Source organism: Dipteris shenzhenensis, chromosome 33, assembly GCF_047967505.1.
Source record: "Dipteris shenzhenensis isolate YYH24624 ecotype China chromosome 33, Dip_SZ_1.0, whole genome shotgun sequence".
In the NCBI taxonomy this organism is placed as follows: domain Eukaryota; kingdom Viridiplantae; phylum Streptophyta; class Polypodiopsida; order Gleicheniales; family Dipteridaceae; genus Dipteris; species Dipteris shenzhenensis.
Window position 1 is genome coordinate 4,283,409 of NC_141628.1, and position 144,179 is coordinate 4,427,587.

Consider the following 144,179-nt stretch of genomic DNA (forward strand, 5'->3'; position numbering starts at 1 on the left):
CCCTATCATAAAATTCTGCTGCAGCTATAAATAGATGTTTCGAGTGTATGTTCCTTGCGTCTATGAGGACGAGTTAAATATCTCTTTAATTGCCTGAAATCAAAGTTCTTAGAACCTTCAAAGTCTCTATTTTATATCAATCTGAGTCCATGTCCCTAGTTCAGTATATTGTTGATATAATATTTTCAAATACACCAAAAATGTACCTCGAGAAATTAACCTCTTTGTCTGAATTTTGTAATTGCAGAGGCTTCAGGTTACACTCAGGGTATCCAAAAAGCACAATGCCATTTGTCAGGTCTCTTCAGAAGCGCACAACAATTCTGTACCTTCTAATGTTGAGAGCTCTCCCTCAGAGGCATTCAAAGTGCTTCCAGTGGTTCTTGCTCCACTTCAAACTTTCCCATGGGATAAGGTTCAGGCTCGATTGATGCAGCATCTTGCAGATCTTTTGTGGAAAATGGGGAAATGGCTTGGGGTTCCCCTACTGGTGATCATGGCTTTCAGTGACACTGTTTCCACAATTTTGGCGGGGAAGGAGCTCTTTATACCCATTGGATTGCTTGCAGGCATTGTGCTTGCTGGGATTTGGAAAGAAACAGCTGTAGCTCTTGGCAAGGATTTTCAGGTCTTGTATCACAAATTTTTTGAGCATATTGCTGTTCCTGTTTTGTGCAGGCATAGTTGATGTTTACTTTCTCTTGACTTTGCTTTGTTTGGCTGAAATAGCAGGAGGATATAATTCCATGGCATCTTGTGGGAACTATAGTGCTCTTTGCTGTTATCAAGATTATTAGCCCCAAGAATCCAATATGGGTTCGTGCCTTCCTGCTTCACTTTGCCAATGGTGGATTGTGGCAGACAATTCGGTTCATTATAGATTGGAGAAGATGCAAAACAGGGATCTCAACTGCAGAGGAACATACTTAAGAGCTCGACCATATATGATCCTTCAAATTCAAAGGTTTGGTGATTGAGGATACAATGTGTCTTTGAAAGAGTATTCAGAAGAGTGTTCCAAATTTAGTATTGGTGGATTTATGCAATTACTGCTAAGACGTCAGGATCTAATGGTCAGTGAATTTCTGGAAGAAATGCATCCTTCTGTGGGACTCTTTAAGAGAAAAAGGGCATTTTCAGGCTATAGTCAAGCATGGACAAGTTGGATACAGTTCACTCAAACATGACATTGTTACATTACAAAGACAAGCCTACATGGTTTGTAGTATGTATGTGCTAAAAGAAGTTGGAACAATTTAAAAATCTTTAAAGGCCTTACTTATGCACATCTTCACTTTTCAATCATGAAAGCTGGGCGTCTCATTTGGAAATGATAGAATTATTTCTGACTGTCCTAAGCTGTTATGGTGATCTTTTCCCCAGTGGTGAAGATGACTACCCTTCGTATAGTGCTTGCATTGGTTGCCAGAGAGGACATAGAGCTTGTCCAAATGGATGTAAAAATAGCTTTTCTACATGGAGATCTTCATGAGAACATCTATATGCAGCAGCCAGAGGGGTTTGTTGCACAGGGCAAAGAACGGATGGTATGCAAGCTTCAAAAAAGTCTTTATGGGCTGAGAAGCAGGCTCCTAGGGAGTGGTACCATAAGTTTGATGCATTTACGCGATCCTAAGGATACACACGGAGTGAGACAGATCATTGCCTCTGGTAAGCAGGTGGGGGTCTCGTGGGGCTACGGAAGCAAGAAGCAATTAGATAGAAGTATTCATATGAATACAAGGTGAAAGAAGATGGTTCTTTTTATACTCCTTTTATTCATATGAATAGAATGTCTTATTCGTACAAATAATTTTATTTTTATGAATAGCCATGTGTTTGTACGAATAACGTGATAGCAAGACAAGACGGGCAGGTGGGGAGAGCTTTGAGCTAGATGAGATGGGGAGAGAGCTTAGAGCTAGACGGGATGGGGAGAGAGGTGTAGAGGTGAGACTAGAGGTGTAGACAGGGAGGGGAGAGAGAGAGAGAGAGAGAGAGAGAGAGAGAGTTTATTAAATCCTTTGGATGACTGATGGGTCTATGAGATTGTGAAAATACTGGTACAAACGAGCTGTGAGGATGGAGCTACTAAACGAGCATCCACACCAATGCAGAATGCAAAAAATGCAAAATGGTAGTACCAAGTACAACATAGTCATGTCAGTGGGTCAACTACATGTCAATCTCATTGTCATCATCATCAACATCAACATCAGGGTGGATGAGGCAATGGAGGCATGAACGCGGCGATAGAGTGATGTTAGCCGCTCACGGGTGTGTCCTGGGACATCTCTCAGTCATAACTCTGTGCTTAACAAGGGTTACAGTAACCCCTGTCGGATGGGTTGTGACTCTGAAGAGGGAGGGGATATCTCCAAGTGTAATATGTGCATCAACCCTCTATCTGAGCTATCGAGTCGCTAGCTCTGCGTCATGATCATGTCGAGGTCTCATCTTCTCGTGGGGCCTATGTGATCAGGCAGGAAGAACTCCATGATGGAGCTTTGAGAGAGGGATCTACCAAGGAAGAAGTTTGCTCCTATCTCTGTGATCAAAGAAGCCCCTCACGGTGTCAGACTGCCTTATGAATGAAAGCGGCCAAGCATCTCTGGTCTGAATAGGAGAGAAATTGGGACAAAACCCGAGAGCTATCTTTGAAGAGGCAATAGAAGCATCCTTGGATCTCATAGTAAATAGGACACCTGAAGATAAAATACTCCTCTATCTCAACCTCCTGTATGTCACACAATGTGCATATGCGCCTCTCCTTGGATAGGCCCTTTGCTTTGCCGCTCTCGATACGAAGTCTATGTGAAGAGACTCGAAACTACCTAATAGAGATCCTCAGTGAGTGGGGTAAGTGGCTCTGCATGTATCCTAGTGGGTCGATGAACCCCTCCTCTATGATATGCAAGTAGTGATCGCTAAAGAAGCTGAGCTTCACTAGAAGCTCGCTCAGTCCCAGCCAAGTCTGGAATGTGTATAGTTGCAAGAGATCCTCATGGATGATCTGGTTGACCTCATGTGAGAGGAGGGGAGAAAACAGAGCATCCATACTATATTGGAAGGGAGGGAGTCTGTCTATGTGGAGCTCTAGTTGCTCAAACCGTCTCTCTGTGCATGCATACTAGCATCTCTGGTCCCCTCCTGCTGAGAGAGCCATAGAGGAGGACAATGCTAACCATGGTAGCCTGTTACCCCTAGAAGTGTAATCCCCATAATCCCTAATCCGATACAAATATGTGATGACCTGAAATGCAATATCTAGCTGTAAATGGGGATGACCCAAACTCAGCCTGAATGATCTAGTGAGGAACAAATGTCTTACCATGGATTATCCATGATAGAATGAGAACCTGTCACCGCTCCACACGAGCCCACTCTATATCTAACAAGTATGCCCCCCAGCAAGGGCTGCCATACATCCCTGCTGGCAGGACCAAGGAGTCAAAAAGCAGCCCCTTGGTCCATGGATCCTGAAGTGCGGGTAGAAGAACTAACTCTCTAGTCTAGCCAATGAAGCGTATCCTCTACCCAAACGGGCATGGGTCTCATACTGAAGATGGGTCCGGAGAAGACAACCCCAAGGTACGTGTATGATGAAACTATCTCAATAGGTGACCCATCAAAAGTGGATTGCTCCTGACGCATGACATCTCGAGATGTGCTGAAGATCATAACCTTGGTTTTATCCAGGTTGACCTTCAAATCATGAGACTTACAAAAATACATCCTCCCCTATGTTTGCATCATTGTCTCGAGCTTGTCTATGTAGAGGCCAAACAAGGTAGGTGATGAAGGACACCCTTGTTTGACCCCAATAGTGCTCATGATCTTGTCTGTTCACCTAGACTCTGCTTGATACTCTCTCGTAAAGTGCCATGATAGCCAAAATGATCTCCTGGTCATAACCTAAATCCTATAGGCACTGGATGAGGTGGGCTCTCAGAACCGTATCAAATGCTTTGTAAAAATCCAGAAAGCAACAATAAACCCTCAGCTTCTGTGCCCTCACCTCCTTGATGATACATCTGAGCGTGAGAATTTGATCCATGGTTGCTGATGCTCTAAGTCCTCGACACTCCGCAAATCGATTGACCTCGAAATCAAGCACTGATGCATAAATCTTGGACATGACATGTCCAATCATAATGGTCCCATAATTCTTCAGGCTCATGGGATCCCCTGCCTTGTGGATGCGTGAAATAGTGTTAATGGTCCAGGTGAGTGGAAACCCCAAACAAACAAGCTTTGCTAAGTTTGGGGTTAGGAGCTTAATCCCATATGCAATGAACTCAATGCATAGTCCCTCATGATCCTTTGCTTGGCCATTATGAAGTTTCATTACAGTGTCCTTCAACCCCCCCTTAGTGAAGTGGGGCATGGCAACTGTGAGAGCTAGTTGATTTGGGATATCATATAGTGTGCATGTGTAATTATACCAGACTTGAGTGTTAGTGAGTGGTGAGGGGGACTGGCTGATTTGGGATGTCATATAGTGTGCATGCGTAATTATACCAGACTTGAGTGTCATTGAGTGGTGAGGGGGACCATCCCTCAAGAAATCTCTGCCAAAAGTCCTTAGAGTTGTTACTAAACAAAATGTTTACTAGTTCCTCCTCATTCCGGCGACGAATGAAATTTAGTTTCTTTCTATGTACCAATTGGTGATACTCACATAGCATCTTTGGTTCGCTCGAAAGACTGTTTTGATTTCGAGAATTTGAGCTGATGGCATAAAGCCTTACACTCATCATTGTACCAACTATTACAAGGTCCGATCCCAAGTGGTGGTGGGGGCGAGTGGAGTGATTACTGTGAGTGAAGGCATGAAGGGTAGCTTCGTGTGGTGAGAGGGTGATCAGGGCATCACGGTCCTCTAAAAGGGGTATGAAGTCAATATGAGAGAGAGAGAGAGAGAGAGAGAGAGAGAGAGAGAGAGAGAGAGAGAGAGAGAGAGAGAGTTTATTAACATCCTCGGGGGGCCAAAAATGACCCATGGGACCCGTCTCAATACAATGTAAAATAGAGTCTCCTCAAGGAGAGGGGTCAGGAGTCTATGAGTTCCTGACGCCAGGTAAAAAGACGAGTGACAAAAGATCCCAATGCTATCGGAGAGGCAGTAGAGAGAACCGATGTCAGTTGAGCGGAGTCCTCTAGTATTTGCTGGTAGTCCTCCCTGATATGTGCATATCGGGGGCATTGTAGAGCCACATGTGCCTCTGTCTCAACTATCTACATGTCGCAAAGGGTACAATCTCTAGCATGTTTGGGCTGATGCATCCAAGCTCCCTTCTCAGTTGCAAATGTATGAGATCTGGTACGAAACTTGGCTATGTTTTTGCGATATAGAAGGGGGATAGGTGTGCTAATATAAGGCTGAGCATGAGTCTCTATGGACATGTATGTAAACCATGTGGGATTTATGTTGTCTTGGTAATATTCCAGCTTTACCCTCTTTTCACTTGTCAGCCAGTGAGTTTGCAAAGTGCTCAGTAAAGACAGTTGAAACTCTTGCATGGTGACCATCATGCGAGAGAGAGAGAGAGAGAGAGAGAGAGAGAGAGAGAGAGAGAGAGAGAGAGAGAGAGAGAGAGAGAGAGAGAGATGCAAAGTCATCATCAGTCTCCAACTTTCTCTTCAACTTACCATCATCATTGTTGTTTTCACCTTAGCATGTCATCATTATACCATATTATATAATCTCTCCCTAATCTAGTACATCACCCAACATGTGACAAAATGTTGAATATTGACATGTCATAAGGGGGTTGTTGAGGTAGAGATAGTGGGGGACACATAAACCTTATCTTATCCAGCATGTTTCGTGTGATGAAAAGCTTGCTACATAACATGTTCATGATGGTCCACATGTCATGAGAGGAGTTTCTTTTTTCATATTAACTAATCTCTCCCTTATTCACCATATCACTCAACGTGTAGCAAATTACAATAGATTGCAACATTGGTAGTGACCATAAAATGCTCTATTAACCAGGTTTAATTAAACCTAGGTCTTGGTTTCTATTTAGTTTCCAAAATCTTTTCTAAAGCAAGTATATGGTTCTTAATTGATGGGATTTTTAAATCTAAAGACACATTGGTTTGCAAACTAGCCTTTGGTTGGGCTAGTACCATACAATTGTTTTCAAAAGTTAACTTAAAAAAAAAAAAACTTGCTAATGACATAAATTATTGTGTAGTATCATTGATTTTGAGGTTAGAGAAAAGCATGTGTTGCAATTGATATTCACTGTGGGAGCGCTTTGCATTTCTTATTGGAGTAAGGGACTAATTTGGTGCTTTCACCTTTTGTAATCCATGAAAAATGACCATGTGTTGCCTATTGATTTTCTTCATGAGATAACCAAGGTAGATTCTTGTTATGCCATAGGAACTTTAAAATCATTTAATTAGCTCCCTTCTAGAGGCATGAAAGCTTGTCATAGCATTACATCTCATGGAATTGTTCTAAAGTGAGTTGTGTTTTCCTAAATTTTGATAAGATAAAAAATTTGCAAAGGAATTTAGGGTATTTGCGGCTTGATTTGTTTAGAAAGACACACATTTGTGTAGAAAGACATGTGTATGCTATTTTTGTCTTGATTTGTTTAGAAAGAAATATTTGTGTAGAAAGACATGTGTATGCTATTTGTGCTTTGGGGTATCACTACAAGGGTTTTCTCAGATGGCATAAAAAGTTGCATTGAATGTGCATGTGGAATTTTGACCAGGATCTGTGCATGTAGCTAATCAAGGATAAATAAGTTATTGTGATACCATTAAATCATTACCGAAGATTACCACTATAATTTAAGTGAGTGCTAAACTACAATGGGATTTAGAGTGTACATGTGATGATATGTTCAAAATGAATTATGAAACATTTATGCTTCTTGTGTTTTGGAGTATTCCTACAAGGATTTGCTCAAATGGTAGAAGCAGCTTGTGTGGAAGGAATTGGAAGGAGCATTTGTGTGTGCTAATGCATTTATCAAATGATATTCCAAACTACTCCTGTGAGGGTTTGCTTAGATGGCACACAAGAATTGTGGGAATGTGATTGGTAAAAGATTTGCACATGCCCATCCCACCATGAATACAATTCCATTAGAACTTTGGCTTAACCAAATGAATTGAGGTCAAATGTATGTTTCCTTTGATTTGAAGTGTTGAAGGATTTGAAAGGAGCATGTGCGAGTGCTGGTGCATTTATTAAGTGCATGTTCAATGTGCTTTAGGTTACCAAGTGGGTTTGCTCAGATGGCACATGGAAAGTGTGGGCAATGTGTTTGGTTAAAGATTTGCATGCAGCTACTTGCAGAGAAATTCAAAGTGTATCCCACTGTAAACCCACCATAAATTCCATTACAACCTTGGCTTGATCAAATGAGGTGAGGTTAGATGTATGTTTCGTATTCATTTGGAAACTTTGAAGAGGCTTTTCTTAGATGACACACGGCATGCAGGGAATGTGTTTGGTTAAAGATTTGTATGCATGTTTTTTTGAAGCAACCCAAAGCCTATCCTACCATGAACATTGTAAATTCCATTGCAACCTTGTGAGCTTAATTGATTTGTGTTCAAGAATATTTTGATGTGGATTAATTAAATTATAGTATACATAGAATTTGTTTATGGGATATTATTTTGCATGGGAAATTTGTCTGAATTTGTATGTGCTTTGTAGTATTCCTTTGAGGGATTTCTTAAATGGCACATGGAAACTATGGGGGATGTGTTTGACTAAAGATGTATGTGCACAAGGAATTCAAGGCTTATGCCATGGTGAATACACCGTGAATTTCATTGCAGCTTTGGACTAACCAAATGAAGTGAGATTAAATTGATCTTACTATTATGTATAGAAGTATTTTGATGCAAATTAATTAAATTACACATAGAATTTGTCTATGGGATATTAATTTGTATGCAGGGTTTGTGCATGAGAAATTTGTTTAGGTGTGAGTTTGCAATGGCCTTATATTGGTTATATATGTGTAGCAAGGTGCTAGTTTACAGGCCTACATGCATTGATTAGTGTAGTTAAGGGAGCAATTTCTCAAGAAATAATCGCATTGCTTGTACTTCAAGAGGAAAGGTGTGGAGGTGATTGGATAAGTTGTTTGCCTGGCGTTGCATGTTGTATGTATTAATGTATGCTTTTTTTTGTCAATGATAAGAGATGGAATTGGTTTGGATTAAGAGGTCTTTTTCTAAGATCAACCATAATACAGCTTTTGTTCTAACACTCTATTTGTTGGAGGACCTTTCTTACATCATGCTACTTGCCTTTGAAGGAGTTTCTTGCATCCCAAGGAAATGACATCAAATGGGGCTTTGAAGCAAAACTGTATCTCAATGTGATGGCCATCATTTGTGCGTTGGGACATGTTAAGTGAATAGATATGAATGATTAAGACATGAGATGGGATGGTCCGTACTTGGTGCATTTTAAGAAAAAAATTCTTCATTACCTGCCTAAAGAAAAGCTTAGTTTCTCCAAAGTTGTCGGCCATTTATCAATCTTGGGCTTTCAAATTCAAATTGCTTACTTATATTTTCTAGGAATACTTTTGTTTACAAAAACTAATGCAGGGAAGCTATTTGTGCTTAGTATGCTTTTGTAATATGTAAAGTGCAATGTTTATACATTCAGAGCATGATTTTGCAATTGGAATCAAGTAGACTGCTTTATTGTGTGATTTTCTTTGTCTATAGATCTTACTCTTAGTGAATTTGGTTGAAAATACATAGGCATGGAGGCAAATGAGGCTTTTTCTCTTTAGCTCAAGAGCGTTCCATGGATGTAGGGGATGTTGATGATTCTTTGTAGCACCACTTCCTACTTTGCCCCAGTAACGTGAGAATATTTGAAGGCTACTATATGTGATTTATCTCAGTTCTTGTCTAGCCCTAATGGTATTTATAGTGGGAGGTGATACATATTGTAGTAGAGTGCAATTGTAGGCTACTCTCAATTGTATTATGACCACAAGACTAAGAGACCTTTTTGTGAGTGTGGTGCACTTTCATAGTATACTTTTCTTCCAAGAGATATATATTGATAATAGTGGGTATGCCACCTTGGGGTTGTTAGGTAAACATTAGTGATAACTAGGTAGGGTGCACCTACTTTTGTAAATGCTTGAAATGAACTTGTTCTGTATGTGCCAAAGAAAAAGCTTAGTATTTTCTGTGGCAATAGATATGTGTCGATGATAGGGTTCCAACATTAGATTATGGAATCTTTGCATTTCATTGGAAATAAGCCTTTAAGAAGGGCAATTTTGTAACTATGAGAAATCCTTATGAGCATTTGCAATACTTAATCTTGTTTCTTTCAACAAGGGTATATACGCTCATGTGTTGGGTCATTAATTGCTTAAAGTGTGCAAGTGTTTTTTCGTTAAACTTCTTGTGAATATTGTTTTGGAAATCATGCATTAAATTAGTTGAGTGGATTCTATAGCTACGTGCTATTGTTTTGATGGTGTCCACATGTTTGTTCTTTCTTTGTGCTACTTGTAGGATTATTTGTGCTATATTATGTTATTAATGCTCTCTTTTTCCTTTTGGGGGAAAGGGGGGATATAAACAATGAAGGTGATGTTTCTAAGCATGGTCTTGGTTTGTTTGCATTAGTATTGGGCATTGTTAAGGCTCTTTTAAGTCTTTAGTATACATTCTGTAACAAGTGTGTAGGTATGGATGTAAAAATTGACATGAGTGAATGGAAGAAGATATTTACTCATATGGAAATGGAAGTGATCTCAGTGGTTTCTTGCATGGAAAATAGAATGATTCAAAAGCTTGAGCTAGATGATAATTTGTTGGATGCTTTTAATTAAGGCATTATGTAGAGAATAACCAAAAGAAAAGATGTGTTGATTTTGCTCTCTCAATTGAGGGCCATAACAAGTAAGGATTGGTCATTTGCATTACGCAAATGAATCACAATGATCATAGGTGCTGCATGTAAACTATGCTAGTGACATTGTGCTTCCAAGCAAGAAACAACTACTTGGGATGACAAGTCATTGAAGCAGAAAGCACGCACATTAGCTGAGTTGTGTAAGAAGAAGCTTGTTACAAATGAGAAGAATCTTGACATGGTAGAGGTTGAGCACTAGGCAAGCATGGCTATAGGTAGGTTAAGTGCTCTAGGTCCACTACTAGTGACAACATTGCCAAGGCAGGGTTCTTAACAAGCAGCTATGTTGCTTGGTTGCAATAGGATAAATACAAAGTACTGCTTGTGATAAGAAGATGGCACTGTAGAGGCAAAGCTAACAAGTTTTATACAGGAGGCATCTATGCAAGTGAAGCACAATGTGTTAGTACAAGTCCTTACCATGTTAATAAGCCCTCCACATTGGGCATTCACATTGTATTTCAATGGAGAGATATTGCATAGAATGTTTTGTAAAACACAAGAAGCTTCTATGAATTATAATTTTGCTTTGGATGCAAAGACAGAGTATTTCAACAACATAAGCAAAGCTATGGATTTTGTAACAGAACTTTTTTTTCTCTTTGTTTGGGCTTGCAAGCTCTGAATGAGCAAGGGTGGAATTCGCACAATGACTTGGATATAAAAAACGTTTTGCTAGACTATGCACTTGACAAGCAAATGCAAATCAATATTTGCAATTGGGGGCATGCAAGTGGTGTGGCAAATTCTAAGGGGAATTTGCTACCAAGGTACTTGGGTGAAATAGATATAGAGTAAAGCAAAAGAAGAGAGGCAAATAGAGAGAAGATTTCTAAGAAGTATTGTCTAGCATCTGAAGTATTTGATGGGATAACAAAAAGACCTTGGTTTGTTGTAGTGGAGATATTCTCTCTAGGTTGGATACTATTAAGGTTTTGTAAATCTAGTTACCACATAGAGAGAAATGTGCCTTTCTTCAAAGTTCCTCAATGTTAAGCTAGTCAAACATATTTAATTGGGTATGCTTAGGGTAGATCCTAAGAAACAAATGAACCTAAATACTGCATGTTGCTTATTCTTGTTGTGGAACATTGATCCTAGTAATTTCATGTGACCACTTGAGGAGATTGATTGCAACATAGCATTTTCACAATGTTGACACTTAGAATTTTGTGCTTGAGCTCTATATATCTTAACTTGTATTACATTATTATTCTTAGAGAGGATGTTTTGAGAATTTGTTATTCCTTGGTTGCTTTTCTTGTGCTGTCTTGAATATACTATGATCTACTGTATGTTGATATTTTCTCAGTGCATCTATTGTTGTGCTTGAATTAAACATCATGCATTATGGTCTTGCAATGATATTATTAGTGAATTATGAGAGCCACAATGTCTTAACATTGCTACTATATTCTTGTTCCTATTAAGGAAACATTCCTTCTTTGTAATTGCGGGTGCTATGGCTAGATTAGTAGAATTAGCCTACAATAGCTCTTAGAAGGAGAGAATAATTAAATGTTACTTTGAAACATGGGAATGCAAAGAGACTTCCCTTTCATTCATATGATAAATGCTTTGAGCACTTTGGGAAAGATCATGTTATCCATAGTCAAGGCATCCCAAAAAGTTTTCTTGGAGGATTTCTTAGCACCAAAAGAGTTTATGAAGAGCTCAAAAATGCCAAGGCTTTATGCTCAGAAAAAGAATAGCAAACTTGTTAATTGGTATGTTTATTGTTTAGCCCGTGTACTACTTAGTGAGTATAACAACAGAGGGTTTACATGACCTTCAAGAAAAATTAAGAAGCTATATTTAAGGGTGACAAGATCATGGTATCTCTCATAGGTCCTTGAATATCAAAGGAGAATGGTCAAATGAAGGTAGCTTTCCTCAAATCATAACTAAAGAAGACATACTGGCTTTTGTACCTTCTTTCAACTTGCCAACTACCAAACCTAGTCAATACATAGTGATTTTGCAAAATTTGGCACATTTGGGGTTTTTGTATAGGCTTGATTTGTTGTATTATGCTTTTGTGCTATCAAGATTTAAATATATTCCTAGATAAAAGCATTGGATCATTCACAGCAAACAAGCAATGTTTTACCTCCTAGAACCAAGTGTAGTTGCACTTTCATGTGATGGACTACAAGCATGGAAGCACATAGCACTATATCTTGGTGGGAAGATCCGATATCATGCTCTTCACTATATGGTTGCTGTTGCATGTTAGCTGGTGGGGCTTTCAATTGGTTGTGTGGTCTACAAGAAGAAATTGTGTTTAATAAACTAGAATGGAATCTGCAACGTTTGTAAATGGCATCCAAAATTATTAATTGGATCATTCAGGTGCTAGCTTTCATGGGATCCAAAAAATGGCTTCAATACAATTACATGGTCCTAAGTATGAATCAACAAAGGTTGCATGGATATTGGTTAGGGGAATTATGAGGCAATAACGATGCACATTTATCACTCCACTAGTTGACATGTTATTGACAATAAGGAGAGTGCAATTAGAAAAAAATGTTGATGACTACATGTTTGGCAACACTGCTATTTGTAAAGAAAATGACAATGAACAAGGCATAGAGCTATGGAAAAGGCTTGGTTTGAGCAATTTATAAAGCTAATAAAATTTGACTATGCTAAGCATAAGCACTTGCTAATTATGGTTTTATATGAGCGTATGCTTCTTCAAAAAGCCTTGCTATCACCTTTATTAGCTTTTTATTGTGTCTATTTCTTCAATGTTTTGACTTTGAATTTAGCATTACTTTTGTTTTTTGCAGTCTCCTCTCCCTCAAAAATTTTAATCGTGCTCTTTCTTTCATAGACAACATGCATGAGCAATGCTAAGTGTTTTAATGTTATAGAGGTAGAGCAATGTCTATTGCAGGGGGGGAGAGAGAGAGAGAGAGAGAGAGAGAGAGAGAGAGAGAGAGAGAGAGAGAGAGAGAGAGAGAGAGAGAGAGAGAGAGAGAGAGAGAGAGAGAGAGAGAGAGAGAGACATTGAACATCTTAGAGAAGAGGCCAATAGATTAGTATTGAAGAAGAAGAGCGTTCTCAAATATGTGCCATTGGAGAAGCAATTGCAAGAGTAGGGAGCAAATATCAAGTCACAAAAGAGAGAAAGCTCTAAGTTGCAAGTTATTATGATAAAAGACATAATTACAAACACACAGAGAGTTATATTTGATGGATTAATTTTAAACCATTATGGTACGTATGATAGAAATAAGAATTCATAGTATACCAATATAATGGTAGATTTAATAGACAAGGATGGCCTTACAACAAAATCAGACCTGGTAACTATGTACGAGTTGAAATTTTTTGGATTGCCACTAAGAAGCCTGAATGGGAGAAAAGAGACTCATTGTTAACATTAAGAGTAATGAGGATCACACTTATCACATTGCTGTCAACATGCAAGATTGAGTTAACAATCTATGAGGATAAGAAAATTGCAAAATTTTGCAAAGTACTGACACATATTCAGTTCCACAATCATTGTTGTGCTCTTTGAGGATGTTGGGATGCATGAAAATGAGCAATTCAGAAGCTATTACTTGAAGGTTGCTGATGGAGCATGCATCGATGATTTCTCAATCATGATTGACTTTCTTACAATGTTAATTTTTAGCAAATCAATATAGAGAGGAGAACCAATACAATTTCCTTTTTCTTTTCCCTTGCCCCTTCTCCCTTCTTTCTTTGTGTAGCTACTAACAATTTATGATGATCACGAGAACATGAAAAATGAATGCATTAAACAATGGCCATCTTGTTAGATATGCTAAATGCCCCACCCTCCTGGTAACTAGCAGTGGTCCAAGGTGCTCAAGTTGTAAGGCCCCCATATGAGGAGAAGCCATGTGTGAGCCTGGGACACTTGATCCTGACTTGCATGTTAGATGAGGTCTATCAATGAGGTTGTTGATGGTAAAAAGGTGATTGTGTGGGAGCCCCTTACTCTTGTTGGGGCCTGGGGGCCAATTAGGGGTCCCAGGGGGGCCAACGGCCCTCTTGGTGGGGGTTCGGGGGCAAGAGCCCCCGAGGCAATGGTATAAGGAATATTCCTTGAATATTCCATGGATGACTAGTCGGTCCCACCGACTAGGTTGACTAGTCAGTTTCACCGACTATGTTGATCTGATTACCACCCTCATAGCTATAAAGAGGCAAACTCCTCAGTCCACTGTATCAGATCAGATCAGTTCAGATCAGATCAGATCTTCCAGCTAGTAGCTCTTTACCTAGTATCTGTCTAGATCGCCATCTAAACTCCATTGTGGGAGTGCACGGGTGGATGGAGCCATCATCTGTACTACATCAGTATCGAAGGAAAATTTTATTCCTCTCCAGTTTGCTGTGTACTCTCTATACTTTGTTCAATTCTTGTTCCGTTGTGCCGTGTAATTTAACACATCTTTCTATCTATGTGATAAGAAATGTACCAGCTAGAAAATGTACTAGTAAGAGACAATTACAATTTGCAAGCTTTTCAATAGCAACTTTGGTGATTGACTCATCCACTGTATATAGGCTTACTAAAGTTTACCAGTACTACTAGGGTCAAGGAAACTGTAATAAATTTGTAAGTGAAAATACAATGCAGTATTCTTATAATTTTCTTGGCAAGATTGGATCAATTTGTAGCTCTACAAGGATCTAACACATGGACATTTCCTACTGTGCGATGGTGTTGAGATATGGTGCCATGAGCACATAGTTTAAAGGCTAAGATATGTGCTAAGGAAAGAATCAAAGTAGCCACCCTAGGATGTGAACTACATGATGTGAAGATGATATCCATAAGGAGAGATGTGGATGAGAGAATCTCATATGATTGACTATTCAAAGGGCACTCCTTATATAAGAGGCCTATCATGTATTGTTGAGAACACACATTGCAAGAGATATAGATTTGCTATCTCCCTCTCATGTCTTACTTAGTGTGCTTTGATCCTCCTTAGATCTTCTACTGATCTTGAGTGCAATAGGCTAAGTATGATCCGCACTTTGTCATGGTATCAGAGCATAGGTTTACCTCTCTTAGTTTAGCTTATTAGTAGTTCACTAGGATTGCTCCCATTCCTAGATTAGTTTCAAAATGTAAGATTAGTTTTAGATCTCGAGAGTTCTTCACTTAGAGAGATTCATTTTGAGTGAGAGATATGTTTAGAGGTTCTTAGAGAATTCCGAGAGAAAGAGAGAAAGGATCTCAGATCTTATGGAGATCTAAGCAAACTTCATGGCCTTTAGCACACGGGCTGGCAACCTAGCTACAAGGTAAGGCAGCTTCTACTACCATCAACAAGGCAGCCTTCTTCAAAGGCCCTCCTTCAGAATTGAAGCTCCTGCAGCCTCTGAAAGCTCCTACATCGACATACTCATAGCAGGCCAGTTGCCTCCCGCCATCAGTGTATCCAAAGCCTCTCGGCTCCCAATTGTCAATCTCCAAAGCCTCTAGCCCATCAATTCCATTTGCATCTACTATGAATGGATCTCCTCCCATGGATCTCCTCCCATGGGCCACTGAAGCAGTAGGGAATTGTTGTGCAAATAAGAGAATACCCTAGACACTCCATCATACAATTGAAGTTCCTTACGCTTAATCACTGCTCTAGGTCGAGACTCCCATGGTGCGGTGACATCGATAGTTCCATTGCCATTCTCATTTGAATCACCATTATCATCAATGAAGCTCTCGACATTGAGTTTCCTAATACTATAGGAAGGAGATTCACCATAATCAGTATCTTACGAATCAACATTCCTCTCCTCGCTTTCATCATGCTCATTGCACGTCTTTCCAAGATGTCTATTGCTACTTAGCCGTGATGAATCGATCTTTTTGGTGCTAAGCTAATGAACGATTTGCAGATGCAATTTGATTGAGGAGTCCTGCACTCAGTGCAATTGTATGGCTGCTGCTGTCCTCAAGTCCATCTAAGCTCAAACTCTCATGATGCTGCTCTCGTCGTGCTACTGCAGACTCCCGGTTGGAATAGCACTGCCAAAGCTTCAGCCAAAGTAGTGCTCCTCAACGCCACAGAACAAAAGAAGTGCCACCAATAGCCAACCATGTAGGTAGTCAAGAGAATGGCGACGCACGAGCTCCCACGGCTCCGACCTTGGTTTTTGGCATCGTAGATTTAAGCAGCGAGGTCTCATCTCTAGGCATTGTGATGGCTAACAGGACCCGCACCAGCAAACCCGCCTCCACAGTGAAAACTCCATAATGGGCAACCCTGCTACTCGACGACCAAACTCCATGCAAGTTGAACGACCAGCTTCTACTCCATACTCTGCCATAGCCAACACGACCGTCAGGATTCAGAATAGCTCCTTAATCAACAGTAGCAACTCCAAGTAGGAAAAACAAAGGCAGATTGCATGAAGGAAACAACAACAGGATAGGCAAAGTATCAAACATGAAGCGGCACACTTTATCAACAACGATGATGGAAGAAAACGATTCTGCATCCTACAACCTTCACAAGGTGTCTCGACCTTAGAAAATGACACGTGGCATCACTTTAAAAGATAGGGTTACTTAAGTTACTTGGGGCTTAGTCAGGTTAAATTACTTTGATATTGGTTTAGTAAATCTAACCTTGGTTAGCCAAGGTTTGTGGTCAGTGGTAAGATTTAACCATAGTTAAGCATGCCAAAAGCACAAGTGCATGAGATGACCATAGCACAAAGCATGGCATCCACACACAAAGCATCAAGGCACATGGAAGAACAAAGTGTCATGCATCAAGCTACATCGAGTAAAGATGCGAACACCATCGACTTCAAGCATTGAGAAGCAACAACCTTGACACCTTCAGCCCACACGTTTGTAATCAAGCCTGACCACCTGAGAGTAGCTATGAAAGCACCCAGGGGAGGTATTGACATGTAAACCACACTTGACCACCTTAAGTAGCAATGCATGCGCTAAGGGGAGGTGATGATTTGTAACTCACATCTGACCACCTTGCAGTAGCCAAAAGATCATGGCACCAAGGGGAGGTGTTGAGATATGGTGCCATGAGCACATAGATTAAAGGCTAAGGTATGTGCTAAGGAAAGAATCAAAGTAGCCACCCTAGGATGTGGACTACATGATGTGGAGATGTGATTGAGGATATCCACAAGGAGAGATGTGGATGAGAGGATCCCATGTGGTTGACTATTCAAAGGGCACTCCTTATATAAGAGGCCTATCATGTATTGTTGAGAACACACATTGCAAGAGATATAGATTTGCTATCTCCCTCTCATGTCTTACTTAGTGTGCTTTGATCCTCCTTATATTTTCTACTGATCTTGTGTGCACTAGGCTAAGTACGATCCACACTTTGTCAGATGGTTATGTTGCAGATTTGCAGTGAGCTAACATTCATACAAGCTACTCGTCCATTTCCATTGCATGTTCAAGTTGCCAAACACAAACCAGCTTACAAAGAATAGGCAAAAATACCTACGACTGCATGTGCTACAATTGCCATGTTGAGCTAGAGAATATGAATTACATGACTGTAACAATTAAGTTGGGAAATAGTGTCTAGGTTCGAACAAGCTTCAAAGACCCTTGAATATCTCCTTTGCTTGGAATAGGCAATCCTACTGATGCATACTTCAAAAAGAATGAAAAGAAATTTTGATGAAGGATTAGCTTCATGAAAGTTGATGGAAAATTGATTTGACATCTGGAAGCTTGTTAATTTCCTACACACTATTAGCAAACTTTGAAGATGATGACACACCACAAGGCATTGGCACTCAAGAAGAATCTAGCTTGAAAGCTACCATTTGAATGGCAAGAATAGCTATTAGGTGACTCTATGTGCTAATGAAAAGGCTACTATTTTGATAGCCAAAAAAGCTATTTGTAAAACTATTAAATACAAAAAGAAAACTATTTCCAAATTTGTATATTGCAAGAAAATCTATTGCTTAACTGATTCAAGAAATTATTTCCCAAATCTATGAAAAGCTAAAAGGCTATTACTTAGATAGACAAGAAATCTATTTTGAAAAACTATATACTACAACAAAAAAACTATTTTGCAAATCCATATACTATAAGAAAAGCTATTGCTTAACTTATTCAAGGAATAAATTCCAAAATGGATTCCCAAGCAAGGCTACAAGCATTTGAAAAGCAACTTCATTGCCATATCTTTTAAGCTAGACTAAATCTCCATGATGTGACTCTTGAGAAAGATACGCTTAGTTCCCACTAGATAATTTTATGCATGACATAGTGGTGTGCTTAACATACAACCAAGTTGTTGTTGTATGTGGAGGCTGATCTTTTTTCAGATTTTGATTTTTGGCCATGTTTTGGATCCAGTCATGTCTATATCCATCCCATGAAGGGGGGTAACACCCCCCCTAGTACTATCACCAAGGCTTCCAAAAATAGATGAAAATTGGTGCATAAGTTGCTCATGAATTGTGTGATCAAAATTGTAAGATAAGGGTGTGGATCAATAGCAGTAGAGCAGTGAATATACAACTTGTATCTTGTATCTTCTCGGTTGCTGGATTAAAAAAAACAAGATTAGCTGTTTCTTTGTGTGGACATAGCCCACACTAGGTGAACCACGTATATTGGTGTCTCTCTAGCTCTTCCATTTTGTGCACTTTTTGTATTGTGTATTTTACACATTCCACTTCTTGCTTTGTTGCTCCATTATTGTGTTGCTCCTAACAACTACTTGAAACAGCAAAAAAAAGTTAAGAAGTTCGAGACTATAATTTATTACAATGAATGTAGACAAATCAATTGATGTTGTGTTGCAAAAGTAGGAGCTATGGTGTATATGTAATTACAAATACATAGTGGGTGATTGCTTATTTGACACAATATGATATTTAAGTATGACATATGAGGAGCTTCAAGATGCATCAATTCAAAATTTTATGACATGTTTGTGCAATAATGATGGACAAGCAATGAATTGTCTAGAAACATGTTTGGTTTTAGAATGGATGGCTATTTTAGCAACATCTGGTCATCTTTGGGGTGACCAATTTGCATACCATATATGTATGGTCTTTAGGCAATAAGAAGATTGGTATTCAAATTGTGATCACTTTGAACCAATTGTTAAAATAACTGAAGTACCTAAAACTATAAGCTTGTGTGCTATGAATAGTGCTACAATGAGCTCAAAAAGTGCAAGGATGGAACAAGGCTAGTTGCTCCACTAGTAGATGACACTTTATTTGTCAAGTTTTCATTTCAAGATAAAACCATGTAAAAACATCAGATCAAGTAGATATTGAACAAAATTACTTTATTGATGTACTAGTATATATGTAACAATTGATGTTGTACTATATAAGCAACAATTGCACACTAAAACAAGTTACAAAGATACTCCAGATGATTGCTTGTTTGATACAATACACTGTTTGATAGACATAAACTTAACATCAGGAGAAATTTAAGCTGTAGCAATTCAACAAATTTTCACTTTCTTGTGTAAAAAGGATAAGCATGCAACGGATAAAAACATGCCTATGGGAATATTTTTTGCATAGCTTGCATGGTGTCCAAAGCTATGATAAATATCTAGCATGTATTAGTATGCATCATGTGGTGGCTTATGGGGAGATCACTTTACTATTCTATGGACATCATCATACTCACAAAGGCCAATCAATGTGTAAGTGTTATTAAACAAAAGAATTTGTATAAGGTATTGTGTAAATTCTAGTACAGATCCCTTGCAAATTCTATATGATGATTGTCCTATGTATGTGTATCACTTTGAGCCCATTGTTCGGATTAATGCAATAGGTGAAGAAAAAAGTTTCACATAAGTGGTTGATTTATCTAATGCTACATCTTTGAGAAAGGTAAAATAAATTGCATGGGAATTATTCTTTGATAGATAATTCAAAGTAATTGATCCCTTGTTGCAATAGAAACATTTTAAATCGTGTTAAGAGTTATAGCTACACTCCTAGTGATTGGCTATTTGATACTTTAAAATCCTTACAAGGTTCAGAGTCATCAACCAAAGGACTACGAGTTGCAATAGTAAATTAATGCAAAAATTCATTACATAAGAATTGCAAAAAAAGCATTAGATTGCTTGAATTTTTTTCTAGCACTAGAATTCTTGCAAACATTGCATTGAGTACAAAACTATGAGGAGTACCTACTGTTATATATGAGTGTTACAACATCAGAGAATGGCCTTTGGGTGACCATTTTGCTATTTTGTGGGCCTTTGAGTATCTCAAAAATACAATCTACATATGGTTGCTATCGCAAAGAAAATTTTATAGCAAATATGGTACAAATTTTGATTCAACCCCTTTTCTAAAATTTTTATCACAACAATCCAATGCATGTTTCACACTTTGCGTGATTGATGAGGCAATCTTTATTAAGAGACCATGCAAATACTCTGAGCATCAAGAAGATTCATGTGCTCAAGCCATGCATTTTCATGACCAAGCCTTTGATAGACCTACCTTTGAGAATACCATATCTAGTAAAAACACTAACTATAGGCGATACTTTGGGTCTAAAGAATAGGATGCATCACTGCAATTGATCCTGAGTAGTATGCGTCATGGAATAGCTGTAGCAATTGCTGAGTTGCTGAGAGAAGTACAAGGAAATCCATGATGTAAGGAATTCCTTTGTAAAATATGATAGACCATGTAAGGTATCTTAAGAAAAAAAAACAAGTTGAAAGGGGCTCCAACAAAGCCTTCATTGCAAGAAACACAAAGACAAGAATTAGATAAAAGATTCGTGCCTATACTAGGTGATAAAGAAATGTTATTTCTTGCATGTGATATGTCTTTATTGCCAAGGGTTGAAATAGCAAAAACTATCTTGGAATAATTAAATGTACAAGAACGAACAATTGCTCAAGTGACTTGATGCCTATAATACTTAAAAATAAATTGAATTTGCAACAAGAAAACCAATACATAAAAAATGCTTAGATGAAAAATAATACTTGTAAGAGAAAGAACAATCCCATATAAATGTTATTGTCATTGGTTATTGATATGCATATGTATCTTTGTTACTATTGTGAGAGATTGTTGTTTAAATGCCAAACAAAAACAATGTCAAATGAAATCACTACATTATTGATGGAAACCTTGGGCATGGATGAGGCTCACATCAAGGCATGTAGCAACACTATATGCTTAAATGCCAAATTGAACAAGGCTAGGTCCTTACTTTTGTTGAGATATCGAGCTCCACTCGTGATATGCCAGGGTGACCGTTGTGCATTTATGTCACCAACTTGTTAGCTACAGATGCGGTTGATACACCGCCCATGAATAATAGCTAGATGATAGCTATCCTTATGTACTCTAGTTCGTGGCTCAGTTAGTATGCCACCTTAGTTAGCTGAGTTGGGTTTGAGACCCACATATAGGGTTCTTCTATTTCTTTGTACTAGAGTTATTTTGGCTTTCACAACTAAGAAGAGGAAAACTGTTTTCAGCCTCCACCTTTGTGTGTATTCCCCCATTGTGTATGTGAGAAAGCCGCAAGTGAGACTCCTTCCTTCTCTCCCACTATCTTCACATGGTATCAGAGCTTGGTTCGTGGTAAGGAGCTCAAGAAAGCAAACCAAGTTCGTGGTGTCCTAGTAAGAGGACCAGTGTTGCTTTCCTTTTTTGAGTTTGGGAGCAAATCTCTACAGGTAGCACAACCGGAAAGTGCAAGAGTACATTGTCTTAGATTGAGACGCCCTTTGCAGTGTGGCAAGAGGGCAGTATATGCTACATTTCGGGGCCCGTTTTGGAGGTAGAAGTTCTCCACAAGCAATGAGAAAAAGGCCCTGTTTTTGCTGTGCGACCACTGCTCTGCAGGTCGGTGAAAAGTTGCCACAAAAATTGCAGAGATATTGGGAGTTACATAATCATCCTTATTGCCTGTTCATGCAAAATCATCACTAGGAAGTGACTGTGTGGTCAAATACCACTTTCGTCAGTTTTGTAAATTTGCCCTTGTGAGGCAGAAGCTGTGTTTTTTGCAGTGAGAATATTTTGCAGTGTTCTGTAATGGCATCTGATTCTCTTTCACAGATTGTCACTGAAAAGCTTGACAAGAACAACTTCCAAGCATAGAAGTTTAGAATGACAAATGTCCTTATAGGAAAAGGCTATTAGGAGTTCATTATAGGAAATGAAGAAGAACCAGCTCTTCCTAATGTTCCCAATCAACAAGAAATGCAGGCATTTAAAGGATGGCATGAGAGAGCGAGAAAAGTTATGTACTGGCTGTCTATCAGTATTTCAGATTCTATGATTGTGCATATTCGGGATGCAAGTACACCAAAGTAGGCATGGGATACTTTGGCAAAAATGTACAGCACAAATACGCAAGCCAAGAAAATGCAGCTCAAGCAAGAGTTACACAATGTGTAGAGAGAAAATATGAGCATCAATGACTACCACATGAAGGTGAAGAAAATTGCAGATGCACTTGCTTCCACTGGGTCGCCAGTGGAAGATGATGATTTAGTTTCTGTGACCTTGAATGGTCTAGGAAAGGATTATGCACAGTTCCAGACATCCATTGCCGTTCGTGAAAAATTTCTTGATTTTGAGGAGTTGTTTGATCTTCTAATTTTTGAAGAGCAGAGAAATGGTGGTGCATCTTCTTCATGAGGAACTTCAAAAGAAACTGTCTTCTACACATATGCTAGAAGAGGTAGAGGCAGAGGTAGAGAAAGCCGAGTTGGAGGCCATGGTAAAAATCAGAATATGCAGCAAACTCAAGAAAATAGTCCTATGGAGGAGGACGTGGTAACTCTAGAGGCAAGGGGAGCCAAAGAGGTCATGGTGGATGGTAGAGAGGCCAAAATGCAAATAGTAGTGTTGAATGCTACTACTATGGTAAAATGGGTCATATGGCTAAATACTGCTATAAAAAGCAGAATGACATCATGAATGGAAAATTGCAGCAAAGGAATTATGCATCTTCTAGTAGACAAGGTGATGACAGAAATGAGCATCTGTTTATGGTGCAGCACATGACCAATTCTGTGACAAGTGCAGAGGAAAGCAATGATGTGTGGTATGTTGACTCAGGTGCATCAAACCACATGACAGGTCATGCAGAATGGATGCAAGATGCAAGGAAAATGAAAAGACCAGGATTTGTGGAGACTGGTGATGATACTGCACATCCTATTGTGCAGATTGGTAAAATTCCTTTGTCTATGTAGGATGGGAAAAAGAAATACCTGTCTGATGTATTTCATGTCCCAAATGTCACCAAGAACCTGGTTTCTGTTGGTCAAATGGTTGAGCAGGGCTTGTAAGTCAGATTTAATCCTCATGGATGCTTTGTTGAGGATATGAAAAATAACAGTCGCTTGATAGCAAAAGGAAAGAAGAAGGGTAGGATGTTTACGTTAGATGCGGACATGCCTAAATTGAGTGTAGCAATGTTTGCACATGGGACGAATGTAGTTGCAAATATTGATATCTGGCATAAACGCATTGGTCATGTTAATGTACAACAACTTAAATCAATGCAGGCCCAAAATATTATTGCAGGATTGCCTAAATTCAAGGTTGCAAAAATGCATAAGGTATGTGAAGCCTGTCAATTTGGAAAATAGGCAAGGAAACCATTTCCTAGACATGTTCAAGAGAGTAAGAAGCCATTGGAATTAATCCACTCTGATATCTGGACTACTAAAGCTACATCTATTGGAGGCTATCATTATTTTGTCACTTTTATTGATGACTACAATAGAAAAGTTTGGGTGTATTTTATGAAAAAGAAAAGTGAAGTGTTTGGGGATTTCAAAAGCTTTTAAAGCTATGGTTAAAAAAGGTCTGCAAATAAAATACCTAAGGTCAGATGTAGGGGGAGAGTACCTCTCAAATGAGTTTCCAAGGTTCCTACAGGAGCATGGCATAAAGCAGCAATATTCATGCAGTCATACCCCACAACAAAATGGACTTGCAGAAAGGAAAAACACGCATATTGGAGAGGTATCTCGGGCCATGCTAAATGAAAAAGACCTACCAGATTATTATTGGGCTGAAGCAATCGCCACAACAATTTACATAATGAACAAGACTCCCACTGTAGCAATACATGGCATGACACCAGAGGAGATGTATACTGGTAGGAAACCAGATATTTCTCATTTGAAAATTTTTTGTTACATTGCCTATGTTCATGTGCCAGATGAGTTGAGGTCCAAGTTGGATCCAAAAGCTGAGGTGTATCTTTATTGGTATTCTCTGCATAGATGCTATAACCCTTCTACTCGTAAGTTTACAGTGAGTAGAGATGTTGTTTTTGATGAGATGAGCAGCTGGTATAAACCAGTAAATGTGATTGATGATGTAGATGCACAAAATGGTAATGCTGCATAGAATTCATAGCAGCAATCACAAAATATTAGTGGACCTACAGTGTCCTCTAGCAGTGGTTCACATACTTCGCCATGGATAGGCAGATTGAGATCAGGAGAATCTCCTCAAAGCAATGCAGATAGTGGTATGCAGGTATCACGAAAAGGAAAAGAGAAGGTAGATCAGCCCATGTTTGATGTGAATGCAGGTCACTCTTATGTGGATGGTGAATCCAGTGGCTCAGAACAGAGCATTGATGATGAGTTGGGTATTCCTTCTATTGTTACACCTGGAGTAAGGAAGACCAGGGATGTTTTGAGAGCACCTAGAAGTGAGCCTCATTTGCGCAGGTCTACCAGAGCTAGGTATCTTGTGGATAGGCTGAAATATGATGGATTTACAGCCATTCACTATGCCTATATGGTCAAAGTGATACAGGAACCATAACCCACTTCTTTTGAGCAAGCCATGGGAAAAGAAAAATGGGAGAAAGCCATGGATGAAGAAATGGATGCCTTGGAAGCAAATGCTACATGGGAATTGGTGCCTTTGCCTAAAGACAAGAATGCAATTGGCTATAAGTGGGTTTATAAGGTGAAGCACAATGCAGATGGTTCTGTGAACAGATAAAAGACAAGATTAGTTGTCAAGGGGTATGCACAGACATATGGCATTGATTATGAAGAAACATTCAGTCCGGTTGCAAGGATGGCAATCGTAAGAGCAGTCATTGCTATGGCTGCATCAAAGGGATGGTCTTTACATCATCAGATGTAAAGAATGCCTTCTTGCATGGTGATTTGCAAGAAGAGGTCTTTATGGAGCAACTACCAGGTTATGTTCATGCTGTTCATCCTAAGTTTGTTTGTAGGTTGAAGAAAGCCTTGTATGGCTTGAAGCAAGCACCTAGAGCATGGTCTGACAAGATAGGATAGTATCTTGTCACTATTGGCTTTCAGATTTCCAAGGCAGATTTCTCACTTTAAGAAAAACAGAGAACGGTATTATGCTGCTTGCCATTTATGTTGATGATTTGATCATCACAGGTGATAGTGATGAAGATATCCTTCATGTGAAAGTGCTATTGAAGCAGAAGTTTGAGATGAAGGATTTGGGAGAGCTGCATTATTTCTTAGGCATTGAGGTGATTAGATTACCAAGGGATATGGCTCTTGCAGAGGCAGTATGGATTGGACATGCTATCCAAATATGGGATGACAGGCTGTAAGCCTATTTTAGTTCCTTTGGAGCAGAATGTGAAGCTGAGCACAGATGCAGGTGAGCTTCTGGAAGACCCTACTATGTATAGACGCATAGTAGGAAGTTTGATTTATATGACTATTACCAAGCCAGATTTGAGCTATGCTGTTGGATTGGTAAGTTAATTTATGCAGGCTCCAAGGAAACCACATTTGGATGTGGCTAGATGCATACTCAGGTATGTGAAGTCCACATTGCAGTATGGACTATTTTATGAGACTGGGGTTCAGATACAGTTGCATGGATACACTGATGCTGATTGGGCTGATAGTATTTCTGATAGACGATCTACCAATGGATATGTGTTCTCTTTTTGGGAGTGTTACAGCCACTTGGAGCAGCAAGAAATAGCCTACAGTTGCCTTATCGAGCACAGAGGTTGAGTACAGGGGTGCAACAATGGCTGCATGTGAGGTGATATGCATCAGTCTACAGATGGGCCAGTTGTCATTTATTGTGACAACATGAGCAGTATACACTTGGCAAATAACCTAGTCTATCATGCTAGAACAAAGCACATTGAGGTGCATTATCACTATGTGCAGGAGAAGCTTTTACTAGGTCTTATTAATCTAGTTTATGTCAGCACAAAGGATCAGGTAGTTGACATATTCACGAAGGCATTGGGCGCAAAGAAGCTGCACAAGTTCAAAGACCTGCTTGGTGTGCAAGAATTGGGATTGAGCTCGAGGGGGAGTGTTGAGATATTGAACTCCACTCGTGATATGCCAGGGTGACTGTTGTGCATTTATGTCACCAACTTGTTAGCTGCAGATGTGGTTGGTACACTACCCATGAATAATAGCTGGATGATAGCTATCCTTATGTACTCTAGTTCGTGGCTCAATTAGTATGCCACCTTAGTTAACTGAGTTTGGTTTGAGTCCCACATATAGGGTTCTTCTATTTCTTTGTACTAGAGTTCTTTTGGCTTTCACAACTAAGAAGAGGAAAACTATTTTCAGCCTCCACCTTTGTGTGTATTCCCCCATTGTGTATGTGAGAAAGCCGCAAGTGAAACTCCTTCCTTCTCTCCCACTATCTTCACAGCTTTAGCATCATCAAAGCATGTGAAATTGAATGATCCGATCCAACAAGTGCAACAGTTACTTCAGAGCTTGAGACACTATTTGCACCATGGGTCGAACCACTTGTACTTTGGTCATATTCGCTAAAGGGGAATACTAAAAACATTGTAACTAATGTAGACAACATCTAAACTATCCTACCATGAGAATTAGATGATAGAATGACTATTAAAATTGCAATTAAGATAAATTTAGAGTTTAAAATCCATACACAAGTGGTAATGTTTGACTAAAATTAGTGATGAAAGCTCTGCAACAGTGACTCATTGAAATGCCATTATACAAGCAAGAGCATGTCTCAATCTCAAATCTATGGCTTCCACATTTCTAGCTTTGAATGAAATCTTAGCAAGATTAAAAGGGGCACATGTTCAACCAATTGAAAAAGACACAATTTTAGAAGAAGAAGAAAAAAACAACCACCAAATTACAAACACATTGGTGCATGTCTACATTGATGAAAATGAAAAATTTGATGCAACTTTCACTATTGTTGTAATTTCTTTGAGTGAAGAATTTGATGCAACTTCAACTATTGTGCCAAAGATGTTAAGAATAAACCTAAGCTGGACTTACCCTTATTAAAATCAAATACTGGTTAAAGAGAGCTTGCAAGTATCAAACTTTCTTCACATTACTTGCAACATCAACAAAGTTATCTGCTGCAAGGGTTCGCCAATTGGGACCTCCGACATTTTTTGTGACATTTACATGTAGAGAGTAATTGGACAACCTTGCTAGATGCATTGAGAAAATGCACGGACCTCAACAAAGTGCAAGTGTGGATGTTGATGCTCTTGTTTGCTCACTCTCGATGGGTTAACTCACAACAGGAAAGCTTCCTCTTGCAGACCAACTAAGAGAGAGTGTTATATGTGATAATATAGAACCGAAGGGTGTACACCACAAGCCAATCCATGGTGGCGATGGCCACTTGTTTGAACTCAATTCATCCCAAATAAGACTTTTAAGGAATGCTCCACAACTCTGTAGAATGAATGCTATGCAAATATTTTAGTTGGCTCTGTAGACCTAGGGTACAAAGATTGTTATATCAAGAAGTGTGTTGCTAAGGCCTACATAGATTGACTACAAAATGCATATTTTCCATGAAGGTATGAATGACCGATTTGAAGGGATGCAATCTTTAAATTCAGGCTACCAACAGCCATGAACATGCCCTCTCTTTGATGGAGCATACATTTTTCCTCCATCTACACAGTTGCCTTTTTGGATTCTTCCATTGCTATCAATAGCATTGCCTTATTGCTAGCAAATACCAACTCTGCATTCTTTATATTTTCAGGTGCTAATTCATCGGCCCTAGAATATGGTCAAAAACTTTGCCCCACTATCGTGCTAAATGCTAGTTGTTGCCTGTGCATGCAAATTTGTCCCTTCAGACTCCCTGCTGGTCAAGACCCCATCTCCAACCTTGTAGTGTCCATTTGCAATACACCACCTCTGTAATTTGTCATCCAAATCCTTTTTCTTCTTTGGTTTTCTGATTGAAACTGTGCCCATGCCATAGGGAGCACCATTTCACTACTATGGGCATCTCGCTTGCCATACTCATAGGCAAGGCCCCTTGCTAATGCGAGGCATACTTCGTTGTTGATGGGCCTCTTTTGATACACTTTGTAGTGAAGCGAGAGCATGCCTTTGTACTTGTCTTCATGTACCATTCTACATTTAATTGGCCCTTTCCCCTTTTAGACCTCCTTGAAAATAGAGAGCCACAACTAATTTGATACATCTGAGGATTATAAGTGGCGAGGGTTCAGAACACTCAAGCTAAGGCCATACTTAGCATTAAAGTACTTCTTTGTTTTGCAAAATTTCTTCTATTGCAGATTTTCAAAATGTGTTGCATGGAAGGCTATCATACGAGCTCAAAACTTCAACCTAAAGTGAGCTGAATAACAACTAAGGAAATCGAGGAAATAAATATAAAGGCAACAAGCCAAAAATCTTGTGCTAGAAACACCAAAACCTTCAATGTAAGCTGCGAGAAGTGGTTGCCAACTTGACCCAAGAAGGCAAATGAGTGCTCGAGTATTGAGCAGGGAGAAAGTGTCACTATATATTCAATGTTGGAGAGTTGTTGAAGAAAGCAAACACGGATGTGGGAGAAAGAGAAAGCTCAGCATCCATGAAGAGGAAGCACTCATGTGAGTGGGCATCATGTCATGTCCTGCATGCACACCCATGCAGTTCAATTCATAATTGCATGGGATTGACTTTCCTTTATGATTTTTAAAAGCATTCCCAAGTTTTGAACTTCAGATACTAGTGCCAACCATTAGTCAAACACCCACTATTTAGCTAAAAAAGTGGTCTAGCTTAACATGCATACACCCTAATCCTAATTATTGTCCTTAAGTGTAGCCAAAATCCATCTTAGGAGTGTAGCCCCTTTGTTGTAACTACTTGCTCAATACCGTTGCCATTGGAGGCATATCAAGCTGATTGTTGGCATCACTCAAAGGTTGAGCACTATGTGCAAATGAGGGATTCGTACTCTCCAATGGTTGATTAAATTTTATACTTGTTTTAAAGGGGTAGCAATGTGTTAAAGACATGAAGGGAGTCAACATTAGGCTTCTTTTGACAGTCCTGCAAAGGTAAACCTAAGTTCTTAGCAAAGATTTAATTTACCCAGTACTTGCCTAGTTTTCCTACTGAGTGAATCGATGATTGAGATGCATCCAATCTTCAAGGCTAATCACCTTCACTGTCGATGTGACTATCTAATCCTAGTTAATGCTATGTAGGATATAGAGTTGTACATGGCCATTCAATAGTCTCAGTGTATGTTGTACCACATTTCTCCACCAATGGATAACCATTCCATTGACAGTGGGAAAAAATTATTCATTTCTAGAAGGAGAGGACCAAATCCTTTGGAGATTAGAATGTTCATCATGTAGGGGCCAATCTAGACATGATAGCACAATGCTTGGCAATTCCCAAAAGTGCCCATCAAAATGAGCATATCTTTGATATGGAGAGTAGTTACAAGTTTAAGAACTAGAGCATAATCACTAATAGTGTAATTGTTACATCTATTGAGTCACAACCCTTTGAAGGCTAAAACATGTAGTTGTTGCTTCATGCAAGCATGATAGACCCTATCAATGACATAGCCAACAAGCAAGTTAAAAACCTCCCAATAGTGAAGCTATGTCCTTGTTGGTTTTGGTTACTCCCTCCTCTATATGTGTGTGTGTGCACACATGCATGTATGGTAGAAATTATGATTATATTAATCCAATCTACCATCTAGTTTTGAGTCCTCAATTTGAGTAACTTCTCAATGAAGCTTCTTTTTCCCATCTTAATAGATGCGTAATGTTGCCCATCAAAAGAAAATTAGTGGGATGTTTTTTATGAGTCTTGTGGAATGTTTGCAAATGTACTCAGTGTATGGTGGTGCTGGATTGCACATAGGGACATTACCTAAAAGATCTTACAAATACTTGAACATTGTCTTTGATTATGTCATATGTTATTGTACTATTGTTGTTGTCAAACGATCTCTATATTGCATTGTATTTCTACACTTCCAACACAAGGACATAGTCAAGTCCTTCAGGGCTATCATCTACTAGCATGCACCTCTAAGCTATGAATGAATAATGTCTCTATCATTAGATCATTTCATATTATCATCCACAAAGAGAAGTTATACCCATGAATGAGTGCACCATCCAATCTAGCTCTCTCTCATGTAAATATTATACTATATCTTTATATATATTCACTAGCTTATTTATATTTTGTCCACCATCAATCATGCTCACTTTAGAATTTTACATATGCAGGCCAATAGTGTGTGTTCATCACCAAAGATGTTAATAAATAGGTTAAGTATTGCTATTTTTGGCTCCTTTATTTCTTGTAGGATTATTTTTTTCAAAGTTGCCCAAAAAGATGGCATCTTTTTTTAAAGGGCTCACAGAAGGGATTTTTTAAAACTAATTTTGGAAAAAAAAACCAATAAGTTTATAAAGAAAACTTAGGGGTAATTTAATTCATGGAAAAATTATAGGTAAGGGGTTTTTTTTAATAGTTCTTGAATGCATGTTATACATAGGATTTCTTAGTAGTGCCCCCCCCCTTGCGCACATTAGTCCTAAAATAGGATTAAATTATCTTTGCAATTAGGAAGCTTAGGGTAGTTTGAGTTTAATTTTGTCATTCATTTTACTTCAATCTTCCTAGATTACGAGTCCTTAAAAGGTAGATTAAGTAATTATTAGAAATTATATTAGTGAGTGATTAGGACTATTAAAATGTAAAATTACCAAAAAAGTTAGAAATTTCTTTAAATTTAAAAAAAACCAAGAATCCTCCATTTTTTCTAACTACCTCTTACATACCACTCCACCAAAAGATGGGATGAACTCAAGAGGTTTTTAGTTATCTGCTTGGTGGAGAATTCATTCCAAATTCCCATGTTGCCATCAAGTGGGTCACCTACTCATCATGCCCATCAATTTTATGGTGTGGATAAAATAATGGCTACTGGGATTCTTCAAGTTTGTATCAATGAATGTATCCACCACTTCTTTAGTAGGGTAATAAATCATATAGCCACCAAATATTTCCAACACACATCTACTAAGTACTTTTCGTGCTTCCTATGTGCATAGCCTCATACGAGACCACGAAGCTTGGCAACCACTCTCGAGCATGGTAACATTCTAACTCATCATACTGTACTACCCTTCTCTTGCCTCAACCCCTCCAACCACCACAACTCAACCCTTTGTTCCAGCCCATAGTTACAACCTTGAGAAACTAGTAGGACTGAAGTATGTAGTTTAGTCCTTTGTCTAATCTGCTCAATGTCCATCTGGGAGATGCTAGAGGAAAATTGAATTGATAATTGACTCTTTAACCTAGAGATATTGACTAATGAAAAACCATTTTTGGGTGCTCAACATGAACTAGGCCCCAAGTGCCCTTGGGGGTGTCCAAAGACCAAATGCCAATGTGCAAGATTATGCTTCCACTATGCAAGGGCATCTACTTGAGCAACAAGAGGGATGGGTTCTTGTAAAGGTTGAGACAAGAGAAGCATATTTCTAATCCTTATAGCCTTGAGAATCTTGCAAATATGGTGGTAGTTAGAAACAGCTTCGAGAAACTCTCAGATTTTCTCTACATATACACTCAAGTCCTACCAATATACATGTTCAAAACTAGTTTGGAGTAGGATGCCTTGCCTAATCAAGCTGCCACAGATTGCAATCTAAAGTCTTAAGGTCCTAAGAGGTGGTTTCCCACACAAAGAATGAAAGGGGTTGAAGTCCAATCTTGAAGGTGTGTGTAGTCTCCGGCTGTGACTCACGTGTCGTGGGGATCTTGTAGTAATGCCGATGGATACTTCTCCAAGCTATTCTAGGTTGAAAGCAATGCATGCAAATGCCATCCAATAGTGTCACTCTAGCAACTCCCATCTTGTTACAATTGTGAATCCATAAGGAGAAGAAGAGGGAGAGGAGAGGGGAGTGGAGAAGGGACGAAGGAGGACAAGAAGAAGAAGGGAAGAGGAGAAGAGAACATGGCAATCACGAAAGGCACCATGAAGAAACAAGAGATAGCTCTAAAGAGGAGCAGGAGAGCTTGTATTCCAATGTGTGCAACCAACAAGTGAAGACCAAAGTCAACCATTTGTCCTTTTATACATGCCACCTTTTGAAGGGAGGGCCAATCCTAATCTCTTTATACCTCTCTTTCCTCATTCTTTACAATCCTCTTGTCGAAATTCCAAGGCTTTTTGAGGGGAGTCTGAACGAATTATGTTTGCACGATGTGAATTTGTCCCATATCGTTGACTCTCCCAAAACACTTGGGAATCCAAGAACAAGTATGACTGAACCTAAGTCTCTATCCCATATTCCTACATCTAAAAGAAAAATTGGGTCCAAGTATGTTCTTGTAATATTGGAGTATCCCAAGCTAGAAAAAATTATTTACTCATGCACAAAACTCCAATATGATGTTCATATCAATGGGGCATCATACAAGCTAGGGAATATCTAGCTAAAGTGAAAAGGAGTAACTCCCTTTAGTGATCCTTTCAAGGCTAGCATCCTAAGATCCATAGAAGGGATAAAGCCTTCTAGAGTGAACCTACATAAATAAGAGCTACTTGGAATATAGTGGGTCAAAGGATGACACATTTATGTCAAGTCTTCCAACTTGATCTATGATGTCACAATGCTCATCAAAACTTGTAGGCTCCCAAAGATGGCATTTTCTAATGCATATCGGTATGCCTACACATGAACTTATGTCTAAAGTATGACAAGGGAAATATCTATACCCCAAGGTGAAAAAGAATTTCAAGAAGTGGGACAAGGGGAAGTCATCTTGCCTTGAGAATCCAAGGTGGTAAACCAAACCACCCATCTCATTGAGCTAAAACTAGAAGTAATCATTTTGACCATGCCAAGATGGGAGAGTTTGATGATATCTCATCGACACCTTGGAACTTAAATCACCAAGAGATACGAGTGGGGTAGATTTGAGAGATGACCCTAAAGAGTTTCTTGACATCCTTGTAAGAAAAATACATTCTTGACAAGGTTGATTCTATTTCCTCTATGCCACTATGAGAATAAACTACAAAAGGTGGGACAATGTATAGAGAAGGGGATTCAACTTGCTTTCAACCCTTGAGGACCCAGAGTTCCCAACCATACCACTCCATCTCTATGGCTAGAAGTAACCATTTTTTCCATGCTGATATGGGAGAGTTTGATGATGTCTCGAGTCTCATCAAGACCTTTTGAACCCAAAGCATCAAGAGATTCTAGTGGGTAGATTTAAGATGAGATCTTGAAGAGATTTATTACATCCTAGTGAGACAAACATGTTCTTCACAGTGGATGATTATATTCCCTTCTTGCTGCCATACAATACACATGTTGAACATATTTTCAAACGTGGCATGGAACTAGAGATGTCATGGAGCTATATATGGCATGCTCATAGTGTATTGAGGACATTATAATGAGTGATGTTGATGCAAAAAAGGTTGCTTGTGTTGCAAGTGACTTGAATATGCGCAATAGTATGGAAGACTTGACTTGTGTTGCAAGTGACTAGAATATGCTCATTGGTATAGAAGATTTGTCTTGTGTTGCAATTGAACTCAATGGTATAGAAGACTTGTGTTGAGAATGACAAGATGGGACCATAAAGGAAAATAAATGAAGTGACCTATGGGATAAGTGATGCAATAACAATAATTGATGACATTATTGATAATGGTCATGATGTTCTTATTGTAGTGGAGGGCAAAGATGGTAGAGCATCTAAGACTTATGATGTTGGTCCTAATGGTCTTACTAGTGTGGAGCATATAAATGGCAAAACATCTAATTATGAAGTACAAACAATTCAATATCACAATTCAAGAGATTGGCAATAGATTGACTTCAATAAGCTTGTCTACCAGATTACATTTACAAGATATTAAAAGCATCAAATAATTACCAAGGCCACTTAAGATTTGAGTTTAGAGATGAAGATTCAAAATAAATGGGTAATGGTCTCACAACTAGGAAATGCTAGACACTATTCACAAAAAGAAAGTATCTAAGTGTCAAGAGGTGACAAATCATGGCATCAATTCCAAAACCGATTCCAAAACCATAGAGACAAGTAATTTTAATTGATAAGAATATGGAAAGGACTTTTATGTAAGTTTGTTACAAGAAACTTTGCATTAACAAGGTTGTAAAAGATGATTATGAGGACATACACCTCGGTATTTGAAGTAAGACAGGGCCTAATAGACATAACCATCTTCTTCAAGAGTTTTCTTACTTTCTTCATCAAGGTGATCAAATTTGAGGACGACACTATCAACCTAGATTGAAACCCATGGTTAATGGGAGAGCCATTTGCAATCAAGGATATCAATGCTTAAGTTCCAGACTATAAACTTAAGATTTGAGTTTAGAGATGAAGATTCAAAATAAATGGGTAATGGTCTCACAACTAGGAAATGCTAGACACTATTCACAAAAAGAAAGTATCTAAGTGTCAAGAGGTGACAAATCATGGCATCGATTCCAAAACCGATTCCAAAACCATAGAGACAAGTAATTTTAATTGATAAGAATATGGAAAGGACTTTTATGTAAGTTTGTTACAAGAAACTTTGCATTAACAAGGTTGTAAAAGATGATTATGAGGACATACACCTCGGTATTTGAAGTAAGACAGGGCCTAATAGACATAACCATCTTCTTCAAGAGTTTTCTTACTTTCTTCATCAAGGTGATCAAATTTGAGGACGACACTGTCAACCTAGATTGAAACCCATGGTTAATGGGAGAGCCATTTGCAATCAAGGATATCAATGCTTAAGTTCTATACTATAAACTTCATGGAAATGCCTACAAGACTAAATGCCATTGAAGCACTAGAAATGCAACTATAACATAAAAGAGAATCCTTGAATACCATGCATTGCCACAGCCTCATCTTCACTTAACAATGCCAAATGGAAGAGTGCAATGCCAACAACATCTTCCTTTGAGAATGAGAAAGAAGGTGGTGATAGAAACTATCAATAAATTTTACAAGACAGAGAAGAGAGCATGATTTAAAGGTCAACGTATAAAATTTGGTGTGGACAGTTTTGCCATGTCAAGACACCATCAAAGCAAAGGATACCAAAATTTGAGACATGTGATAAATTGAAAATTTCCATTGAACATAGTAAATGCCAGCAAGAGTGAGGAAGATATATAAAATGGCAAACAATCCATTTACGCCATGTGAAGGTTGCTAGAATGTTGTATGCTTCTTGGAAGGAGGAGGCCATTTCCCATGACGATAAGTCCACGTGCATCACCATGGATGGCACCGATTAGAATACAACAACTTTTCTAAGATTTAGATGCACTCCACCAACATTGGACAGTAAACGTGGGCTAAAAACACATGTGTGGAGTATTAGTACATGGATATTAACTCTTTTGTGATGTATGGATTGATAGTTTGCATGGACATGATAGGAACCAAGTGGCAACGTCCATCATGAATGCAAATGAAAGGTTAGAGATGCACGTGGATGTTTACCTCACACCTTGCATATACAAGCTGATAATTGTTGGAGAGAAAACAAGAATAGATATATATTTGGTTTATGCTCTATGCTAGTTGGTTTGAAAATATTTGAATAAGTGAAGTTGGATTTCTTCTTATTGGCCATACACATTAAGACATAGATCAAATAAGTAGTCAAGGGAGAGTTGAAGTCAAGGAATATTCTGACAATGGATGATATGATATTTTGAATTGGAAAAAATTTGGAGGTTCTTGAAAGGAAGAACCAAAGTGGCTATCTTAGAGTGGATGGGAGATTGGAGAGAATTAATAGAGATGCATTTAAACAAGGAGATGAAACACTAATGGGGCACACAAATCCACACTACTTTCGGTTCAATATGCATAACAATACCGCAGTGATGTAATGGAAGCACTATTCAATGGATGGAGATCATTTCTAGAGTTATCCGTATGCTTTTATTATAACAAATACTCCATTCATTAGGGGATGTTTGGACTCAAAAAGGGCCTCTTGCACTAGGGCCTTAAGAATTGTCTTAAACATGGATTAGACTCTAGGCCAATGAGGAGATTTGAGCTTTTAAAACATCAAGAATTTTTGCTTGGATCTCATTGGTGGATAGAACGAGTCCCATGCCAAGTAACATGAAGTCAATGGTAAAAGGGGTGCTTAATCTATTCTTTCTGATATGATCCATTGGACAATATATGATCTAATAGCCCTTGTAAGCTGTGGGTCCACTTGCCACATGTGGCCTCTTACAATGGTGGCCTACACTTAATGAACCTATGATGGTGGCCTCCTACCATTAGATCTTACCAAGATCTAATGGATCACGAATGGCATGCAACGTATACCCTTAGATCTCAGTGCCTACATCTGATGGGGGAGGCGAGGCATTGGTCACACGCTATTAGATGTAGTTGATGGGGCTTTGGACCATTAGATCTCTTTAGATCTAATGGTGGAGATTGGTTGTCATGTTGGTAGAGCCTATAGCAAAGCCACATGGCATGCACAAACAAGAGCGATGATGTGGAGCATGCAACTTAAATGCACCACCGCCACTTGCTCTATAAGGCCTTTGGACCATTATATCAAAAAAGGTCTAATGGCCAACATTCTCTGCACCCTGCGCTTTGGACTTGCTGGCATACCTATCATTAATAGCTGTAGGATCTATGCATCATCTAAGGGCTCTCATGATCCGCCCTTTTTCAACCATAGAGGTCCATTGGAGATCCAATGGCTAAGAATGCACGTCGACTAAGTTTGGGAACCATCTGGACTACTCATTGGTAATCCAGCACAACATTAGCTTGTCTTCTATACTTGCACCTCCGTTGCACCAAGTCCACCACCTCTCAACTGCCTCTTTGTGCTTGCCATAGCGAGGCCTCATTTTCCATGCAAGCTTCCTCACCCTGCAAGCAATAGAGAAGGTGTGCTATAGCTCCATTTTACTGCATTGCAAACACCACGACTTCCACGAGTATCGCTTGATCTTGCTTACTCACTACTCGTTGCTAGGAGAACACATATGCATGTAAAAAAGTCTCTTCTGTCCCAATAACAATGACACTACAGAGGGCTTGGTACTAAATGGAGATGCAGCAAGAAACAATATGTACTATAGCCAAAACAAACAAACATCTATTTGCAGCTCCTGTAAACGAAAAAGGGGCATCCAAACACCAAAGGCAAACTACCTTGTGAAAGTGAATGACACACCAAAGTTTCCTTGCTCCGGTTGTGGATGCCTCTAACGTTCAAATCCAAATTGAAAAAAACAACCATCCATAAACCACATTTAGCAAGAGATCCCGAACCACATCAAGAACTAGCTGAGCAAAAAGTGCTTGCATGCTCACTGTGCCACCACCAGCTCCGCTCAGGAAAAATTCCCAAATTCTCCAAGGAAATTATGCGAATGGCCGACCCCAAAATAAACACATCGACCTTGAATAAAATTGAGGAGTGGATAATCTCGATAAGAATACCATTTGCGCAAACAAGGCAAATGACATATGAGGGCCAACTCGGCCTACATGGTAGTGTCATAAATGTTTTTTCAGACATCGATCGAGCACAACAAGTCCTGCTGCGTTTCATAAACAACTCTACTACGAGGACTGTAGCTATGAAGTGCTCCTTGCATTATGACCACAACTACATCAATGGCTTGGTTCGCCCTCGTTCGCCCCACTGTGACAATGCGAGCGTTGCAAGAATTGTTTATGACCCCTCTTTACACTACCAACAATGTTAAAATCAACCAGCAGTGGAACGAGCACATCCAGCAACTGCAAAGCGAAGACGAGGGCTAGTAGCAAACACAAGTAGCACAAGAAAGGGACATTGCTCTGCCCGATGATGTGACCGACACATTTGTTCATGGCATTTACACCAGCCAACAAGTTATTGATTTCAAGAATAGGCCAATTACGATCGCCCCCTCCGAAGGATTTTCTCCTCTGAGCCTTTCAAAGGATGAGCATTGCGAGGAACTAGCATTTCCAACTTTATTCTATGGCCACACTCGTGCTTATTGCATACCAAGTAGAACAAGCTACCAAGACATAGTGAAGTGGGAGCTTTGCAATGAGGATAGGAGGTTTGCAAGATCCATTGATAGCTTGTTCTTCAAAACAATGAAGGTGTTGGTGAGACAAGTCTTGTCATCCGTTTGGGTCCACATGCGCAAGGGGAAAATGCAAGGACAAAGAATCAAGGCAAAAATAGTAGTACTCGACACAAATGTGGAGCAATTGCTACAATCAAAAATTGGTTTCCTGGACTTTGCTTGTTTGAGAATGTCGGCTGATTACCAGCACCAACTTAAGCGCAATGTTTTTGCCATGATTAGAGAACTAGGCCCACCTATTCTTCATCACACTATCTACTGCGGAGAAGCAGTGGGTGCCACTGGTGCGATGCTTGCAAGAACTACAAAAAAATGGTAGTGCAGAGTAGTCAGTCCAGGCTCCTGACAATTTATAGGAACTGGTCCGAGCAGACCCAGTGACAATAGCACAATATTATGTGCACAAGTTCAGGGCCCTCAAAACGTTGTTGTGGCAAGATAACATTATTTTGGGAACAATATGTTGGTACTCGCCTCTGTCCTCCAACAAACTTTGCTTTCATGGGCTGCGAAAACTTTTTGAACTTCTTAGGGGATTCCGTCTTGTTGCCCTTTGACCTTGATGTCTCATGTGAGCTTCCTTTGAACCCATAAACTTTCCCTTGCATTAGTGCATAAGCTGTAGTGGCATTCTCAACCAACTGAGACATATTGGAAACCCTTGTCTTCGTGCAGTAGTCCCAAATCTCCTTTGGCAACCCACAGCAATATCTTTCAATTTGCTCGGACAGTAGCACAAGTTTGCAAGAACTCATTGGTAGTAGGGCTTCCCAAAACTTCTTATTGTAGTCCTCCAAATTTCTACAATTTGTAGCATCCAACTTGTACCAAGCGGTCAAAATAGAGGTAGCTAGCACGATCATGGGTTGCTCTGGGTGGATGAAGGACCCAGCATAGCAATGCCAACAACACCACCATAGAGCGATTTGTTGACAAATATATAAGCACAGATAGTGCACTCCTTGAAGACGCACTCAATGACATACAAACACACAAGCATAGGCAAATATGCAAGAAAAAGCATTTGCATTGTGAGGAAGACAACAAGAACATGTGCAGGAGGGAATTTGTAAAACTCAAAGAAGCACTACAGGGCAAAACATGCACAAGACTCAATTTTGATTCATTCCTAGAGAAACTTAATCTTTCCGAGCAAGAATATGAGAACATACTAGGGAGCAGCATCTTACAACTATACAGATTCATGAAAAGAAATCCAAAGGACATATGTACAAACAATTTTAACTCGTAATTTTAACCCACATTGAGCAAACTATGGGGTGCTAACACTGACATAGAATTTGTTCTAAACCCCCATGGTGTAGCATCATACTGCACTTCATATATAATGAAAGTCGACATGGAGACAAACAATGTGGTCAAAAAAGCGATCATCCAGAGCCTCCAGCATAATTCGACAGTCAATGAGCGTGTCCGCAAGGTTGGGAATGCAATACTAAATACTCAAAACATCAGTGCACAACAAGAAATGTACTTGTGTCTCTCGCTACCGCTAACAAGCACTATAAGAGAATTCATTTACATAAACACAAGCTACTAACAGGGCACTTCTACTGAAAAGGCGAGTGCAACTAGAGAAGCTGCATCCGAAGAGCATTGACATCTTCTTCAATGACATTGTCACTAAGTATTCGAAGCAATAGGAAACTTGCATCACCTATCCTTGGCAACATTCGCAAGTTCCTACATTATAAAGCAAGGACACACTAAAGAAAGGAAAAAAAGAAGAATAATACGTTTCAATAACTATAACAAGGTAAAAGACCCTGAGAATCACTACAGGGAATTGTGCCTGTTGTACTTGCCATTCCAATCCACCCTCGATGAAACAATCCAAACATGGAAGGACATGTACACAAAAAACAAAGAGATTTTCCACACAGATACTATAGATGGTAATGCAACTAGCTACCTATCAAAATCAAGCGGAGAACGCCCTTTGGCTTCCACAAAAAAGTGTGATCTTCTGAATGACATGGATTACCATCCAAAACCCACACCAAGCAGCCATTGCAACAAGCAAAACCAAACTACATGTCCAACGAGGCATATTATGGGAACTTGAGAAAAATGAACTTTGTGCAACGTCTAATTTTTTATGACATTAAGTTGAAGAAAAGAATAAAAAAGGAAGAGCAAATGGACTTGTTCATTACAGGTAATGCAGGCTTTGCCGGCATGACCTTTGTTGCAACCATGATAGCGGAGGCACTGCGTCGGCACCACTCACACAGAAACACATCCGACACTGACCTACCTAAAAGTTTTGCTACTAGCATACATGGGGAGTCAGCAAGAGGGATTAATGGTAGCACACTACATGCAACGCTCCACCTGCCCCTGCTCACAACTCCTACGCAAGCCTCTCGATAGAGAAGCTCCAAGCTTTGGCTACATAATACCAAGAAGTGGAGGCTATTCCCATAGACAAAATATCTTTAGTAGGCATAAACACGTTCCTCACAGTGGACATGCAAATGCAAGAAATCAAGCACAACCATGACAAACCATTTGACGGTGTCGACTTGCTTCTATGCGGTGACCTATGCCAGGCTAGTCCAACGAAGGACGCCTAGATCTTCTCAGAGCATTCATCAACAACAACAATGGTTGGATCAGTTTGGAGATCATATGTTAAGTACTATCAATTGAAACAGCCCATGTGCCAAGATGACAAGGTGTTCTTACAAATATTTAATAGAATTAGAATAGGGACACAAACCCCATAAGACATAAACTCTTTAAACAATGCACACCATAGGAACCCCCTAGATAAAAATCATTACATACCACACTTATTTTACACGAATGACGCAAAGAACCAACACAACAAAAGCATATTTGACAACCTACCATATCAAGCATACATCCTACCATCAATAGATATTAGGCACATGACATGCAGCAAAACAATCCTAATCCCAGGGGACCCCAGGAAAACATGTGGCCTGCAACAACAAGAATTGCATCTGAAGCTCGAAATGATTGTAGAAATATGCTCCAACAACCAAGACATCGATGATGGCATTGTCAATGGTGCAAATGAGATTTTCAAAGGCTCCGAAACCCAGCAAAAACCTAGCCATGTGTGGGTAGAATTCAATGACTCGAGAGCAGGGACAAAGGCACACTATGAAAACCAAAACCTATATGGCACAGAAGCAAACACCAAATGGACACCTATCCTATGGATCACACGGGAATTTCAAGTATGCAACAACCACTTAAACACAATCACATGAAAATGGTTCCTAGTACAGGCTACTGCAGGACAGACGGTTCACCGGTCCACAAGGGCTTACCATGGATGCCCTCGTATTTGATCCCAAAGGAATAAAAACACATGGCTTGGTCTACACAGCACTGCCAAGAGTGCAAAGCCCTGCAAACCTCTACTTTAGCTCGGGGCTTGAAGTGAAACACATAAAAACAGATAGGATAGTACTATACAAAATATCACAACTACAGGCAGAAAGCAGCTGGCCGTTCGATTAGGTGGACTACAGTAAGGAGGGGACAAGGCAGGAAACACTACAAAGCCTAAACACACACTCATTTCAATTTCATAGAGAAGACATTATGAAAATAGAAAGCCTACTCCACACAACAATCCTATGCTTTCAAGAAATGCACACAATAGAGCGTGAGCCACTTGACACAAAAATGTTCCATATTGTCACCATGTCAATAGGGCTAGGACTAGCCACACATTTCAAAAAGGACCTACAACTCCTGCAACACTTAAGCCTGCACGAGCAAGGTTGTGAGTGCCTACTCACAATATTTCAAACAAAAACACCAAAAAAATTGGCAGTCATCAACACATACAAAGCCTCGAGGACAAAGACACAAATACTCGAACACACAATCAAAAGAATGATAGCGCACATACCAGACCAAATGACAACATACATTGTAGGAGACTTCAACATCGACTACAACATTGAAACAAGGGCTACAGTGAGAATCAAGTCAATGTTTCAAAAACATGGGATGGAACAATTGATAAAGTCACCAACATGAATCTACGGAACATCAATTGACCAAATATGGATGAATGCAAAGAGCAAAGTAAATAAAAGTGGGACAAACTACATATACTGGTCAGTCCACTCATTGCTTTACATAACAATACAAATGTAGAGGTACACCCACACTAAAATAAAAATAAAAAATTGAAGGGAGGGAACCCCGTCACCACAATACAAAACACACCATACCAATGTTCTAGGGTAGGCCCCCTGAAGTAACTTCAACTTGTTTCCTGAGTTCACATGCAAGTTGGACTCTGCATATTCTTGAATTTTGCAATCAAAAAATTCTGGCATGCACGCATGAGAACCCCCCATCATCATTTACTACTCTTGGTTTTTGGATGAGCCCCTTCTTGCTAAGAAATGCAAACCATGCCAATGGATTTAAGGACTTTTTCTACCTTATAAGAATAAACACTCCTATAATGTATAAAGTGGATAACATTGCACACAAACAAGAACAAAATGGAATGTTTCTTTTTTAACTAAAAAAATTAAGACTTTTTATAGTAGCTTCTGAAACACTATTGCGTAGTATTACTATGGAAAAAAAAATATGTGAGAAAAGGGACTAAATTTAAGAGACATTTTTATAGCAATTTTAAAAACTCACAAAATATTGATAATTCCTAGAAGCACAATGGACCATCTATGTGGTTTCCCTACCATTTGTCCTTTAAATACAAGGTTTGCACTTTTTTTAAAAAGGGCAGGCATTTGCTTAACCCTTTGTTCACCTTTCATTTGCAATGGATGTCATGCTCCACATTCATGGTTATGTGAAGCTTTAACCTGTTGGCATGTGCAAAGGGCTACAAAAACAAAGTTAAGAAAGGTCGTTTGCATTTCATGAGAATGCTTCTTACATATGAATTCTAGGACAGATAGCTAGCAATTCGTAAGAAGACACCTAATGGTCAAAAGTATACTATCTCCATTTATTTGGCCTAGTAATTGAAATTGCTCATCATAAGATTTTGAAAGGTACATATTCGGTGTATGCAATGCACAAAGGGCTACAAAAACAATGTCAAGAAAGGCCTTTTGCATTTCATGAGAATTTGTTTCTTACATATGAATTCTAGGACACATAGCTTGCAATCTGTTAGAAGACACCTAATGGTCAAAAGTATACTATCTCTATTTATTTGGCCCAATAATTGAAATTGCTCATCAGAAGATTTTGGAAGGTACATATTGGGTGCCTATTGGGTGTATGCAATGTAAGGTGGTACTTGATTTTTCCACTTTAACAATGCAAGCTTTAGTGGAGAGATTCACACTCAAGTTACTGTGTACCCTTGAGGACCCACACAACACAAGGTTGCAAAAACATCCTGCAGCAGAACTACAAGCTATCTATCCTCATTAAAATGATGCCAAATTTCAAATCTCTAAAGAACTTCTCAAATTTCAAACAAACGTCATCCTGCCCATCATCATCTTTATAGAGCATCCTTTTTCTTCTAGCCATACATGAAGAACTAAATAGCTACAATGTTGAAGAGCAGCTCAAAAGGTATGAATAGGGTGGTTGCAAGCTAAGGGTGTTTTACTTCGATTTTTAAAGGGAAAACATGCCATTTTGGAAATACATGGATAATCTTACTTAGCTTCCTAAGAAATATCATTTCATAGTCTTCTAATGAAACATTATTTGTACACACGAAAATACAATCTAAGTGAAGACTAGACATAAATAAGTCTTCATTTGCTTGTGTACAGTCGGGGTGTATAAGGCCCATCCCAGATTTAAACAAGTAGACACTATGATATTAAATCAAATATATTTTCCTAATTATTTATCACATGGCCATCTTAATTTATAGGAAGACAACTCACATAGTATAGAGATTAACCCAATTTGTTGGTATTTTTAAAAGAAAATTTTTAATTAAAAATAAAGTAAAAGTGTTTAAAATATTATTAAAAAATACATTTTTTTGTTGCCAAACCAAAACTACTCAATTTATAATTTCTACACATTTGAATATACAAAATGGCGCAAACTCTCACTAACATGGTTCAGTGAGCCTAGAAAGAGCAAAGACTATAGAGTGAAGTACAAAAACATTCAAACGCCAATCTTCTACCAAGAGGCTCCCCAATAATCAATTTGGGTTGCATTTGCAAAGGGTTTTGGGCAAGGTGCAATGAGTTACATTCAATTTCACGCAATCTACCAGCTCCAGGGTCTTCATCTTTCCAGTTTTTACATAGCCATGGCACACCATCCGTGAACTACATAATGTTTATCTAGTCATCTGTCATAATATGTTGCATGCTATGAAGGTGAGACTTGAGAAGGCTAGTCTAGAGGTGGACAAAACCATGAGTGCAATGGACAAGTCCAAAAAGGACAAGCTATGCTAGGAGAACATTGCAATAGTTGTCCAAAGATTAAGGAAAAGTTGCAAGTGACATAAACATAATTTTTGGTTTCGGACTCGACAATTGATTTGGAGCATTATAGAAAGCTACAATAAGACATTGCCTCATTCACCACTATATTAGATCCTTGGATTCAATGCAGAAGCTCCAAATTTCAAGGATAGCATACCTGAATTGGAGGTAAGACTATTCAAAAAAATTTATACACCGTGTGTCATGTCCTTCAAGATTATATAAGTGAACTTTTTGTGTTTTTGACTTATAGGCCGAGATGGAGCTCTGTTAAAAGTTTACTATGTTATAGAAGAGGCATGAGCAATATGCTTTTGCTAGTAAGATGATGGAATTTTTTTAGACCCACCAACATTCTTGACTCGAGAAGATGAAGAACCCCCATGTCTCATTGTGGCATAGGGTTTTGTTGCTTGCGGCCTTTGTATTGGCACAAAAGAATCATCGTTGTATGTGTCAAATGGAGCATCGAGTGTGGGGGTTCCCAATCCCTTGCCTCCTAGCCATGCCACCTCCAGGGACTCCAAAAGTATCTTGGGAGTGGTTATCTTTGGATAGCCTTCAGTGCTTTATATATTCAAGGCCATTTAGGCCTCACATTTGCATATAGGATTAATAATCCCTCAATCGCACGTGTTACAAGTGTGGCCAGCAGCCACATTAGAACAACTCCACACCCAAATGAGGGGTGAAGGCCACCACTTCCAATAGGTTGTCAATGAGTTTGACTATGCGATGGATGCTGAGTCTCCCAAGCAACAATTAAAGCAAAAGAAGGTGCTCTTTTGATAGTTAATTTTGTGCTTTATGATTGCTTTGACCTAACATTTGATTGCTTTATCTCACTGCTTTCTATTTGTTATGCCACTTGTCATTGTTGCATTGAAACAAATTTGTATGTACTATGGCACAATTTCGTCACTTCATTTGACTACTCTATCACAATTCATTGCTTGGGGGATGAGTGCCCCAAGTACTACATCCAACACACTATTCTAAATTTCTTGACTTTCTCACTTTGTTTGGACTTTTTTCCTGAACTAGTCACCCCAAGGTGGAAGCATGATTTGGCTGGACTAAAATGGAGTGGCCATGGACATTGCTTTTTTAGTGCTTTTAGAAGCACCTTGCAAATGTAGATTTCCAAAGAAAAAATAAAGGACATGTGCAACATGCCAATTCCCAGGTGCACATGTGATCTTTTATGTTTCTTTTCTGCAGGTGGGCCTAGTGTATTTGGCTTCAATAACAAAGGATGTCAATGTAGGGATGCTCATGGACCCCACCTTTTGAGAACAAGAGGTAAACATTGTCAGATTGTATGAGGCTATGAAGAAAAGAAAGAAATCAATAGAAAGCAAGGCGGAAGCAAGCTACAAGATCAGGCTAATAGTATAGTCAACATGGATTAGAGGCAAAAGATAACAAATGAGGTTGTGTCATTATTTTAGAAATAGGCAAGCAAAATGGACTCAATAGCCAGAAAGGATATCTTTGAATAAATCAATTTTCATCCCAGTGTTAAGAATTTGCACAATGGCAATGACAAAGTTCAGTTGCAAAAGGAGCAATTGTATCCAACATCTGCAACACCTTAACCCATGTCAAGAAGCCACGAACCTATGATGAAGTTTTCTTCAAAAGGTCTACCATGATGATGGTGATGAATTTTAATGAACCCAGGAAACTAGGAATTCAACATTATAAAAGATTCAAAGCTTTTGGGTGTCCATATAAGGAATTTTTACTCTGCAAAATCTCGTTTGTTCGTCGAACATCAGGGAATGTTGTTGATGTCCTCATGCTGAAGACAACAACAAAAACGATGTAGCAGCATTACACAGAAGGTTCAGGATATCTTCTTTGCATTTTGGACTCAAGAAACATGATTGTCTCCTAATAAGAAAGATGTCTATTGAAAGATGATAGGTAGAAATAGCTATGTGAAGCACCCTGTCAATCTTCTCGAGGAACCTCAGGTCTAGTGCACTCAGTGCTTTGACTTTCATGGGGCTTGTATTGTGTACTTCCAATAGGCACAACACTGCTTTAGACATTCATTGTCCCCCCAGGAATCCTATGGGTTTTCTGATTGCTTTGGATTGAGGAACCTTTTGACTACTTTGAAAAATTTTGTGGCTACTAGGGGCCATAATGAAGAGCACATGCAATAAAGCTACTAGGTGCTTTTTGGTTGCTTTTTAATTGATTTTTTACTCCCCCAAGCAATAAAAACACCAAGTAAACTTGCTTTTGGGACTTTTTTAGAGTGATTTGAGAATGCTTTGTGGCTAGATCCATGATTAACTGCTTTGAGACTATTTGACATTGCTTTGAGAATGTTTTGTTTGAGACTATTTAAGACTGCTTGGAGACTAATGATGCATGCTTTCAGAGTGCTTTCTGATAGTTTGGGACTACTTTGAGCATGCTTTGAGATGCTTTTTGATTGGTTGGAGCCATGATGAACTACTTTGATAATTGTTTCACACTACTTCGTGACTGGTTGGAGCCATCATGAACTTCTTTGAGATTGTTTTTTGATTGGTTAAAGCAATGCATAACTACTTCGAGACTGCTCTATGAGTGCTTCCTTATTGGTTGGAGCCATCATGAACTGATTTGAGACTGCTTTGAAATTTCTTTTTAACTCATTGGGGTAATTAGTAAATGCTTTGAGACTACTTTTTGACTAGTTGGCAATGAGTAACAACTTTTTCACACCACTTTGTGACCAGTTGGAACCATGATGAGCTAACTGCTTTGAGTTGTTTTAGACTACTTCTTGACTGGTTGGGACCAAGGTTATAAGACCTAAGGAGCCATGATGAAATTCTTTAAGAGTTGCCAAGGTTACAAGAACCAAGGTTGCATCTACACCCACCATTGATTGTCTCGCCAAGTCTAACTTTCTTGCCAGCCAACTAGATATTGGATCGACGACCCACAATGCACAAAGTGATATTACAGTTCTTCCCACAAAGAAACCTATGGGCCGGTATGAATGATTGACTTGCCATCAACAATGAATTGTGGCTAAATGCAACCTTGATTCTTGTAAAGTGGGCGAGTCTATTATGAGAGTAGTGTTGTTATTATGTAATGAGAGCACAATGTAGGTGACCTTTTTTGAAAGCAGAGAACTGTCAGATTGTGTTATTACTTCTGAGAGCTCCCTTTCTCTGTATGCTGCCATAGGTTGAGCTCTCCCAACTATTTAAGGACACCTTTCCACATATCAAAATTTAGAAACACTTGGTCAAGTGCTTGAAGCCCCATTTCATGAGAAAGATGAAGGATAGGTACACACGGATGGTGTGCCACAGCCAGTTGAAAACTTTTCAAATGATGGAAATAGCCCGATCCTAGGGGCACTCCAAATATCTTCAACCACTATTATGGCTTCGAAGGGTCAGTAGGAAGACTCCGCTTTTTATGAAATAAATCAATGTTGTGCTATTGTTTGCCCTATTGTTCAGCTATGCACATCACACTTTCTACAAATCCAACCCAATTCACATTCTAAGCACCCTTACTTGTTGCATTTCTTGCAGCCCTCCAATGCTTAAGGGTAAAACCCCTCGCAAATACAACCCCAAATTCATTATTGGGCGGAGCCTCTTGGTAGACCTGATAATGCAACTCTATAGCTTCTTGTAGAAGGTCAGGGCCACGAATGCTTTTGGGCTTAATTCTATAGTCCTTTGGCTTTCTAGGCTCACTAAACAGAGTGAGCCAATCCCACTTGAGCAAGTCCTTATCTATCAATTTTTATGGGTTCTTGCCAGTTATAATGAGGCCATAAGCCTCATGAAAATCTTTAGAAGTATGACAAAACCTCCTAGATACAACTTCAATGGTCGAGTGTGAAATTTCCATTATTGAAGAGGTGACTAGTATAGAGACAAATTAAGTACAAGCTGAAAGCAACCAATAATTTATCTAGGAAGCAAGTCTCCTGTAATGATGCAGATGTGTAGACAGCAAATAAGCTTTCACACTCTTGAATTGGGTTATTGTGAATGAATTTTTGGTTCCATTCGGCATTGAAGGAGGTCAAGTCTATTTGAGAATCCATTGAGGAGGGTAGTTGGAGACTTGTGGGAGTTGCAATCAGAAAGGCGTGTACGTGTGCCCCAACAGGGAACGTGAACAACGAACAGAGAATGACATGTGGAAATGAACATGGATTCAATAGAAGCTACATAATTGGAGGGGCAGGTGCACCACATCAACTCGATAACATAACAAGCACTGCTTGCTCGAGGATGTGCTGTATGCACAGTTTGTACAGGTGAACAAATCCCGAGTCGAATCACAAACAAATGAACAATGGGGGCTCATGTAGATTGTGCTCGCAGCCTCATTCCAACTGCGGAGATTGCAACAAATGACACATGCATTCTTGCAGCTTTGGAAGTAGGACATTTAGTGAAAGCTTAGAAGGTGGGAAAATGGTTTATGCATCCGGAGGCATCTTGTGTGGCAACTTAAAGGGGCGTGCGTGCAAAGAAGACAAATAATAAAGGAAGACTGGATGCAAGGCCTATACAATTTTTTTTTTGTGGAGTGCAATATTCAGAGGCACAAACAACTTGCTGCTGCAGCTAACGTTCTATGTACATCTGATTTTGCGAAGTGAAGTTTTAATGTAAATGTTGCATGTATCCAATGAAATGGCATTAGCATCATGCATTGCAATAAACAAAGTGGTGAAGTTATTTATGAGGGGCTAATACTATTCGCAACATCAAAGAGAATGTGGGTAAGCAGTAAATCAAAGATTTACATGGGAAATGCTTGGAAAAAGCAACGTCGATGTTCATGCAATCTCTACATGTCAAGAATTGCTTGGTGGCAAGAAATGACGATTTCGTTCATTCGAAGGCATTGCGAACTACTGTGTGTGCTATGATTGCTCACTGAAAAGCTATGTGGCCCGAAGAAAACAAAATGAAAAATGCGCTAAGACATGCTTGGAGTTTCCCTTCATCCCTTTGTTGTGGGCCCACAAGAAGCAACATATTAAACAAAGAATACACGAAGACAGGATGCAAGTTTTGTACAATTTTTTTTCATAGAGTGGAATATTCACAAGCATAAACTACTTGGTGATGTAGTGAGGGGGTAGTGGCAGGCAATCCAAGTTTGGGGGGGAGAGGGCTGGTGTGGCATGCACAATGGGTTGTACATCATGACTACTATCGGAAGTGGAAGAGAAGGGTGGGAGAGTGTGGTAGAGGGGAGAGAGAAAGATGAGAAAAACACAATGCGTTGTACATCAAAAGCATTTGGGGGCTAGGTGGTCTGCGCGAAGGACATCAAGAAGCCAGAATTGTTGATGGTGAATTCTCCGATTGTCCTCTTCTCCAGAAGCATGCAATGTGTCGCGACAATGCTTCAGTTATGAAACTCAGAGAATGGGCATTGAAAGTCTAGCACCTCGTCCACATGTTGCCCGTGTACTTGCACGGCAACCTGGGTGGCGTCACCCATGACCACATGGCCCTTCAAGGAAGGAAACTGTGAAACAACCTGCACACCATCACAGCTGTAGCAGTAAGGACGCATGGGGTCTTGGCTCACGCGGCAGCCGCCACATGCCTCACAATTGTACTCAAACCAAAGGGTTTTTGAGCCCCACAAAATGAAGTGCGCCATGTACTTATAAGAAACGTAGACACTGAAGTTAGAGGATCAATGATTCCTATTGCATGGACATGCGAAGAAGCAGCTGAGATGTACCTTTTTCCCATAACCTAGTTGAGAGACCTGCCGAGGCATCATGCAAGGTGACTCGAGGATTCCCTTCAGGTACCGCCCCAAGATAGTGAAATCAAATACACCCAGCATGTGCCTCGTATGCATGAAGGAAATATTCTTTGCGATGTACATCACGATGCCTTCATCAATAAACTTGTCCACCAATCGTACCACGGTTTGTCTTCTCTCGGACACAAAGGACAACTTTTGCGCGCACAACCAATCAATAAATGATGAAGCATGTGGATATCAGATTGAACTAAATGCTCACTAAATGTTTAATTTTAGGGGGTTTTGTTTGTTACCGTAGCGTGGTCATCGGGGTTGGGGCCATTAGCGAGATAATGATATGGTCGGTGGGAGGGCTGTCGAGGTCGACTTTCGCAATCACAAAAGCAAGTGTGTCTATGACTGATGTGAAGGGTGCCCACAAATTCTCCATCTGGTTCGTGGCCCAAGGCATGTAGCGGCATATGACCGTATCAGGAACAAAGGATATCGCACTGTCAAATGGCTCGCCCTTCAAAACTATGGTGGTTGCATCAACACGCAAGGAGAACATGGAAGTTCCTCCCTCGCCGCCGACACTCTTGCCAATTGTAGGTCCCTCGATTCTATAGAAATCATCAACTTGGAACACATCCTTGAAATCCAAGACGAAGTGTGTGGCACATGTAGCATAATAGTCTCTTCGCATACGGAATCAGTGAGATCCATGCGCACGTAGATAGAGTATGGGACGTCTTTCGCTTTGAAAGTGTCATGCTTTGCCAGAACCTTCCCTTCGAAAGCGAAGCGATGCGACGCAAACTCAGATAGTGCACTTGTCGCACCATGGTTGGCGAGGCACTTGGATTAGGAGGGTCGGGGTGGTTAGGAACATTTGTCCTACTAGGCCTTCATCGTTTGAAAGAAGTAGGTTTTCCATTGGATTAGGTGCCGCCATATTTTTGTTGGAAAGGGTGATTCCATGGTGCGCCCCTATGAGCTTCCTAAAAATTTCTTCTACTATTTCAGTAACAATTAGATGCACATTACAAATTGGTAGCTACATAGTTTGCTCTTGGGAAATATATATATATATATATCACAAGCAGACCTTGTTTTGATTAAAGGTTCCCTCTACAATTGGAGTGCAATACATTAACAAGGAATGCAATTACTTGGAGACCGTTCCTTGTTACATTTCCAAGGAGATGTGCCTATGTTTCACAAGGAAGCGCAATCGTGGTGGAAGGCAAGGCAAGGTGTCTTTATTTTGCAAAAGAAATAAGAAAGCATTTATGTATGTGACTTCGTCAGGCGAAGTTTTAATGTAAATGCGGTATCTGCCCAACGAAATGGCGCTAGCTTCATAACAACGAAATGGCGCTAGCTTCATAACATTGCAATAAACAAAGCACCAAAGTTTTTTATAAGAGACTAATACTCGTTGCAACATTAAAGAAAAAGTGAGCAAGCAACAAAGTAAACATTTATGACATGGGAAATGTTGGGAAGGAAACATGAAGACCACAGAAAGACTATGTAAGGAGTTGAAGAAAGAGTGTGAGTAAAGTGTTGAAGTTGCTCGAGTCTCAAGATAATCTAGTTGCAAAATAACCGTAATCTCAAAGTTTTGCTTAATCATTTGTTCAGCACAATACGTTCATGATGTTGCAAAAAAAATCATGCTATAACGACAGGCACCAAAAAGATGCATGTATTTTGAAAAGCAAATCTATCAGTTACTTTGTCGGAAACTAATTGTGGGTGACATCGGAGTCGCCTTGGTCCTCCAAAAATGGAGATCTAACATAAATCTTAATTTCACAATTGAGCCTAAGCTCACAGCCTCTCTCACAGTATTTGCCCTTCCGTTGGATTGAATTTCTCAAGTACAACAGCGCTCCCAGCTCCTCTTTTTCGGATACCCGTGTCTGAGGATGTCTACAATAGAGGGGGGGCGTTTTTTATTGAAGCACTTGCAAAACACTGGAGCTTTACGAAACCAAGTACTTTATGAGAGAAACACAAAGAAACAATCAGACGTTAATCTACCGACGGCGGCGTGCAGAGATTATGACCGTTCCTGTGCTGCAGATGCACTCTTTGCTTGGAGTTGTTGGTCGACTACAGAAGTCTTGGGCGACCGACCTTGCTCATGGGGTAATTCAGATACACGACTTTGTACCTCGCACTGCTCCACAATTTCTGCAGTGGAGATAAAGAGAGAACTATGAGTCCTGGGCTTGCACTGCCGAATGCTAGTATAGCCGTCGCTGTTGTATGGCCCCTCATATTCATCTGATAATGCACCAAGCCCTGGGGGAAGACGAACACCTCGGTGACAATCAAGTTAGGAGAGGCGATGCGGACAGATCAGAGAGAGGGCGACAAAGATAGAGGAAAGATTGCAATGGTCGGCCTGGAAGACGGGTCTTTGTAGGTGTGGGCACACCTTGTGAAAATTGGGTGGCGATGAATTATTGGAACGGGCTTATTTGGAAGACAGCAAACAGGCTTAAACGTTTGACGACGGAGAGAATAAAGGTTATACCTGGATGATCCGACACTGGTTTCCCTTTGCCAACGTTCTCACATTCTGCCATGTTCATCATTCCTGCAAAGATCGACCATAAACGTAAGCTCTTGCAAAAGAAGTTTGAATTTGGAATGGAAAAAAACATCGCACCTCATTCGAATTCACCACTGCTGGTGTCCATGGAGTCTCCAGATCTTTCAAGATCTTCTTCGTAAACTTTGTTCTCTGCTTGCGACATAATTAACAAACACGAAGAAAGAGAGGTAACGAGAACGCACGAGAAAATGGAGGCAACAACAGCTATCGGATGACACTTATATACAGGAAAGAAGTGCTTCTCGTTTGGGGTGTGATCGTCCGTTACCAAACTGGTCGATACCTTTCTTTTCTCGATGTTCTCTGGAAGCAGCGCACGTGAAGCAATGTATAGCGTACGCGTGAAGCAATGTATAGGTACGCTAACTTTTCGTGAATTACCAAGGTACGTGGTCACCTTCTGGTACTTACATATGATTTGCAGCGAAATGCCTTAAAAACCACGAGTCAATACATGACGAGAAAAACTTGCTTTGAAGGCTTGTAGCAAGTTGCGCTGGTACAGTCAATGTATCCACTCTCTTGAGCTTTTAAGGGCTCAATGGCATCAATGTCCTTGGCCTAAAAACGCTAAAAGAAATGCCTCAATCTCGTAGCATAATAAAAACTGCATTGGAGACTTGTTCCATAAACCGAGAAAAATTAACTTCTTACGATTGCCCAACTTACTATTGACTTCAACTCCAGGTCTAGTTCTCCAAGGTGTACTAATCCTCATGGAAATGGAGCAAGGCATATCAGCCCCCGAACGACACTGATGATTCCTAACATCATCCCTAACAAGTACGGGTACAAAGAAGAGTCGCAAGAATTGCCAAATGTCCTTTAGGTTTGTTTGTCATTGAACAGCTTGAACATCCTATTCAGGACTGCTTCGGATGCAGTAGTCAAATTGGAGATCCAGGTGATCGTTTATGCATGCAGGGTCGGGCTGCTTTGCAAGAACACTTTTGGAAGTCGAGGTTTGCTTGTGATACGGACGAGTATTTGCCACTGGTGTTTGTGCCTCGTCGTAACAGTATACAATGCCCAACACCCAGAGTCGCTAATGATTTGAATGCCAGAATACCAGGTGGGAGAGTAGAATCTTGCAGATCACCAGCAACTGATGGTTATCTGCATGACCAGCACGAAAGAGGCTCAGCTTTCCGCTCGTTCAGCGTCATCGAACATCTACTCTCCAGCGAAAAGGAAAGTTGCATAAGAGTGAAAGTGCCGAGCATTAGTGCTTCTAGTGAGCTAATAACCAAAAAGAGGAATTGCAATGCATGCATGCAAGATATTGAACAGCAATGATGCAAGCAAAGATCATCAATCTCGTTCTATGGTGTGTGTGTGTGTGTCTGCTGTTGATTGACGGTAAACTGATCATGGAAGAAGCTCAGCTTACCGCTTTCGACCAATTCGTCCCTTACTCATCCTTCATAAGGCATGCACCATAATTTTGAGGTACGGCAGGAATTAGTCAACATACAAACACAAACGCAAATTGCTTTTCCTGCTCCTAGCTATGACGCTGATACCTGTTTCCCGCCATCTCACGCAAAAACTTACAAAGCTTGCCACAATCGGGATGCGAGGAGGGCTAACTTCGAATGCGAGCTGACCCGTTCGATTTGCATCGAAGAGGTGGACAGCACACGAGCTTCCGGCGTTTCATTTGCTCAATACTCCAACTGGAGGGGTAGGGTAGTGTAGATCAAGTGGAGCGGATAAACAACAGGGACTAGTGGTCACAAAGTAGAACTGCTACGCAAAGGAGGCAAAGGATCAGTGAACGGATGAGCAGGGACGAAAGGTTGGACGATCTACAAAGGCAACAGCTTAGCAGAAGGATCGACGGAATGCTGGGCGAGAGGTCTTGACCCCTGAGTGCATGCAATGCATGTTGGAACTCGACGTCTGAATCCACATGGCACGTCCTACGAACACACCAACAACGATCACGAACAAGCCAAATAGAATACGACACGTGGCGAAAATGGAGGGGCATGTGTTGCAGATCTGGACCATCGAACCCATTCCACGCGGCGTCAATCTCACACGAAACTGAGCTTTCACCAGCTGCATCGGGTTTACTTAGGCCTCCACGTGTGGCAGGCCAAAAACTGCAACTAGATGTTTTGCCCTTGACACCGATTTGAAAGACGAAGTGAAACGGGGAAACACGAAGTGTTGGAGGGATCCACTAACGATATGGGCGAGCGAGATGTTTCTTAAGGTGGAATTGGGTAATAGAACATTCTCGCACGTGAAGTGTTCTGATCTACTCATCGTCTTCATCTTCATCTCCATCTCCATCTCCATCTCCATCTCCATCACCCACGTGAATTGCTCTCCACTCGTCGTCTTCATCCTTACCACCTCCTTCGTCTTCTCTCCATCCCCATCTCCTCCTCTACCTCCACTTTCTGTAACCTCCATGGCTCTCCGTCGGCTGCTCGGCACCATGCCACCCTGCCTCCACCGTTGTAGCCGAGCCTTCGGCCTTGAACTCCCCGAAGAATTGCGCAACCCCATCAAACTCTTCGAGAATGCTTACTTCTGGGTGCGTTTGGTCCATCCACGCTCCTTGGACCCATAGATTCGAGGGCGTACTCCCTTGCTGAGATTTTTTCCGATAATGATGCATCTTGTTTCTTTCTTCGCTTGCTGGACATGCCAGTATCGATGATCCATTCTGACGCACTCAGCGTTTTAAACTCGTAGGGCGTTACCTGTTCTCTTCCGCTGAAGTAAAGCATAATAGTTTTTCACACTCTAGGGATTACTGATTATGTTTTAGAGCGTCTCACGAGAAAGCCTCATCTTGAGCCGTATCCGGTGTGTGGTTGCCACGCAGAGGTTGAACAGGGAGCTCGAGGAAAGATTGAAAATCGAGAGGGAAAGGATCGAACAACTCAGGTTACTGGTTGCGGTACGACTGAAAAGATTCAGGTGCTTCAGTGCAGCGCTATCGAAATCCACCGATTGAATTTGGCTATGTGGTGCTTTTGCAGCAATTGAAGATGGAGGAAGCGAAATTATTGGCCTCAACTTCAAACAAAAACTCTTCATTAGGGAATTTTGCTACTGCAGCCGGAGCAGCTACTTAAGTTTCATGGACAAAACGACCCAGATAACCGTGGAGGAGTGACCTTAAGGCGGAGCCGTCAAGTTATATATATGGACTTCTGGTGCGGATATGGTGGTTGCTGTTCTGTTGCAAGTTAGCTTTGGCTACGATATTGTGACGAGGCAACGTCACTGTCGACTTTTGCAACGATGACGACGTTGCACTATTGCCTGTGTTCTTACCGTTAGCGTGTTTACGTCCTTGATTTTGGTGCGGGTGAGTTTTGTTCGAGAGGTTTTTCTTCGTAAAACGTGTACATTTTCAATGGAATGCGCTGCAGACTGTATTTTGTTGAATCATAAAGCTATATAGTTCGAAGTTTGCTTACATGGCATCTAAGGTGCTCCGAATTAAAAGAAAGAGAGAGAGAGAGAGACTAACACACTAGTTTTTTAAAGTCTCGCCACAAGATAGGGCCCTGAGTGGGTTCATCAAGAATGGAAGAGAGAGAGAGCGCGCTACATGTTTCAAAGGTGTGCTTGCAAATGTGGAACAAAGTTCCTCTTTTAAGTTTGAATTAGGTACACAAAATCAATTGCATGAGAGTTACATGTTTCAAAGGTGAGCTTTGCAAATGTGGAACAAGCTTCTTAAATTAAGTTTGGATTACTACAAAAATATATTGCATGATTCAAAAATGTGCTTGTTCGCTTTCTAGCTTAAAGTTTGATTTCTTCAACCTCAAATAGTTGCACCACACTTTCTCTTGTTAAAGAAAATTGGAGTATTCATTTATGTTTGAAAACGTATCTACTAGACTCGTGTAATTGTCGAGAATTTGGTAAATTAGCCATTAAGATGCAACCATGTGGCTTCACAAGCTTAATTTTATCTAGGCAATCGTTTCCTTGTTGCTCCCTCTTGCCATGAAGCAAAGTGTGTTAATTACAAGCCTTAAATGCACAAACAATGCAACAATTCATCGGGTTGTCGCCCCTTCTCTTGATGAAGCCGTGTGCATAAATTTTATAATGATCCCTCTTTCTTTTTTGGGGCATGCGGGTTTTTCACTTTTATGATGTTTGCCTACGGTGCTCGCTATGTGAAACCCCCTTACATCACAAGCGTTTTAATAAACCCCTATGTATGTATATTTTTGTCATTCCACAAGAAAATAGGACCCCGTATGTGATGTCTTACATATTGCCTTGTTGATGCGCTTTTATTGCTTGGTCTTGGAGAAGTGGCTAATCCTTTCCTTGTTTTGAGCATCTCTAGCTTGTATGAATTATTTGTGTATTTAGTTATAGCTCCTCTTGTTGGTAGCTTGAAAGAGGTTTCACCCATAGTGCATGTGGTTAAAACTTTTCCATTTAGTGCATGTAGTCAAACTTTGTGTGCATGGTGGGAAACTTTGTTGCACAAGAACCATCTTAGAATGCACCAAGAACCTCCAAGAGCCTTCAAAGACAAATTGCTTCACATGCACATTATGTAAGAGAAATATACTCAGCATCTACTACAGATAAGGCCACGGTTGCTTGCTTCTTACTAGATCAAGACACATAACACATAATGAAAATTTAGCATCAATGTGTGATAAAAAAATAGACTTATATTATCTCAATCTACATCAAAAAACCCCTCAAGGTGTGGTTTTGTACATGGGCTCTCTTTTAGATATAGCTACCCTATGGTTTCCCAACTAAGGTATCTAAAAATCTACTTCACTCCATTCCAATGTTAGACAGATGGATTTGCCATGAATTGCCTAATAAGCCCTACTATATTAAAAATATTAAGCCATGTCGATGTCATCAAGTAGAGGATCTTACCAACAACTTGTCAATAAAATTTAGGACCTAAAAATGGTGCATTTTTCAACTTGTATGTGTGCCCAATCTTAATTTAGGTGTACTCAAATGTATGGCATCCCTCTGTACATATTTCTCCAACGTAGAGTTAATGTATCTTGTTTGGCTCCAAAGTATGCCTTCTCTAATTTTTCTATCTCAACACCCAAATTGTGCATTTCAAATTGCTTGTTAAGATTGATCTTAACCTCCATGATCAGCTTGTTATTGCTACTCACTATGATGATGTCATCCACATAGAGTGCAATGATTTAAGAAGCTTATGCATTTCTCTTTACATGCATTCCTTGATTAATTTCACTTCTTATGAGCCCTTGCTACTTGAAAGACATGCCAATATTGTTGCATCAAGACCGTGTGGCTTGCTTTATATCATAAGGTGCCTCCTTCAATTTGCACAATAAATGGTTAGATCCTTTTTCCATAATTCCTTCTAGCTATTTCATATACACATTTTCTTATAACTCTCCACTAAGGAATGAAGACTTATCCATTTGATGAAAATGTAGCCCCATATTGCATCCAAGAGAAAGAATAAGACAAATTGCCTTCAATCTTGTGATTGGTGTAGAAGTCTCCTCATAGTCAATGCCCTCTTTTTGAGCATACCTTTTACCACCAATCTTGCCTTATGCTTGTCTACACTCCCATCACCTTTGTGCTTGACCTTGTAGACCCATTTGCTACCATTGATATTCTCTCTCTTGGGTGGTTTTGCAAACTCGTAAGCTTCATCTTTCAAAATGCCATTATATTCTTCTTGCATGGCATGAACTCATTCCTTAGAATTTATTGCCTTTTGAAACTTGATAGGCTCTTTGGCTTATGCCACATAGCTCCCAAAAGTTGTTTATATTCTTGTAGGCTTCATGTCATTGACAATACTCTCTACTATCATGATTGATCCACTTCCATGACCAGGTCTACATTGGGCTCTATCTACTTGAGATGCGCTGATGCAGGGAGACCCTGTTGCGAGAGATCAGAGAGTAGTAGGAGGCGACTAAGCCATAAGATACAGAGGTTGACCAGACACAACGTTGTGTCACAAATTTTTATATATTTGAGTCAGCTCCAAGACACAATGGGGTGGAGGAGGAGGAGCTAGCTAATATGCGAACAGTCTAGATTACTAAGAGAGGCTTTTAGAGGCCACCCATGACACAGATAGAGAGCAGAGAACACTCCATTGAGGTTCGACCTATCATAGATTTCCTCAGAGGAGACCGCCCAAGACAAGGGGTCACTTTGAACATAGCTCAGTGGGCTCACAGATCAAGGAGCCCTCCACCACCACAGCATGAAAGAGCAGCAAAAGGTACAAGTCATTTACAGAGATTCACCCCTTCACGCAAATAGAATTTTCCATTCTTCTGTAAGAATATAAGTATTTGGGAATCAATTTTGCTAGTCTTAATTAACATTTGACGAGATTCGTACCTTGATACTGGAAGGGGTTTTCCATTATTTTGTAAGAATCTCTTTAACAATAGAGTTTAAAATATTATTGCAAAAATATGCTTGTGGAACCCAATAATTGGCAATGGTGCTTGTTAAGACAATGGTCTCCACTAGAGGAGAACAGACTAGATTAGATAATGGGTGGCACCACAACATTATGAACTTTATACAACATATTTTCATGAGAAACTAAAGTGCTAGACCAACCCCTTTACTACCAAGGAGCTAGAAAATCCCTTGTTCCCATGGTTATATCATGGATGATGCTTAGGAAATTTTATAGGGTTGGTCCTCCTTCTTTAATCATCCCTAGATTGCTAGCACCATATTTCACTAAGGCATAATGCATGCTCCTCCACCTCTACTACAAGTAGCTATTTGGAAAATTTAGAATCTTTTAGCCCATGAGCTGGCCACTCCTTCCTACCCATCACTTTAAATCCCTATTCCTCTACAATTAGACGGGAAAATGTGTGGTGTCACTCATCTTTTTGGTGCTTCCATCCCCTTATGTAATTCCCTTATGACTCATGGACGATTGTTGTTGTTGATATATGGATGAATTCAATTACACAAGAAACTTTGTGGTATCAAATTTTGACCCTTGTGCTAACCAAACTTCTTCTAGGCTACCCTTATGTTATACTCTCTATCTTTGGACAACACCTTCATGAAATGTTCCAAAGAACATCCTTTGACTATGCATATTTTTTGCCTGTGCCATGGGTCCACCAAGTGGAAAATAAGATGCAATTGGATATCTAAAATACATGCTAGAGAAGCCTTTTCAATTAAGCATACTACTTTAGTGGCTAGAACTTTCATTGTTTTGACAATGTCATTTTAATGATATCCACCTAGCCCAAAAAAAGGTTCATATATATCTTTTTAAAAGGCCAACTTGTGACATGGATGAAGAGAGTCAAATAAAGTTAAAGATACATAGATGCATACCTCACAAAAGAGCATATTTTGTTAATAGTATTTCTTACCTTCTTAATATCTCATCCATGAATGCAATCAGGAGTACATACTCTAGTATCAAGATAGGCACAATGAACTCCAGTGAGATTTTTCACATCATGTATATGATATGAGTGAAAAATTGCAACATTTTGTGCCAATTATGTGACTTTAGAAAACTTTGTTTTCTAGTTACTGTAAAAGCATGCTTCAAGGAATGCATGTCCCTTGGGTATTCCTTCCCATTTTAGCATACATATCCTGTATCTTAGTAAAACACGAGCATCTTAATTTTAGTTATTAATGATGCTTATAAGTCTACTCACAAATCATTGGAGTGCTTTGAGCAAGCGTAACTCACCCAATTGTAGGAAGCACTCACTAGGTCCAATCTACCAAATCTCACAAACTGTGCCAAAATCACTCCTTCATATATGCTAGTAGGTAGAAATTGGCAAAGTCAAGTGGGGTTAAGCTACAAGACTCCACAAAGGGCATGGAGTTTGACATTGTGCAAATGTGTAGGAGTAAATCATAATCAACTCTTGGTGTAAGGAAAAGGCGCTTGGAGATGTTGTATGCTCTTGCAAATGTCATTTTGAGTTAAATTAGTAGGTGATTTCATATTGGCGAGCTATGTGCCAATCAAGTTTTTCAACATGTACATTGGATCCAAAAGCTAAATGACTTTCATATATTTGCAATAAGGAAGACAAAGTATATAGAAGGCATGCTCATGCCCTTTAGTCTTAGGGGTGTGTTAGGATGAAGCCAGTTTTGCAACCAATCCTATTATCACGAGTATGGAGGCATTTCCAATGTTTTAAGCCTACCAAACTATGCATGCACTCCATGTGACTAATCCATAGGAAAAATTACTCTTCTAGCATTACAATCAAACCCTGTCTTCTAGCATTAATCCTATGGGCATTCTAGACAATATCAATTGCGGAGACCATGGCCTTTTTTGAAGGTCTGGATGGAACCAAAGTTTGTAGGATGCAAGTCATGCCCCATGAACCCACTAAGTTTGATCCCATCTAGTCCCTCTTTGTGCAAACCCTATGTGTAAACTGTCCAAAGACTATGATTTTAAATGGCTAGAAAGATGTATCGAGATGTTGGGTTTCAGATTCAACCAAACTTTTAGGATGCAAGCTCCCAACATTCCCTATGGATTCACAAAGTTTGATCCCATCTCCCCCATTTCAACAAAGCCTAAGGATAACTTGCCTAAAGAGCATGCAATTTTTGCATGGCCTAGATGACATCGTATGTTATGGTCTTTTGGGTTTCAAAGGGAACCAAAAGTTGTAAGATTCAAGGTCCCATTATTAACTCACCAAGTTTGATCCCATCAATTGCCCTTTAGGCAAACTCTATTCAAAATTTGTCTAGCTCGCATACAACTTCATAGGCGTTAGGAAGGGGGGAAACTATGGTCCAAACACTACAACAATATGTGTAGTGCACATCCTTCATAAATCTTTAAATTTTTGGCCCACCTAGGTGAGATTCGCCTCATGTTTCTATAGGAATGCCTCAAATTTAAGGTTAGGTAGGACATTGCTCCATGACCTATGGGGCTCCAAATGGGACCAAATCTTGTAGCATGCAAGGTTCCATCATGATCCATGGAACCACCAACCATGAATCATTAACTAACTATTTTTTCATTGCTAACTTGGAAGTTAGCAGCTTGATTAGGTTGTTGTAGAGCTCTCTCATAAGTGATCAAATCCACCTTTGTGCTTCTCTTACATAACAACTTCCTTTTTAGAAAATAAGTAGAGCAAACTTTCTTCGTATTTTCACATCAATGGTACCTTCAAATTCACTCTCCACATGACAAGTAGTATCTTTAATTCCCAAAACTAGAGTCCTAGATGGAGGAGCTAGAAGTGTGGATGGTACACCATGGATTGACTTCATAAATAGATCAAATTGTACATTTCTTTTATCATAACTTTGTTATTTTTTGATATTCTTGCTAAGATAGTCATAGTTTAGAGACGACCCTCTATACACATCCTTAAAGAAGATACCTCTGTGCTAGGTTAGGAGATCAAGATACTTATTATCAAGTTGAATTCCTCCATAAGTAGGTGTTGTATAGAAGTGTCCTTAATATTGCATGTTTGGTCCAATGACGTTACCAAATGAGTTGCAAAGTTCTATTTTTAGCGTTGAATTAAAGATTATTTTTTCCACATACAGCCTTATTCTCTTCATCACTTGACTATTGTGCCCTATAGATGGTAGATGATCTTACTTCGTGGAACATGCCACCATAACAAAGAGAACTTTTTTACCAACCACTACTCAAACCTATTCAAGACACTAGCAATATGTTACGAAGGAGATATTGGAAATGCTAAACATTGCAACAAAGGCATGCATCAATAAATTTGATCATTTTCCAAGATGCAGCACTTCAAAGACACCCTATACAATGAGCTACTATAGTGTATCCCCATTACATATCAAGTTCAAGATATCTTTCAGCACCTATGGTTCTGTTATTAAAAACCCAACACCTTTGTCATGCTCTATTTATGGTATCTCAAAGCCGAACAACAAAGAGAAAAGTGTCAAAGACATTAAATAGTCTTCTCACCAACAAATAAAAGATGATCTTACATCACATTAGAGCTCTACTGCTTAACAACTCAACAACCCATGTTTTAAGAAGGATGATCGCACTGATTTTCTCTACACATCAAATGAATCCAAATATATGATTGGATCTTTTGAATTGCTTATCATGAAAAAATTGTAAGCTGTACACCATGAAACAAAAGAGCTATAGATCTTTACTTTTTTTTTAAAGATCATTCATCGTATAGACCATGATTGTGATCCTCGATACAATCGTATGTTCTGACACATCTCAAACCTCATATAAATATCTTACAAATTTTTAAAAAAATCCCTTCATTGAAGTTGTGCATAAACTGAACATAAGATCAAGAGATCAACAGCTCCTCTAAATATCTCATTTCCCCTACCAGACTACCAACATTGAGACATGTTTCTTTAGACAATAAGGCACCACAACTTAAAATGGATATTGTCAAATAATTCATTGTCAAATTCTGGTTTTAGAAAAAATCAGGGTCTTAAACATTCAAACTACACAACGTAAATGGGGATACTCTCAGTATTTTGTACACTCCTGCACTCTATAAGCAATTTCTTTCAAAATCATCAAAGCATGGCATCCAACTCTAGGGGTCGAAACACGTGATAGAGCTGGTAACCCAAAAAAAAACTTCCATCATGACAGGCATGCAGCCTTATTAAAGTTGATATTATTCTTAACCTAAAATACTATTAATTTCCCCAATGATGTTTGCACGCCTGCACTAATACAAAGTTGATATTATTCTAGCCTAAAATACTATTAATTTCACCAATGATGTTCACACGCCTGCACTCGTACAAAGTTGAGATTGTCTTTTCGCAAAGTTCTTTTACCTCTCTTGTTCTAAGCAATGCAGCCTCCTACAGAAAAACCAATGTTCGAGAAAAGAATTGTTAGTGGCTATCTTCCCTGATCTTCCAAAAGGATTAACAGATATTGTGATGAAGAAATTGTAACAACAGATGTAAGCAAAACAAAGAGCAAACAAGATTTGAATGGAAGCCAGTAAACAAATTCCAGTTAAGAGTGTAATCCATGTCCCTAGGATTAATCATGTCTATATGTGGATCATGCAATTGTGTTGGAGCCAGGATCTAAGCCAATCAATAAAGCTCCATATAGACTTTCTAGAGCTGAAAGGGAAGAGGTGGCAAGGCAAATAAAGGAACTCCTTGACAAGTAATTTATTACACACAGTCAGTCACGCTTTGCCTCTCCTGTGTTATTAGTCAAGAAGAAGGATGGCTCATTTAGAATGTGTATTGATTACAGGGATTTGAACAAAATGACAGTTAAGAATAGGTTTCCTATCCCTAGAATTGATGATCTACTGGATGAGCTTAGAGGGGCAAAGTACTTCACAAAGATTGACTTAAGGTCAGGCTATCATCAAATAAGGATGAAGGAGGGAGATGAACATAAAATTGCCTTCAAGACAGAACGTGGGCTTTATCAATTCAAAGTGATGGCATTTGGTCTAACCAATGCACCTGCAACTTTCCAGGCCCTAATGAACAAGGTGTTGCAGCCTTTCCTCTATAAATTTGTGTTGGTATTCTTTGATGATATATTGATCTATAGCAAAACGAAAGAAGAGCATTTATTGCATGTCCAGCAAGTATTGGAAGTATTAAGGACACACCACTTGTATGCCAAATCAAGTAAATGCACTTTCATGGCTGAAGTAGTGGAATATTTGGGCCATATTGTCAACAGTACTGGCATTAAGGTGGATCCCAGCAAGGTCAACCTTTTATAATTGAGGCTGATGCTAGTGGAAGGGGCATTAGAGCTGTCCTAAAGCAGAGTCATGGAGTTCTTGCCTTTGAAAGTCGGAAATTGGATGACAACGAGTCAAGTTTCCACATTTATGACCAAGAGATGTTGGCAATACTTCATGCAATCAAAAAGTGGCACCACTACATTTATGGCAGCCATTTCAAGGTCAAGACTGATCATAAGACTCTCTGATATTTTCTATCTCAGTCTTCTCTATCACCCAAGCAAAGGAGATGGCTATCCATTGTGCAAAACTATGACTTTGACATAGCTTACAAGATGTCCGAAGAAAATATTGTGGCAGATTCTCTTTCCAGGATATGGGCTTGTACTTTATCATCTATTACTGAGGTTTATAAAGATTGGATCCATGGCATTCAAGAAGAGTATCTCAATGATCCTCAAGCAACTGCTATGCAATATCCCGATTTCAAGTTGCACGATGGGCTCTTGTGGTATAATGATAGAATATTTCTTACTGAAAATTCCTCCTATAAGCTGCTAATCTTACAGGAATTTCACTCATCTCCTATGGCTGGGCATATAGGCCTCAACAAGACGTATGATAAGGTAAAATAGAGTTTTTACTGGAAGGGACTTTGGAAGGATGTTCTTGCTTATGTTCAAAGCTGTAAGCCCTGTCAACAAAACAGGGAGTTGAATTTGAGGCCAGCTGGTCTACTACAACCTCTACCTATACCTCAAGGTAAATGGACACATATCAGCATGGACTTTATTACAGGTCTACCAGTGACCTCTAAGGGTTGGAACAGTATCTTTGTGGTTGTTGATAGACTTACCAAAGCTGCCCACTTCATTCCTAATTTACAGCTTCCAAGGTGGCTAAGCAATTCATGGAGAATGTGTTTAAATTACATGGACTCCCTCAGGAAATTGTGAGTGATCGTGATGCTAAGTTCATGGGGCATTTTTGGCAAGAGCTTTTCAGTTCTATGGGAACACTTCTTACCCCAAGTACAGCAGATCACCCTCAAACTGATGGGCAAACAGAGAGGGTTAACCGCTGGTTGGAAGAGTATCTAAGGCGTTTTTGCTTTGATACCCAAGCATCGTGGGATCAATGGTTGCATCTAGCTGAATTTTGTTATAATACCACCAAGCATACTTCAATTGGTATGAGCCCTTTTGAAGCCATGTTTGGCTATAAAGCTCATGTCCCATCAACCATTATTGATCAAGTATTGACAAGCCAGCAAGCCAAGGATGATTTGGCTCACATGACTGCTCTATTACAGCAATGTAAAGATAATATGGTAAGGGCCCAAGCAAGGATGAAGGATTATGCTGATGAGCATAGGAGAGAGCTTCATTTTGAAGAAGGGGATTATGTATTTCTCAGATTACATAAGTCTAGGCATGCTTCCTTGAAAGGTAATACCAATGTTAAACTTGCTCATAGGTATTATGGACCTTACAAGATTTTGAGGAAAGTTGGGGAAGTGGCTTATGAGTTGGAGCTTCCACCATCCTCTAGAATACACAAAGTATTCGATGTATCACTGCTCAAGAAGTATTTGGGACCCAAGGAGCAAGTTATGGAAGAGCCACCTCCTCTGGATGAAGAGGACCAAATTGAGTATATTCCTGAAAAGATCCTTGGATTTAGAGATCATGTGCTCAGGAACAAGTCCTACATGGAATATCTTATCAAATGGAGAGGTCTACCTGACGAGGAGTCTCCTTGGCAGCCATCTACAATTGTGGAGCAGTACCCTCAATTGCTTAGCTGAATTCTATGGCCAAAATTGAGTCTTTATGAGCAGATTTGATTTTCTCTTGCTATATGGCGTATATGGACATGCTGCAGCCAGCATTCACTATCCTTTCTCAGATCAGCATGTCTCTCACTAGATCATATGATCAGATCTGTTATGTTGAACAGCATAACTCTTCCGCCCGATTGCTTGATTTCTTGGGAATATTATATGATCCATTTACAGATCAGCATGCCTATAGGGAGGTATTTGACTAAGAAACTTCATTGTTCAGCTGATATGACCAAAATTGAGCTGTTCAGGTTTACAAGGAGCATTGTATGTCCAAGTTACATCCTTTTCAAATTTGAGGACAAATTTCTATTTGAGGAGGGAGGATTGTAACAGATGGTTACTTTTTACTTAGGCTAAACTTAGGCTAAAAGTTAGTAGAAAGGCCTTTATTGGCTTGTAAGTGTTCTTTTCTTTTTTAGGGGATACCATAAGTTGCCACGTGGCATCCTAGGAGGTAATCCCATAAGCAATACTGCTTTGTGCTGCCCTGGGCCATACCTATATAAAGGCTCTAGTTGTACTTGGCAAGGCAATTCATGACTTGTACTTCATTACTACACAGCAAGAGTTCCAACACTCAGCTGAATTCTAAAAAGGATTGACTTCCTCCTGTCCTTGTGCAGACCCTCACAAGTCTCTGTTGCAGGTCCAGCCCATGACCTTCTACCCCTACCTTTTTCCTAAAACATAAGGTACTACTCTATTCTAACCTTCCTGCATATTCTACCAAATTTGGGTGTGTTTACTATCAGTTAGGAGCAGTCCTGTTGCAAGATGCATGATGATGATCAAGCCTTGTTAGCTAAAGGCAAAATAAGCCTCACTTTGGTGGTTCAGCCTAGGACTGATTCAGTTAAGCCATCAACGAAAAATTCAGAAAATGCAGGTCAGCCCAAAAAACGGGTAAATGCCATTATTGCAAGAAGTCTGGATACCACATAAATGAATGCAGGAAAAGGTTGGAAAAAGAAAGGAGCCCTTATTGGGTTCATGGTGATTCCACAATGAAGTCCATGGAAATACTTTCCCATTTACCTCCAGGGATGTCTAAAGGATGCAACAACCCTCCAGCCTTGAGGCACTCAACCGACGCTGCTGGCGCTTTACCACAAAGTCAGCGACCTCTATCTTCATCTTAGGTTAGTAAAACGTCCACGTTACTAAATCATAGGGTCACTAAATTCCTCAGAACAGCAAACCATTCAGTATGTAGATATGACCACCCGTCACCTGTACAGATGGTATGGCCCCTGAATCTTGGCCTCTTTGTCTAGAGCTACTTGTCTAGACTTGCTGCCGATGCCGAACAAAATGATTGCCGGTCCTACACAACCCTCTCAGGGAATCAAAAGGTCAATTCCTATCTCGATAAAACTCAAAGAGTTCACCTCACTGATGCAACTCATATCATTGGCAATCTTATTCAAACTTATTTCCATATCAAAGTCTTACATAAGTTCAGCCCAACATGTCTTCCTTCCCCTCAACTCAGGCCTATCACATATGTATTTGACAAACTCGTGGTCCGTTAATTACAACATGCTTGGCTTCATATGGATAATGTCTCCAAGTTTTCAATGTGTAAATAACCACATATAACTCCTCCTAAGTTGGGCACCGAACTTGCATATCATCTAGCTTTTTACTCTCAAAAGCTACGAGTCGGTCCTCCTAGGACTGGGGCTGCACCTACGAACAGTCTAGATCCCACTTTTCAGATATTCATGAAATATATCATTCATTGTTTGTTGGAAGGTAGTCCAAAAGAAAGTACCAAAAACTCATAATGGCCATACCTAGTTCGGAATCCCGCCTAATGGACGCCATCCTCAGCTACATGTATCTGGTGGTAGCTTGTATGAAGGTCAATCTTTGTAAAATAGGCAACTCCGTAGTCCATACAGCCTATCAATCAAGTAGATATCGGGTCTTGATTGTAATTTTGATCAACCTTTTGTAGTTTACACACATTCTCCAACTTCCGTCCTTGTGCTTCAAAAGCCCCGGAGGTGCCCCAGGGAGATTTTTTTCTAATCTTTCCCAATCCTAGAATTGTTGGGATATCTTATCTTCTTCCAATTCACTTTATCCTATAAGACGCAATGCTTATAGACTGAGCTCCTAGAACTAACTCTACCTGATGATCTACCATCCTAACGGGTGGTAAACCAAGCAGTAACCGGGATGCAAATACATTAGTAGATTTTGTTTTAAAGTTAGAAAGTGCACGTGCTTCCTATGCATCTAACTTCGAAAATTCATTCACATTATTAACCTCATATGCAAAAGTATATTAAAAACATTGGTACACTTCATAATCAAAACTTGTCATCATATTTATTACTTCCAAAGACTTTACAAGAGGGAAAAATGTGACATCAAATTCACCCTGCAATACATAGGTTATTTCCCCTTTGGCAAAAGCTAACTTGTGACTCTACCCGTCAGTATGGGCATTTAGCTTGTGCAACCACTCTTTCTCTAGAATTACATCCACTCTATCTAAAACCACAAGCATGAAATCTAGACCTTCGGAGTAATTATGGATAGAGAGGAGAATATATGCCGTACATCGATTCCATATTTGCTTTCCCATTGTCACGTCTACAACGTAGACGTGGTCACTCGGTCGTGTTGGAACCTCCAACTTATGCACAACTTTAGCATTCAAGAAATTATGAGAACTTCTAGAGTCAAATAAAATGTGCATTGTCCTACCCATGATCATCCAATATATATGTATGAGATCAATTTAATTCATGTTAAAGTTACAACCATGCTTCCAAGGCCATTGACCTAAGAGCATGGTATGAACGGAAGAGAAAGTGTTACCTTAACCTTCCCTCAACGTAGCCGACTTCGCCTTACCTTTCAACTTCGAACAATGCCTTTGTTCGCAAAGGAAGCAACACCCTTGCTTTATGTACTGAAGGGTTTATTCGGTCTTCTTTACGTGCTTTGCAACCGCCTCAGTCGATTCTATTGAGGACCCATGGCTTGAGTCTGCTTTGCCCTAGGGGGCCGAAAGTGTCTCTTCCTCCTACCTTTGGCTCGGAATTCGTGGTAGCCTATGGTTTCAAAGAAATCCCCTTCACCATCGTATTGTCATAGATCTTGGTGTATCTAATTGCATTCTAGAGGTTCTTAGTGGGGTTATTCTTCACTTGGAGTTTATGTTCTTTCGCCGACCCATTGATGAAAAGCCCACACAAGGTGGTGGGATCCATGTACGAGGCTGTGGACTATATGTCCCAAAGTTTCTGTAGTAGATATTGAAAGGTATCTTTTCCATGTCCATATTCAATTGTGTGACTTTGTGATGAGATTAAACTCATCCTTAGGTTGGAGGAACTCCTCTCTAACAAGCCAATGCCTTTTCTTTGAACATCCCTTGCACGATTTGGATTTTCAAAGCATTGGAAAGAAAAGTGTATCTGCCACTGGTTCAACCATGTGTCTATCCAATCGGAAAAAATGCTTCTTCTTCTCACATGTGAATGTTTTGCAGTGAAAAAGCACCACAGGAATAGTCCCACCGGTTCCCACTACTAAGCCCGCAATTGTGACCTGTAGCAATGCAACTACCTGCATTTGGTCCGTCATCATGTCCTTCAAGTCCATCAATTGCTTGTTGAAATGCTCCTTCAATTTAGCCTTTAGTTCCGCTTGTTGCTCCTTTGTCACAAGGTTCTCTGCCTTGAAATCCAGCTCACTACCTTCCTCTCCTTTGAGGCTCTTCAAGGGGCAGTAGACGGCTTGTAGCCTCCTCACCGGCACCAGTTTCTTCAGACATTGTCAGGGAGAGACGAGGGGCATTGAGAGTGAATTCAGTAAAGTAGACAAGGGCAGAGAGAGGGAGAGAGAGAGAGAGAGAGAGAGAGAGAGAGAGAGAGAGAGATGTATAAACATCTATGGAAGGCCTCGTGGGCCTATGGGACAAGGTACAAAGTACACCAAAAAGGATGATCTCATACAAGCCCTGGTGGGCTGGAGCAAAGGGTGCGCTAAGGCCCTTGCTGAGTGCTAAGATTGCTAAACTGAAAAACTGATAACTCTGCAGAGCTCAATTGCTCGAGCAAAATCAAAATCATATATAACCCAGAGACTAGCAACTATCTGAGAGCTATGGCATGTTGAGAGCTGAGACCCAGGATCAAAAGCCAAAGGGTGGCTCATCTATGAGTAGTGAAAAAGTCTCGGATCTGCGTCTATCGGTATGTATCTTGCAGTGGTGGCGGAGGGGGACGTGGTCTCCTCGATCTCTAAACCCGCTAGGCTATGTTCAGAGTGACCCCTCAGCTCGGGCAATCTCCCCTGAGGAAAGCTATGATAGGACGGACCTCAATAGAGTGTGCTCTGGTCACTCTCCATGCTGCAGGTAGTCTCTGCGTCCCTCTCTTAGTAATCCAGGCTGCCCGCATGCCAGCTATCTCCTCCACCTCCATCCCGCTGTGTCCTAGAACTGACTCCAATGTATAGAAGCCTGTGACATATCGCTGTGCTCTATCAGCCTCTCTGTCTTGCGGTTTGATCGCCTCTTGCTACTCTCTAATCTGTAGTAGTAGGATCTCCCTGTGTCGGTGCATCTCAAGTAGATATAGGCCAATGCAGACCTGGCCCTGGAAGTGGATCAATCATGAGAGGGACCGAAGCCGCTCCCCTCCTGGTAGAGGTCCCCCGATCTCATAATAGGCTAGAAAGGCACATAGGAAATGCTCCTCTGTCTCAATCACAAGCATACATATCCGTTGCTCCCTAGGTATGCCTCCTACTCTCCCCATCTCGATCCTCAACTGATGAGATGAAACGCACATCTGGCCAATGGCAATCCTCAGTGCATGCAAGGCTCCTCTGTCCTCAAGATACTGGGTCTGATGATGAACCCCTCCTCTGATATTCTCAGGAAGTGGTCGTGGTAGAACTGGGACTTGGTGGCTAGCTCCTGGTCCCCCCCCCCCCAAGTCCGAGACATATGGAGCTGAAGGAGATCTAACCGTATGATATGGCTGATCTCATCTCGTGGGATCGACTCAGGAGATGCGTCCATGCTATACTGAAAAGGAGGGAGCCTGTCCATCTAGATATCGTGCCTGGTTAACCATGTGGATATCCATGCATACCATGTGTTTGCATACCATGTGTTTGCTCCACTCTATGCTAGTCGTCTGTATGACTCCAACGCCAATCTCAGTAATCTCCATCGAGGCAAGTCCCAAACTCTGTGGATGAAAGTCACTATATGAAAGATGGCATCAATCTGTAGGGGAGTCGTTCAAACTTTGCCTGTACTATCTCATGCGGAACTAAGGGCTTACTCCAAATTATCCTGGACCCCAGTCACATGTACCTGCTCAAATTTCCTCCACTTGGTCTTTGGTAAGTCACACCCCTAGAAGGTGTTGCATACATGGCCGTTGGTCGCACTAGTGTGTCTACGAAAGAAAGAAAGAAAGTTTATTAAAGTCTACAAAAGACGATGGGTCTATGAGACTGATAGAAACATGATACAAACAAGCAGAAGGGTGGAGCTACTGAGCGTGCATCATCACCCATGCTGAATGCTAAGCCCAAAAAATACAAAGAATACATAGTCAAATAGCATCAATGATGTCATCAACATCATCCTCATCAGTACAATGTGACCTCAAGATGGTGTAGGTGTCAAGGGAGGCTCGGGAGAAGGGTGAGATCATGATGATGTGTAGCCCGTGATGGAGTGCTGGCAACTGTCCGTGGATACAGTCTGCCTCGGTCTCCTAGCGATGACCCTGTTCCTGACCAAAGCTAATGTAACTCCTATGGGTCGTGCTCCACGTCTGAACAAGGAAGGGAGGTCGCCAAGTGTAATCTGCGTCTCTGTTCGCTGTTGAGTATGGCATGTCTCGGACTCTAGGTCTCTGTCTCCCGACAAGGGCCATGTGATCCATATGGTCTGAGTGGAAAAATTCAGTAATCCTAATCTGAGAGGGATCGGACTGTGTGTCAGAAGCCTATCTCCACACCCTATGCTAAAGTGTCTCGCGAAGGAAGGCAGCAAGACACCTCTGGTCTGGGTATGTAAGGAGCCTGGTGAGGGGCCCAAAACCATCTCTGAAGAGGCAATGATATTGGCCACGGATCTCATAGTATACGGGGCATCTGAATGCAAAGTGCTCATCTGACTCGATCTCCTGTCAAACACACAACATGCAAATGTGGCCCTCCCTATGAATCCCCTCAGCTCGTCCACTCTCGATACGGAGTCGATGCGATGACACTAAAAACCGCCTGATGGCGATCCTCAGTGAGTGCGGTAGGTGGATCCGCGTGTACTCTGGGGGGATAATGAAACCCTCCTCAGAGATGTAGACGCAATGATCCCTGTAGAAGGCCGAAGCTGAGCTTCACTCGAAGCCGTCGGCTCCAACCAAGTCCTGAAAGTGTGTAGCTATAGGAGGTCCTCTCAAATGACCCGGTTCACCTCATGGTATCTAAGTGGGATAGATGGGGCGTCTAAGCTGTACTGGAAAGGGGGCAGCCTATCAATGTGGAGTCCCATTTTCTTGAACCACCTACGTGTCTGTGCATACCAACCCCACTCGTCTCCTCCATCTGTGAGACCCATGGATGATGCCAGAGCCAACCATGGTAACCTACGTCATTTCAATGTACAGGAACCATACTGTCTGACTAGATGGAGATAGGTGATGGTCTGGAAGGCGGCATCTAGCTGCAGTGGGGTAGCTCCGAACTCGGCTCGAATGATATGGTGCGACACTAATGGCTTGCCCCGAATCATCCACGAGAGCAAGAGGATCTGTAAGTGCTCTACTCAATCTCACTCTGTGTCTAAGAGGTCTGGGCCCCAGTAAGGGCTGCCATACATGCCCACTAGTCGCGAACCAAGGAGTCAAGTAGGAAAGCCTTGGTCCGAGGGTCCTGAAAATGTGAATGGAAACTGTCTCTCCAATCAGGCAAGTGAGGTGTAGCCTCTACTCAAACAGGCCCGCATCGCTAGTCTCATCGTGAAGATCGGGCCAGAGAAAACAACCCCCAAGTAGGTGTATGCGGAGACAATCTCAACCGGCTCCCCATCGAAAGTGAACCGCTCCCTCTGCATGGCTGCTCGAGATGTGTTGAAGATCATAGCCTTGGTTTCTCCATGGTTGACCTTCAAATCGTGTGACTCACAAAAGGCATCAATGCATCAAAGTGTCTCTAGAGCCCTTCAGGAGAGGACGACATTAGTATCACATCATCTGTGTATAGGAGGATCTGAACCAAGGTATCGGCCAGAGAGCAACCAGTCCCCCCTAATGTCCTCATAAAGATATTGAGCTGGTCTATGTAGAGGCCAAACAAGGTTAGTGACAACGGGCAACCTTGTCTCCAATGGTGCTCATAATCTCCTCTGTCCATCCGGCACCTGTTCAAAATCGGCCTAAGACTCTCTCATGAGTGCCATAACAGCCCATATGATCTCCTGGTCATACCCCAGCTCCTGCAGGCGCTCGTGGGACCGTGTCAACGGCTTTGCGAAAGTCCACAAAGTAGCAATATACCTTTTGCTTCTGTGATCTGGCCTCCTCTATGATGCTCCAAAGTGTGAGCACATGAGAGACAATATACCTTTTGCTTCTATGATCTAGCCTCCTCTATGATGCTCCAAAGTGTGAGCACATGAGAGAGAGAGAGAGAGAGAGAGAGAGAGAGAGAGAGTTTATTAAAGTCTTTAGAAGACCGATGGGTCTATGAGACTGTGAAAAAACCTGATATAAATCCAACAAGAGAGGTGGAGCTACTAACCGAGCATCCAAACCGGAGAGAGAGAGAGAGAGAGAGAGAGAGAGAGAGAGAGAGAGAGAGAGATTAACGTCTGCGGAAGGCCTCACGGGACTATGGGACAAAGTGCAAAATACCCCCAAAGGGAAAAGAGCTCATACAAGCCACAAAGGGTTGGAGAAAAGACCCTTGCTGAGTACTATGCTGAAATTAAAAGCTCAATAGCTCAAGCAAAATCAAGTACAAGACATATCATGTGCTATTTGAAGCAAGCTGAGAGTTGGAGTTGGAACTCGGAAACCGAAACCCGGTCCTGTGGTGGCTCATCTATGAGCGGTGAAAATGTCTTAGATATGCGTTCGTCGGGCTGTCTCATGCTGTGGTGGCGGAGGGGGATGTGGTCTCCTCGATCTCTGAACCCGTTGAGCTATTTTCAGAGTGACCCCTCGTCTCGGGCAGCTCTCCTTTGAGCTGATATGATTGTCTTAAAGTCCTCTTGAGACCCTACAAGATCTAAGGGACTGGTGACCACTATTAAACTACAAAGTGGTCAGTTACATCCAGTGATAGACAGTTCTCAAAAACCTTAACTAGGTTGTGAGTATTTGCTGGGATATTTTGTGTGCAAATCCGAGAACTTGCTACCATGTTCCAAGATTTCTTTTATGCAGCTTCCAAGCTTGATGTGTGCATATGCTTGGCATTTCAAGAGCACTGCTGCTCATCTTCTATTTCCCCTGTAGGACAGATTTTGCATTGTCTTTCCTCTCTTGGAATCCTGGGCTGCATCCATCTCCCTCATTCCACTTCTAACTCATGTGAGTGAGTCCTTGGTTTGCAGATTACATGCCTTTTAAAGATTGAAATGTCTTCCCCAAGATAATTCTGCACTGCATAGCTGTCCATCCGCTTGATTTCCCCTTTGTAAAATTGCTTTTTTGCTCCTGGGTCATGCCATATCTTCCGTACCATTTTCTGTGTTACTTAGTCCTTGATTTCATCAATGAGAAAGAAAGAAATAAATAAAGTTTATTAAAGTCTTCGAAAGACTGATGGGCCTATGAGACATGAGAAACCTGAAACAAAGCAAGCTGAAAGGGTGAAGCTACTAAAATGAGCATCAACACCCATAACTATTTAAAAAATGCCACATGATCATAATAACATCAGTGGTAACATCATATCATTACCAGTATCCATCATCTCCACCCTCACTACTACTACATGTCATCAAAGTACAAGACAAGATCTGGTACAATATCATAGCTGCAGCCCCTCCCCCCCTTTCCATCGCAGGGACGGTGAGGGAGTGGTAACATAAAATCAGAGATAGAGTGTCGTCGCCTATCCGTGGGTGCAACCATGCGCTGTATCCTAGATGTGGCTCTGCCTTTGTCGGTCGTGCTCCAACCCTGAACATAGAGGGAATGTCCCCAAGTGTAATCTATGAGTCCGTCCTCTGTCGGGTGTGTCACGCCGCAGGCTGTGGATTACGTCCGTGTCCGAGGCCTACGGGGGGAGAGCCTACACGGTCCGACTGGAATAACTCAATGATCAATGCTCTAGACTCATGGATGTAAGCGGCCAAACATCTCTGGTCCGGATAAGAGAGAAAACAGGAGAGCATCCCATAGCTATCTTTGAAGAGACAGATGTAGCGCCATCGAATCTCGTAGTACATAGGGCATCTGAAGATGAAATGATCATCATACTCGATCTCCTGCAGATCACATAAGGTTCATATGCACCTCTCCCTGGGTACTACCTCAGCTCCGCCACTCTCGATATGGAGTCTATGCGACGAGACCAGAAACTTCGCAATAGCGATCCTCAGTGAGTGAGGAAGATGAATCCGAGTATATCCTAGAGGATCAACAAAGCCCTCGTCTGAAATGCGTAGGCAATGATCTCTATAGAAGCTGAGCTTCACTGAGAGTTCACTCGGTTCCAATCAGGTGCAGGAGGTCCTCATGTATGACCTGGTTAACCTCGTGATATCCAAGTGGGAGAAACGGCGCATCAATACCATACTAGAAGGGGGGAAGTCTATCCATGTGGAGCCCTAATCTCTCGAACCACCTGTTTGCACGTGCATACCAACATCTCTGGTCACTCGCAACTACTATGGCCATGGATGAGGATAATGCTAACCATGGTAGTCTATGACGCCCTGAAGTGAAGTCTCCATAACCTCTAACATGCCATAGATATGTGATGACCTAGAATGCTTTGTCAAGCTATAGTGGGGATCATCCATACTCGGCTGGATAATCTAGTGGGGAACCGATGGCTTACTGCAAATCATCCGTGATAGCATAAGAACTTGTAGACACTCCACCCGATCCCACTCTGCATCTGAGAGATCCGGTCAAGGGCTGTCATACATCCCGGTTGGTCTAATCAGGGAATCAAATAGAAGAGCCTTGGTCCGAGAGTCCTAGAAACATGAGTGGAAGCACTGCCTCTCCAACCTAGCCAATGAGGCATATCCTATGCTCAGTCGGGCCTGCATCGCCAATCTCATCGTAAAGATAGGGCCAGAAAAGAGAACCCCTAGGTACGTGTAGGGTTGTCTAGAGGTTATTTGTTGTCAAACAGATCGTCCTTGTCTGCTGCAACTTGTAAGTGAAGGAAGAATGGTTCATTGCTCATTAGAAAGGGAGCACTTGGTCTGGAAATTTGCTTGTTCTCAGTCCTCTAGCCCCACGTTAACCTATTTCTCTTTATCCAAGGCCCCCTAACCCTCGTGCATTAAGTCCACTAATCAGAGGATTAGCATCCAGCTACATAACACCTACCTTCAGCCCTGGGTTGCTATCTATGAGCAAAATTGAGCATCAAGAGCTCCAACAGACTGTTGTATTCCCTCGCCTTGCCCCGAGTGCCTTGCAAGGCTTGCATGGTGGATGGGTATAGTGAGACCCAAGAGCTCCTTTCATAGATGAGGACCAGTCTGCCCCCTCTCTTCATGCTGACCAACTTGCCCTTGTAGGGACCGGACTGTCCAAGCATACTGACCCCTATAGATAGGGTCACCTTGCTACAGCATTGACTTGATCCCCATGCAAATAGCCAACCAGATCAAGCCCTATGACCAATCATACAGAGGCTGACTCAGCCCTAATTCACCATCAGCCCCTAATCATGGCTTTCCATGTCCAAGCCCCTCTAAGCCTGCCTATTTGGTGGACCTTTCAGTCCACAAAATAAGGATCTGCTTGCTGCACATGTGGCAACCACCAATGGCTAATAGATTACCCTTGTGGCAGGCGTATCCACTACTCATGTCGCAGTCCATGTGCTTCCCTCTTCGCAGCCCCAAACCCTAGCATTTTTGCAGGTGTCAATCCCCATGGGCTAAGTTGACCCTAATTTGCCCCCTCTCAATGACCCAATCTGAGCCTACACCCACTTATTGAATGAGATGCTATATCAGCTCACACTCCGAAACAAGTCCAAGGCATCCACAAGTGTACGTTGATGTTCTGCTCCTCTAGGTTCCTGCTCATGGATTATGTGGTACAAAGCCTCCACATGCTCAAACCAATTATGTAACACCATGTCCTCCAAAAAGCAGTCTGCTTCATCCACAAACCATCTGATTCAATCTAGATCACAAGCCAATGACACCCCTCTAAAAACCTGATGTCTCATGTTGGAGCACTCAATGACCCTTAACTCCAGCAAAAGACTCTATCCTAACCCAACTAGCATCCAAATCTCTAGTGCAATTAGCATCCCAGAATCCACTGCCTGTGGCACAGCCAAACCGAGTCACTAATACAAGTTACAACAGAACCTACAAGATGCACCTGTAACCCGCCTTCCGAAACTCCAGAGGACAGTGAATAGATAATAACCAGCAAATACTTAATTTACAGCCACTTAGAACTTTCCACGGCAAACCAAATCAACTTAAAAACACAACACCTAAGAGCTAGATCACCCCCTTGCACCGACACCGGATTGGCCCTAAACTTTAGTGCCCCTTTCAGTATTTCTTTATCTTTTATTCAGAAGGCTTGCAAATACAAGAATAGCACCGCAATTCATTAGCCCATAGACAGCCAACTGAATAATCCATTCACAGGCACTTCCATCCTGCTATGCAATCACAGAAAAAGGCATCCCAGTCCAATGCAACATTCCATGGGAGCCCTGCTTCCGAATCTGGCTGAGGGTTCTAGTGTTCCTGGCAAACAGAAAGGCCAGCTGCACAAAGCAAAAGGATCCGAAGGTTATAAGGCAGTAGGAAAGCTCCCGAAAAACAATCAACCGATTGGAAAGCTCGGGAAACCCTGTGAAATCTGCAAACATGGAAAAAGAAATTCCCTGGCAAGATCTCTGGCACCCTGGCAAGTGAAAATCAGCAAAAGCAACCTTGGAAAACCTGCTGGAAGACAATCGCCAAGTCTGGAAGCAAGTTGAGTTACCTGGAAGCACAAAACTGTCTCGAAAAGTGCGATTTTGATAGGCGCATGGCTTGGAAGGCTCCTGGAACAAGTGCGAATCAGATTTTGGCCTCTGGGAAGGCATGACCAGTAGGCATGCCGCAAAAACGAACTGATCTGGAGGCTCTTGGCACAAAAACGAAATTCGTTTTTGAGCTTCTAGCAGTCCTAGCAGCCCACCAACAGCCCACAAACTGCCCTGGTAGTCAGATGTGATAGAATAGCATCAATTGAGGTGAATCTGCAAGTTCATATCACCACTGTGTGCCAATAACTGTTCTTGAATCAAGATCTCGTCTTATTCCTCTGACTCTAGCTGTTCCTCATGAGGCATATACTTTGGCAAATCCTGTGATTACACTGCACAACATCTTGGCTGAATTCTTATGGCTGAATTATCTTAGCAACCACAGACCTCACCTCTTGAGAGAGATGGTGATATCCCTGATCCCAGCATCATCCAAAACAACCACATGTCCCACCCCCTTGAGAAAGTTGGTGATGTCCCGACAATGGAACCAATGAAACCGGCCTTTGTAAACCCCAAAGGGCAGTGAACAGATAATAACCAGCAAATAATTAATTTACAGCCACTTAGAGCTTTCCACCACATACTAAAATCAACTTAAAAACACAACACCCGAGAGCTAGATCGCCCCCGTCTTGCACCGGGCACCAGATTGGCCCTAAACTTAGCACCCCTTTTGGTATTTCTTTATCTTCTATTCAAAAGGCTTGCAAATACAAGAATAGCACCGTAGTGCATCAGTGCATCAGCCAAAAACGAAATTCCCTAGCAAGATCTCTGGCACCCTTGCAGTTGAAAATCAGCAAAAGCAACCTTGGAAAACCTGCTGGAAGAGAATCGCCAAGTCTGGAAGCAAATTGAGTTGCCTGGAAGCAAACTGTCTAGAAAAGTGTGATTTTGATAGGTGCATGGCCCGGAAGGCTACTGGAAGAAGTGCGAATCAGATTTTGGCCTCTGGGAAGGCATGAACAGCAGGCATGCAGCAAAAACGAACTGATCTTTACCCCTCTTTAACCTTCAGTCCCTTGCCTTGGCCCATGGAATTAATTGCACTGAAGTGTCCTTTACAGGGGAGGGAAGGGGGGAGGACCAGTAGGTGAAGGGGGAGGAGGAGCAGACGTGGAGGAGGAGGGAGGGAGGAGCAAATCAGTTTGAGGCCAGGTCAATCACCATAAATTCCGTCCCTGTAACATGCACCAGTGAGTCACCAAGATGCAGGCTCCACTAATGGCCAAGTCATCCTACAACTTACACATTAACATACAATTATAAACCTGGAAGCTAGTAGGCACCAAACATCAAAGGTTGTTTCAACCAATCCACCATCCTGTACAATCCGCAGACTCCATCCACAAACCTTGTGCAGAGAGATCCCCATTGGTGATCCACATGGATTCCCCCCACCTAACAGCAGCACGATTCTCTTCAAAAATCCTAAAATCTCAAAAACCAAGCTCCTCATGAGGTCCTCTTACGACTCAACCCTAACTCTTTCAAGGTCTAGCTCCTAGTCTCCAATGCTAAGTCCTTGATTGAATCTACCACAAATCTTTGTGGCATACTGCAACTGAGCCTCCATTGAATGCATGGAATGCCTCCTTTATCTGCCTTCATCTGCATCTTGGTCTCCATGAAACCTCATCATGAACTATTAGAACCGTCATGCAATAAGCCTCATGCAACAATCGCCAAATGTCACTCGTATGAAGCCTCCCCAAAAACCTCACCATTATTAACTATCACAACCATCATGCAACAATTGTCGAATGCCACCACTATGAAGCCTCCTAATATATCCAATAGGAGACCTTCACCCTCTATTTTCCTAGCTAAGAACAATCTGTTTGACTAATCAAAACAAAGCTGAGAGAATACATCAACTCTCACGAGGGCATGGCTAGCCATGTAGCCTCCATTGGAGCTTGATCTCCATGTTGCCTAGCATCACAGCAAGCCAGGCACCTGTCTAAAGTACCCACCATTCTACCTCAGTATCATACTCTAAACTGCTGCAACAACCTCTGTCTCCATGCTCCCTATGCCTCCAATCTGGGAGCTCAACTTCATCCTCATATCCTCCAATGATGACTGCCATATCCTCAAGGCTCATCCCCCACTGATTGATCCAACTCTGGCTCTTGTCCATCTCCAATGACTCCAAATCTATAGGCTCTAGGTATCATCCCTCTATGCCTAACATAAACATGGTCACTCCATTGCCTATATACCTACCCTTAGTGTTGCAGTGATTAACCTAGGAGGGCTTCTTCAATTACCATAGTATATGCCTCCTCTAACCTTGACTCTTCCTCCAAGGGCTTTCCTCCTTAGGCTAAACCTTCTTCTTTTTATCTGCTTCTTCTTGTTGTAATCTCTTTCATAATATTCGGGCTTGCCACAGTAGAAGCACTTTCTCTTCTTCTTACTGCTTCCACTGTTTTGAAGAGTCTTCATTCTCATCTGAAAAATCAGCATCAAGCTTTTTTCTATCTGCCTTCTTCTTCTCAACACCATCACCCCCATCCACAAGGCAGGGGATCCCATGGACCCAAGTAACTACATGACCATCATGATTGGACATGTGATGTCCAAGATCTATGCAGCTGTATTGGATGTGTCGGTCAGCCTGTTCGCAGAGATGAGAGGGCTCAGAGCAAAGGGTCAGGCCAGTTTCAGGCGAGACCATGGACTAAGGATCACATACTCACACTCAGGAGTGTCATTGAGGAGGCCATATCATGGAAGGAGAGGGTATATTCCTGCTTTGTGGATTTCCACAAAGCCTTTGACACAGTACCTCGAGCTCGTCTCATCACACGCCTACAGACACTGGGATTTGATCAGGAGATCATCTGGGCAGTCATGGCACTTTATGAGAGAGTCTCAGGCCGAGTTCGGACGGACAGATGAGATCTTGAGTACCATAGGGGTCAAACAGGGTTGTCCCTTATCACCAACCCTGTTTGGCCTCTACATCGATGAGCTTGAGACTTTCATAGGGGCTTCCGTAGGGACCGGTTGCTCACTTGCCGAGATCATCACATCAGGATTCTTCTTTATGCAGATGACATGGCACTCTTGTCGTCCACACCCAGCGACACCTGGATGCACTGCAGGCTTTTTGTTTATCCCATGATTTGGAGATCAACCTTGGCAAGACCAAGGTCATGATCTTTAACACCTCTCGAGCAAACATGTAACAGAAGCAGTTCACTTTCGCTGGGTCACCAGTTGAGATCGTATCCTCATACACTTACTTGGGGGTCATCTTCTCCGGCCCGATCTTCACAATGAGACCAGCGATGCAGGCCAAACTGAGTAGGGGATACGCCTCACTGGCTCAGCTAGAGAGACAGTGCTTCCACTCCCACTTCCAGGATCCTCGGACCAAGGCTCTTCTCTTTGACTCCTTGGCCCGACCAGCCGGTATGTATGGCAGCCCTTGTTGGGAACCTGACATGTCAGAGATAGAGTGAACACGGGTGGAGCGCCTGCAAATCCTCATGCTCTCACGGATGATCCGGGGGAAACCATCTGTACCACATCACATCATTCAGGCCGAGTTTGGTGCTTCTCCACTCCAGCTAGATGCAGCCTTTTAGACCATCATATATCTACACCGGGTTAGATCATATGGGGACTGCACATCAGGGAGACAGAGGTTGCCATGGTTGGCTCTCGATTCCTCCATGAGGTTGGCAGCGGAGGGAGACGAGCGATGCTGGTATGCACGGACTCACAGATGGTTTGTGAGACTAGGGTTTCACATTGATAGGATACCTCCTTTTCAATACAGTTTAGATGCCCCTCCGGTACTCCCACCCACCATCCCGATCGGGCCACACACCAACCAGGTCATTCGAGAGGATCTCCTGCAGCTACACACCTTTAGGACCTAGTTGGAGCCGAGGGAGCTTCCAGTGAAGCTGAGTTTCTATAGAGATTACTGTCTTCGTATTTCGGAGGAGGGATTCATCACACCACCGGGGTACACTGAGCTTCATATGCCTCACTCACTACGGATCTCCATCGGACAGTTTCGGGTATCATCACACCGCCTCCGCATAGAGAGCGGCAGAGCAGAGGGGATCCCTAGGGAGCATCGCAGATTCCTCGCCTACCCAGATCAGAGATGCCTCGCGGCCTTCATTCACGAGGCGGTCCAACACAGAGAGTACTTACTCAGGCGACGGGGCTTGGCCACATCATCAGACACCTCTCAGAGCAAGATTGCAGAGTTCTGTTCTTCTTACTTCTTCTTACTACTTACTCAGGCACGTCTTGTTCTTCTTACTTCTTCACTATTTAAAGAGTCTCCATTCTCATCTAAAACAGCAGCATGAAAATTTTTCTTGGGCTTGCCCTTCCTAGGCTTATCCTTTCCTTTGAACTTGCCTTTGCCAGTAGCAATTAATGCTCGTCATCACTATCTCCTTTGTACATCTTCTCTATGGCTTTTTCTTGCAATAGCAACAGCCCTAACTCCTCAAATGTGAGTAGCTTGGCTCACTGTGCTGTTGTTACACTTGTAACCAATGCTTTGAAGCCCCTACAAAGAATGCTCAGTCAGCCAACTGATTTGTATCCATGATTTGACCAACTACTGCCAGTTGATCCCTGTCCACCTTATATTTTGTGAGGTAATAATGGACAAACTCTCCTTCATCCTCATGCTGAACAATTGATAAGGATCCTTGCTGAATTATTCTTATCATACAGATTTTCCAAGATAGTCGATGCCTCCAAAGCAGTGTCTTTGAGCTGGATATGTGAGATCACAATGTCATCCCAATGATCGTGGACAATGCTTTGAAATCCTTATCGTCCTATTCTTCGGGGTTTGGAGGTGTCACTATCTTCCTGGCTGGAACTCCGCGCTGTTATTTAACCTACCAAATCTCTTGCACCAAAAGTTGTGGAAATAGGGTGACAAGCGACTGACGTAGCTGCAAGCTGAATTGAAGTTAGATGGGAGCAACTACCGTCTACGGAAGGTGAATTTTCAAAGCCAATTGGTCAGGCCTCCATAATCCCTTCTAGGCCCACAAGTTCGATGGGCCTTCCAGCCCACCTGCTGGGTCTGCTTTGCTGGCCACATGGCAGCCAGCCATGTGGCACAGGCTTATCCACTGCCCATAAGGCAGTCCGTGTGCTGCCCACTGGGCAGCCCCAAACTTGCAAGTATCAATCCCTGTCGTCCTCCTCATTCAGGGGTTCACATGTGGGGAATGGACCCCCATATGAGTCATAGTGACATTCTTGCTCACATAGAAACACATAGAATGTGAGGCTTGATCACAACCATTGGTTAGATGATCAAGCTCAATGCCCAAGCAGGAATCTCTCCTTAATGAAGAAATGAGACCTGATCACAAGATGATCAAGCTGAATGATCAAGATGGCTCACATTATGGCCCCCCATACTCGGACATAAACAATTTCAACCATGAGTCATAGTGGTATCCTTGCTCACATAGAAACACGTAGAATATGAGGCTTGACCACAACAATTGGTTAGATGATCAAGCTGAATGGTCAAGCAGGAATCTCTCCTTGAAGTAGATGTGTAAATGGCCACTAATACAAACTATTCAGCAATAGCATTAAAAAGCTAGGAGCATTTTGATGATACTTAAAACTGCTAAAATTAGATATGGCATAGAACTTTTTAAGTAGAATCCAACTTTATAAAGACAATAAGCCTACAACATATTACATCCCATCTACACAGTAACCATTTTAAACATGCGTACCTGTTTTGGCCACAATGTGGCCAGCATATTCCGAAGCTCCAATCTTTTTTGACCAAGCTCTTTCATACTTTCAAGAAGCTTTATCTCTTGTTGTTTTCTTTGATTCAATGACGCTTCTAATCCGTTCAGAAATCTGAAATTTGGATCATATGTTTCCAAATTCCCACAAAGTAAGAGCAAAACACTAAACTTTATAGTTCTCTGCTTTAAATGCCATATTTTCTACTAGTATACCTATCTGCATCTAGTAATATACAAGATTCTATATTAAATACCGCTGAAATTCCTTGATACAACTGAACGGTTACAACCTTTTGCTGGTAGGGTACCGATTGAGTTCTAGTTATACTTAGAAAAAGAATGTGTGCCATTCCTCACTCATAACAAAGGAAAAAAACAGCTTTGTATTCATTTGATGACTGCTAAGAGAAGAATAAAAGATGATTGGATGATTTTTCTACAGCTCGGTTTTGTGTACGCTATGTTTTATCTTGTATTTTTCTTCATATGCATATTTTGCTTCATAATATCACAAAGGCACATTTGTCATTTGAGTAACATCAATTTAGGTGAATTTTTAACATGGGCTTTTTATTATAGCAAGAACCTATGCATCTAAAAATGTGTTTCCCTTTCTTACAATTGTTAAGATTGCATTGATAAGTCAAAAAAGGCTTTTTACAAGCATTAATAGAAAGTTCCTTTCTCTGATTATTTTTTTAAAGCCAAAAAAGGGGATGTGATGGGCAATGCCTATCATCAAACCCATTGTGTGAACAGTAAAACGTATCAGATTCACTCAGGGTCATGATAATCGTGTGTTTGAAACTGACATTGAGATCAACAATATGTCTTTCATTTCATGATGTTGCCTTAATCTTTGCCTCCTATATCTCTTTGGTTTTTTCCATTCATTTGCCATCTTTTATAGGCAAACACCAGTGTCACAATGACTGTTCTATAATTTTCCATCTTATCTACAAAGTAGCCATTTAGGCATAGGTGATTCCTGTCCTGCTTCCAAAATCTAAGAAGTGATGACACACACACTTTGGAAACAACCCTCACAAGTTTATACACAAACTTTTATTTTTGCTTCTGACTTAATTGAAGTCCACATATTGCCAAGAGACTTGTAATAACATTATTGCACTTTAGATTTTGCACAGCCAAAGGGTTGGTCTCAATGGCCACTAAGTTGTAGGGTTTATCCAGGTCATCCCCCACCTGTGAGCCCCCAAATGAGGAGAACATGGGGGTGGTATACCAACAACACATAGGAGATGCCACATGCGCAGGAATGATATGCCATGGGGGTAGATCTAAAGCATAGTTGCCAGAAACGGCCGTTTCTTGGCAGGAAACGGAAACGGAAACGGCGAAACAGAAATTGAAGAAACGTCGTTTCGTAAAACCTGTTTTTGACCTAGACCCCCAAAATCGCAATTTCGCCGCCTGGCTCCTTTTTTCGCCACCTCCCGCCCATTGCACTCCTTCTGTGCATCCTTGCTGCTCTCTCCATCCCTCCATCCTTTGCTCTTGGACTCTCCATCTCGTTTTCCCCGGACCTCCATCCTTCTCTCTCCATCCTCTTCATCCTTCTCTCCATCTTCTCCATCCTGCAAGCTGCAGCTTGGCAGCCTGCTCTCCATCGCTCCATCCTTCTTCTCTCCATCCTCTCTTACCTATAACCTCTCCATCCTCCTTCACTTCTACCTCTAATCCTCTAGGCTCCTTCCACCTCTCCATCCTCTTTTACCTTTGAGCTCTCCATCCTCCTTCTACCACTCCATCCTTTCTCACTTGTGACCTCTCCATCCTCCTCCTCACCTCTCCATCCCCCTCAATGCCGAGAGATGCTTATTGGGTCCATGTCTCCCTCCTGATGTTGATGATTCTTCTTCAGACAATAGCCATTTAGGCATAGGTGATTCCTGTCCTGCTTCCAAAATCTAAGAAGTGATGACACACACACTTTGGAAACAACCCTCACAAGTTTATACACAAACTTTTATTTTTGCTTCTGACTTAATTGAAGTCCACATATTGCCAAGAGACTTGTAATAACATTATTGCGCTTTAGATTTTGCACAACCAAAGGGTTGGTCTCAATGGCCACTAAGTTGTAGGGTTTATCCAGGTCACCCCCCACCTGTGAGCCCCCAAATGAGGAGAACATGGGGGTGGTGTACCAACAGCACATAGGAGATGCCACATGCGCAGGAATGGTATGCCATGGGGGTAGATCTAAAGCATAGTTGCCAGAAACGGCCATTTCTTGGCAAGAAACGAAAATGGCAAAACGAAAACGACGTTTCTTGAAGAAACTTCGTAAAACCTGTTTTTGACCTAGACTCCCAAAATCGCGATTTCGCCACCTGGCTCCTTTTTTCGCCACCTCCCGTCCATTGCACTCCTTCTGTGCATCCTTGCTGCTCTCTCCACCTTCTCTAAGCTCTCTCCATCCCTCCATCCTTTGCTCTTGGACTCTCCATCTCGTTTTCCTCGGACCTCCATCCTTCTCTCTCCATCCTGCAAGCTACAGCTTGGCAGCCTGCTCTCCATCCCTCCATCCTTCTTCTCTCCATCCTCTCTTACCTGTAACCTCTCTATCCTCCTCCTCTCCATCCTCCTTCACTTCTACCTCTAATCCTCTAGGCTCCTTCCACCTCTCCATCCTCTTTTACCTTTGAGCTCTCCATCCTCCTTCTACCTCTCCATCCTTTCTCACTTGTGACCTCTCCATCCTCCTCCTCACCTCTCCATCCCCCTCAATGCCGAGAGATGCTTATTGGGTCCATGTCTCCCTCCTGACTTGATGATTCTTCTTCAGACAGTAGCCATTTAGGCATAGGTGATTCCTGTCCTGCTTCCAAAATCTAAGAAGTGATGACACACACACTTTGGAAACAACCCTCACAAGTTTATACACAAACTTTTATTTTTGCTTCTGACTTAATTGAAGTCCACATATTGCCAAGAGACTTGTAATAACATTATTGCGCTTTAGATTTTGCACAGCCAAAGGGTTGGTCTCAATTGCCACTAAGTTGTAGGGTTTATCCACGTCACCCCCCACCTGTGAGCCCCCAAATGAGGAGAACATGGGGGTGGTGTACCAACAGCACATAGGAGATGCCACATGCGCAGGAATGGTATGCCATGGGGGTAGATCTAAAGCATAGTTGCCAGAAACGGACATTTCTTGGCAAGAAACGAAAACGGCAAAACGAAAACGACGTTTCTTGAAGAAACGCCGTTTCGTAAAACCTGTTTTTGACCTAGACCCCCAAAATCGTGATTTCGCCGCCTGGCTCCTTTTTTCGCCACCTCCCGTCCATTGCACTCCTTCTGTGCATCCTTGCTGCTCTCTCCACCTTCTCTAAGCTCTCTCCATCCCTCCATCCTTTGCTCTTGGACTCTCCATCTCGTTTTCCTCGGACCTCCATCCTTCTCTCTCCATCCTGCAAGCTGCAGCTTGGCAGCCTGCTCTCCATCCCTCCATCCTTCTTCTCTCCATCCTCTCTTACCTGTAACCTCTCCATCCTCCTCCTCTCCATCCTCCTTCACTTCTACCTCTGATCCTCTAGGCTCCTTCCACCTCTCCATCCTCTTTTACCTTTGAGCTCTCCATCCTCCTTCTACCTCTCCATCCTTTCTCACTTGTGACCTCTCCATTCTCCTCAATGCCGAGAGATGCTTATTGGGTCCATGTCTCCCTCCTGATGTTGATGATTCTTCTTCAAACAGTAGCCATTTAGGCATAGGTGATTCCTGTCCTGCTTCCAAAATCTAAGAAGTGATGACACACACACTTTGGAAACAACCCTCACAAGTTTATACACAAACTTTTAGTTTTGCTTCTGACTTAATTGAAGTCCACATATTGCCAAGAGACTTGTAATAACATTATTGCGCTGCTTTAGATTTTGCACAGCCAAAGGGTTGGTCTCAATGGCCACTAAGTTGTAGGGTTTATCCACGTCACCCCCAACTGTGAGCCCCCAAATGAGGAGAACATGGGGGTGGTGTACCAACAGCACATAGGAGATGTCACATGCGCAGGAATGGTATGCCATGGGGGTAGATCTAAAGCATAGTTGCCAGAAATGGCCATTTCTTGGCAAGAAACGGAAACGGCGAAATGGAAACAACGTTTCTTGAAGAAACGCCGTTTCGTAAAACCTATTTTTGACCTAGACCCCCAAAGTCGCGATTTCGCCGCCAAGCTCCCTTTTTCACCGCCTCCCGCCCATTGCACTCCTTCTGTGCATCCTTGCTGCTCTCTCCACCTTCTCTAAGCTCTCTCCATCCCTCCATCCTTTGCTCTTGGACTCTCCATCTCGTTTTCCTCGGACCTCCATCCTTCTCTCTCCATCCTCTTCATCCTTCTCTCCATCTTCTCCATCCTGCAAGCTGCAGCTTGGCAGCCTGCTCTCCATCCCTCCATCCTTCTTCTCTCCATCCTCTCTTACCTTTAACCTCTCCATCCTCCTTCACTTCTACGTCTGATCCTCTTTAATGAAGCGGTTTGTTTGGGATTTCCACACACTTGGACCATTAACACTATCTCACCCATCCACAAGGCAGGGGATCCCATGACTACGGAGAACTACAGGACCATTATGATTGGACATGTCATGTCCAAGATTTATGCATCAGTACTTGACTCCGAGGTTAGCAGACTTGCAGAGTGTCGAGGACTCAGAGTTGCAGGACAGGCCGGATTCCGGCGTGATCATGGAACCATGGACCACATTCTGACGCTCAAATGTATCATCGAGGAGGCGAGATCATGGAAGCAGAGGGTTTATTAATGCTTTGTGGATTTTCGCAAGGCATTTGACACAGTCCCGAGAGCCCGCCTCATACGACGCCTATAGGACTTGGGTTATGACCAGGAGATCATTTGGGCTGTCATGGCACTTTACGAGAGAGTTTCTGGCAGAGTTCGGGTAGGATCCGGGTGGACAGACGAGATCATGAGTACCATCGGGGTCAAACAAGGGTGTCCTTTGTCGCCTACCTTGTTTGGCCTCTACATTGACCAGCTTGAGACAGTGATGCAGACACAGGGGGGTGTAGGTTGCTCTCTTGCAGGCACGTTGATCCAGATTTTGCTCTATGCAGATGACGTGGCTCTCTTGTCTTCCTCAGCAGAGGGGCTTCAGAGACACCTAGACGCACTACAGTCCTTTTGTGAGTCTCATGATTTGAAGGTCAACCTGGGTAAAACCAAGGTCATGATCTTCAATACATCTCGAGCCATCATGCATCAGGAGCAGTTCACATTTGCGGGGTCATCTGTTGAGATAGTTTCATCATACACTTATCTTGGGGTTATCTTCTCCGGACCGAGCTTCACTATGAGACCCGCGATGCAGGCACGCTTGAGTAGAGGGTATGCCTCATTGGCCAGGCTAGAGAGGCAGTGCTTCCGCTCACACTTTCAGGATCCACGCACCAAGGGGTTGCTTTTTGACTCCTTGGCTCGCCCAGCGGGGATGTACGGCAGTCCTTGTTGGGGGCCAGACTTGTCAGATACAGAGTGGGCCCGTGTGGAGCGGCTACAGGTTCTCATGCTATCACGGATGATTCGTGGTAAGTCATCCGTTCCTCACCAGATTATTCAGGCTGAGTTTGGGTCACCCCCTTTACAGCTAGATGCTGCATTTCAGGTCATCACATATCTGTACCGAGTTAGGGAATATGGGGATTATACCTCGGGGCGTAGCAGGCTACCATGGATAGCTTTATCCTCTTCTATGGCATTTGCAGCAGGAGGAGATCAGAGGTGCTGGTATGCACGTACAGAGAGATGGTTTGAGCGACTGGGGCTCCACATGGATAGACTACCTCCCTTCCAGTATAGCATGGATGCTCCGTTCTCTCCCCTCTTATCACACGAGGTCAACCAGGTTATCCGTGAGGATCTACTACAGCTACACACTTTTCGGACCTGGTTGGAACCGAGTGAACTCCCAGTGAAGCTTAGCTTCTACAGAGATCACTTCTTACATATCACAGCGGAGGGTGCCCTAGCCAACAAGACAAGTGCCACAACAGTGCCCCCAGACCTAATTGTCTACAAGCACTGGAGAAGGGGGATGCAAACACACTAGCAATGCTCATCTAGACAACAAAGGATAGTTGATCCCACTGATTCAAATGGCTCCCAATACACACAATGCATGGGTGATTCTCAAGAATTAGTATGAGATCGACAACTTGACACGTATATTGAACCGTCAAATCAGTTTTATTCTTTCAAGATGAGAGAGGGTGAACATGTGAAGGGAGATCCTCACAAAGGTAAAGGCCTTGAATGATCCATTGAGGAGTTGTAATGTAATGAAGGCCAAGATCAGGCCAAGTTAGTGACGGTTAGGCCTCATTTGGCTTAGGGGATTTTTAGGCCTAGAGGGGGGCAAAAAGGACATATAGTAGAGGGAGACTATATAAGTCCACCTCCACACCTTTGTACGCACTTTTTGATGTGACATCTAATCCTATCTACTCTCCCTCCTCCTTCCTGCTACCTGCTGCCTACGCTCACTCTCTCTCTCTCCTCCCTCTCTGTATCTCTCTATCCCCTCATCCTTCTCTCTCATGAAGCATGGAATGCCAGCACAAAGCTTCAAAAGAACTACAACCGATATGCACATATCACCAGCAGATACTGGGATACTCCGCTCAGTTGACATCAGTTCTCTTCACTGCCTCTCCGGCAGCATTGGGATCTTTTGTCACTCGTCTTTTTACCTGTCGTCAAGAACTCATAGACTCCTGACCCCTCTCCTTGAGGAGACTCTTTTTACATTGTATCGAGACGGGTCCCATGGGTCATTTTTTGGCCCCCCGAGGACGCTAATAAATTCTACTTCTACTTCTACTTCTCTTCCTCTCTCTTTCCCCTTCTCCCCTCTTCTCCTCCCTTCCTTCTGCTATTCTCTCCCCATCTCCAAATCTGCCCCTTCCCCCCTTCTCTACATTTGGTATCAGAGCTCCGACCCTGGCACCATTGCTTCACCATATTGTTTTTAAAAAAACGTGTGGCTACTACAAACGATTTGACAATGGACATCCTGTTGAACAAGACAGTGTGCCGGTGAATCGCCACAGCCAGAAGGGTTGCCATAACCTACAACGCAGGAAAGCTACATCAGTGTTTCGAAGCTACTAGTGAGCGTCCAAATCAAGCGCTAAGGCAACGCCACTTGCAAATCCCCTTGATCTATCCACAAGACCCAAAATCCCTGCAACCTGCCCACGAGCAAGCAAACAGTACCAGCGCTCCACAGCAGCCCACGAGAGCATCCACGAGACCACAGCCCAAGCCCACGAGAGCCCTCTGACTAGAACTAATCCGAAGCTCCACACGGCTGCCATCGACGGCAGTCTTGCCCTCGAGTTGCCCGTCGCCACGCCCTCAAGCTGCCCGTCCAACGCGCCTCCATCCCCGTTCCGTGAGTCGTCGGAGCCTTGCGCCTGCCGTCTCTGTTCGTGGCATCTACACCCCGTTCTTTGAGTCGTCGGAGCCCGTCTTTGTTCGTGGCATCTACACCCATAGCCTCCCCCACGCTGACACGCATCGCCTCCGGACGCCTTCTCCTCCCTACCGCCTTCTGCTCCGCCAGCCGCGCGCCGCCTCCGCCGCCCTGCAAACCTTAGTCTACAAGGTCCTAGCCTTAGGTTAGACTTTAACTACGGTTAGTTTAGTTAGGGATTAGGTTTAGGTTTGGTTAGTTTGGACCTAGGTTAGGTTAGTACTAACTAGGGTTACAAGGAGGGTTAGGTTAGACTAAGTCAGTGTCCTGTCTTACCAGTCCTTAGGTTAGGAGTCCTAAGTGTCCTAGGTGAGTTAGGGAACCCCCCCCCCCCAAAAAAAAAAAAGGGGGGGGGGGGGGGGGGGGGGGCGGGAGAGGCAAAAACTCAGAATTCCAGCCTCTTTTAGGGGCTTTCCACAGCCCTATTTGGGCTCATTTGGACCCCGTTCAGAAGCCTCTTCAACAACCTTCCTCCCAAGCATCTTCATCAACTTTTCTTCCGAGCCTCTCCATCACATTTTGAGCATTGAGACAGGCAGAAAGTGTGAGCACATGTGCATGTATTTGGCATAGTGGGGCAGCCACAAAGGTTTAATGCACACGATGGGACAGCCGCATGCGTATGAAGGGAAAATGGGATGACATGCCTCTAGTTGTGGACAGGTTATGCAGGGCTCTATGCAGCATGCAAAAAGCTTAGGGCAGCCTCATCGTGGGGAAAATTCACAGCCCAATGGAATCCTTCTGATTACCATCCACAATCTGGTGTACCCCATTACATTGGATGTGTTGTATCAAGTATTTTCTCCTTTTGGGTGTATTGATAAGATAGTCATGCATCCGATTTCAGGTGGTCTGCAAGCTGAACTACACTATGCCTCACAGGCTAGTGCATTGCAAGCATGAAGCAGCTTGCAAGGTCGGGATATATATGATGGTGGTTGTACCTTACATATCCAGCTCTTATATTTGACAGCGATGTCCTATGCTAAATGTCAAGATACAAATGCCATAGAGCAAGTTGTTGGAACTATGACTCCGAGGGGAGTGATGCCAAAGGCCATGCAAGCCTATAAGAGCAGACACCCAACATCTGAGGAGAATGCAGTCAGGCCAATGTTTGTCATGCAGCCCAGCCATGCTATGCGTCTCCCTAGTACGCAGCTAAATCATGCTTCAAAGACGTGCAAGATGCCTCAATATCTAGGACAAAAATCTGGTTGTTTCCAGGCTATTGCTGCTGCAAATATACAAGGGTTATGTCGGGATAGCTGCTCACATAAAAGAAGCAGCCCACATGATTGAAACAAATATGGACAGCAAGGACGCTGCTGTATCAGTTTGGAGGACCGATACATTGCTCCAGACGATGCCCTAGCTGTTCAGCATACCAATGGAAGGAATACATGTATGCATGGTGATGGCAGAAGCCTACATAACAGTGACAATGAAGCAGGCCAAATGGTTGAAAAGACAGATGATGAGAAAAGCAATGTTGAGCAAATCTGTGATAGAAATCAAGATGCGGATGTTGACCAGCAAGGTAAGGATGTGGATGCACTTGCACTTGACATGTCTAGGCATACAAACTTTGAGAGGACAGTTTTTGAGGAGGAGGTGAGTATCCAGCGTAGTATGGTCTCTATTAAGGAAGAAAATATTGAAGACCACGGTGATGATAACAAAGGATGCCAAAGCAAATCTACTAAGAAGCAAATTATGCAGCAAGAGCAAGGTGACCTGCAAGACCTTGGCCAAGCTTGGCTTCAAAAGACCTGCAATTGGTTACATCCTAAGACCTTGGCCAAGCTTGGATGCAAGAACAATTGGTTACAAGATCAATTAACAAATATGCTAGATCAATTTTCAAGGAAGCCAACTTTAGGGCAGATGGTGACCTGCAATTAATCCAATCAAATGAAGATGCGAATGATGAGCCAGTAGAGAGAGGTTGAGATACTACACCAATCAAGAGAGATTTCCACAATGGTACATGATGACTTCGAATGAGTCTAGCACACCAGAAGATGGCCTTGATTCATTGCAAGATCAAGAAGACCAAACCAACTTGGTAGAATCTAAACTAATACAGCCATAGACATTTTATGAAGGTAAGGGGACCCGCATGGAAGGAGGCCATGGAAGTTGAAATAGAATCCATACTATGGCTAGGCTTGCAAGGAGGAAGGTCCAAAGGACCAAATGGGTCTTTAAGGTCAAGTACAAGCCCAATCAGTCACTTGAACAACTACAAGGCTAGACTCGTATCCAAATGATATGCTCAAGCACAAGATTCCACTACTAGGAAATATATACTCCGATTGCAAGAAAGACCACCATCAAAACGGTTCACCTATTGTGCATCACAAATAGCTTACACTTCCAATGGATCTAAATCAAAGTTCCCAAATGGAGACCTACGAGAGAAACCTTATGTGAAACTAGCTATCACTTGGCTGGTAATAAGGTGTGCAGCCTCCAAAAGGCAGTGTTTGGGCTAAAATAAGTCTCAAGGGCCAAGGGCGTTGTACACACACATTGATAGTACTTCGATGATTGTGTCGTACAAAAGTCCTCCAGACGCCAACTCACATCTCTTTTGAAAAGAAGGTAGACGAGTTTGTTTATTCCTTATGTTGATAACCTAATCTTGACAGGTGACCACAAGGAGAGGGTCAAAGAAATCCAGTCACTCTTGAAGAATTTAGGATGCCTTTTGACACTATCCCACGATCCCGCATAATCAGGAGACAACTTCCAGAGACACTGATATGGGGGGTGATGAGCCTATATGAGTTAGTCAGAGGCAGAGTTCGTGCCACAGGTGGTCTATCAGATTGGGTTGAGAGTACGATCGGAGTGAAGCAGGGCTGCCCCCTCACACCGATCCTTTTTGGGATGAGATCACTTCCTTCATAGACCGCCTAGGAGGTGAAGGATCACTATTGGCCGATCTCATGATACAGTTTTTGCTATACGCTGATGACATAGTCCTTATCTCATCCTTAGCGAAGGGGCTGCAGAGACATTTAGAGGCCCTAGAGGGGTTCTGCAGAGAGAGACCAAGGTTATGGTCTTCAACACCTCATATGCAGTGCTTCATCGATTCGACTCAGCTTCACTTATCGAGACGAGCCAGTGGAGATAGTGCAGTCCTACACATATTTGGGAGCAGTCTTCATTGGAGATAGTGCAGTCTACACATATGCTGATGACATAGTCCTTATCTCATCCTTTGTAGAGGGGATACAGAGACATTTGGAGGCCCTAGAGGTGTCTTGCAGAGAGAGACCTGACAGGCAACCTGGGAAGAACAAGGTTATGGTCTTCAACGCCTCACATGCAGTGCTTCGTCGACTCAGCTTCGCTTATCGGGATGAGCCAATGGAGATAGTGCAGTCCTACACATATTTTGGAGCAGTCTTCACAGGATCCCTTTTCACTATGACACATGCAGCCCATACAGGACTCACACGGGGATGGGGTGCTCTGGCACTGAGACAATGCTTCCAGGCACACTTTCAGGATCCACTGATGAAATGCTGGCTCTTTGATACGCTAGTGCGATCGACTGCCATGTATGCAACACCCTTCTAGGGTTGTGATCTATGAATAGCAGAGTGGAGAAGATTTGAGCACCTACAGGTGACTATGGGATCTAGGATGATTTAGAGCAAGCTCTCAGTCCCGCATGAGATAGTATAGGAAGAGTTCGCCATGACACCACTACAGACTAATGCCATCTTCCAGACAGTGACATTCATTCATACCCTTCTAGGGTTGTGATCTATGAATAGCAGAGTGGAGAAGATTTGAGCACCTACAGGTGACTATGGGATCTAGGATGATTTAGAGCAAGCTCTCAGTCCCGCATGAGATAGTATAGGAAGAGTTCGCCATGACACCACTACAGACTAATGCCATCTTCCAGACAGTGACATTCATTCACAGAGTCAGGGACTTACTCCATTGGAGACTACCAGGTTGGCCATGGAGTCATCCAACGACTACCTGAGAGCGGGGCAGACACAAGGTAAACGTATATCAATATGGTTTGCCAGACACGGGATGCGGCTGGACAGGCTCCCTTTCAGTACCGTATGGATGCACCCCTTGAGTCGATCCCACGAGATGAGATGAACTACATCATACGGTTAGATATGATCCACAGCCTCATCCATCCTAATGTTCTGTTGCTGACGATGACGATGATGATGGTTATGATGGTGATGCCGACGATGATGCTGAGATTGATATATATATGTATATATATATAGTCAGGATATGACTGTGCTGTACTTAGGACTTAGTACTGCCATTTTGCATTTTACATTGGTGTGGATGCTCGTTTAGTAGCTCCACTACCACAGCTCATTGTATTTAAGTTTTTTCGCTGTCTCATAGACCCATCGGTCTTCCGAAGACTTTGATAAACTTTCTTTCTTTCTTTCTCCTCCAGCTGGGGGAGATCAGGAGCTCCTCACCAAGACCCAATTCTATTGCGACCACTTCATGAGCGTCTTGGAGGAGGGATTCATCATCAGACCCTAGTATCTCGAGGACAGAGGAATCTCACATGCACTGAGGATCGCTATTGGACAGATGTGGGTTTCATCCCATCAGCTAAGGATTGAGACAAGGAGAGCAACACCTATACCCAGAGAGCAGTGGACTCGCATGCTATGCATATTGGGAGTGATTGAGACAGAGGAGCACTTTCTTTGCGCTTGCCCAGCCTATTACCAGATCCGGGGGTGCGATACCACTATCTCTATCAAGATGGGATTGGCTTCGGTCCACTATCACGATTGATCCACTTCCATGAGTAGGTTTGCATTGGGCTGTACTTGCTTGAGATGCGCCAACACATGGAGACCTGCTACGACAGATCAGAAAGAGCAACAGGAGGCGACCAGACCACATGATACAAAGGTTGACTAGACACAGCGGCGACTCACGGGTTTCTATTAATTTAACTTAGCTCCAGGACACAGTGGGATGGAGGAGGAGGAGCTAGCTGATATGCGCGCAGTCTGGATTACCGATAGAGGGTTGCAGAGGCCACCTGTGACACGGAGAACAACCAGAGCACACTCTATTGAGGTCCGACCTATCACAGCTTTCCTAGAGGAGACCACCCAAGATGAGGGGTCACTTTGGACATAGCTCAGCGGGTGTAGAGATTGAGGAGACCACGTCCCCCTCCGCCACCACAGCATGAGACAGTCGGACAGACGTAGATCTGAGACATGTTTATCGCTCATAGACGAGTCACCATAGTGCGGGGTTTTGGATTCTGAGTTCTAGCTCCATCCCTCAGCCTACCTTGGATAGCACATGATATGTTTTGTACTTGATTTTTCTTGAGCCATTGAGCTCTTTATTTCATCATAGTTACATAGTACTTTTTACTCTACAAGGGTCTTAGTGTGCCCTTTGCTCCAGCTCTTTGTAGCTTCTACTGTGCACCATCATTGTCTTGATGTACTTCTATCCCGTAATGCAACTAGCCTTAACATCTAGTAGTGCATATTAAATGCTTTGTCATTGCCTCATGTCCTTGCATCAACTATAATCTTGCATCCCACTTAGTCTAGGGCTTCTTTGTATATGAACACCATTGAGGGTGATGACATGATGGAAGATCAACCTGTTTAACGTAAGAGGCACTAAGGTGTTTATGAACACCACCAAGGTACATGAGATGATTCTCACTCCTCAAATTTCATTGGCAAGGTGTTTGTAGACTATGACCCTAGCACCATTCTCCCTAGCATAGAATTATGGAGGAATGGTAATGGTTGGATTCTCCCCATTAAGTATAATGGATAATGTAAGAGCCATTAAGGTGTTTATGAACACCACCAAGGTTCATGAGATGATTCTCACTCCATAAATTCCAAGGTGTTTAGACTAAGACTTTAGAACCATTCTCCCTGCATAGAATTATGGAGGAATGGAGCCTTCCGAAAGTCTACAAACCATGTGTAGACCTTCTAGTGTCTAGATCTCACCTCCTCAATGATAGCCTCAAAGTGAAGATGTAATCTACGGTAGAATATTGTCTTCAGAATCCTACCTGTCGTAGTGCTCGTTGCCCCCGAGCCTACATATGACTCCTGAGCTCCCTCTCTAAAACTAATCCATAAATCTTGGCTAGAGTATGGCCAATCATGAGGGTATGGTAGTTCCCAGTCTCCATAGGGTCCCCAGCTTTCTGTATCGGCACAATAGTGGTGGTGCTCCAAGCATGTAGGAATCTGTGACACACAGTCCGGTTGAACATCTGTGCTAGGACCAGAGCTAGGACCTCTTATCCATGTGCAAAGTGCTCAGTCCGTACGCCCTCATGGTCCTATGCTTTCTAATTGTGTAATCGATGAAGTGCAGCCCGTACGTTCTATGTGGTGAACAGATGACAAGTGGTGGGCCTGGGCATAGAGGACATATCCAGCGGTGTCTACATCTACACATCATGGGGAAACATATGAATAGGTGGCTTCCCCTCTGATAGAAACCCCCATCTAGTGGTCAAGTCTCCTCCTCTAAAAGATCTGACAATCTCATCCATCCTATGTGTTAGGAAGGCCCACCTCTTACGACGTGTCAATCGTTGAAATATCTTATGTGCCTCATGTGACGTCAGATGACCCAAAGTTTCTGCAGTTGTCGTCGAACCAAGGGTTTCGAGGCATCTTCCCATCTCGGATCCGCATAGATCGAGTCGTGGGAAAGACACATGGTGGCAGAGAGGCTAAGTACAAGTGGTCAGCTCCGAGTGGGGGGGGGGTGGCGAAGTCGTGTATTTGTTAGACAAAGTCTAGTGGGCCTAGTAGATAGTCCACTGTACTAGACCCACTGCCATGCATGAAGCAAGTAAGTCTTCCAGAAGATGGCCATCTATGAAGACCATTATAGATGATCAAGTCGTGGATTGCCCTCATCTCAAGAAAATGTCATCCATATCTTGTCACCTGTGGGGCATCTGCATAGTGCCTCAATATCCCAAACTCAGCTGCATCTAGCTCCAGGACTATGTGTGGATCTCTGTCATTTGTGAAGTCAAGCAGACCCATCTGTCTATTTCCTGTCCGTGCACTGAATCCCCCAGTAGGAGGGTGTCTCCCTGCTTGGAGAACTCTGTGATGTCATCATTGATCGTCTCATATGGGCTGTGTCCCTCTTTAGTGACGTCTCGTGCATAGGATGATGTGTCTGGAGGTAAGTAGCACACCGTAATGAAGATAGGTCGAGCATCTAGAAGCTGAATTCATATCCACATGTGTCGTGCATGCTCCTCTCTCCAAACCACAGATATGAGTGGTCTCAGGTGTAATTTGAAAAGGACAGCCACCCCCCCGGAGCCTCGTACTCCGTTGTCTCTCCTCAATTCCCTCCTATGAGCTGACTCCCATGTGTATCCTGTTACTATGGGCAGCCCTCATATTAGGGCTCAAGGCCCAGCCAAAAACACCAACCCCCTAGGCCTATTGGCTGACGCAGGGGGTCTGTTTCAGCCGACCAGGGGTCGGCCCCTTTTCATGCATATATATGCCTCGTTGGCTGGCTTGGACCTGGCCAACCAGGCACATTCTTTCCTCCATGCCTTGGGCTCCCCCAGCCCTTGTGTAGGGTCCCAAACCAGATCCTCTTGGTCCCCCAATCAGTCGCCTTTTGCTGCGCAACTTCTTTCTGCTGATCCTGCCTCTGTTCTGGCTCCTGCCAGCTTTGTACAGCCACATGAAACTTCTCCGTACTGTCCATACATTTGCTGTAGCAGATCCGTACCTTGGCTGATGTCAGCCTCCTTGTCCATGCGTCCTTTCTTGTTGTGAGGTGCTGCCCATTTGGCAGCCCCCTCTCTCTCTTTTCCTTTGTCCTATGGTTCACCCCCCCCATTGCACTCCTGCTTAGGGGGCTCACAAGTGGGGAGGTGACCTATTCTATTCCAACACTTCACTGATAATATTGAATCTCTAACAAAAATCATTTGCAAATATCTCCAACCACTTTTCAGGGCTAAGCTGGTTGTGGACAAGTTCTCTGCAAAATAATTGCCCACACTCTAGCAGAGATGGACTATTTTCCTTATCTAACAATGTCCTTAAATACCATTTCTCCTGTTGCAAGAAAATGAGCTGCAAAAATAGAAAGGAAAACTGGACTGGAAGGCAAAGAACCAAAACTCAGATGGAAAAGGGGAAGTACACAGCAAGAGAAGGACAAAAATAGCAAAGAGGATTGGAAAGGCTTCCAAAAACTATCAAACATGACAACAGGAAATGGATGGTATGGAAAATGCAGGTCCAGAAGAAGCAACTTCAAGAGAGAATGGAGCAGAGGAAAAGAAAACCAGGTCAATTCCTTCTGAAGACCAGCCAGGAAGTGTGTCCCAAACTTGCAGTAATGGGCTATAGGGAAAGAAGCATGAAAAAAGTAACTAGACCATGAAAGCACAGAGAAACACAAGCAATCAGCATCTAGGAAGAAAATATGAATAAGCTGAGAATCCCTCTGAAATGACCAAATAAACCACATCTGATTATTATTTTTACTTCAAGGAAAAATCAGCATTGCAACATGCACATGGAGAAAAATTTTGCACCTTTGGGACGTGATTATCATGATGAGATCACGAGTTTTCCTGTTTGTTAGTAGGCTGATTGCATTGGAGATTTCTGTATTCATTGCCTTGAATGAATCATTTCCATATTGCTGCAAGCCTTGTGGTGAGATTGCCTGCACCTGATTTTGCAAAGAGGATGTTTCCTCTCTATTGAGCTCCTCAAGCCTTTGCCGCAAAAAGCCTCTGATCTGCACAAGTGAAACCAACAAATGCTCAACCACCTGATCAATGCGTAGCCATAAAAGTGTTGAGCCAGCATTCAAGCAGATTATTGAAGGCTCTCTCTCTCTCTCTCTCTCTCTCTCTCTCTCTCTCAAGAAGATTATTGGTGTCAAACCCACTACTCCATACTTAGTACTTCTGTTGGAAACACGAAGGAGGCCGATTGAATTTCATGCACTGATCAGAGTTATGCAATACCTAATAGAGGTGCAGCAAATGCAACCTGATACGTTGCCTCATAAAGCATGGAATGCCAGCACAAAGCTTCAAAAGAACCACAAAAGTAAGATCATCTGTACAGGATGGGCAACCGACATAAGAAAATGGTTCAGCAGATGGAAAGTGGAAGCATATTTGACCATGCCGCCTGAAAAGGTCACCATGCAAGAGTTTCAACTGTCTTTACTGAGCACTTTGCAAACTCACTGGCTGACAAGTGAAAGAGGGTAAAGCTGGAATATTACCAAGACTTCCGCACTTCGTCCCATAGGCCGCAGGGCCTCCCACGGACGTTAATCTCTCTCTCTCTCTCTCTCTCTCTCTCTCTCTCTCACACACACACACACACACACAATGGGATGAGAGAGGTTGGTATGCCCAGACACGTAGGTGATTGGGGCTTCACTTAGACAGACTACCTCCCTTTCAGTACAGCTTAGACGCTCCATGTATCCTGTTAGGATACCATCAACCAGGTCATTCGAGAGGATCTACTACAGTTGCACACATTCAAAACTTGGTTGGAGCCGAGGGAGATTCCAGTGAAGCTCAGATTCTACAGAGACCACTGCCTACGCATCTCTGAGAAGGGCTTCATTGTCCAACCAGAGTACACTCGGATCCCCTTGCCACACTCACTAAGGATCTCTGTCGAACAGTTTCGAGTCTCATCACACCGACTCCACATCAAGAGCTAATGAGCTGAGGGGATACCCATGGAGAGACCCCTATGCACATTATGTGATCGACAGGAGGTGGAGTCGAAGGAGCACTTCGCGTTTAGATGCCCTGTGTACTACGAGATTCGCGGTCGATACCATTTCCTTTTTAGGGCCGATTTTGGGCCACTATTCAGACTTCTCTCATACCCAAACCAGGGAAACCTTGTTGACTTCATACATGAGGCGGTCCATCACAGGGAGCACTTACTCAAGACGTAGAGACAGTCCTCAGGCACATGGCCCGACCCTTCTCAGAGCAGGATCACGATGTTCTTCCAGTCAGATCGCACAAGCCTTGCGGCCACTGATAGCAGATGCAACAGAGACCCAGAGCTTGAGTCTCACCGCACTTGACAACGGACGGCCATGCAGATCACATTGAGCGACCTCCCATACATGTTCGCGCCTGGGACACGACCCACAGGAGTTACGATAGCCCTGTCAGGAGAAAAGTCATTGCCGAGAGACAGAGATGGGCAGCACCCATAGACAGTCGCCAGCGCTCCATCACTGGCTACACATCAATACCTCCTTGACACACATATACCCTTGTGGGGGCGCATTGCATTGACCAGAGCCAGCCAGCCTTGATGGTGATTGATGGTGATTGAATCGATGATGATGATGACGACGACGACGTCGATGATGCCATTACTCATGATATGACTATATACTAACTTAGCACTTAGCATTCAGCATGGGTGATGATGCTCGTTTAGTAGCTCCACCCAATCTGCTTGCTGTATCAGTTTTCCATCAGTCTCATAGACCCATCGGTCTTCCAAAGACTTTAATAAACTTTCTTTCCCTCTCTCTCTCTCTCTCTCATACAGGCAGAGTTGGCTATGACACCGCTCGAGATTGATGCTATCTTCTAGACAATTACCTACGTCCACAAGGTCTGGGCCTTACCTAGAGAGAGGCTACCGAAAGGGGCACTAGAGTCATCTATGCGATAGCTGAGAGTGGGGCTCGCAGGGCCTGGTATGCACGCATTTCCAAATGGTTGAACATTGCAATGCTCCTATAGGGGCTACCAAGTGGGGCATTGACCCTATTTACCCAACACAGGACCAAGCTTCAGCCATAAAAGCCTTTCAGCTTGAGATGCAGGAGGAAAGGGAAGGCTGTCCAATGGTATCGGATGTCAAGACATTGAGAGTATTGAAAGATGAGAATGCTGCACGTAAAATATGCCTAGAAGAAATCAAAACCAACCATGAGCAAGCCTGGGAGGAATCCAAGAAGATGGAGGAAAAATTGACAGCCAAGATAGAGGAGCAATCCAAGGTGACTAAATGTTGGCCTTACAAGTGGTTTAGGGGCAAAACCCCACGGTCCATGAGAGCCATTTAGGAAATACTTGAGGAAGATACCATGCATAAACACAAACCTCTAAACCTCAAAATGGTAGGGAGGGAGAGGATGCAATCAACCTATTGCAAACAGCCATGAAGTTCATGCATGCTACCTTTGAGGTGGATAAAAACAGGATTGAGAATGCACAGAGAGAGGGACAAGAGAGAAGCCCCTGATTGTCACGTACAAGGACACGTCTCTAAGACAACCAATCTTAACAAAAAGATCCAGCTTGAGAAGCACTATGGTATTTTGTAGGAATTCCCTAGCACTACGTAACCTCCAGATTGGAGAGTTTTGCCATGGATCAAAGGACACACTGGATATAATACAGGAGATATTTGCTATACATGTACAATCACGAGCTACTCATTGTATCAGACTATAGAGATGGCCAAGTTCAAAGGGATATACCTGTTGCCCACATGGGGAGATCAGTGTGTAGTACACCAGGACGAGATACTACACACAAAATTGTATCTCGTCCTGGTGTACTACACACTGATCTCCCCATGTGGTAGGGGATCCCTGATGTGGACTACATCAGGGATCCCCTACCTTCACATCATGCAGGAGATCACAGTGTAGTGGACTACATCAGGGATCCCCTACCTTCACATCACATATTTCAGGCCTCATGGCGCACACCCTTATGCCTTGAGCAGACCACTCACATATATCCTTCGACCTGACCATTCCTCAACCCTTACAGGATATACACAGGCCCGCCTCCTCCACAAACTACCAGGATGACTTTGATCATTCACTAGACCACATATATGGTAGTTATCTTGCCACTTTCTTAAAGCACATAGATGAGCAACCAGATATAGATGCAAAAGCTCTCCTTCTCACTAATGCCATCCACATCGCAGCACAACACTCATTCTCATAGACAAAAAAAACACAAAAAAGTCACCTAGAGGGTCCATACCTCAAAATAGCTGGTATGATGATGAGTGCAAAATGGTTAGGCAATGCTGATCTCTGAGACCAACCAAGGACACTCCACTCAGAATCAGACTGGAAAAGAGTTTTGATGTTCAATGCAACAAAAGAAACGACAATTTCTTTGCCTGAGAGTTTGGTAAGAAGCTAAAGAGAGCACTTGTAATTAGCAATAGCTCAAAAAGAGAGAATTGGTTGCACTGATAGAGAAGCTAGATACTGCTAACAAAGCATGAAAGACCTTGAAAGATAAAACAGGTTGAAACAATGGGGATTGCTAAGTTCAGTTCCAGAGTAAAGGAGCTCGTGAAATTTACACACTTTAATGTAAAGCTCACGGAGACTGATGTGGTTCACATGGTAGATAGAATTGAATTTCATTTCTACCCATTCAGAGAGATCCAACCAATACCACGGCTTAAGACGAGCACTCTCAGCTTCAAAACTTCATAAGATTGCCCTAAAAACTATTAGGACTTACAAGTCTTTCCAAAAAAACTTGGCATTTACAACTAAGCAATCAGAAGATGAAGTGACAAAAAATTGTATCTACTGTGTATCCCTTCCATAACCACAAAATATGCTTTAGACAGGAGTTTCCAATTACCTCTAACAAATCATCCAAAAGCCTGTTCCTGTAATCTGCTTCCATGAAAGGGCTTGAAGCAACCTGTCTCTGCTCCATGTGTTCAACTGTCTCCCTCATATTACAGCCTGAGGGCAAAGACTGAGCCATATTTCCCACTTCTACGCTATCCTCAATGCTTATATCCCACTGTATTCCTGATTGTCCAATTTCCAATTCTTTATTATCTAACTGGTCATTATCAACGTCTCCTAAGTTTTCACTTGCCCAATCTCTCTCTCCTTGAGAAACCTCAGCCAGTGGCAGCTCTTGGCTCGGTTTCCAAGCAGCTTCTGGATTGTTCTGCTTTATCTCAGATTCGTGTTCTCCCAGATTTTCAGCTTCTTGAGGTTCAATAAAATCCTCAATGATTCCAATGTCCCAATCAATGTCACCAGTTTCATTCTCTTCTGTGCCAATTTTCCCATCAAAGCTTGGGCAATCCACCTTGTCCAATCGAGGAGTCACATACCAGTTCGAAGATAATGCATCAGGAACACCAGTTTCATTCCCCAAGCTTTCTGTTGAAAGTATATCAGAACCCTTCTCCCGGAGCATCTTTAAGGTGGGTACAACTGCATCAGACTCAACCTGCACAGAAATTTGGAAAGAGCATGGGAGAATTCGATGTTAAGCCCTGTACATATGCAATTCATATTAATCTGACAATAGCCACCAGAAAGATAATTTCACCTGTCGATACAAGTATCCGGGGCAACATATACAAAATCTTTACCAAAGTTGACAGAATTCACTTACCCCTTCCTTGCTATGAGCATAAGAAACAAAGGCCTCATAACACACTACTGCTTGGCCTAAAAGTTCACTACAAAGCCCTTCCTTGAGCTCTGTGAATAGAAGAGGCAATCTTTTAGTGGTCGCTAGCAGCTCTGTTCGAATATTGTTCCCCTGTGATGCATAGCTGTGTCAGAATCAAATCAGTACCAAATGAGTAGGGTCAACATTGTATCTAAAATTTCCCTCAATAAACTAAAATTGATGCTAGACAATAGCAAGGACATCCTTTTCCATATTGATGTTGCAAGAAATGAGACTCACATTCACTCCCAGTTCCTGACAAGCCTGTTGATATTTCAAAGCTGCTGCAGCTGCATGTCGTTTGTACTCATTTTCTTTCCGGTCCAAGTCTGTTAATTGCTGCTGAAGCTTTGTAATCTGCTTCTTCAGATATGGTCTTTGGCATTTCAACAGAAAGAAATCAGCTCCACCAAGTTGTGATGACACTTCACCTTAAACTAAGTATTGCATACAGCTAATCTATGCACTAACAACATGAGCATGCTGATAGGGAGCGTCTTGAGAAACTTTGAACATGAAACAAATGCCTGGAGCTGATTTGAAAATCATCATAACTTTGGAATGGCACAAAAAAACAGTTGCTCAAAGAAAAACAAGAATTGCATAATCTACATTTTGAAACCAGAACAGTTTTAAAGGAAGACGAGGAGTACATTTCATAATTCACATTTTGAACCATAATCTGTGCGCCCTCTCCAAGGTAAAGCAAATCCTTCTCATAAGAACGTACAATTGCATCCCAATCACCCTGGAAAGCATGGATGTTATTCTAGTTCTTCCTAACAGTAATGATGACCCTGGTGTTTCCAAACACAAAGCTTCGCAAGATAACCCAACTGTTATTGTCAAAATCACATAATTAAAATTATTATAAAAATCACTTACGGCAGCTCCAGAATGCCGGCCGAACAGCGTACGAGCTTCAGGCCTTGCAGCAGTTAAAGCATCCATAATGCGCTTTGCTTCCAAATATCCAACAGCTGGCAAAAATCAAGCATTTGGTAAAGCATCCCCTACCAACTCAATCCTCTCTTATGTGTGTTGAACACTTCAAGAACTCCTCACAAAACCCTTAATTTTCCTTTTCTTTAATGAAGAAACTTCTATGAAGTATGAAAAAAGCTCCAACAGCAAAGTGCTCATGGCAGGAATACACCATGCATAGCATGACAAAAAAAACCAGAGGGTCAAGCCCTACTTTTAAAAATTCTTGGTGAAGATCCAAGACTGAAATTGAAAGTGCCACCTCAAACCTATAGTGAACTCCGAGAAGAAGGATAGCCTCTCACTCCTTGGGAAGAAAGTCCTTCTAGTAGAAGAAGCCCTAGGAACAATGAAGTGCATGTATGCATCTGAATCTACAAATATGCCTGCTATGATCTCCCAGCATGTGTCCACTGAGGCATGTGCAAGTCTATGAGGAGATGAAGGAACAACATCCAGAAAGCATAACTTAACCAAGTGACATCGAGCCAAAAAATCCCAAGAGGAGCTATGCATCTCATAGTACACCTCAAGCCCCGACAAAAAGAGACAATCCACTAAGCCCAAGGTGATGAAGAAAGGGGAGGGAGCAAATCTATTCAAATGTCCCACAATACACATCCTGACAACCCTGGTCTTGCCTGCAATCCCAAAGGCAACACTGAAAGGACTCCTCGGCATATAGGCAATGGTGGCAAGAAGAGGGAGCCCAAACTTGGACCTCCACTGACTTACTGCAATTCCTCTATGAATAGAAAGCCAAAAGAAAAGAGTGATTTTTCTATTCTTAAGAGAGTTCCAGAGCCTTCTCCAAAAAAAAATATTGCAAAAATGGGAGGCTATTCTCATGGTTTCTTGCGTCAATCCATTCCCACTCCCCAGGATCCCACTGCAAGTAGTTTAAGGGGACACCCCCATAAAGGCAAAGCCTCCAAGAGCCCAGAGGGTGTCCTCCAGATGGATCTAAAATAAAGCCAAAAGACAAAATCCACCACACCAGGATGGTGGGAATGGGTAGCAGAAGAAGAGCTAGATGACGAAGGATAGCAATGGCTATGACCGGTTCTTGGATGCAGCAACACAAGCAACCTATGCCAAAGAAAACCGGTGCTTTCATTTGTCATGTACAGGTCCATAGGAAGCAAGATTCCGCAATTCAAGGAGCAGGAGCCACGTCAAGTGGTTCATCCACAGCTTCAAGTCCTACAGGAACAACATCAGTGGTCATCGAGGAGCTTGAAGATCAGTAGAAGGGGGAGCCTCGTAAGTTTCCCACAATGTTTCAATTCTACGGCAATATTGGTGGTCCGAAAGTCCACATCCTTGCAGATTCAGGGAGCTTCGAGGATATTACTTCCACCAAAGCAGCCAAGCAAGCCTAATTGACTCTCATGCCGATGGATACCATTGCCTTGAACGGCGCATTTCAGGGACAGCAGGTGGAGAGCAACAAGGAAGTCACCTCTACCACTGAAGATTTCAGGGTGGGTAGACAGTCAGCCGGGATCTTGATATCCAAGCCCTGGTTCTCATAATCAAGTTGAACTTCAAACTAGTGCCAGGTCCACGTTCATTTCTTGGCTTAGAGATATTCTTCCTCAACTCTATGATCTCAGCAATTCAGAGGGCACAAACCAAGGCCCCCTAGCAGGACACAATAATATAGTAGGACCACGATAGTTTCCTAACGATGAGTCTCCCTCCAATCCTATCACCAATACAACCAGAAGAGCATCACATTGAGCATCTTCCTGGATCATCACCCCACAGCACATATCCAGAGGGGCTTGGGATTCACTTCCACCAGATCAAGAGTCATAAGTCAAGCATACCACAGTCAACCACGTCCCTTCTTCATATTGGGAGGCCTTCTTCATACCCTAATTTGAGTTTCAGTAGAAGGGGATGTCACAAGCATCCTCAGACCGTGGCATGCTAGACTACCACGTGGACTGCCATGTCAGCAAGCACGTAGGTTGCCATGTCAGCACAACTTGGAAAACTACCACGTCAGCACACGCGCGCAAGATTGCCATGCCAACAGAGGTGCCCATGTCAGCAAAGATGCCATGTCAATGCCACATTAGCAGGCGAACAACATGCCACATCAGCAACCACGTGCGGACTACCATGTGGCAGTCAGTGGTTGGCAGAGCCAATCTGACAAGCCAGTGCTGTCAGCCCCTAGTCGGCCAGATTTAGGGCCCAAGGGGCCTATATAAGGGCAGCCCCTTGGCCCTTCATTTCATTCACTTCTAGGACAGGTTTGGGGCAGCAGTTCTCACTAGCAAAAATAAGGAGCAGCAGATCTGCCCCTTCCTTGGCATCTACAGGTTCATCTATAGGTCCCGGTTCAGCTGAGAGCAACAGCGGGGCTTTGCATCATAGCGGCCCCTTATTCCCAGCAGTTCACAATTCCTACAGTAAGGGTTCAGTTCCCTCTATCAGTGAGGGCTATCCCCTCCATATGGTATCTATTCTTTCACTTGTATTCAGCCCTATTGGGCATCCATTTCTTCAGTTGTTTATTTCCCTCTTTGGAAGCTCATCATATTCCTCCCCCAAACTCTCACACTCTGTCATGGGCATCCTCAGCCTGTGGCATGCTGGACTGGCACATGGACTATCACGTCAGCAAACTAGGTCAATAGGGACACGTAGACTGCCATGCAGGCAGCCACGTCAGCAAGCTACCATGCAAGCAGCCACATCAGGCTGCCACCAAGTAGCCATGCCAACAGAGCAGGGCAGATACCTAGATGAATCCAAGAACATTCCCAAACTCATCCTCTAAAAACACAACATAGTGCAGTTTCAATCTCATGATAGTCACTCATAAGGTTGAAAACCATAAAGTCCATCACACATAGCAGGGACTAGCTACTATGACATCCCCACTGACGTCATTAGCGCCCAACAGTGGCTGTAGACCATAGTATAAAAATATGCTCTCATTGAGGGATCCGTTTCCCAAGCCCTACCACCACAAAATATTGCAGAGGCTCTGATGTCTACCACGATGGCTATGTGCAAATGCAGCAACAACAGTCTGAGAATCTCTTTAACTGCATGATTCAACTCCAAGAGATGCAGGATGATCGTGAGCAGGCTGCCAAAAAACACAAGAGAGCAGCTCGGGAGGCAAAGGAAGAATGCTATCAGGGAGGCTCTGGAAGCAAAAGAACTCCAAGACCGAGAGGCCCAAGAGGCCAAGGAACGTTGAGATAGGGAGCAGAAGGCTGACAGTGAGGCTCAGGAAGCCAAGGAGCTCTGACTATTCAAGGCTCAAGAGGCTAGGGAACTCTGAGAGCATACCACCTAGGAAGAGAAGGAAGAATGGGACAGTACCGCTCGGGAAGAGAAGGAAGAACGAAAGTGCACCACTCGAGAGGAGCAGGAAGAAGGGAACTGGCAAGTCCTCATTTCTCTACTCCACCGCATGAAGAAGAAGGAAGGGGGAGAGTTCCGCTGCTCATCAAAAAATATTTTCCTGGGAAACCCAACTTCATTTGGTACGACAGTAGGCAAGAACCTCTAGTGTTGACTTCGTGGCTCAATCAGTTTGAAAGTTATTTTTCAGTTGTGCCTACAAACAACAAAAAGTGGTGCATCATAGCATCAATGCACCACACAGGCGAGGCAGTCACCTGGTGGCTCAAGCGGTAGAAGCACTACTATGATGTAGACGAGGAGGCACCTCATTATGGGTGGACATAGTTCGTGAAAGATCTCAGATCACGTTTCTTGCCACCTCAGTACCTAGACAAGCTTCAAAGTCAGTTCTATGAGGTACACCAAGGAGACATTGAGACAGTGAATCTCAGATCTCAGATCTCAGATCACGTTTCTTGCCACCTCAGTACCTAGACGAGCTTCAAAGTCAGTTCTATGAGCTACACCAAGAAGACATTGAGACAGTGAATCAGTACGCCAAGAAGTTCACTCAGATGTCAGCTGGAGGAAAATTAGAAGCTGATTAAGTTTCTCCATGGGCTGTGTTCAAACATCCGATAGTATGTTCATAGTTTTAGGCCACGAGATTATGAGAGTGCATACAAGCTTGGTCAAAATTTTGAGCTCATGAACAAGGGTCAAGAATCCAAGAAGGTCTACAGTAAGAAGTCCCAGGATTCCACGTCAAGTGATGGTGGGAATGCGCAGCAAAAGAAGCTGGATGACGAAGGATAGCAAAGGCTATGACGGGTACTTGGATGCAACGACATGAGCAACCTATGCCAAGGAGAACAGATGCTTCCATTGTAATGTGCCAGGTCATAAGAAAGAAGACTGCTCGCATTACCAGAAGCTTTGAGCAGGAGGAGCCACATCAAGTGATTTTCACCCACAGCTTCAACTCCTACAGGTACCATCTCAGTGGTCATTGAGGAGCTTGAAGATCAGCAGAAGGGGAAGCCTCGTCAGTTTCCAACCTGTTTCACTTTTATGTCCAGATTGGTGGTCAGAAGGTACTTTATTCTGGCAGATCAGGGAGCTCTGAGGACATCATTTCCACAGCACAACCAGGATGTTTCCCTCACGATGAATCTTCCTCCGTCCCTATCACCAAGATGCACAAAGGAAAATCGCATTGAGCATCTTCCTGGACCGGGACACTGCAGCAAGTACCCTTACCAGAAGGTAGCAGAAAACCTGGGGGTTCAGCTCCTTCGGATCAGGATTCATGAGCTAGATATTCACCTCAGGGTTCACGAGCCAGGAGTTCAGATCAGGCTTCATAAGCCAGGTATACCACAGTCAGCCACCTCCTTTAGCACCCCTTCATGTACTAGTTTGAGTTTTAGCAGAAGGGGATGTCAAGGGTATCCTCAGCCCGTGGCATTCACATGGACTGCATCAGCAATCCACGCAGGCTGCCACATCAACAGACTGCATCAGCAGGGACACGTGGACTGCCACGCAGACACAAGCTGCCATGTCAGGCTGCCACGCAGGCAACCACGTTAGCAGAGCAAGCATCAGCATCCTCATGTGCCACATCAACCAACGATGCCATGTCAGCAGTGCCACATGGCAATCGGCCATTACAGCAGCAGTAGGTCCACTTGGACCAGTCGGGCAAGAGCAGCCTGCTGGTCGGTGGGATCTCCACCTTAGTCAGCCTGTTTCAGGGCCCAAGGGGTCCTATAAAAGGAAGCCCCCTTGGCCCTCATTTACCATCCACCTACAGGGCAGTTTGGGCTTTAGTCCTCAGCAGCATCCACAAGGATCAGCAGCAATATAGGCCCAGGAGAGTCAGCAGCAGATCTGCCCCCATCCTGGTCATCCACACGTTCCATCTACAGACCCGGTTCAGTCCGGACAGCAGCAGCAGTTAAAGTTCTGCATCAGTCTTCAGAGCCTTCAGCACTCAGTTCAGCAGTAACAGTGTGGTCCCTCTATACAATATCTCTATTCCTCTTCTGTAGTGAGGGTTCATCCCCTCCATACAGTACTTAGTCCTTTCAGTTCTTACAGCCCTCTGGGCCAAACATTGTTTCAGTTATTATTTCCCTCTGCCCACTATATTTCCTCCCTTGGATTCTCACACTCATTCCACAGTTCTACTTGTGTTTTGTGTGCATTATTCTATGAGTTCAGATAGGAGTGAGCGGGGAGAGAGTGAGTTAGGCTATCTCACTCACTTCACAGTTCCACTTGTGTTCTGAGTGCCTTATTCTCTCAGTTCAGGTAGTAGTGAGCAGGAGAGAGAGAGAGAATTATGCTTTTATTCCTGCTACATCTATCTGACCTCCATCAACCATATTAATGATATACATATTTTCATATAGACTAGTTCTCAGCTTCAATCTCTTTACCATCTTAGAATGGATAACTTTACATCTTAACCATACACACGTATGGCTAGATGTGTTGGGGTAGGCCCCCCTTGTGAACACCCATACAAGGAGGACCCATGGGTTTGACACTTGAGAAGTGTGAGAGGTGCCATGTGGGAACATGCCACAAGGCCACATGAAAGAGATCTTAGCGCTGCCACACTGGCTGCACACTCGCTGCCATGCGGGCAGCGTAATGGGGTGGCAGTAGGGCAATGTGGTCATCGGATGCATGAGGCAGAAGCTCAGCCAAGTTGCTAGAAGGGCCAGCACTATGGTGCCATGGATGATGAGCCTACGGCTTCTATAGCCCCAGCAACAGGGTCAACCAGCAGCAGCTGGTCGCCCATCAGAGGCGAGTTGGTGGAAACCCTGCAAGGTCAGCAGCAGCAGACCAGATCGGCCAGATCTAGTTGGCCATTTCGGGGGGGGGGGGGGGGGGGGGGGGGGGGGCTTCCCCTTACCTATAAAAGGGGCCAAGGGGCCTAACCTTAGCAAGAAGCTGGGAGAATTCCAGCCTCCTACAGGAAGCCACTGAAGCATACATCAAGGCATGCAGCAGAATAGGAGAGGCTGACGGATTTTGGAGCAGCTCGTATGCTCACCTCAGTAGCTAGACACTGCACAAGTGTAAGTTCACTTCAGGGTGATTGTGTCGTATGGTTTTGACATATCTATTTAGTGTAATATATAATGAGTGTTTTGGCCGTTTATCAAGCTGTGCATCTCTCTCTAGATCTGGAAGTGTATGTTTGCCATACCTGTACACAGGTCATCTGTGAGTTGATCTTGAGTCCCAATAATTCTGGCAACATTCAGATGACTAAGCCGTAATGAGTTTGTCACAACAGTTTTCTAGCATGGAATCAAAGCCAGAAGTCCTACTTCTTCAATCTACCTGGACAGCTGAAGGACAAGACCTCTTGCAAGATGTATATGCTCATGTTGTCGAGCAATCAGATCCCCTAAAAATACAAAAAAGAAGGTGCTCTCTTCTGAGATTGAGGTTGGAAGGTATTTGACTTGCCATCTGGTAGTATGGCTTCACACATGCTCATTCCCAATTTTGGGGAGAATGGCAAATTTGATGGGACTAATTACCATGTCAGAAAGGTGAAGATACAACGCCATTTCAATGCTAGGAAGATTTGGAAGGTCTCCGTATGTATAGAACTGAAGCTTAAGGATACTTAGGGAAAGGAATTCCAAAGGCTGCCAATCACTGATACATGAGGCCACAGAGCTCAATGATCGACAAGCACACTGGAATGAACGAGCTCGATTCGCACTGAACCTCATCAATTTCAATCTCACGGACACCATGATTCCTGTCATCAAAGGACAGACATCTGCTGTGATTGCATGGAAAGCATTGAAAAACAAATTCACTGAGAAGAATATGTCCAAAACAATCATGCTTCAAAAAGAACCCAACAATGTCAAGAAGTTACATGGTAAGATAGATCCTGACTACCTGATCCAAAAAAATGATCTTTCCGATCAATTTCCATCCGTTAGACATGAAACTAAGAGTGAATGACTTGTTCAAATTGAACGGTCTAGGCAAGGACTACGAGCAGTTTGTGACAGCTCTATCACCAACGATAATCACCGACTTTTGAATTCATGTCCGACATTCTTATGCAAGAGCAGATAAGGAGGCTTTACACTTCAGATTCCAAGAGTCATGAGCAAGCATTCTCAACTAGACACTGAGGTTCTCAAAGAGGCCGAGGTAACAGTCACTACAATGCTGGCAGGAACAATCAAGCCAGAAGCAACTATCTACATAGTCCTGGCAGACATTCTCGGAATCATTAAGTTGTACCTCACACTTTCGACAAGAGGGGGATGCGAAGACTAATGTGAAAGCTGTAAGTTACATTCAATCTACAGGCTTCCGCTGCGTAGTCACTATGCTCACTGATGCACATATGCTTTTTTAATTTTCCTTTTTTAGTATTTGAATTGCTATCATATGTACCAAAAATCCGAAAAGATACCTTTTGCATGCATCATCTACTTATGCAATGCAATTTAAGACGAGATGTTAGGAATAGTATAAATTCCACTATTTTAGAGAAGACTATAAGGACAAGGGGGCAATCCCTAACCGTAACCCTGAGGGGTAAAGACACATATTTTCATCATCATGTTTATATATATACCTTTGTAAGACTAGAATAAGTCCAATCATACAAATTTAGATTTTTTGTTGTTCTAAAGACCAAAAATCTACACAGAAAATAAAAGAGAAGAAAAAGAGGTAAACAAAAACTTTTATGAAAAACAAAAGGAAGACATACTTAGCAAGCAAAGCAACACATATGTCGTCATCAGTGCCCAAGCATAAGCAACTATACTAGGTTTCTAAAGACCCGCAGAGTCTCTCTCTCTATATCATGTTTATAATATAAGTAATGTACAATTAGCCATCTTGGTTGTGCACTCCTCTTTCCCCCCCCAATCCTCTAACACAACGCAAGAAGGTCGAGAACGAAGGAGCATATCTTGATGTGATGCCCCAGATACTATGGGATACACAGACATGAGCAAAGTGATCAACTAGCCAAACCAAAGATGTGCCGCACTCTTTGTACAAGAGGTCAGCCGACTCAGGTCTACTCTCATGAGACCCGCCATAGGTTACAATCCGCACTAGCAAGAGATCATAGACTTCTTCACAAGAAAAGTATGATTGGGACATGCATCTTAACTTTCAAGCATGCCATGTCAACAAGAGGCTGTGCACAAGTCTTGCAAGCACCCACCCCATCCGGGTACGATCATTGCAGCATCAGACTGCATCACATCGCTCACAGGCATACCCTACAAAAAGGAGGCTAGTGACAAATCTTGACATGTTCAAGAGACATCACGATTCCAGGTGGGAATCATGGCGATACAAGATAGGATAGGACATGACGAGCTACTCTGACACCTCGAGCTTGTCCTCACTCGTGTTGATTCTTAGTTTCTTCCATAAGTAGTTTCTCAGGAGACGTGATGGACACCCCTAGATCCCCTATGCAATGTACTCTCATGTTGGTTTCAGTCTATAGGGCTTTTTTCACCTTATACGGACGTTGATAAATCTTTCTTTATTTCTTTCATTTGCTTCCAAACTTGTGCTGACGTAAAATACGTCAACTCTCCTTTTTTGAAACAGAAAGCTTTCCTTGGATTGTTTTTAGGTCCTGGACAAATATATTGGTTCAATTCTAGCTGAGTTTGTGATTCATGATTTAGCATCAAAGGCGGAATGTAGGGGTGGTGAATTATACGTCGACATGCGTACATAATAACAAACATGTCCGTTAGCGTTCGTACTTGGTATGTACTACTAACACAACGTAAAGAATATCGCTTTTAATGAAAAATCTAAATCCAAATTCACGGACGATCTAATGCATGCGAATTCGTGTGCAAGGTAGCAAAATTCATTCGCATCCATTCATTTCTATAGAAATAACTTCAAAACTGTCACAAGCCATCGCAGGATATAAATTGGAAATTCAACGCTCTCCGTAACAATCGCAAGAAGCAGCTGACCTACGTGGGTAAGACTCGCAAACCAAGGATCCACATCCTTAGGAAGCCCCGCCAATGCTGCAGAGACCCGGTTGCGGATTGGGGCCAGCTTTTTACGCCAGTCTGCAGGGATCTTCTTTCGATCGACCAACCAATCTGGCACGAAAGCGGGTGGGAAAATGCAGACACAAAAAGACGCAAAGAAATCGAAAACTTGAAAACCATGGTGAAAGCACCTGCAAGCTTGGAGTATGTGACATCGATGGGGAGCTCCTGGACACGATCGGCTGAGTCTTGCATCACCATCGTCGTTTTGGAAGAAGGAGGGGAGAACAAGGCAATATAGTGTGAGGAAATTCAGAGAGCCAGGCAGCTCAGGCGGTTTGGGCGTTCACCCACTTGAGTTCACGAGCGGCAGCTCACACGGTTTGGGCGTTCCAGTGAACTCACGCGGTTTGGGCGTTCACGCGAACTCAGGCAGTTTGGGCGTTCGTTCAGAAGTGGCACCTCACGCGGTTTGGGCGTTCGCCCTCTTGAGTTCAGGAGTGACTCCTCTGCTGCCAAGTTGAGTTGCCTCCTCTGCTCCCTGTCAACATAGCCCATGGATGGTTAGTTGTCTCAAGGGGGGCGGGGGAGTGAGTGGGTGTGGGAGCACCTGCAAGCTTGGAGTATCTGACATCGATGAGAAGCTTCCGGATAGTATCGACACAGTCTTGCATCACCATCATCATGTTGGAGGAAGAGGGCAAGCCCATATAGTGTGAGGAAAGTGAAATAAGGAAATTCATAGAGGGAGTAAGTGGCAGCCTAGTTGGGGAGTTCGCCTACTTGAGTTGGATGCCTGCGTTCAGGAAGCTCCTCTACTTCCTGTCAACATAGGCCATGGTTAGTTGGCCCTTCATAGTTGTCCATGGGTGTGTGAGACCAAAGAGAGAGAGAGAGAGAGAGAGAGAGAGAGAGAATGTGTTGGAGAGGGGGGGGGGGGGGATTTTTAACAAACATAATTCACATTTTATAAAATGCAATGCTTCAGTCCAAGAGGTTAATGTTGATCACAATAAAACCGAGATGCTCACTTCTATTAACATTTCAAAGCTAAGCAAATACATGTGGGCTATTCCTTGGAATAAAAGCCAATAGACATTGATTAAAATTTGTTCGAATGGGCATGATAGGCCTCATAGGACTCTGCATTCATGAAACAGCCTCCAAACAACCCACCAGAATCTGGTCCCAAATCTCCTCTTTAGTTGCCTCCACCCAAGCATGGGAGCCTCTCCGTGCATAACTAGCTCTAAAAGAAGAAGGGTCATCTCAAGCATCTCTTGAGGGTACATGTACGTCTAGTCCTTCTCTTCTCATAAAAGTCGAAACTGCATCCCTTGCAGTACACATATATCTAGCCCTCCTCATCTCATAGAAGTTGGAACTACATCTTGTTGATCTTGATCCCTTGGTCTAAACGAAGAGGCGTTTTATTCCCTTGGGATAGGCCACAAGCAGTTGGCCGCTCGAGTTGTCTGTGTGTGTGTGTGTGTGTGTGTGTGTGTGTGTGTGGATTAAAAAGTCCCATTCAATAATTGAGCCATACAATTAATTCCATCAATTGGATAAATTTTATTTTTTTTAAGGGAAACATATAAGAAAAAAATGTTTAACACATCTAAGTTGAAAAATGCAATACCCAAAGTTTGCAAAAAATTTCACCAAAATTAAGAATATTGAGTTTGACAAACATGATATTGAATAAAGATGTTGAATCCTTAGGCAGCAGTCCACGTTCCGAGGTCAGGGTCCACTTACCTGCCACCATCCAAACAAACTAGATGTTAGAACATCATAGTTACGATTGGGTAGATAGGTAATGCTTGTTTTCCCCAGCTTGTTATCGCTTTACACCTAGGAATATAGACAACCATATGGATTCTTAGATTATATATATCTATAAAGTTTAAGTCACAAGTGGACTAGGAGCGAATGAGTGCATGGGTTGAGAACGGATTAGTGAAGGTATGGGAGGATTAGTGTGCTTGGTGCATAAGTTGATTAAAAAGAGTGTGTAAAGGAGAGATTTCACCGGGGGGTTACATAAAAGAATAATTCATAGTTGGGGAAGTATACATGTGTGTGTGTGTGTGTGTGTGTGTGTCTGTAAAGAAATAAGTGTTTCTGTGAGATACATTTACTATATCTTTTTTTCTTTTTCTTTTTTTTGGTGTGTGTGTATCGTTGGGAGGTTGACTTTAGTGCAGGCTCAATACTCTCTCTTTTTTCATTGGGTTAGATTTTGGGCACTTTGGACTATTTGGAAACAAAGGAATCAGGTTTTCTTGGGGCAACCATTGCTCCAACCTTACGAGTTTTGAAGAGCCTCATTACGACAATCTCTGTATGATGCTTGTTGTGAGGATGACTTGGATGTATCTTTTTTAGAGGTGTTTTCCCACTGCTTCTAATTTTTCTGAATAGTCTATTCTATAGACTGTTCTCATTGTAAAAAGCATTTCTAATTGGTTTTACCCCAAAAAGTGTGTGTGTATGTGTGCTTTAAAATAAAAAACCTTTTAACAACACGGCACACGAAGCTTAGATAAGGGTGGATACAAAATTATTTATTACATAGTTGTTCATAAAACCAAGAGTTGGTACAAAAGCGTAAAAATAATAATGCCGGTGCAGTCCTGATAAGCATCTTATTTACTGAAGAGGAGAATCAGTATACCTGCCACCATCCAACAAGAAAACATGATAAGAACCAGGTTAACTTAAGTTGGGAAGACAGGCGTCATAAACACTCCTCCCTTGTTATCGGGGTCACAATAAATTAGAAGCTTAGCCATAACCATCACCAGCACGATGTAGAAAATTTAAAAAAATATGGGTCTGTTCAAGCGTGTATAAGATAAATGGTTAGGTTGAGTGGTTAGGTGTGGAATTATGTAGGAAAAGAAAATTTTACTTATATAAAAAAATGGAGGGTAAGAACAATTACTTGGGGTAATTAATAAGCGAAAATAATTTTTATACTGGGGATATATAAAGGGGAGAACGATTAAGCAAGGTTAGAAGGGCCCCTTATTTTTGGAAAGAAGAGGTGGGAGAAGAGATTGGAAGAAAAGGGCCAGTTACACAGATTGCTCAAGCCATTTAACTTATGTCCAAATTATATACATGACATTAAACTCATAGGGCAAGTAGCTAGCCTTAGTTGTAGAGATTAGGATCTTCTAGAAGAAAATAAAGTACAAGAATATACAAACAAAATTCAGAAATAACATTTAAAACATGTAGAGAGAAGAAGTTTAAAAAAGAGATAAAGAGACTGGATCATGAGTATGTAACCAAGCTAACTGTAGCATACTGCACGACATGAAATGAAGGGATCATAGTAGTGATGGTTTGCTAGAGAAGGAAGAGTAGTAGCATCAAAAGTAAGTTGGGTTTCTACTTAAGAGAGACAACCATAGGCTTTAGAAAGGGAGAGACTAGAAGTAGTAGCAAAAAGTAAGACGGGTTTCCACCAATAGGGACTAACATAGGTTTAAGAAGGATAGAAGAAGAAGAAGAAAAACTCTATTGAAAGGTAATTTAAAAGAAGTGATTTAAAGCATGTTTTAATAGAGAGGGGGGGGGGGGCGGGGGTTAAGAATATGGAAAATAAAAAAACAAAAAACTGAAAAAAGTGAAGGTATAGAAGACCTGATAGTCCTTTAGTGGGCGTGGACGTGGCGTCGCGAGTCGAATCGATACATTCAATACCATATGCTTGGAGGCTTGAACCTTGAAGGTTGGATCTTTGAAGTAGGGTGGGCGTTACAGTCGAAGTTTGGAAGCACGTATGCGGGGCCGTGGAGATGGATATTAAGGAAGTGGAGGGCACTGGACAATCTAGAGGCCTTGAAGGCACCATAGTTACGTGGGTATGTATGCTTGTGCGGGGAGTCGAGCCAGTCTGCAACATCGCAGTGGTAGGTCTTCAGGTTAGCAAGTGTAGGCTTGCATCAAGGCGAGTGCTGGAGAGAGCAGGAACCGGGGGAATTCGAGGCGGTGTGGTGAGCATAATCAGAATAGCCTAGACAATGGCCAAAGGCAGTGTAGTGAGGTCAAGCTTTGAGGAGGGTACTTTAGGGAAGAATATTCTATATATATAAGGGTAGGGAGGGTAAGTTGGGGAGGTTGGGAGAACTTTGGGAGGCGGGGGCATTTATACTAATGCCATATGTTGTAGTGAAAAAGAACCGTGGGGAAAAAAGAAAATTAGGAGTAACTAATCTAGGGGAAATTAGTTTACGGAAACTAGGATTTTTATTAAGATATTATAGTTAATTAGGTAGAGTTAGAAAAATAGGATATTTAGAACGCAATAAGTAAGAGTAAGTATATATATATATATATATATATATAGATAGATAGATAGATAGAGAGAGAGAGAGAGAGAGAGAGAGAGAGAGAGAGAGAGAGAGAGAGAGAAAGTAGACTAGGATGAAATCAGAGTAAAAAACAAAAAGTAGATTAAAACAAGGGCCTTGGAGGAAAAGATCGGAGGAAAAGATCGAAAAAGAAAAAAGGAGGAGGGAATAACACTACTAATAAAATAAATTAAAGAAAATTAAAAGGAAATTTTGAGAATTATTAAAAGAAAATTTAAAGAAAATTAAAACAAAAAAATTGAAGAGAGATTTAAGGAATATTTAAAAATAAAAAAATAAAAAAACTGAAAAAAACATAAGAGAGAGAGAAAAAGAGAGAGAGAGAGAGAGAGAGAGAGAGAGAGAGAGAGAGAGAGAGAGAGAGAGAGAGAGAGAGAGAGAGAGAGAGAGAAGGAAAGAATTACCTATTTACTGAAAGCAAGTAATAATTAAGAAATTAAATAAAAAATTAAATAGAATTAAATACAATTTGATAAAAGATAAAATAAAAAAGTGAGGGGTTTAGGTGGGAATATAAGGGAGCTAAGGTTCAAAAAGGGAAGAAGGGTTAGCAAGTGTGTGTGTGTGTGTGTGTGTGCGTGTGTGTGTACCCACCCTTACCCGGGGGGACACCACAAGATGGGGGCAGGACACCCATCAAGTGGGTGTCCTGCCCCACACCTAAAAAGAGGAAGCCTCTTTATAAGTATTTGCAAAAGGGATTATATCGTAAGTGTTTCTAAGTGGTTATTTTTGTGATTATCAAGTTGTTCAATGTAGTTTGACACATACTGGAACTACCATAACTATCTTAAAACAATCACACACCAGGCACCACAATTACGTAGTTATGACAATTCCACCAAAGAGTGCAACCAGAAAAGGATAAGTCTTACCTCAAGAAAAGTTGTACAAGAACCTCACAACCTGATAAAAGCTTAACGAGCAACGTGGCACGTGGCAACCCGGCCAAGGGTTACCACCGTGGCACATGGTTAACCCGACCAGAGGTTAACGAGGTTTGGGTGTGTGTGTGTGTTTAAAATAAAAAACCTTTTAACAACATGGCACACGAAGCTTAGATAAGGGTGGATAAACAATTATTTATTACATGGTTGTTCATAAAACCAAAAGTTGGTACAAAAGTGTAAAAATAATAACGCCGGTGCAGTCTTGACAAGCATCTTATATTGTAGTGAAAAAGAACCGTGGGGAAAAAAGAAAATTAGGAGTAACTAATCTAGGGGAAATTAGTTTACGGGAACTAGGATTTTTATTAAGATATTATAGATAATTAGGTAGAGTTAGAAAAATAGGATATTTAAAACGCAATAATTAAGAGTAAGTATATATATATATATATATATATATATAGATAGATAGAGAGAGAGAGAGAGAGAGAGAGAGAGAGAGAGAGAGAGAGAGAGAGAGAGAGAGAGAGAGAGAGAGAGAGAAAGTAGACTAGGATAAAACCAGAGTAAAAAACAAAAAGTAAATTAAAACAAGGGCCTTGGAGGAAAAGATCAAAAAAGAAAAAAGGGGGAGGGAATAATACTACTAATAAAATAAATTAAAGAAAATTTGAAGAATTATTAAAAGAAAATTCAAAGAAAATTAAAACAAAAAAATTGAAGAGAGATTTAAGGAATATTTATTAAAAAAAACTGAAAAAAACATAAGAGAGAGAGACATAGAGAGAGAGAGAGAGAGAGAGAGAGAGAGAGAGAGAGAGAGAGAGAGAGAGAGAGAGAGAGAGGAGGAAAGAATTACCTAAACCAGGAAAGTTTTACTAAAAGCAAGTAATAATTAGAAATTAAATAGAATTAAATACAATTTGATAAAAGATAAAATAAAAAAGTGAGGGGTTTAGGTGGGAATATAAGGGAGCTAGGGTTCAAAAAGGGAAGAAGGGTTAGCAAGTGTGTGTGTGTGTGTGTTTTGGGGGGGAGAAGGGGGGAACACTCGAAATTCGCATTGTTATTAAAAGTAATATTTTACTCTAGCAGGTCAATGCACATCACAAATAAAATCAGAGATTCTCTAACAACCCATAAGTTAGCATGTGACCCATATCTTAAACCCTTCTATTAACATTTGGGAGCTCACGAAATGCATGTACACGATTAGCAAGAGACTTTAAAACCTTGGAATGAAAGCCAATAGACATTGTTTTAACATGTTAGGATGGGCACGATAAACGAATTGTTGATACATTGAAGCCCATTATAAGGCCCTCAAGACCTCATGCAACTCTGCATTCTTGAAACGGCCTCCAAATGACCCATTAGAATTTGTTCCCAAATCTCCTCTTGAGTTGCCTCCACCTAGGGCATGGGAGCCTCTCCATGAGTAGCTAGCTACAAAAGAAGAAGGTCATATCAAGGATCTCTTGAGGGTACACGTATATCTAGCCCTTCTCATCTCATAGAAGTAGAGGGACAAACCTAGTAGGATTCTTTTTTGCACTATCTTCTAAGTTTTAACAATTTTTGTTCCATTTCATTCAATGTATCCCAAGTTGCAATTGATGCATCTCAATTTAGTACCTAGGTGGGGTAGGATTTAAAAACGACAACATTTATTAAAATGTGTCTTTTAAAGTCTAAACAATAAAAAACTGGTAGGATGCTTTTTTGAACTATTTTATATATTTCTAGTAAGTTGTGTTCCATTTTGTTATAACCTAGTCCAACGTGCCAATGAGTCACCCCAATTTAATGCCTAGTAGGGATATGATTAAAACAATGGCATCTATTAAAATGTGGGGCTTCATATGTCTAAATGGATATGCACTTGGCAGGATGATTTTTTGCACTATATTGTATATCCTTATCAAGTTTTGTTCCATTTGGATCAATGTAGCTCAACTTGTCCTTATGCAGCCCAAGTTAGTGCTTATGCGGGATTAGGATTAAAAACTATGACATCTATCAAAATGTGAGTCTCTACAAATCAAAATAAAACCAAATGGGTAGAATGCTAGAGATAGACATCCCCTTGAGTTCCACCAATTTTGTACTTACAAAGCAAAATGCAAGTGGGTATGCACATCGAACTCATTTACAAACATTAATATAAAAAAAGGAAGAAGCATTAGAAATAACCAATAATAGCATCGAAACATAAGGTGAGAACATACTATAATGCCGTTAAAATAAATGTTAAAAAAGGGGCTGAAACTATTTTGATTAAACTTTCATGACTTTTGTACTCTCTTGCTACTATTTGACTTAGATTTTCATAGCTCTTTCTTTGCCATCACTTCAATCCCTCAACACACTTGCTCGCACACCCCGTACTAGTGTTCTGGCTTTGAAGGGGTAAATAAAAAAGCAAAGAGAGAAGGAAATCAGGTATGTTCAATTCTATTTTTTCTACTTTTAATGTTTTTGATGTTTTTCTAAGTTTTTGCTTTGTACACACATTCACTCACCTCATACTCTTTAAAAGATGATTGTCTCTAGCACTCTATACAAAATCTAAGATAGATAGAGAGAATATTTTATTTTTTCTGAGTACTTGTAATGAGAGAGTCGACAATCATCTTTCACATGTGAATTTCATGATCGAAACTTGGTAGAATTTTTGTAGAGTGACTGGGCTTTTCTTTCCTTCAAATGGAAGCCTCCAAGTATCAAAATATTCTTTTGCATGTATAGGATTTGCAATAGATAGAATCTAAAATCAATAGAAGCTAACAAAGGCTAACAAAAATTGACAATTAAGGATTTGGAAAGTAATAGAAGTTCACACAAAATTGAGCATGAAAAACAAGATACAATGAATTAGTATACAAAAATCGACTATGCAAATTTATGCACTATCCCTGTTAAACTAGCAAAATACGGTGTATTTACGTGTGTGTGTGTGTGTGTGCGTGTGTATCGTAGACAAGACAACAACCCCTTTTGCATAGTTAAAAGACAAAGGAGTAAGGGAAACAAAAGTAAAGCCGTGAAGTCCTGATAAGCATCTCTTTTATTGAAGAGGAGAATCTGCATACTTGCCACCATCCAACAAGAAAACATGATGAGAATCAGGTTAACTTAAGTTGGGAAGACAGGTGTCATAAACACTCCTCCCTTGTTATCGGGGTCACAATAAAGTAGAAGCTTAGGTAGAAGGTTAGGTGTGGAACTATATAGGAAAAAAAAGCTTGTTACAAACAACGAGAAATTGGAGGGTAAGAAAAATTACTTGGGGGGAGTAGTAAAGGGGAACGGGGATTTATAAATGGGAGAATGATGTGAACAAAGTTAAGAGGGGGCTTTTTAAAGTAGTTAGAAAGAAAAGGCAGGGAAAGAGATTGGAAGGAAAAAGTTTGAAGAGTAAAGAAATAGTGGGTGGGGGGGGGGGTTTTCTTTGGGAAACTAAGGGAAATAGATAGCTTAGGAAGAAATAGGTAGAGAGGTTATAGAAAGAAAATAGAGGGGGAATTTGTAGACATATATGAGTGAGCAGGGAGCGAAATTAAAGTACTGGCATAAGCTTTAAAATATATTTAGGACTAGAGGGGGAAATTAGAAGTAGGTGGACAAATAATGAATATAAAGAAATAAGAGGGAGAATTTGAAGCAAAATGAGGGGGAGAGGGGGTGGGGAATAAAGAGTGAAAAAAACTATAAATAAATCTAAAAATAGAGTGAATAGGGGGGAGTAAAAATAGATATATTGTATGTGTGTGTAACGCTATGCAAAAAGATGGCCTATAAAGACCATCAACAATTCTGGAACTTGATTGTCAGGAAATGGTGTGTGTGTGTGTGTTACCTACCAAAATAGTATAATCTATTTCTTCCCTACTACACACACTTGGTTCCCATGTAAAAAATGCCCTTTACATCCAATGCATCCTCATTCCCATGCTGTTAATGCATTCCATCCTGCAATATATGTGTTAGAGTAATGTATCCCGCCTCCAAGGTTGATGCTCATATATATTTCCATTGGACAGACATTACTAATACTAGTTTGTCAAGTTAAAAATTATTATACCATCCATATATATAAAGAACAGAATTCAAACATTGTCTTTCCTATAGTTCTTTGAGTTTGTCCAAAACATGGTTTGATAAAGACATCCATTAATTCAGTCTTGCTTGTATAATAACCAGGTTACAGTGGACAGCCTAGCATATGAATAGGTACTGCCTTTATAGAACCTCCCAATAGACATCAAAATGTGTCAAAATGCCACTGGGGGTATCCCAAAGGGTTCTTCCATGGTAGATATTCTTGAACTGAGGACCATTCTATATTGGGTCTGATCTGCCCGTATGTATCTTCTCAATGTCCTTCCCTTTTATCAAAAAGTCGAGGTAAGTAGTCGGACACCTGCATCCATCCACAAGCAAAGCATGTAAGGACATGAAGACAATGTAATGTGGGACTGCATGCTTCACAACCTAGCTAGGGTTGTTATCCCTGTCAAACCCATTACTTTATGATTACAAGGGAACTTTGAAAGTGGTATTTATGGGCATCATGGAGACTAGTGTTTACAAGGGGTTTTGAGGCCTTTTTCCTCCGAATTTCATATTCACATTTTGTGTAGATTCTTATCTACTTCAGAAAGTGTAGTCATCATTACCATAGATACTGCGTAGTAAACCTGGCTCCTAAAAAATATTAATACCTACTTCCCTAAATTTCTAATTTCGTGTAGCTTTTCATGATGTTAGAAAATACATGTGGGAGAAAAACAGTATGAAGCCTACATCAATGTTAGCTCTTAGGATTTCAATAAGACTCTTGGCTAGTAAGGGAGATCAGTCTGTGAGCTGTAGCAAAGATACGTGCAAAACTCCTCAATCCTTCTACCAGGAGATGGGGGATCTCACAGGAGTCGTGAATAGCATGGATGTGCTAAGCTTTTACGAGCTAGAGCCCAATGCTTCCCATTTGCACTGTGAGCAATCACGGCAGCCATGATCAATGATATTCAACTTGAGGCATGAGTTGTGTTGAGAAATGGGGAGATTTTGACATTTTGGGGAGGAATGTAACAAACTGAAGTGTCAATAAAGGTCGTAGAAGGGAAGGAAACACCATTAATTAGCATATAAATGAAGGGAATGTCAACCTTGCACTTCATTATGTAGAATAGATAGCATCCCACCTAAGTCATCCTCTTGCTCCAGGAGCATGCAAACTATTATTGGTCAAGGGTGCCGGGGCTACGAAGTGGGAAACCCCCGTGCTCTAGCTTTTCTTGTGCCAAAAAGACAGAGACGGTCTGTTTTTTGAGAGAGGATTCAGTGGCTACTCTTGTGGGGGACTAAACATTCCGCTCTTGTTTTCCTAAGGAACCGTAGTGTAACTATCATTCTCCAAGCACTGAGAGTTTGTGTCATGGCTCTCTCATCAGTCGTATCCATTGATAGCTAAATGAAGATCAAGCGCAAATCATGACATGCTAGCGAGCCTGATTAACCTTACTGGTTATCCCTCATGCAGGCTATCCATCCATGGCATGAGTTCATTTGCATATGCAATCTAAGTGCTAGGGAATACATCTTAAGCGACCACCTTTTTGAGCCCTTCCTTCCATCTACCAGTGCTCGTGATTGTGGTCATCGTTGCGTGAGGATTCCTTGTGCATTTTCTAGCACTCATCCATTCTTTTTTATAAACATGCGTGCAAGTTCTATGACGAAGGCAGCTACCATAAGAAAAAGAGACAACATACTGAGCATCTCATAACTCACATCCATGTCAATCCAAGGGACCACGTCAGGGCTTAATGCATCCTTGTGCTCCCTGAGCACTCTGTAGCTCTCCATTAGCTCGAGCGGTGCTTGGTCCCCGCTGTGTGGGTAGTTCCCGGGCTAGAGATCTCTACTACAAGTTGGTCGGGCCAGAGACACTTGTTGGGCGAGGAATGCGTCCTGGGCTCCAACCATCCTAGGAGAAGAGTGGAAAGGAATACTACAGAGGAGCTTCTAGCACAGGGATATCACCTTGATACTACTGTTATGGCTGGTAGGACGACCAATAGGCAGTTCGTAATAAAGCATGCTCCCTCTTGCCAACTCTTCGAGCTCCCTTCTGCCCTCAGTGGAGGTTGTGCATCTTGAGGGAGTGAGAGCGTAGTATGTTGTGAGAGGAGGCATGGACAAAGGTTTGGAGAGCCACCCTCAGATGACTCACCTGCAGACTCCATTGTCTTGCAAGGTGGTAAGTAATCGGTTCGCTGGCATTGTTCTCGAGTCTCTACCAGGATCAGGAACCCACTGTCAAGATCATGGCTGGCACCTCTGGGACGTTTCATGTGAGTGCCTTGCTCTAGCTATTTGCCCTTCCTCGAGAGTTGAGTTCAGAACATTAGTGAAGGCGCTCCACCCAAGGTCCTTTTGGATCCTTCTCAGATCTGTTGGTACCTCCTTGCTATGGCCGTCATGCCAGTGTGGAGCTTATTGGGGGATTTGGAGTCCAAGTTCTTTCCCAGTGATCGAGAGAGGCGGGAAGCAATGTGTTGAATGCTCATCCCGCTCACGGTGCTGTTGTGCGGCTCGAGGTCAGGGACCTTTCAATGTCACTACACTCTGGGGTAGTGGGCCTTTCATACCCTATGTCTGCGCTTCTTGTCGTAACCAGATCTATGAGATCTTTTCGCCTCTTATCCCGTTAAGCCCAAGACTTTCTCACTAGTCCTCTACTTGAGGTGATGTCCCTCAGCGTTGCAGGGCTGTACGTGGGGGTGTCGATAGTGGGAGCTTGGGAAGGCCCAAGGAATCCAAAGTTCCCTAGTGCTTGTATACGTTGGGGGAGGTGCCCTCATTAATCTCTCCCTTTCCATAGCTTTTTGTACCCCAGTTCTCAATGCCCCATGTCTCACGTGCCTCGACTAGTCCAATGGTCTAGGGCATACGGTATAATATCTTCTATACGCCTATCTATTGCTTGGTATTTGCAATATTTCATCCTAAAATCAGGGGGCTATCTCATGCCTCTTTCATTTTCTTATCTCAAGTTCCTGTAAGCATGAGGTCTCATCTATTATCCAAGGTAATTTGGGGAATGTACCCCTGGGGGGGTGCATTAATGTATTGCCCTATGTTAGACAAGTGTTCATCCCTTAGTGAGAGTTTCAATTGGGCATATCCCGTAAGTTCATGTTCATTAGTGTATCCTCAAATTTACCCTCGTATGATTGTATATGCTCACAACTCCATCTTCCTACATATATCCATGTGTGATCTATTGTACATTCTGATATATAATTATGTCCTCAGACCATCATACGTCCCGATATAAGGTTGATCCTCAGGGGGATATTACCATATCCATGGTATTCTCCCCATTATTTCCTTTTCCTTCTAAGTTCCAATTTCCAGTTGGATCTTATGGGGCATGTGTTAGGTTCCTGTCTTTTCACCTGGCTGGGGGATCAACCGGTCTCTCGAGATAGTTCCTTATTATTATCAAATATCCTCCTTCAAGATGGTAGCTTTTTGCACTTATGAGATCATCCTGGGGTCCATCACTGGTCCAATGTTGATGGTATGTATCTCCTCTTTTTAAGGGGTAGGGGCCTCTTTTTCTGCAAGGTGGGTCTATATCATTTCATTAGGTTAGATCCTTTTGGGAGGCGAGAGAGAGAGAGAGAGAGAGAGAGAGAGAGAGAGAGAGTGGCCCACCCCCAACCCAGAGGGTAAGACCACAGGGTGGGGAGTAAGCCCACCATGTGGAACTTAATCCTCACCTAATAGAATGCTAATTGACTTTTGTATGGTAGAAATAGATAAGTATGATAAGTGTGAAAAGTGTTTTTATAAGTAGTTGCATACTCCAAATTCACAAGAGGTTGGATCCAGTGTTTTTGCACAAAACAACCAATGGTTAGAGATCAAAGGAAAAAGTACTCATTACCAAACTAAAAACCGATTGTATGGTACTAGCTCGACCAAGGGCTAGTTGGGAGGTCAACATGTGTGTTTAGATTTAATAATCCTTGTCATAGAATAGCTTAACAACATTAACTATAAATAATTTAGATGTGGGGAATAAATACTGGAAGAACTCAAATTAAGTTTAATTTCAAATGTATTATAACAACCACCGATAGGGTTACAAAAAATGAGTAAATAAGTGTCAAATTCATTGGTAGTCCAAGCTCCAAGATCAGGGTCCACTTACCTACCCACCATCCAAATAAACCATATGTTAGAATAGTATAGCTTAATTTGGGTAGATAGGTAATGCCTATTTTCCTTGGCTTTTTATCGCTTTACCTAGGAACAAGAACATCCCTCTAGATTCTAGCATATAAAAGTATAATGATTTCACAAAGGAAAGCACTAATTGATAATGCATAAATTAAGTTTTAAAAGAAATGTACCCATAGACTAAAGCTGCATTTAAAGAGTAAATTAACTAAAGAAGAATTAATTTAAAAAGATTGTGTGTGTGTGTGTGTGAGAGAGAGAGAGAGAGAGAGAGGGTGGGACACTGATAATCCCATTCCAGAATCTTATGGAACATTGATAAGCCCACTTCAAAGTCTTATTCTGTTATTGTCAATCATATTGCTACAAGCAATGCCTTTTATAAGCTTAAATGGGGATTATTTGCAGAAGTTTGCTTTGAATGGGGATTATTCTATATTTTGTGGGACACTGATAACCCCACTCTAGAATTTTATATTATTACTATCAATCATGTTGCTATGGGTAGCGCCTTTTATAAGCTTAAATGGGGATTATTTGTAGGAGCTTCCTTTGAATGCAAGAAGCTCGGGCATATGGCCTTGCAATGTCCTTTGGTTTTACACAAAATGCCTCCAGATGTTATGCCTACCTAGATGCCAAATAAGGATACTAGTAGCTCTTTAGTGGTTTAAGAAAAGAGCAATAGACTAGTCATTGTAGCCCAAGATAAGGGGAAAGCAGAGATTGTTTTGAATGGGAATGTTTCAACTCCGATGCCTTCCACATCTCAATCAAAAGGAAAAGAAAAAACTTGTAGGAAGCTTCGCAGTCTCCAAGGAAAACTGTCACAACTAGGAGACCTTTACCTCCTCACACATGGAATGGTACTTCTTCTAATGGGCATACCCCTAAAGAAAATTCAGGTGTTGGCATTACTTGGGCTATTGTGATAGCTAGTCGTACTCTTTTCCTTGAAGAGGAAATTGTGGGTTTGTTGTCTTCTCAATAGGCACCTTTGTCACCTCAAGGTAGAGGCCCTCATTCTAAGGTGGATATGCAGACTTGATTCAGCCTTACTTCAGTTGTATATAAACTATCAATATGTTGTCATAAATCAAATGTTTGATACTTAATGTATAGGGGTTGTGGGATGCTAGGAAATGGAAGCTAGTTTGGCATATCTCAATAATTTGCAGCCTGATATAGTGGCTCTACAGGAGCACAATTAGCATATGTATGCAGGACAATGTGGTCACTTTGCTGGCTATGACATCTTTTATGTGGGAGAGAATTCTTTGTCAAGTGTGGTCTTTTTGGTGAAGCTTGATCTTCAGCCAATTGTTGCCTTTAATGATGCTCAAGCAAATGGATTGTTATCCTGTGTCTTGTTCAGGGAGAGATCTTTGAATTTGCTTTAGTTTATGCCCCACAATTATCTCGTGGTAGAGGTATGATTTGGGATGATATGCAGTGATATCTATAGAGAGACCATGCTTTCCTCTATGGAGACTTTAATAATGCCCCTCAATAGGAAGATAATACATCTGGTCATACTCATATGCTGGCCTTTGAAAGGCATCTTTGGTCTCAATTATTACTTCAGCTCAGTTTGGATGATCTTTGGAAAGAATCGCAACCATGTTTTCTAGGCTACACATTCCAACATAATGTAGTTTCTTCTTATCAGGCTCTCGCCTGGATCGTTGGTATAGGGTTGACCCGCAACATCATGATAATCTCATTACTAAAATGTGGGTGGATTATGCTTTCACACACTCTGACCATGCCCCTTTATGGTTGAGGATTTCTTTACATGAAATGCCAGATGATAGGCTGTCACAAAAAAGGCTGCTCAAGGTAAACAATAGTTATTTAGAGCATGATGCATATAAGGCAATGGTTTATGATGCCTGCGAGCCGCTTTTGCATTAGAGTCTCATTGATATGGATTATGCCTGGGATGCTTTTGTTGTTGGAATGCAATCCATTATTTTGGATTATGATAAAAATTCTATGAAGACCTTGAGGGACACTGTTGCTCGGGCCAAAAATATTTGCCAAAATATTTGATTGAGCTTAGTCTCTTTTGGCCTTTGTCTGGGGAAGGAAGCATAGTTCTATGTTAGGCTAGATATTTTCTGCAAAGTAATGATCATAGAAAAAACACTAAATGGGAGACAAGAGCAAGACAGAGGCCTTTCTTGGATAAAGGTTATTCATCCAAAGAATTCTTTAAAAGCCTACATTACAAGAGACAATCAACCAAGTATATGCCGTGCTCTTATGCCTGATGGTGTTTGGACTTCTAGAGCACAACTTGCTACAACATGTGTTGCTCATTTTCTAGACAATTTGGGATTGTATATCCCACTTTACAAGAGGTTCTTGTAGTGAGGAGCCAACTGTTATAGCATGTATCTCCCGTTATTACTCATGTACAGGCTCTAGAGCTAGAAAGTCCTTTCATTGAAATAGAATTATTTGATGCAGTAAAATCATATGGCAAATGGAGATATCTAGAATGGGATGGTCAAACTGTTGAATTATTTCTTGCATATTGGGATATCCTAAAATCAACTTTGCTGCGCATGATCAATTCTGCTTGGGAAAATCAGCACGTCAGATTCCTAGAAAAAAGGGATTGTAAAACTTCTTCCCAATAAGCAAATATTTGAATTCTTGGATGATTGGAGGCCTATCACTCTCATGCCTGTTAGTTACAAGATCATCACTAAAATGGTGGTTGATTGTATTAAAGGGTATCTACATGATGGCCTTCATCTTGCACATTATGGGTTTATTCCTCGCTGGCATATCACAGATAACATTGCAAATGCTTATGTTGGAATAAAATGTGCCAAATACACAGGGCATGATGTTTTAGTATTGCAAGTTGGCATTACCAAGTCATTTGACACAATCCAATGGGATTTAACATCACAGACTATGCATGCATTGGGTTTTGGTTAGAAATTGCAGCATGTTATTTATTGGTTGACAGTAAAGCTACCTGCATACTATCTGGGGATATTTTTGAAGCATGGACTCTTCACTATTTAGTTCTTCAAAGCTGTCCACTTAGTTCACTTCTATATGCCATTTCTACACATCCCATGCTTCAATACATGGATCATCTAGTGGCTACAGACATGTTGCATGGATTAGAGATTCTTGGAAGCAGCACTATGATTGCTCAAGTTTATGCTGATGATTCATTTTTTACTCCTTGAAATATTGAGCATGATATATCCTCCCTGATGCATGCCTTGTCCTTATATGGTTTGGCTGTAGGTCTTCATGTCAATTTTCAAAAATCTAAGTTGCTGCCTTTGCATTCCAAATATTGGCGTTCTCTTTTATGGCCGGGGGAAATCGTCCAACCCACTCAACTAGTTTGCATCTCGGTTATCCTTTAGGTTGGATGATTAATTGTTGCCAACAGTCTGACTGGATACTTGCAAAGCTGAAGAAGAAGCTTGAATATTGGAAGTTAGCCACTTGGCCATTGCATGTCAGGCTACAGATTGTTCAATCCATTTTGATGGCATATATTCAGTTTTACTTGCCTTAGATTATGTTCAGCAAGGGAGATCTTACATCTTTCATGTCTATAGTTATAGAAACCTTATAGTGCTCCAAACATGGCAAGAAAAGTTTGAGATTGCTTTTGGTACAGCATCTTTATTTGCCAAAGATACATGGGGGTCTCAATATTCTTAACCTCCATGTGCATATTCTTGATCATAAAGGTAAAATGATGCTGCAATTTATGTAGGATTCTCAGCCTTGGGCTACCATGATGTGCCATTTTCTCTCACAACTCACCACCCCTGCCTTTGGATATTGACAGGCCACTCACAGGGATTTTCTTTTGGGTTGTATTGATGGTAAGATCAAAGGCTGTCCACTGGTATCCAACATGTTGATTGGTTGGAAACACATCCTCTCGCATTTGGAATGGCAAGGCTGGGATTCCTTGCAAGGAAATTCTCTAAGAGCTAAGATCATACATTGGTCAAGAGTTTTCGTCCCTACGTTGGCTTTGTAGGAGCCTAGAGCTCCTCTTCTTCTTCTGGTTCCGTGGCACTTGGTTGCACCGGGATCTTTTCCTTAGAAGCACCAAAAGACATGCGTCCTATATTCCAATAGCTGACTGCATCACTCTTTCTCAACCATGGTCTCCCGAGTATGGCTGGGTAACTCCTACCTATATCTTCAATGTCCACTACATAGAAATTAACGGTGGTGGTCAACCCATTAACAGTGATGGGCAAAGCCTCAATGACTCCTAGGGTGGCGAGTCGTTGACCATCTGCTACCTTGATTCGAGTGGAGGAACACCTTGTACATTCCAAATTCAATTTCTTCATGATTCGGGGCACCATGATATTACATGCAGCTCCCCCATCAACACACACATTTTTGACACGGCAATTATCTATGATGACATCGACTGTATGTGGGTGCCGATCAATTTCTTCAGAGATAGAAGATACCTCTCTTACCTTTCCCTTTCTCTTGTTCCTCCTTGTTGAGAGCCCTTGCTGCAGCTCACGTCTCACCTTAGGGCTTAATGCTATTAGTTGAGGGAGCGTGATGCTCAAAGAACGATGAGCAAGGTCTTGAATGACCGAATAGTCTTCTTGCCTCGAGCCGATGGGAAAATCTGAGGGTGACCACTTACTCCTACGAGATCTTTTAGTCTTCTCTATTGGTGGGTATGCCATATCAACATCTGAGGGCTCTGAGAAGGACACCTTCTTCCTAGGGTGGCCTTGGTCCATGGTTTGGAGAGGGGTCCGAGGTGGTACGACTTCTTTTCCCGAGGTCAAGGATCTCCACATCAGAATCCTCAGTGCTAGATTCACTTAGAAGATTCACCCTTGGAATATTGGGACATTCCGTGCGATAATGACCTTTCTGGTGGCACTCGTAGCATATAACATTAGCTCGGTCTCTTGGAGGGCAGTTGGCTTGATTTTTGATGCCCACCATCTCAACGAAGATCATTCAGGGCCTTGGCTAGGTCATTGACTCCGGGTTCTTTTGTAGGAGGGGCCTCTTTAGCTGGAGGGGCCAAGGGAGTAGAAAGGAGGGGGGCTCGTGGGCTAGGCTAGGGAAATCTTCGAGGCGGAGGGTAAGAATATACACCTTGTTGAGGGTAAGCATCTAAGGGAGGACCATACATTTGAGGTGGAGGTGGTGGATACATCCTTGATGAGGGGTGGGGGTATGCCCCTAAGTTAGACCCCCCAAGTTGTTGTTGCAAGAATTGAGGGGGTTGTGGAGGTACAATCATCTTTTTTAAAGCGGGATCAGGCTGAACTTTATCAAACTTTTGAGCAATCAAGAAGTGACATAAATATCCGCCCTCTTCGTTGGTGTGCGTCCGTAAAGTGAACTTGAAAAAGTTCAGAATTTACGATCTAGTAGGAGATATGAGTAGAGCACGTGAAGTGAAGTACTTTTGCTTTTTACAGCATGTGAAAACTCCCTACGGTTAGAGAGTTACAGTTTCTAAGATTTCAATATATAAGCAAGAATCATTACATTTTCATCACTTCTTATCTGCTGGCCCAATGGTACGTCTCCCTTTTGTGAAAGGGGAGGTCTTGGGTTCAAATCCCACTCTTTAATAAAAAGAGAGGAGAGGAGAGGAGAAGGAGAAGAGAAAGAGAAGAGAGGGGGGGCACGGGATCTGTTACAGTTTTGCAGAAACCCAAAAAAACAGTCCACGACCAGAAGACACAAGAGCCCAGAAAAATGTCGTGATCTGTCCGTGATGCATACGGGTGTACACAGTGGATGTGCAAATGCACGCAAGAGAGCACAGATGTTGTAGTTCTGTAGCTGCGATCAGTACGAGTAGAAGATTCGCCAGCGAGAATACACATGGGAACCGCAAGCAGAAAGTAGGCCGACTGGAAGCACAAAAGCAGGGCGGTTTTGCAGCTGTAGAGACAGGGAAGGCACGCAGTTTAGAGGTGCAAAAGAAGAGAACTGCGCACGGAAGAGGCCGCAGTGCCGCACCCAGTCATAGGAGTAACATATTTTATACCACTAGCCGTGGAGATTTTGATCCCAGCAGCCACACCATTTCTATTAGCCAGAAAAGAAATCAGGACCAGAGGCTAGAGGCTAAGCATGGCGACGCTTGAGGGCCATAGAGAAAAGGAGAACGTGAGGGCGAAACGTTATCATGGGAGGGAAAAAGGAATTAGAAGGGGAGGGAATGAAGAGGGAGACTATGACACAACGGGAAAGGGAGAGGGGGAAGAGAAGCATGTACATGATGGGAGGAGGAATGTAAAGATGGAGACATCAAGGGAAGGGCCATGCTTTATTTGAAAGGAAGGATGAGGGAGAGAAATCAAAGTACTAGCTAGGTGGCCTTACAAGAATGAGCATGTCTCATCAAGGAATAGCCCCCTCCTTTTATAGCCAAGAGAGAGGGTCTCTCCCAATAAATGCATCCTCCCACACGCATGGTGTGTATGGAAGTCTCCCATGTCGGTTAGGCGGTTATGCACTCTCAATTGTGTGCGATAATGCTTGGCCACATTTTTCCATATATATCAACTCCCATATCCCAAGTCTATGATACTCCCTTGGTCTCTTCCCAATTTTATAATACGTTCAAACATCTAGGAGGACAAGTGGAGGGTTGGCACAAGGAATCTTGCCACCTCATTCTACTTTCCCCATTATTTAACTTGCATCCTTGGACTATCTATACCTCCCCCACATGGGCCTATCCTATATGGAGGGAATAATCCAATATAATATCCATCTCTACCTATTTTATATTACTTCTCCCATGGAGTTTGAGCCATATCTCACTAAATGCAGCCTAGGTGGAGGGGTGGCACATGGAGGAGCCATGCCACCTTACATTTTATAATATTAGTACCATGGATCACACCTTATGGGTCCTCCGTGCTGAATAATAATTTCTTTAAGAAACATCCCTCATAATCACTCTTTTATTATGTAATAATACTATACATATTTAATTACTTATCAAAAACATATATGTCAATATGACAAGAGCTTTCTAGTGTTTTTATAGCATAAATAAGAAGGCATTTATGGATATGTTCTTAAGAAGTTAAATTTACTATAAATAAGCATTAACCGTTGGGTTTATGTATCTAATCTCATACAATATATGCAAGATTTAAGATAATATATGCAACATTTTGTAAAATATAACTCCCTAGATGTGTAATGGCATTTTTTGGTCAATTTGAGTGGTTGAATGACTATATTTAGACATTGGATGTGTTATGTCAATTTTAAAGTGTTGTCTAAGCTAGTTTCACCAGTGAAACTACTTTGGGAGACATACTTCAAAGACGTTTCGTTGGCAAAACTACCTTGGAGGGCTTGCTTCAATGAGATTTCTTTGAAGAAACCCTTTCATAAAGATAGGTTTAGATAGGGTTTTCCATGTCAGCTTCCTATTCAGTAAAAGTTGTAAAAAGGATCATAAGGGAGTTTTCATAGAAAAATCTACTCTACATATGGGTTTCTTCAAAAGCCATACCATTATGTTATTCACCATCCGCAAAGATTCATGTAAGTTGGAAGATTTTTTTTCCCTTCGCTCTGATGTGCGAAAAATTTTACTTGGAAAATGGTTGTCCCTAGTTGATGGGTTAATGCTTATGCATTAAAACCCACGGGCCTGTCCACACAGTCATAGGTCATAGTCTGACGCATTAAATCCATCGGTGATTGAAGTACGTGGGCACTTCTATTCCATTCTTTATGGCATGTACTGGTCTTCCATGCGCAACACTAAGTCGTTGATGTAGAATCAGAGATGTACTTATGGGGCCTCTTGGCCACATGGGTGACCAACACTGATCGCACACACACGGTATGTTGATGTGCAATGCACATAGTCATGCCATTAATGGCACTTGCGTAGGGCAGCACAGTGATGGTCATGGTCATCTCCACAATACATGTACGGGGTGGGAGTCCCGACTCCATGGTCCCTTGGGTCCTATGGCGTTAAGCCATGGGACAGACATTAAGGATTTACATGGTGACCTTATGCCATGCATAGGTAAATGATGTAATCCGTAAAGGTCATTCGTCTAAAATAATTTTTATTGGCCCTTTAATTTGACCTTAGACTTAGGACCTATTACTTTGACCTTTGGACCTTGGTACCTTTTAACTGGACCATAGGACCTTAGGACAATTGTCCATTTTGTCCCTTTTCAACCCCTTTATGCCTTGTGGCCCTTGGCTTTTATTCTTTTTTAAAATTTGTTTTTCATTTGTTTTTTGGAAAAACATGAGACCTTTTGAAAATTAGAAATTTAAAAAGAAAGGCATTACCAATTTTGGATAGAAAATTTAAAAAGAGTATGCACAAAAGCACTGGCTTCGACTTATGGGGCTCTATCAATTAAGGCTCTATTGAAAAAAAATTTCTAGATCCATGTAGTTGAAAAAATGCAATGTTATTTCAAAGCGGATAGGCTCTACTTAACCTTAAGAGACTTGCTTATTGTGACTAATACCTCTCTATATTTCAAAGTTCCTTTTTTATCATGGAGCACATAACTACAATCTTAAACTAAAACTTGGATCCTACCGTTTGATGAAAATATCATAAAGAGAAAAAAAAGAACCAAAGAAAAAAAACATGAGACATGACACGGGTCCATCAAGACGCAATCCTCCCTGTAAATGTTAGGGGTAGTGTTTTATTATTGCCTTGGTGATGTGCAAAGATTTGTGCCTTTTAGGAATTGAAGCCCAATTAATACATGAATAAGACTACACTCACAAGAGCTCATAACTCATCCTTGGTTGCAACCTAAATAATATCGTGTCATGGACTACAACCATATGAAATATCATGCTTCAATCTTGCATCCCATGTTGCAACCTAAATAATAGTGTGTCATGGACTACAACCATATGAAATATCATCCTTCAATCTTGCATCCCATGTGGCATCTCTAATGTTGATTTTGAAACTTATTTGCATCGAGAACATGCATCAAAAGAGAGAAATGTTGTACGAATTCAGGCTAAACCAATATCGATAATATTAGAGTCCAATAGTATCAACTAAGTACTTTATCGTATCGAATAAACAATCACCAAGGTTGTGTTGATAATGTAGGACAACATCAATTGAGAGCTGGTTTTCAACACTATGTGCAAGATCTAGGTCTGTATTTGCTGCGAGAATTATAACTTCATCATCAGATTCAGTTGTTGTTTTAAGAATTGCCTCAAAGCAGTAAGGGTGTATAGAACTGTCATCATACAAGATCCGTAATGGGGTCGATATGTTTTCATTGCCACACTGCATACATATCTTTCCGATTGCAGATGACCACACTTGAATTGGTTTTTGAAGGAACTTTGAAAGCCATGCAATGGCAAATCTATCTCCCCAAAGACCGCCACGTGATATCGGAATACTCATTCATGTAAGGTATTCGTCGTGCGTTTTAACTCCATGTTGTTCATGTATGAAGCTCAAATCCCAACTAGAATTCTTGGCCAGCTCCTAAGTATATTTCAAGTAGCTAATAATAGGCCAATTGATCTAATGGCTTAGAATGTGCTACATGGCTTCATAGGATTTTAGAGTTTTATAAAACGCTCTAGTGTTGGCCAAGTAAATATGTGTTGAAATAGTTTATTACTTACTGGTCATTGTTGTGGAAGTTTGAAACAAAAGTTTGGATTGTTATAGTCCGTAGTTGTTCAAAGGTCATCCTGTTTTTCAACAGGTACGTGATTACGTCAAATAAACAATCGCTTAGTATGTAACCATAATGCATGACACGGCTTAAGTTTTGTTTGTGCAAGATGTCATCAATTGATTTGTTTGGATCCATTATTATTGTTTTGAATGCCAAGCTCGCCTTTTTTTTTTCTTAAAAGAGAAAAAATTTGTCAACATGGCTACCTTTGTAGTTTGAAATGAATCATTTTGATGTCCTTCTAGAAGCCATGCATAGCTTACTAAAGAGAACATAAAATAACTAAAACAATGAAGGTTTTATAATTGATATCTCTTACACCAGTATTTTTATGCATAGTGTTGATGAGAATTTTCCTTTTCTTTTTCTTTATTTGACTTTTTTCTTTCTTTTACAGTCTCAGTAAACAACAATCTTTTCATCGAAAGGCATAAAGCCCGTTAGGTAGGCATAAAGCCCATTTGGCTGGCATAAAGTATTGAGAGTTCACGCTCAACATCATGTGATCACGTGTGCATAGCACCATCATGTGATCATATGTGCATAGCACTAACCTTATAGAGTGCTATAAAGAAAAGGGTTAGATCCCCTAACCCTAACCTGGGTTTGTATATATTCTATTTTTTCAACTAAATCTAGTGTATAGTTAGTCATTTGTGGTGTGCTCTCTAGCTGTGCCCTCTCTCATCTCCACTCTTCTCCTCTCCCCTCTTCATATTTTGTCATGGTATCAAAGCTCCCTTGCCTTCCGCTGAGGCATTGTGATTCCTGAGAGTGTGAGAGAGATTGTGAGATTGAGAGTTCTTGAGTGTTCTTGTGAGAGTTCACTTCCGTAGAGAATTTCCATTCATTGGAAAAAATTTTGTCCATAGGATTTCCGTTTATTCTTGAGAGATTTTAGTTCCTTTTCTTGAGTATTTGTGAGAGAGAGAGAGTTTATTTGAGTGTTTCTTGAGTTGAGAGAGAGAGAGAAAGATTCTTCATTGAGAAAGATTTTTTGAGAAAGAGTGAGCATTGAGATTGAGAGAGAACTAGTTCTGTGAGAGCGATTTCTTTCCTTTATAGTTTTTCTTAACTTTGATGGGGAGAGGATCATACAAGCCAGGGCACTCAGCTAAGCAAAGGCTCAACAAATAGTCGGAGAGAACTCTGATCATGCAAGCAAGGGCACTCAACTAAGCAAAGGTTCAGCACCGTCGACCATTAGCTTTGAGCTCTTCTGCCAATTTTCCTTCTTTCGAATCGATCATGTCCTCCGTCTTCACGTCTTTAGAGCTGCATTGTCGACGACATCGTTACTGCCAAGGCCTGCCTCACAATATGTGTACCGAACTGATTGCTCAAGAAAGCCAAGGAAGGTATCAAAGATCTAATTAAAAAGGAGCTGGAGGCTGACTTGATCTTCTTATTGTAATCTGCCATTTTGCCGCTGTTCTGCTTTGTTCAGCACTCTCCAGCGCTTCTGCTCCATAGCTCCAGGCTCTATCTACGACAAGCCTCAACGACGACTCTGCAACTCCATACACTGCAGCCACAACCTCTCTAGCCTTCAGTGCCAATGCTAGACCTTGCAGCAACGCCCTCGATGGATGACTATTACTCCATCATCAACCGATTACCTCCAAGAGCCTCAACGACCCTCTCCAACGATGGCTCCTAGGCTCCACAGCGAGACCAAACAATGTCTCCAGCCTCTCCAATAGGAGAGTCCTCCGATAACAAAATCTTAGGCGGCTCCCATGCCATAACCATAGCCTTAGCCCAAAGCTCTTCCTCCAAAGCAAGTGCCACATCATCACTGAAGACATTGAAAGAAGCACGGGATATGTTCGCAGCTCTCTACGAGTCCAAGAACACATCTAGGATTCTCACACTAAGAAACCAAATCAACCAGAGTTTTCGCAATAGCAGTGAAACTGGTCATGCTTATGTACTCCGCATAAAAGACTACAACAATCAACTTGCAGCAGCAGGAGAGACTATGAACCCCACAAAAATGGTTCAAGTTATTCTGAATGGACTAGGAGAGGGATACAAGAATCTAGTCCAAAGTATTGCCATCCAATGGCAAATTCTGACACTGGAAGAACTTCAGTCAGGAACTTCAGCCACTCCTACTTGGTGAAGAACTTAGGACTCAGGCAATTCAAGCATGTAAAGGTCATTCTAATGATTAGGCATTCACAGCTTTATACAAAAGCAAAGGCAGAGGCAGAGGTAGATCATATCAGAAAAGTGGTCATCATCAGCAACAACATCATCAGCATCATCCTCAACAACATCAGAATCAGCAAAGAGGAAATCATTCCAATTGAGGAAGATTCCAAGGACGAGGGAATGCATCCACCAATGTGTCAAACATTCGGTACAACTACTGTCACAAGTTTGGACACTATGAAAGAGATTGCGGCAAGAAGTAGCATGACCAAGGTGATCAATCCAGCAGTAATCGAGGGAATTTTCGAGGCAGAAGAAATCATTATGGTGGACATTCTAGTCATAGTCATTTTGCAAATGAACATGGAAATATGTTTCTTGCAAGTGAGGAAATGCATCAAAATGATACAGTGTACCTAGACAAGTGTACCTAGACACTGATTTCAATCCCAAAGAGGATTATAGCTATCAAGTCAACCAAGTGGAATAGGATCCTTGGTACATCGACAGCGGTGCATCATCTCACATGACAAATCATCAGGAATGGTTCACAGAAATGAAGCCATTAGAAGGACAGAAGAATGTCATCTACACAGCAGCATCTACACAGCAGACAATACACCGAATCCAGTTCAGGGGACCGGCATTATCCTAATGAACAATTTCACTGGTACGAAAGGATTTGTGAAAGATGTGCTCTATGTTTCGAAGCTCAGTAAGAACCTTTTGTCAGTAGGTCAAATGACGGAACACAACTACAGAGTCATCTTCGACGGTGATGAATGCACTATCAGAGATAAATACAAAAGATATTAGCTAGTAGCAAAAGGTATCAAGGAAGGATGCTTATAAAGAATGCTAGCTACAGTACAAGATAAGCATGCCATGTCAGCTCAACCGCAACAGATGCCACTATTTGCAAAATGGCACAAGAGATATGGTCATGTCAACTTCAAGTACTTGTTAGATCTCAGGAATCAGAATATGGCAATTGGGATTCCAAAGCTACATTTTCTTGGAAAAGTTTGTAAAGCATGCTGCTTCGGCAAAAAAAAGTGAACTAACTTTGGCAGAAGTACCTCTTGTGCACGAGGTATTCTTGATTTGATACATACAGATGTATGGGGTTATGCCCAGACCTGCAGCATCAATGGTTCACTTTAATACTTAACTTTCATCGATGACTACAACAGATATTGTTGGGTCTACTTTCTGAAAGAGAAATCTGAAGTGTTTTCCAGATTTCAAGAATTCAAAGCCATGGTAGAAAACCAGACAGGTAGAAAGATCAAGGTCATGAGATCAGATAGAGGAGGTGAATGCATGTCTTTAGCATTCATGAACTTTTGCAGAAATCACGGCATTCGAAGACAATTCATATGTGCAGATAGTCCTCAGCAGAATGCAAGAGCTGAAAGGAAGAATGGGACTTTAGCAAACAGTGCTAGAGCAATGCTTAGTGAAAAGCATCTTTCGAATCAGTATTGGGCAAAAGCAATAGCTACAGCAAACTACTTGCTTAATCGGCTTCCTACTGAATCGATACAGGGCATGACTCCTTATGAAGCATTCACTGGACACCAGCCACACATTGGGCATCTCTGCATATTTGGTTGCATAGCATATGCTCACATACATGATGATCATCGTAAGAAATTGGATGCGAAGTCATGTAAATGCATCATGATTGGCTACAGTGAAGAAAGCAAAGCATACAAGTTGTATGATCCCATCAACCGCAAGGTCATTATCTCCAGAGATGTAATCTTTGATGAGGAATCAGAATGGAAAACCTCACCTACACAGGAGATAGAAGCATCGACTTCACAGTCATCTACAGAACATGTTGATGAAGAAGAGCAAGAATTGCCAATAACACCCCAAGCAGAGCCACAGCAACTTAGACGGTCTACTAGGGAAAGTAGACCTCCATCTAGATTGACATATGCTCAGAAAGGCAAAGCAATTCAAGTGGAAAACACCAACTATGCTCTTATGACTACCATCATGGCTATAGAAGATCCAGTGTACTTCAAAGACGTAGTAGACAAGCCAGAATGGCAAACTGCAATGAATGAAGAAATGGATGCTTTGTATAAGAATAATACTTGGGAATTATGCGACCTTGCACCAAGAAAGAAGGCCATAGCAAACAAATAAGTATTCAAAGTGAAGTACCATCCAGATGGCAGTATTCAGAGATACAAAGCCAGACTAGTTGCAAAAGGATTTGCATAGCAATATGGTTAGGACTATGATGAGACTTATGCTCCAGTAGCAAAGATGGATTCCATATGGTTCTTGATATCCCTAGTGACACTTAGCAGATGGAATGTGTACCAGCTCGATGTCAAGAATGCATTTCTCAATGGTTATCTAGACGAGGAAGTCTACATGCAACAACTAGCATGTTATGTTGAACCAGGAAAGGAGAATAAGGTTTGCCATCTCAAGAAAAGTCTCTATGGCTTAAAGCAAGCACCCAGAAG

The 144,179-nt window shown here is 41.9% G+C and overlaps 2 protein-coding genes and 1 long non-coding RNA gene across 4 annotated transcripts in view; 2 read left to right on the forward strand and 1 right to left on the reverse strand.

Annotated features, from left to right (window-relative positions):
* LOC147879560 (uncharacterized) overlaps window positions 1-1,360 on the forward strand; it is a 15,985-nt gene extending 14,625 nt beyond the window's left edge. Inside the window, exons 3-4 of one of the 2 annotated variants that reach the window (XM_087371990.1) lie at window positions 248-628; window positions 730-1,360. In XM_087371990.1, coding sequence (XP_087228116.1) covers window positions 248-628; window positions 730-930 — 582 coding nt within the window. In that variant the 3' untranslated portion in view covers window positions 931-1,360. The remainder of the gene's footprint in view (window positions 1-247; window positions 629-729) is intronic. The other variant, XM_087371991.1, reaches the window with a different exon arrangement.
* A 54,149-nt stretch (window positions 1,361-55,509) lies between these two features.
* On the forward strand, window positions 55,510-56,713 carry LOC147879561 (uncharacterized). Its single transcript, XR_015540694.1, has 3 exons — window positions 55,510-55,785; window positions 56,080-56,154; window positions 56,237-56,713. It is a non-coding gene; the product is annotated as an uncharacterized LOC147879561 (long non-coding RNA).
* A 6,933-nt stretch (window positions 56,714-63,646) lies between these two features.
* On the reverse strand, window positions 63,647-116,739 carry LOC147879562 (CDK5RAP3 protein homolog). The gene is made up of 10 exons (XM_087371703.1): window positions 116,472-116,739; window positions 116,257-116,391; window positions 106,769-106,863; window positions 106,537-106,631; window positions 106,124-106,259; window positions 105,824-105,973; window positions 105,047-105,655; window positions 100,949-101,157; window positions 84,797-84,929; window positions 63,647-64,094 (listed from the first exon to the last, which is right to left on the reverse strand). Exons 1-10 carry the CDS (start codon window positions 116,539-116,541, stop codon window positions 63,978-63,980), a joined length of 1,749 nt encoding a protein of 582 aa, XP_087227829.1. The 5' UTR covers window positions 116,542-116,739; the 3' UTR covers window positions 63,647-63,977.
* Window positions 116,740-144,179: the final 27,440 nt, after the last annotated feature.

Coding starts and splice junctions, on each gene's coding strand:
- LOC147879562 (XM_087371703.1), bottom strand. CDS start 116,541: ATGGTGATGCAAGACTCAGCCGATCGTGTCCAGGAGCTCCCCATCGAT. Junction 106,632..106,768: donor GCCGGCATTCTGGAGCTGCC/GTAAGTGATTTT, acceptor CATGCTTTCCAG/GGTGATTGGGATGCAATTGT. Junction 105,656..105,823: donor ATGCTCATAGCAAGGAAGGG/GTAAGTGAATTC, acceptor ATTTCTGTGCAG/GTTGAGTCTGATGCAGTTGT.